At 51.6% G+C, this 112,695-nt stretch overlaps 3 protein-coding genes across 7 annotated transcripts; all 3 read left to right on the plus strand.

Annotated features, from left to right (window-relative positions):
• The first annotated feature begins 5,554 nt into the window (after nucleotides 1–5,554).
• Nucleotides 5,555–33,829, plus strand: PLPPR4 (phospholipid phosphatase related 4). Of its 3 annotated transcripts, XM_078867796.1 has the most exons (9): nucleotides 5,555–5,924; nucleotides 14,442–14,704; nucleotides 20,266–20,451; nucleotides 22,144–22,270; nucleotides 22,899–23,094; nucleotides 23,976–24,033; nucleotides 24,844–25,017; nucleotides 25,329–26,772; nucleotides 33,419–33,829. In XM_078867796.1, the coding sequence occupies exons 2-8, from the start codon at nucleotides 14,627–14,629 to the stop codon at nucleotides 26,733–26,735; spliced, it is 2,226 nt and encodes a 741-aa protein (XP_078723922.1). In that variant the 5' UTR covers nucleotides 5,555–5,924; nucleotides 14,442–14,626; the 3' UTR covers nucleotides 26,736–26,772; nucleotides 33,419–33,829. The 3 variants fall into 3 exon arrangements, with proteins under 3 accessions (XP_078723922.1, XP_078723921.1, XP_078723923.1); XM_078867795.1 differs by lacking the exon at nucleotides 33,419–33,829 and having other exon boundaries at nucleotides 25,329–29,713; XM_078867797.1 differs by lacking the exons at nucleotides 5,555–5,924; nucleotides 33,419–33,829 and adding an exon at nucleotides 9,072–9,237 and having other exon boundaries at nucleotides 25,329–29,713.
• Nucleotides 33,830–49,357: 15,528 nt separating this feature from the next.
• Nucleotides 49,358–72,087, plus strand: LOC144941202 (paralemmin-1-like). 2 transcript variants are annotated; one of them, XM_078867800.1, is made up of 9 exons: nucleotides 49,358–49,580; nucleotides 54,029–54,194; nucleotides 63,627–63,876; nucleotides 65,564–65,644; nucleotides 66,861–66,991; nucleotides 67,337–67,451; nucleotides 68,222–68,252; nucleotides 69,129–69,230; nucleotides 69,691–72,087. In XM_078867800.1, the coding sequence occupies exons 3-9, from the start codon at nucleotides 63,832–63,834 to the stop codon at nucleotides 70,482–70,484; spliced, it is 1,299 nt and encodes a 432-aa protein (XP_078723926.1). In that variant the 5' UTR covers nucleotides 49,358–49,580; nucleotides 54,029–54,194; nucleotides 63,627–63,831; the 3' UTR covers nucleotides 70,485–72,087. The 2 variants fall into 2 exon arrangements, with proteins under 2 accessions (XP_078723926.1, XP_078723924.1); XM_078867798.1 differs by lacking the exon at nucleotides 54,029–54,194.
• An 18,812-nt stretch (nucleotides 72,088–90,899) lies between these two features.
• On the plus strand, nucleotides 90,900–109,557 carry LOC144941203 (uncharacterized). 2 transcript variants are annotated; one of them, XM_078867801.1, is made up of 7 exons: nucleotides 90,900–91,055; nucleotides 99,134–100,075; nucleotides 101,969–102,146; nucleotides 104,687–104,833; nucleotides 105,087–105,461; nucleotides 105,845–105,933; nucleotides 106,258–109,557. In XM_078867801.1, the coding sequence occupies exons 1-7, from the start codon at nucleotides 90,972–90,974 to the stop codon at nucleotides 106,351–106,353; spliced, it is 1,911 nt and encodes a 636-aa protein (XP_078723927.1). In that variant the 5' UTR covers nucleotides 90,900–90,971; the 3' UTR covers nucleotides 106,354–109,557. The 2 variants fall into 2 exon arrangements, with proteins under 2 accessions (XP_078723927.1, XP_078723928.1); XM_078867802.1 differs by having other exon boundaries at nucleotides 105,090–105,461.
• The last annotated feature ends 3,138 nt before the right edge of the window (nucleotides 109,558–112,695 follow it).

Genomic DNA, 112,695 nt, shown 5'->3' on the forward strand with positions numbered 1-112,695 from the left:
TTGGCTCCTACGGTCCCTTTATGTGGCAGCAGCTGAGCCAATTACCCAGCGCACATCCTGGGTGACAACTGCCGCTGCCACCAATCAAGTGAACTTTGCTATTATTGAACCATCACCTAGCCCGAATGGAGGCACCTGCGTCCAGTCGATTCCAGAGGACAGGCGCCTCTCACGTCTCTAGCGCACGGACCCGTGATGCTGTGGCTCCACGCGCAGCACGGAGCGGGTGCCCACATGAGCCGTGGGTATAGGAGTCGTGAGGTCTAAAGTTGACAAATTCTTTAACTTGCTTTGTTGTCTGTGTATATTATTTTAAATCTGTGACGCTTAATAGCTTCCGATCTACGAAGCCTTACGAGCTGAAATTTTCGGCACAGACTCGTTTCGCGTGACAATTCAAGATTTCATTTAAAAGACGGTTAAGGTCCCGCCGATCCAGCGCATCTTCGTGTTTTTACATCGTCTTTATAATCGATATGCGAAAAAAGGCACTGGATGAGATTGATCGACTAAGATAATTTCTCAACTTTCGTGAAGGATAGTAATCCTTTCAAAATGCTTTGAAACTGTTTTGATACTATTGCTCGATCTGGATAAGAAAACCTCAAATTTACAGAAAAGTCATAAATATGTTTTCACAACTAATACATACTTTACACATTTAGCCTATTTCATGTATTTAATTAAAACATTTTGGGAGGTAGAAATCGTTAAAGTATTGAAAGCAAATATTAAGACTAAAAGTTTTTTTTTTATAAATTAAAAACTAGTTCTTAAATGCACACACTTTTATTTTCACTCAAAAAAATAAAATACATTATTTTGACCCCAGAATTAATCAAATTTGATGTGCTGAATAAAAGAGGGTGGTTTCCTATCGATATGTTTAATTTCCTTTATTTATTTTCAACTTTTGAGTGCAAACCAAGGTGTGCGCATTTAAAAGCTAGTTTGTATCCAAATGTTTGTGATTAGACTTCTACATAATAACAGTCTGCTGTCATATTACCTGCACACCCATATTTTTTTTTACTGCTCACTGCCCGGGTCACCTTGCAAGTGAGACTGTGAGTTAAACACAATAAATACACTTCACTTCATCGAGTACCCAGTGGTGTTTGTCTTGGGTGGTTGCATACTTCTGCTGTTGACTGCTATGGCAGCTGGTGATAGTGGTGGTGTATCTGCGATTGCTGATCATTTATCTACAACTGCTTCTGCAAGTGTTGTATTGACTGGCTGCTGCTGCTGCTGTTCTGCCTGCCAGCCTTTGGGCTGTGGAGGTGAAACATTGCATCAGATAATGAATCAATATTCATTGTTAAGCTCACAGTGAACATGTACGGCCCGTTTGCCAATCCACTGCTGAACGAGGACCTTCCACGCAGTGCGGCTCACGGGTGTTATTTGACCACATTTCACACAGCACGGCGGTAAATGCGGGAGTGAAATCGGGGACCATAGGCGTGAGATCATAGTACAATACAACAACACTTTCCTCTGCTGCCCACTGCGTAGCCTCTCGGCAGCCTTCAACACGTTATATTGACGCTTGGTGATCGTCCATCCAAGCTCAATCCAGCCTCAACCCTGCGTTACCTTCGAGATCTGATGAGACGGTGCACAGTGATTCTGTCATAGACTCATAATGCGTTCATCACATCTAATGTGTCAGAATCAATGCTTATTCATTGATATATTCCATATGTGATGGGATCACGTCACAACATGAATCCGTTCGTGAATCGCGACCGGGAGTCGATGTTATCTATTGAAGCCGAGTGGCGCGCGCCCGTGAGCGCTGTGGAGGCTACCCAGGGTTGGTGGATCACACGCATCTTGTGAACCTCCGGTGGCCACTGGGTTTTGTTTCATCAGTTGTCCAACTGCGCGAGAATTGACCATGAATTGGAGTGTTGTACTGTGGCCAGCAGCACTCCGTTGACATGAGCCCCGGGGTTCTGTGCGGGCACCACGCGGGGCTCGCGGTTGCCCGGGATCTGCGTGGACAGAGGGGCTCGGTGTATCCCGCGAGGGGCAGCCTCCCTGTCTCGTGCATTCAGATCATTCTAAATGGGGTGTAGATGGGGTCGCTGGGGAGATGGGCGGAGTTTGATGAATGCGCTCGCTGCCCAGGAAAATGATGGAGCATCGTTTAAGCAGAGCTTGCGTGCTCAGTACAGCGATTGTGAAAGACGCAGCTTGATAGAGGCTACCAGACCCGGTCACGCGACTCGGCCGCAGAGCGAGAGACTCGCGATCGCAAGGCTGCGAGCTCAAATATTGGTTGGCGAGTTGACTCAGCATGTCATCCCTCCTGGGTCGATCAAACGAGTACCACTTTGTAGATAACTCAGCAGTGGTTGTCATATGGATCTAATGGCCACGACCAGATTAATGTGGAATTTCAACCAGATTAAACAACGACCATCGCGAGACAGAAATAGGGACAAGTCAATTAAGTATGTTCATCGACGTGCAGCAGTGGAAAGAGAGAGACGTTGATGACAAAATCACACAGACAGATGCAGAAAGAGAGAGACGTTGATGACAAAATCACACAGACAGATGCAGAAAGAGAGAGACGTTGATGACAAAATCACACAGACAGATGCAGAAAGAGAGAGACGTTGATGACAAAATCACACAGACAGATGCAGAAAGAGAGAGACGTTGATGACAAAATCACACAGACAGATGCAGAAAGAGAGAGACGTTGATGACAAAATCACACAGACAGATGCAGAAAGAGAGAGACGTTGATGACAAAATCACACAGACAGATGCAGAAAGAGAGAGACGTTGATGACAAAATCACACAGACAGATGCAGAAAGAGAGAGACGTTGATGACAAAATCACACAGACAGATGCAGAAAGAGAGAGACGTTGATGACAAAATCACACAGACAGATGCAGAAAGAGAGAGACGTTGATGACAAAATCACACAGACAGATGCAGAAAGAGAGAGACGTTGATGACAAAATCACACAGACAGATGCAGAAAGAGAGAGACGTTGATGACAAAATCACACAGGCAGATGCAGAAAGAGAGAGACGTTGATGACAAAATCACACAGACAGATGCAGAAAGAGAGAGACGTTGATGACAAAATCACACAGACAGATGCAGAAAGAGAGAGACGTTGATGACAAAATCACACAGACAGATGCAGAAAGAGGGAGACATTGATGGCGCAACAAAGACAAACAGGGACAAGGTGCTGGTCCTCATCCAGATTGGATAGCTCGTGGCTGGTGATGGTGGTGGAGAGTGACCTGGGCCGACCAGATCCTGGCCCTGGTCCCCTTGCTCCGGGAGGCGTGAAGAGGCAGGCCTGGCCCGGGGCCACTACGCCTCACCTGGGTTTGTATTTAAAAATCATCAGTTCATGATAAACAACATTATTTCAGACTGAATGAGAAGACGTGAAATGTGTTTGTATTTGTATGCAATAATTGTAAACATACATGCAATTGATGTGTTCACACAGCCTGGTCACCAATGACTGTCGGGCTGATACCATTAACATTATCACGTAAGGTTTAGTTTTGCACATGAGTTTACTACATTCCAACTCTGATCATTTAAATATTGATTTGACTGGCATACGGCCAATATTACTCTCACTTGCCAGAGCTTGTGGGAGAGTGCAGCCTTCTATACAGTTGACTTAGTCACTTCAGTGGACACGAGGTAGCTCTAATTTATCCTTCCATGTTCGTTAACACGAAGGGTTCCACTCTTCTGCACGATTTCCCAATGGATATTTGGTTTCGTGACATGATACAACAGCACAATAGAGATAACATTGGGAGAAAACACCATGTTTTTTAAAGAGTATAAAATTAGTTGAGAGTGATTGTAAAGACGTGTTTGTGAAAGAGGCTTAATTTGTGGTGACCTATAACATCACGGCTATGCAAGAGGCTGGCCTTTGTCACCTGGAATGTTTCCGTTGTGTCTCCAGGGCGCTATGGCTCTGGCCCACAATAAACCTGGCCATGCATAAAGGGGGGCCTTTGTACGTTTTTAAACACCAGCCTGATCTTGAAGAATCGCAGTTGTCACGGTCACTGTGTGGATGGTGAGCATGTGTTTATTACCAACGTGATGAGTCTGGGACTAATCCGGACTGAGAATGAAGCCATGTCATAGCAACCGAGCCAGAGCTCAATCACGTCCAGTCTACTTGTGATGTTTACAATTGCAATTGCTGAAGTTACTATATGTATATAATTTTCCGTAAAATTTGAGTACCAAATATAACTATATCTGTTATTGATTGAGTTGATGTTGTTTGGCCAGCACTTGTCTTATTTGAACCAACAATAGTGACGTTCGTTTAAACGTTCCTATTTGAGCCGACAATAGCCAATCGTACGTACAGAATATGAACGCTGAGAGAGTGGAAGACACGCAGTTGCATCGCGAAAGCAGCTATCGGCTCTGCCTGGGCAATGGCAGCAGCGGTCGCGACATCGCCTCTCGCCCACCGCGCGCGCCTGCTGCCCGACTGGGTGGGTGCCCTCGGCTGTCTGTGGCGACGGAGCGAGGTGGTTGATGGTGGTGGTGGTGAGTGCGCAGAGGAGACTCGAGGTGGAGGAAGTGACGGGCCCAGCATGGCCGGCTCGCTGGGAGAGCCAGGCGGGGGCGCACGCACACCAGCAGTCAGCATCGCCTTTGTGGCTGCTGGTTGACGGGGGAGCGGTGGCGCAGTGATTGGCGCGCTGCGTCACGAAGCCGGCAATCCGAGTTCAATTCCTGCTCACGACCAATAACTGGCGAATGTTTGACCCGGTCTTGGGCTTCCTCGTCCCAGGCTTAGAATGAGTATCTGGTACGATGTGTAATTATCGCCACGAGAGAGACAAAGGCGGCCGGGCGTGGTGCTGGCCACCCACGCCCTCGTGTGCCGTGCCGGCCATCATAGGTGCTCGCTTACAGCACTTGCCCCAACGGTCTGTTAAGGCTGCACGGGGGATCTTTGGTGAGTGGTTATTGTTGCTACCTCTTCCAGTTTAACGCAATAACATCACCACATCTCGGTACAAATCAATTCCTGCCTTCTTGAATCAGATCTCAATTCCCGGACCGTCCGGGCAAACCCCGAACAGGTGGCAAGCTCAGGGGAGGCCCTGGTGTTCGTGGTGCTGGTTGCCAATGGTACATGGATGGTACATGGTCAGGGGCGCGTGCGGACCTCCGCACGCCTTGCAGACCGTGGGAATGTATGACCATACTTCACCACGCTGGTAAGTGCGGGTAGATTTTGACTGAGAGCAGCAAAGAAGTGCAGCGCAACAGTGGACTGTGCGGCAATGCCCCATCCTGCCCACAACCCATTGCAGTCAGCGCGGGCGATTGCCTGTGTTTGTAATTTGTGGTGTGTTTGTACACGTGGTATGCTGTGATATCCGTGGTGTGTACACGTGTGTTTGTCTTTGTTATTGGTGGTGGTGGTATTATTGGCCGTGGTGTTGTTGGTGCTATTGTTGCTGGTGGTGCTATTGTTGGTTCTGGTGGTGGTATTGTTGTGACTGGTTGTGGTTGTGTTGTTGCTGGTGGTGGTATTGTGATTGGCGTTGGGTGGGGGTGGTGGTGGCGGTGTAGTAGCTGGCCGTGAGCACCGCCCCCGTCGCGACAGCTCGTGAATAATAAACGAGGGGCGCGCAGCTCCGCGCGGCTGCGACTCGCGAGGAGGAGCAGCACTCCCCGCGCCGTCCGTCCGACCTCCCCCGCGACCCCCCCCCCCCGCTCTGTCGGCTCAACTCGCGTCCTCCACCCGAGCGGCGTGTCCCGTGTGGAGCGGCGAGGAGGAGACACCCCCTTGGCCGCGTGGCGAGTCTCGTTCCTCTGCGGCCATTGCGGCTTCTTCCGCCACTGCGCCCGGCAGCCTCCTCCATCCAGCGTCTCCGAGGAGGTGAGCGCCCCCCCCCCCTCCCGCGTGCGTGTTGCAGAGGCCGCGGAGTCGTCACGACAGCGACGTCGTCAGCCATTCCTTCGCCCAGACTCGCTCCGTCCCACACACCCCATTATTCATTCCTTCGTCAGCTTGCCTCTCCACACAGACACACATCCCGTCATTCAGTATTCCTTCATACAGGCACCCTCCTCTACCTCCCACACATCCTGTCATGCCTTCACACAGCCAAATATCCCTTCAAACAATAAATGTATTCCTTGATCTCGACACCATCTCCATCCTCCACAACCTATAATTTATTCATTCGTTTCGCCACCCTCTCCGTCCACCATCATTCATTCATTCTCCATACATTCCTTCACCCAGCCACCCTGTTCATCCAAACAAAACCCTCATTCATTCAGCCAGCCATTCCTTCACCTAGACACCCTCTCCATCTCACACACCCCGTCATCCCCATTCATTCAGCCATGCATCCCTTGCAGGGTCCACCAGTTTCCCTGGTATTGGACAGGAATCGCTGCTATTCTCTTCATTAATACATTACTTAATGAATTCATTAATTCGTGGCATCGCTCATCCATTCTGCACGCATTGCATTGTTGCGTGGCCTTAACATCCGCATGTCGCGATGATCGCGGCTATGCCTCTGGCTACAGTCCACGTGCGGCTACAGTCCACGTGCGGACTGCAGCCAGTGCTGCCATCGGCACCCTCCAGGCACGTGAAGAGGGCATGCGATGTGCCGATTCATCGTTTCCCGTTCATCCATAAGACTTGTGACACATGCATCTTATTCGTGTGTGCAATGGAAGTTTTCGTCTATTCATGGACATTTTATGCAAATGTGATGCTGATGCGACGTCGTTACGAGCAGACGAGTGGAGCGAGCGAAGGAAGCTCCAGAGCGAGGCGGAGAAACGAGACGAGCCTCGTGCAGCGGTGGCTGCGCGTGAGGGCATCGCTCCTCCTTCGTATGCCCGTAGCACCACCACCACCACCAACAATCACAACCACTGCATCCATCACAACCACCACCACCACCACCATATCACCACAACCACCACCACCAACAATCACAACCACTGCATCCATCACGAACACCACCACCACATCACCACAACCACCACCACCACATCCACGGCATCCACCGCAGCTCCCACCGTGGTGTATAGGCGTGCTCTCTCTGCATTAGGCTCGTTACACTAATTGGCGGGATGCAAATTGGAGGTTTGTTAATGTTTTTCTTTTTTCTGGGCAGCTGCCGTCGCGCGTGTAGTGGTGGTGGTTGCCTGTACGATGTGCCGTGCGTGTTTGATGTGCGTGATGTGTGTGTGATGTGTGTGTGTGTGACGTGCGTGATGTGTGTGTGTGATGTGTGTGTGATGTGTGTGTGTGATGTGTGTGTGCGTGATGTGCGTGATGTGTGTGTGTGATGTGTGCGTGATGTGTGTGCGTGATGTGTGTGTCTGATGCCCTGGCCGCCCGTTGCCATGGCGAGCTGAGTGGGTACACACGCATGGGTACCGAGGGGACTCGGACACTCCGACAGTGGATGTCCTCCACCACACATTAGTATCGCACCGGCCACTCTCTCGTTCGGCACAGGCGAGAGGGTGCTTCTCTCTCTCGCCTGTGCCGGACGGAGACACGTGCACCCCTGATTGTGACCTCGCTGCAAAGACGCTGCTGCAAACGGTCTACACGTTGTGTATCTACTGCACGGTCTTCACGTTGTGTGTATTATCTAAAAGAGAAGTGATAGACAGAGAAGAGATCATGTCTCGAGCCTGGACTTAAACAGCGGCAGGAAGTCAACGGCACGGAGCGCTGGGGGAAGGAAGTTTCAGACTATGAAGTCATCACACTCAGTGAATGTTGACTTGGAGCATCTATTGGAAGAAGTCAGATTGTTTGAGGGGTGAGCACGGGAAAGAGAGTGAGATGAGAGGGGAGAGGTAGGAGAGGCTTTTCCATGGAGGATCTTGAAGACAACAATGGAAGTCTTCTCGTTGACCTGGACTGAGATATGGAGCCGGCGGATGGATCGGAGTATTGTGGAGATGAGGTCTCATTGCTGTGTGTGGGTGAAGAGTCCCACAGTGGCGCTGTGGATCATCTTGAGACTGGCGGCGAGGGATTATGAGACCGTAGACAGTCGTGGTAGCTCGGTTGGCATGGTGATGGAGAAGTTAGGAGAAATCAGCATTTATTCCCCTGTGATTTGTTTTCCATGATTCATTAAAATGACCACGTCAGGTTCTGTCTAAATATCAACAAAATTCCCTTCACGGACAAAAGGGCTCGCGACAACAGCGGCTCGCGGCCTCGCTGTCCGTGCGTGTGTGCGCAGCGCGTGGAGCAGTCGACACTCCCTCGATGGAGTTCCCAGCTGGGTCGATCTCTGAAAGTGGCCGAGTTACATTTGTTGTTTACAAATGTGTCCAATGCAATTGTATCGTGTCGCCAGTGCCGCTGATAAAAGTGACGCCATTACTTTCTACTTTCGTATCACAACTTGTCGGTAAGTGCTGACATGTCTGGTTGAAGCCGAGTTCCCAGTGGCCGGCGTCACAACCCCGAATGGGGGGGCTGAGCGCACAGAGTTGGCGGGCACTGAGGAGTGCCGCCGACTCTTCCCCGCGCTTCGCTCACGGCGACCGCGCTATCAGCGGCCGCCGAGCGTTAAAACTCGACGCCATAAATATAAGGAGCTCTGCTGGAAATTTACGAGCCTCCCTGGTTTATGTGCTTAAAATATTTATTGAGTGGTGTTTTACATTACAGGGAAACATTTCGTACTTATTTGAATAGCTATCGCTTTTCCATAGCCCAAGGAGAGTGGCATTAGTGTAGCGAGTCTTCTCACGAGGGTTCTTGCGGCAAGGCCATGCCCCGACTCCTCGGAGTCTTGGCCGGGTTCGCATTATTCTTGTCTCTTGTCAGATGCCCGGTGCCTAAACCCTCGCGCGAGAGACGTTGAATTATAATACCCGTCTTAGGCATCATAAAACGCTGATTCATGATCGTCGTATTCATTATTTAACTCCCCTACATTCTTGGCAATAGTCACTGGGCGCTACCGCCGTAAAAAGAGACGTCGGAGACATTGATTCTCCTCCGCTGACGTGGCGCATCCCAACGAGGACCTCGCCTGGTACCCTGCTGAGCAGCGTGAGTCTCGCGCGGGGAGCTGTGACGTCTGCGTGCCCAGAGCGGCCGGGTGGCAACCCCTGACTTGTACTCTGGCTACCGAGATCTCCCTGACAAGAATCAACTGGAATCATGGATTCCTGCACGGTGAAATAAAGTACATTGATTTGCAACGGTGTTAATCAGTTATTGAACACAACTTCTTCTATTATGATTCACTGTCCGGTTTGCTTTCCTGGTGATATTGTGACAAGTGACCACTGTTTACGTTTGTGCCTTTGATGAGTTCGTTTTTATGTGCTATGAAGAAGTGCCATTTCCTGAAACGTGACCGATTATTTAGTTTTCAATTTCAGGCCAGAGTGTTATTAACGAATGTGCTGAGTTATTGTTTTGTTGCGCACCGCTGCCAACGATCAGCTTGTTTAAGCACGTGTTGCATCTTGTTGCAATACATCGTCTTTACGAGACGTTTAGTCCACGGAGCCGCGTGGCTCTCAAGGCATTGGGACCAGGCATGAGCCGTGCTGGACTCTTCATGCAGTGGCCAAGCACGGCCCGGGTCTGGCTTCCAGTGGTCGTGGAAACGCAGCAAAATGCATTGAGGGCCTGGGGCGCGGTGCAGTTGGTAGTACAGTCCAGTAATTGGGCTCCACGTGGGGGAGGGGGTGAGGAGGGAGCGAGGTGGTGGCAGTGATTGTTGCCGGAGCCCCAAGGGGCCCGAGCCCTCAAGTGACCGGCGTCTGCTCGTTAGTCACGTGACGATGCGTCGAGTCATCGATTCAAATTGATTCTTCTCGCGCACGCCACGAATTGTGCTCTTCGCAGACGAATTATTCACACTTCATGACGAATTATTCACACTTTACGCATATTATGTGCAAACGGTCAGACAATCACGTAAATACTAAATATTGACATTTACTTTTCTTAATCCATGCGGTGAAATTGCTTGATAGCGCATGATTTGATCAACTTCTCATGATCTCGTGATACTACTGATCCGACCAATCAGATATCTCCAGCCAATTTGAGTGTTACAGTACTCGGGTGCAGTCCCAGTAAGGCAGCGGCCCTGCCTGCACCCTGAGAGGGCTCCCAGCGGCCGCCGCGTTCCGCACTGCTCCTCGCAACCCCTCCCAGGGCTCGCGACGCGCACGGGCGAATGGGTTCGGACCGGGTTCACCGTGGGGGCTCAAGTCAGTGAGATAGCAAGGGGAGGGGAGATGTCTCATCTCGACTTTCGAGGCGTAACAAGATTCTTCTTGTTTTGTAACTTCGTGCTGAAGATAACTTTTCGCTCACGTTGCATGTTGCGCATGTCAGAAATGTTAAATTTTCAGTTTTATACGGCGCAGTATTAATAACATGACGTTAATGATACAATATTTACGTGAAGAGCCTGTGACCAAACCGCCCGGAATGTGCCTGATCCCGTCTGCTCTGGGAAGCTAAGCAGGACTGCGCCTGGATTGTGCTTGGATGGGTGACCACCGCACATACACACAGGTTGCCCATAGGGCTGCCGCAACATCCGTTGTTGCACTGCACTTCCATGCACCCACGCATCCAGATTGCCCACAATCCGCGACCAGTGTTGCCCAGCACGATGAAGTATGGCCAACGACCCACGGCAGTGAATTGACAATGTTCAGACATCGCCGTCGTTTCGACCCATCCCCCCGTCGCCCCCCCCCCGTCGCCCCCCCCCCCCCCCCAGGGCACGCGCGCCCTGCTGTACAGCCCGCAACGCCGCACCCACCACCCAGCAGCCACCCAGCAGCCAGGCAGCAGCCACTGCCGCTGCTGCTGCTGAGGTGGCGGTTATTTCATTTCGTGGTAAAATTAACTCGTTTAGATCGGCGCCGTGAAGCGTCGAGGATGGCTGGTTTAAAACAGGATTCGTCAGGATGTTTTCTTAATGTACAGCGACAGATCGCGCCGATATTGCAAACAAGACGCGTGACGAAGTCTCCGTCTCGATGTGTTTTTATTTCACACAAAATGCGCGTGTGTCAAGCAGTGACGATTAGCATGGTCGTGGTCATGATTTTAACAAAGACGTTCTGCAATGTTAGGTAAACGTGAATAAATATGTTGAAGGCAATCCTGCAGGGCAGTCGTGGGGGTCTGCCGGCTGCTTACGCCGGCAGCAGCAAGATGCTTGCCTCGGTGCAGGGTCAATGTCGGGTTCCCATGGTAACGGTGTTCTTGAGCAGGAGGAGGATGATGATGATGTCGACCACGGAGATATTCATAGCTCTGCTTCAAGCACAACGCAGCAGCAGCAGCAGCTAGAGTGGTCGTCTCGTTATTCACTGGAGCCGTGGCAATCCCAACCCCGATGATTCGGTAAATATTTAACATTCAGGGCCATGGCACCGTCTCTCAGTCTTCCATCTCGTCGCCATTTGGTTCCCCTCCCATCGGCCTCAATGCAGCGGCGCGTCATTTGCATTTAAGTTGAAAGAAAACATTAAAACGTTGATGCATGTGCCCTGAGATTTGCGGATTGATGTTAATCGAGGAGTCGATACATGTGCTCTTTCACTCTTTACAACCCTAAGTCGGTGATGGTAATTCCACATGACTATGCCGGAAGCAAGTCTATCCATAGTGGTACTATACTCAATTATATCGACCCTGAAGGGGTGATGAACTCGGAAGCACATGCCTGGTGAGGTCGTGGGATTCTATTGTCAGCAGATTTGTGTAGGATTCCCATTGTGATCATGTGCAAGGTTGAAACCTATAGATGTACTGTATGTTGAAATAATATCGCATCATACGGAGCCAACGGTGCTAATCCGAGGTGCGGGGGAAGGACAACGAACTCAACACAAAAAGCAGCTCGCAATAATTGAGTTGTAAATCTCGATCTAAAAGTGCAAATCATCGCCACTCCCTCCTCATGGTCGCGCGATGCAACAATCCGTCGTTCTCCCGCCCGAGAGTCGATCTCGTTGCTCCATCTCCACGGGGTCGTCCTGCAGGCTGCGCGCTCCTTCGGCTGCCACTCCGTCTCCCCGCTCGTCCCGTGGCCCCCACCATCCTTCCTCGCGACGTCTCCTGCCCACGACCACTTTGGGTTTAAAACTTTCATCAGGGCGTCTGTAACTCGAGTGCCCTCTCATCCACACGTGCCGCTTTCCGCTTAATTCCAAGCACGCGTCTCTGCATGCTTCTTTGCACATTGCTCGGCTTTTGTTCCACTTTTCTTTGTCGGTGTCCAAGTTTCCGACGATGCATGTGCCACAGCAGACGGTATGAATTGAGAACGTTGGTCGTGTAATGTGAGATGTGGCTGTTGTAATGATCGAGGGTTAGACGATGGCTCGTAATGTGATACCGCCAAATCCCATTTGCTCCCTAGAGTTGCTTGTAAACGACAGTGCAGTTGCTAATACTGTACCAAGTGTTCTTATCCTGTTTGGAAAAGTACCTGAATGCAACTATTTAGACGTCTGTAGTTATGCCACTGAGGTTGGAATTTAGGGGCTGTGTTTGAATTGTAAATCTTGTACAATACCAGAGTTTTAACAGCCAGGTCAGAGGTCCGGTGTCCATCGTGTTCACGAGGAGAGCTTTCAGGAAAGCGTGACCCGCCACGGCGACTGTGTGTGTGGCTGGATACTGGTGAGGGTGGTAAATAAACAGCTGCACTCCTCCTCGTCGTGATGGAGTTAGGGAATGGGTCCATCAGAGCCGTCACCGCCTCCCATCGCTGACGAGGGAGTGGATGTCGTGACGGCTCGTGCCTCTGCTTGTGTTGAACCAATGCGGCTGAAATGACGCGCTCCTGGATGTCTGTGCGGCTGATGGGATGCGCGATGATTATTGATCTTCTGCTGAGAGAGATTTGGGAAGGCAAAGTGTTTGCGTATTAATTTGGCCACTATCCATTATGGGCGCATTATGCAGTATCTTGCACTTTGGTCGTCGTGCCTGATGCCCATCATCCCTGTCTACAACTCCAAGTCGGCCTGGCAGCGTTCCAGAGAAGATCTCGTGAGGCCTGAAGCCCTGGGGGCATGCAAGGTGAAGAAGCAGAGCCACCCTCGCCTCGCTGTGGGGCCCGCAGGCTGCGTCCGCTTGCACCCACCGTGAGGGCCCCGACACATTTAACTTGAATCGCTTTCAATCGCGATGGTTTAGAAATACACGTGGGCATCGGAGCTTGCTCCCCGCGTCTCCTCTCCTTCAGCTGGGGAGGACAGGGACTGAGGCTGGGGAAGCTGCACGGCCCTTGAAGCGATGGGACGAGACGTGAGCCGTGCTGGGCTGCTCCTCTCAGTGGTCGTGAATTCACTTCTCAGCCAGGGTCGTGCCAGATGTTGCTGGAATGGCCCAGCTTGGCTCTGGTTTATAATCGCGACTCTATGTTTAGCGCTGTGACTCTGTGGAGATGAGACACGATACCCACCGATGCCTGAGAGACATATGTTTATCACGGGCGATATCTGTCCGTAAACATAACGCCTGAGGGCTTCAGGAGCTGCAGTTAACCCTTAGCTCTGTGATTATGCAGAGCACACATTTCAGTGGCCACCTTGTGTTCTGTGTGGAGATGCACGAGAAACACGAGGTGATGAAACCGCAACGCCGAGTGACGACGCCTGCCCACGGGCGATGACGGGGAGCGTCGCCCACTTTGACGTCTCTAGGATGGGGCTGCTTTGGAGGTGGCTGGTTGGCTGAGAGGTCAGAACGCTGAGTTGGCACCGCTGCCATCCAGGGTTTAAGATGGGCAACATTGTGTGACTTAGTCGATGGTCTCAGCCTGGTCACCAATCACTGCGATGGGTCCATTAAAACTACCACGTTAAATTTGGTTCTGCGCTTAATTGGCAAACCCTAACCCTAATTGGCTACATTACAGCTCTGAGAATGTCAAATATCTGTGTGCCTGGCGTGTGACGAAAATGCCTCTCAGGGGCGCAGCAGTTGGGAACAATACTGCCCCTTCGGTGTGTGGACCAGAGGTGACTTGAAGGGATCTCAGAGGTAGCTCTGGGATATCCGCTTCCGTGGTTCGTTTTCTAACGTGAAGGGTCGCAATGCTGTAGGAGACACGTGAATTCATTATTTGTTTCCTGGCGCGATGCTGATTGCATGATCGCGATAACAATGGAAGATATTTTTTACTGATTAAAATATATAGATGCGTGCCTTTCAGGTGTTACCATTCTTCACAGTTATTGTGAATCCATGCAGAGAAACTAGAATAAAAATACACTTTGAAACATGATTCCTTTCCACCTGAAGCACACCATTAAAATACTCCCGGTCGCGTGTGTTCTGGCGATGTGCACGGAACGTGCTTTGCATGCACATTACCATCGCTCCGTTCTTGCCTTGCAGGTGATCTGAACTTGTCAATGGCGTCCTGAATTCGACAAACGGCACGGGTGCACGCGGTCTGGCCGGGGTGTCGATCGCGTGAACATTTGCGAGAAAGAGCCTATGCGGAGGAGCGCACGCCGAGGGTAGGAGACTCCCGGAGATCCCGTCGGCTCCCGCACCAGCTGCCAAAGAGCGCGGCAGCGATGGCCGCAAAGGACAAGGGCAGGGGCCGCCCGGGCAGGGAGAACGACCTCTCGCTGCCCTGCTTCTACTTCGTGGAGGTGAGAGATTCGCCACCTCGCGTCACCTCGCGTCACGGGTTCAACTGCCACGGCAGGATATGGAATCGGTGGCCTATGCGTCGCGCGTCCAGTGTGCTGACCGTTGCATCTCCCAGGGGGGATAGACTCCGATGTTTAATCTTCTCTCTCGAGCGGCGGCGCTGCTTGCCCTGCTTCAAGACAGAACCCATGTCTGTCGCGGCATATATCACTGCTGTGAACTTGTTGTCCTCAATTAAACATGATATGTTCATGTGGCCTTGATATTTAGCATTTTGAAAGGAGTTACTTCTCATTTGAATAATATATGATGGATAATTTAGGTTAGAAGAGTTTACAATTTTGATGTTATAAGATTTAATCTAGCTACACAATGTCTGACAGAAATCGGTTAATATGTCAATTAAAAGTGGCTATTTGTTTATTAAAATCTTCACACTGTTCTCAGAGTACCAGTGTTGCCTTCTGCTCTGACAAAAGGCGAGTGTCTTTAACATCAGTCGATTCTAATTGCTCCCGTCACGTGGCGGTATTAATAATGAATGTGTTGCGTTTTTTTAAATTGATATAGCCATAAAGCCACAGGAAATTCAGCCAGATGGCTCAGCAGTAGAGTGAGCATCTCACAATCATAATTTTGCGAGTTTAAATCCTGGCTAAGTGTTGACTCAACCCATCATCCCTCTGGAGTATTAAAATAAGAATCACTTTGTGGTAAGTCAACAATGGTTGTACTATGGATAGACTCACCCCTGTCATAAGAATGAAGGATTTCCACCACTGGCTCAGGCATGCAACAGGAGATGAAAACTGCCTCAATGTTCATTTGAGTAAGAAACCACTGATTTGTTTAACCCACAGTAAGTAGCTCGAAGTCTGTTTTACTTTGACTCCCGTTAACCATCTCCTCGCCTCCACTTTATGCCAATCACTACTGCGATGCACAATACTAATCTTCCCCAATTACAACTTTAAACACTTTAGACTTGGGTTTCCATTGATTCTTGATCATCTTTACTCTGTCCATTACTGTGAACTTTCATAGTCTGTTCAGTGCCTCTCCCCTCATCAGTAATAATGGCACTGGCTGGGTGTAAATGCTTACAAGGTGAACTCCAAGCCAACGGCTCACCACCGCAGTGAGCTAAACCCACAGGCAATCCCTTGCAACTTCATAACATAAACAAGCAGACAGTACACCGCCTTCACAACTGTGCCTCCCATCAGCCACACGGAATTCTGTGTGTGCATTATTTGATCAGGAATACAATCAAACTGTGGACCAGTTTTGACATTTCAGTGTCTCATAAGCAGCTAGACTTGGTTCAACCAATTATGATGATAGCCAGAGGGAACCCTCAATCTGAATGTCAACTGAAGGCATCGTGGCTGTGAGTCTGGCGCAGCGCCACAGCCACCGCTGGGTTCGGTGACCTCCCTATCATTACCGTTGTTTTGCCCGCATTTGGAAAAACAGATTATCTGTGCTCATTAAATAAAGCCGGTGAAGCGGATAATTCACGCCACACATTACAATTTCAGGCGCGTGTGATCCTTCCCACAATGCAACATTGCAAATGTCAGTTTAACATGACTTGACTTTAGATTTGTAATCTAACACCGCTTGAAGAAGTCAAGCTCTATAATTGTTCGCTTGTATTCTTACTGCCACAATTATTCCCAGATGTGACAACTATTGCCATAATATGCAGGATGCCAGACTTGATGGAATATTTTCATTCAATGAGGCCTTTGCCCGTTTTGGTGCAGTTGATCTCGACATTGAGTTTAACTGTCTAACCATATCTACGATAATAATTACAATAATAAGATGGTAATCTTCATTTACAACCTGTGAGATCGTTTACTGATTATGTCATCCACAGGAAGGTCAGGCATTGCATCATGTCACGTGGTATTAGGACTCCTCTGGTGTACCTGAGCTCGCCCCACACCCTTCCTCTCAATGGGGCTGCATCGATGTGGCAAGGAAGCTTGAGAGCCTTGTAGACGCTGAGTGTGTCATTCCAGTTGTTGGCCATTTACATTTACACAACTCTGCAAGACGACAGACAGCACCAGAAGCGGTCGATAGTTTGAAGTTGACAATTTGTCTCCATTTACGTAGGCTGGGAATCGCCGTTGCCAGTTTCCAGGCAGTTGGAAATGAGCCGCTACTTAGCGATTGATTAAAGTTCACCAGGCAGCGGGAAGGAGACTATCGCTGCCCACGGCTTGCACAGCGACAGTTTACGGTGCTTCCAGAGCTGTTTGAATTTTGAAAAATATGTTTTTGGTGCATGCCCTGACATCTCTTGAGGCGGCCAGAAAGGAGGGGACCCCCACAGGCCTCGAGGATAGCAGCAGTCGCTTCTGTGACCTCCGACCCCCACCAGGGGGTGCACCCTCGAGGGCATATGCCCTGACGAGCGTCCGTCGCATGACACTCAAACCAAACACTGTTACCAACGATTGTGTCATGCTGTGTCCATTGCACTATTGCTGCAACAACTCTTACCTTAAAGAACAGATGTAACATTTAGTTACACGTTTAATGTTATTGTAGTTGTTTTCGTACATTCCTTGGTGACAATTCACTTTCCTTGCGTACGGCTTCCATGGAACAACCCACCCACCTATGCCACCCATCCACCCACCCACGGCCTTCACGTGTACGTTTCGATCAGTACGAGGTGACGTGATCTATGGTCTGGAGTTCATATCCGTGGTCGCACGCTGGAGAGAGGCAGCCTCTGATTTTCCGCCTTTGCATCAACTAATTGCCCTTGAGAACGAGGACTCGTCACGGGCGGCTGCCCAGATTTGACCCCACGACCCCAGCGACGGTGCGGCTCCGTGCCCTCGCGAGCTCTTCGCCGCCGTGGGCCCCCCCCCCCCCCCCCCCTCTGCAGTCACTTCTCGGGGCGGTGCCGCCGCGTGACGGAGCTGGCACGCATGGCGGCCACGTCAATGCCGTCCGTACTCCTTGGATGTCATCGCCTTTGAAAGCGCGCGGCAGGGTTTGTATCGGCTGTCAAGAGCAGTTGTGAACATTGATTGATGTCACCTCCTTATAAATTGGATTCAACTGCAGCGCCACCGCTCGCAGTGTTTGTGCAGCACTGCTGCGCTAGATTCCCACCGTCGTTAGCATTGCGCACACAGTTCAACTCACGTCGGGGTTTACTCTCACTGTGTTTCTAAAATACCAGCAAGGCAGCAGACCCATTTGTACAACAGCAATGCGATTGGCTATTGATGCATTTACAGGCAAAGCCAGCAGGAAACCAGAGAATTGCATCGGTTCATGGCTCACCTTCGATACTCAATGCCCACAATAGAAAACGTTGACCCGTGTCCGTAAGAACACGTTTTTGTTTATGTAATTTGAACGCTCATTTCTATGTTGAGGCCAATAGAGCAAACTAAATTGTACAAATGAGATGGAACTCAACGAGACAAAGACGTTGATTCTTGACTGGAATCGCGTCCCCAATTTATGACAGCTCATGGAGTCGGTGTTGGGGGCATGGGGTGAATCGGATTTAAAATAGTTTTGCTTAGTGCGTGCTGTTTTGAGACATGAACACATGAACGCAGAATATCCACATTGCCGAGCAGGGCGCTATAAAGGATGTGATGTAGAGCAGAGCTCTGCTCTGCTCTACTGCTCTACTCGGCCGATGACTTAATGAGTTTCTCAAAAATGGGACTTTAACATAATGTCTGTTGATGCAATGAAAATGGGGTTACAGAGAACAAAGCGTTAAAAAAATCCAGCGAACCGAATTTATGGCCCTGGACCTTCCCACAGCAATAAACACGTCCCACATCGTGCCTCTGCCAATGGCTTCCTGCCACACTGAGCATTCATGGCCTCTATGAAGTATGAGCTGGGTTTGATGTGCGCGCCTGTAACTCAGTGACTTGGACGTGGGGTTAGTGGATCACATTGAGATCGCCATCGTCGACGATGACTATCACCACCAGCGGAGCCATGAGGTGCCTGTAATATGTAGTGACTGTTGAGGTTGTCAGTGATTTCCTTGTGTGCATGGCTCTTTCTCGGGACATTGGATTCCCGCATAATTCAACACGGGGCCTGCAAAGCATCCCCAATGCATCCCCCTGAATTGCTGCATTGTCGCGACCATTAGAAATCAGAGCAGGGCCGTGCCAGGATCGCTCTTGGTACGGCCCGGCACGGCTGTTCTCTTCCCCACGCTTGAAGGGCCACGCGGACTTTTACTGTTCGCAACAATTGAACGATGCCGCCGCTACGGACCTGCGCACATTCTCCGATTCACTCGTCACTCTTCCCGTTTCCGGCATGCGTCTCTCTTTCGTGCTTCTTTCCAAACTTTTCAGGTCATGTTCCATGTATTTGTTTGTCAATGACTTTGTGTCTTAAGCATGCGCCAGAGAAGGTAGCGCCAATTGAGTTAACTATAATAATAATGTTATACTGCGCTCTAACTGGTGGGCTCCGTTCACGCTGTGCCATGCGGCCGAGTCGTGATGACCGTCGTTGTCTCGTTTCGGAGTGCGAAATTACAGCCACGGGCACGCACTGTACATCAGCCGAGCATTGTACACACACCAACAGAGGTTAACATCTACACCAATTCAATTTTAAACCACCAAGTAAAGCCACATCCTCACCCAGTTATTGATTTTGTAAAGACAGCCATTTCATTTTGAAACCCAGACGAGTAACCACGTGTTTAACAGCCTTGGTTCGCTTTGCCGAGCCCACGTGTGGTATCCTGCAGATGTTTTAATTAATTGTGACAATTTCATTCGGTTATTTTGCTTTTACAAACACAGTCTGTTTTCACTTCGTACAGCGTAGGGTTGCCCCTGTCCATCTTTATTTCGGACTGTCCAGGAATTGGCATCTGTGCTGGAGTGGCAGGAATTGATTTCTCCCGTGAGCTGGTGGTTTTATTGCTTTCGAATTTTACCGCAGAGGACTGCATGGTTTTAATCAACCTGGGCTGGCTGAGAAACGTGTCCGGGTTTGGTGGTGGGTATAGTAGAGCATTAACACATGAAGTCACCCTGAGATGCCTTACTCGCGGTCATAAAAACACAGTCGACGAACGGTGGTGAGGAATGACCACCTCGTAACATTCGGTTCGATGCATTCACTCTGTGCCAAACGATTATAAGGAGGTCCATCTCTCTGACCAAGTGTCACTCGCACACTGGGGCAGTGACGCGGTGGACCAGCGGGAGCGCGTTCGCCGCTCGTTGCAGAGGTTCGTGGTTCGAATCCGGCAGGCTGCCCTGGTTAATACTGCTGTGGGTGTATTCGCCTGCTTCACAACTAGTCGGTCATTATGTGTTCGCGTCTTTGTCCAAATTTGCCAAAGTCGACAAATGTCGCTGCAATTTACTCAACTGGGATTACACACACAGCAGCAGGAACCACCGCTCACAATCCTCGCTCACAATCCCCGCTTGCAGGCCACATGCTGAGTCACCTCGTGCCATGGGTGCCCTTTCCCATGGTTATTACTACCCCTGACAGCCTCAACGTTTACCGTTGTCTCCCAAAGGTGCCGATCATCGCCGCGGCCGTGGTGTCGCTCTACTTCCTGGAGCTGACCAACGTGTTCGTGCCTGCACACGTCGGGTTCCAGTGCCACGAGCGCGGCCTCAGCCTGCCCTACGTGGAGCCGGCGCGGGAGACGGTGCCGCTGCTCATGCTCTTCAGCCTCGCCTTCGCCGTGCCATCCGCCGCCGTGAGCGTGCCCCCCGCGCCTGTGCTACAATAGCAGCATTGCACACGTTTATTAGGGGCGCCACGGTAGCGAGATGTTTACTTCCTCGACTGGTATACAGGAGGTTGTGGGTTTGATCCCAACCCTGACTCTCGAGTATTTGGAGTTTGCGTGTCTCTCTCTCCCCGTGGTCACGTGGATGTTTCTCCGGGTTTTCCCTCCACATTTATAAGCATGCGTTTAGAGTATTTGTCTGATATAAATATCTACACGATAATCCACTATCATTTGTTGCCAGGTCGCTTCTAAACAAGAGCTATATGATCTAGAATTTAAGCTTTCATGGCTGCAGAAATTACTATACTCATTGGTTCTTTCGGTAAAGTCACGTATGTAGAAATAAAATAAAATTTTAATAAATCACAAATAAAATACAATTTTAATAGATCACGACGTTTCAAACGCAACACAAGCGCTCATCATCAGGTGTAAATGGGGTAAAACACACAGCGAGGGAACACACAGAGGGACATCACACACAGAGCACACAGAGAACAGCAAACTGCACGGAGGCAAATACAGCAAGACGATGGGAGACGCGAACTCAGCAAACCTTAGAAATATAATGCGATGCAAACCATTCGGCCAACAGCACAGTTAGACACTAACCTGGTTAACCACGTATTTCAAAAGACTGCTAAATGTTGTGTTCATCTTCTGGGCTATATAGCTCAGTGGTCCTTATTTCCTAGTGAATAAAAAATAGTAATTAGTAAAATAGTAATATTTCCTTAATCATCACCGTCACATCGTGAACAGATCGTGATGAATAGTAAATGCAGATTGGATGCTAATGAGGGTATTGAAGTTAATGGGGTGGATATAACTGTACAAATTATACAAAAATGGGAAACGGAATCGATGTGACCATGAAGTCGAGACTAAAGGATCTGAGCCTTGCAGCGCAACCCCCAGGTTGAGACAACTCATCAAATCGCTGGGCCGATGCAGGGGTGGACGAATGGTTCTTAGTACGTTTCAAGTATTGCAAAAAATATACAGCAACCATTCCTGGTTGGACGACGTCTAGCGCTTGGTTGCAATCTGTCTGCACTTGGCCTGCACGAGCTTGCAGTACAGATGTGCACTGTGCAGTTTTGGCGTGGGCTTATGAACATGGTAGGCATGCCAGCGCATGTGCCAATGCAAATGAGGTGCCTGGGCTAAAATGCAAATGCGCGTCGCTTGCACCCAGCTGCACCCACGTGGAACTGCCCATTGGAAAAACCGCGTCAGCAGAGTTTTCATTATTTTCTGCCGCGTCTGCTCGCAAGAGGCAGCGTTTCCTTCTCTCTGTGGGAAATCGTGAAGATTTGTTTGTGGTTGTAGCGAGACGCTGCCACCGCAGTGGCGGCATGACGGTCAGCACACCGGACTCGCAATCCAGAGGTCACTGGCTCCATCTCCTGGCGCGGCGGTTGAATCTATGGCCACATTTATTAAATCCGCCACCCTTGTCCACCGTGCAGTATAAATGGGTTCGATCCGCGGTCGGTCGATGGGCAGGTTCCGTGCGGCGGTACTTATCCTGATGAGAATAGGCAGAACTTGGACAGTGCACCCACGAAACGCGGCTCTGGTTCTCAGTAAATGGAGCCTGCCGACTCCAGAGCAGCTGTGGAAACGATCCTCTGCTTTCCCTGTGGTTTACAGATCATGATTGGAGAGGGGATTGTCTTCTGCTGCCTGTGCAGGCGGCAAGGTTCGTCGGTCGACGCCAGTGGAGCCGTCATCGGCTGCAACTTCAGCTCGTACCTGCGTCGTGCCGTCCGCTTCGTGGGTACGACAGTGGCACGAAGTACCCGTGCGGCGTTGTTTACGTGTGGACCTCACTATGAACCAGCAAAATGTTGCAGGGCGGCACCTTTGCCAATATAAAACAGAAGACCTAACGAGACCCTAATGCCAACACGAACAAAGAGCCACATCTCCCTCTACCTGTTATCTGTGGTGTATTCGAGTTATTCATAACGGTAAAGAAAACACCTGTTGGAAAAAAGTTAATTTGAAGCCTCTTGAATTGCTCACTACATTCAGATATTCTTGCCTGACAGCCATTACTGTTGCATTAGGCCTATTTCATTCATCAATACAGTAGCTCCATCTCACCCTGCTGATTGTATGACCTAAAGATGCTTTATGATGTTTAAAGTGAAACATCTTATCTATCGCAACATTTTTTTTTGATAATTATTCTTCAACTTAGCAGCGAGCTGAGACAGTAATAATATGCGCTTTGTTAAATGCTCACGTGCGTGACGATTGAATTTGTGTGGCTCTTGTCGGATGGTGGAGGGTTACCCGACAATAATTTGGCCGGATCGTTCCACGTGGCCTAACCCAAGAATGAGCGATGACTCCTCGCCCTGCTCCCGTGCGACGATGCTGTGTGTGGCCCCGGCGGGCAGGAGTGCACGTGTTCGGGCTGTGCGCGGCGCTGCTCGTGGCCGACATCCTGCAGCTGTCCACGGGGTTCCACGCGCCGTACTTCCTCACGGTGTGCAAGCCCAACTACACGCTGCTCAACACGAGCTGCGACGAGAGCCCCTACGTCATGCAGGACATCTGCACGGGCCAGGACGCCAACGCCATCAGCGCCGGCAGGTGACGTCCACGCCCCCGCGCGCCGCACCACGCCGCACCACGACGCCCCACAACGCACCACGACGCCCCACAACGCACCACGACGCACCACGCCGCACCACGCCGCACCACGCCGCACCACGCCGCACCACGACGCCCCACGACGCCCCACGACGCGCGAGCGAGTGACCCTCCCTTGCGTCTGCAGATCTTGCCGCGCGTCGTCCGGCATTTCACCAACGTGTGCTGGGAGCTTTTTCAGCGGAAGGTGTTGCGCTCCACGCGTTGGCAGCCAAAAGGGAGAAACGTCATCGAGATCGTGTTAAACGACCCGAACAAACATCGGGCAGCTGTGCAGTGTTTAACCTGTCCAGCTGTCCGTACGACCGCTTCACGACTTCTATGAAACTGATCCTCGCGTCATGGGGATCGTGCGGAACCCTGGGGAGATCAACCGTAAACGGAACGCCGCTTACGCTGCGGATAAGTAAAGTGCAGCGCTGAAATGGCTCGATTAATGCCACCACTAGCAGAAGGGCCACCTCGAGAGGGAGCTCTAGACAGGGTATCTTGTTTGACTCTTGCACACTGAGCAGACGCCTTGGAAGAAGTGGGAGTACCCACACTTTACCCCACCGCACACCACCTGTGGATGGACTGTCGGGTACCCATTTACACCGCTCAACCACCTCAGAGTAAAATTTCAGTTGTTGCTCTACATCAGCATCAGCCACACGAAGACACAGATTCTGGGTGTGAGTTTTCGTTGGTGAGTGATGGGGCGATATCCGCACGCTGGAGGGTGACGAATGTTCAATGCCAGGCGATCGTTCGTGATGTTTCCAGGAGGGATTGCCTAACCCCGCGTTGTTAACGGCCAACCCGGAATGTGTCGTTCACAGGAAGACGTTCCCATCGGAGCACGCGACCATCGCTGCCTTTGCCGCCATCTACATTTCTGTAAGTTCCTTTCCTCACCTCGCTCCTGGAAATTTTTTATACATTTTAAGATTACCCGCGGAAATTTTGATATATTTTTTTTGTTATGAAAATGGAGGTAGGAAAACACAGGAAACATCTTTAAATGGCCACAAAACGTAATCTGTTGTAATTATTATATCAAGAACAATATTCTTGCGATTTAATTTCCAGTTTAATATTCCACCTTCTTCTTCACCAATCCATATTGCTGAGTTATTTTCACGCTGATATTGTCTACAATGCAATTCCTTTCATGTGGCAATCTGTACGTTTGGTAGCCAGTGCATCAGCTAGCTGGGTTAGGGAATTAATCCCAGGAGCAGGGTTCGATTCCTGACGTGGGTGCCTTTCTGTTATGAGTTTGTATGTTCTCCCCTTATTCTGCACTGTGTGGCGTTTCTCGTGTAGCATAACGGTTTAGTGTGCCCAGCCACCTGAGGTTCAATTCCCGCTCATGACCAATAACAATGACAACTAATATGTAAACCAGGGCCTTCCCTAGGTTGACTACGCCTTGAACGAGTACCTGGTGCAGTGTGTACACATCAGAATTGGGGAGACGAAGGCGGCCGGGTGTGGTGCTGGCGACCCAACCCCCCCCCCCCCCCGTGTGCCATGCCGGCTTCACAGGTGCTCGCTGACTGCGCTTGCCCCAACAGTCTCTTAAGGCTACACGGGGGATCTTTGTCTCTCGGAGTTTGCGTGCTCCCCCGCCGTTGGGTATGCGTGACGCGAGCGTAAACGTTTGGTGCGAACGTGTCGCGGTGTCCGCTACGTGCTCCACGGCAGATCTACTTCAACTCGGTGGTGAGCAACTCCAGCAAGCTGCTCAAGCCGCTGCTCGTGTTCGCATTCGAGCTGAGCGCCGGCGTGTGCGGCCTCACGCGCGTCGTGCAGCACAAGAGCCACCCCGGGGACGTCTACGCCGGCTTCCTGCTGGGCACCGCCATCGCCTGGTACCTGGTGCGTCGCCCACGCTCCCTCCTCCTCCTCCCTCCTCCTCCCTCCTCCTCCTACCTCCTCCGTCCTCCACATTCCTAGAGCAGGAGAGCTTGTCCCTGGCACAACCAATGATGATGTCTCCCACGAAGTGGTGGATATTTTATCGACTCCAACAGGATTTGAACTCGAAACCTTCTGATTATGAGCCACTCACTCTACTACTGAGCCACCTGCCTGGACTTTATCACTCATTGTAATAATTGAATCACTTAAGAACAGCGTTATAACAAAGTTCGGTGTTATATTTGCTTGTATTGCGTTGCTTTTTCCAGGGATATCACGCGGTGGATAACTTTGAAATGAAGGAGAGGAAACTGCATTACCAGGCGCGGCTGAAGGAAGCACAAAACCGCAACGTCTCGTCAAAGCTAGGCCGCAAGATGAGCCTGCATCGCCAGGATTCGGGCATGAATGGCTTGGGCAGTGACTCGGAGGCGGCCCGTCGCCAGCCGGACGTCACGCTGAGCCGCAGCCACAGCGAGAACGCCTCCGTGCGGGCGCTCAACCACCGCGCGAGCGGCAGCAGCGAGGACATGGAGATCCTGCCCACGCGCCACCCCATGGGCAAGGAGAGCATGGTGACCTTCAGCAACACGCTGCCCAGGGCCAGCGCCCAGCCGCCCGCGGCGGCCGGCGTCGAGGACGTCGCGCGGCGTCACGTCGTGGTGCACGCCGCCACCGACCCCGGCCGGGCCAAGCAGAAGGTCGACCCCTGGAGGCCCAAGGCGGAGGGTTCCAAAGTGCCGACGAGGCAGCAGCAGCAGGAGGACTGCGCGGCGGAGGCGCAGAGGGCGTTCGACGTGCGGACTTCCTCCGAGCACCCGTGCCTGACGATGGGGGTCGCGGACGTGGCGCCCAAGACCGGCGTGTACCTCAACGTGCAGGCCAGCGGCGGGGGTCCCGCGGCGGCGGCCGCTTTGGCCCAGCAGCAGCAGCAGCAGCTGGTACACATCCCCGAAGAGACGCCGGTGAGCCCACACACCTCCCCCAAGGGCAGCTCGGCCCGGGCCAAGTGGCTGATGATGGCAGAGAAGGGCGGCGCAAAGCGCGGCACGCAAAGCGGCCAACCTCGTCTCATCCAAGTCATCAACATGTCCAAGCAGCAGGGCCTCCTGCAGGCCAAGGCCAAGCAGGCAGCGGACCCCGCTCCCGTGGGCTGCGCGGGGGGGCCCGTGCGCTACAAGAATCTGCCCGAGCAGCTTCCTATCGGAGCGGTGGCGGCGCCTTTGGCGTCCACGTCTGCCGTCGGTGATGGGGGGGACCGGGCCCGGTCGCTCGTTCACGTTTCTGCGAATGACGGCGTCACAAGCTCCTGGAAATGGAAGCCTTCCCCGCAGGACCCTGAATCGTACGAGCTGAATGATCTCGGTCGTCACATGGAGCCCGGCGACGAGGAACGAATGCCCATTCCGCATTCGCACAGCAACTCGGACCTGGACGAGGTGCCCTACAGCAGCCCCTCCGGTGTGAATGCGGTCCCGGCGCTGGGAACCAAGGTGGCCCTCGGCGAGCTGAGTGAACTGGCGCCGCCGGAGCCTCTGTCCCTTCCCTCCAGCCGTGACTCTACTCTGCGCAGGAAGCCTTCGACCATCCTCGTGCCAGAGCGATCCAACAACCTGGAGAACACGCGGAATGTATTCTACAAAGGAACGTCTTCTTCCAGGGGCTACAAAGACTGATCGACATTTGGAGCCCACAGTGGTTATCAGGAGCAGCGTAAGTCGAACAGAAGGCGTGTGCCAGTCATCACACCAACCCTAACATTGCTTGTGACGAAGCTCCATTCCATCACATCAACGTGTGGTTGAAAAATAGCATTTAACCGCCCTTAGACATAAATGCAGTGTTGATGGTCAGAGATGCAGTGTGGAGCCTGAGAAATGTAGAAGGCCGGGCCCGCTCGAGTAGTCTCTTGAGACGAGAGAGGAGGCATTCACCAGGAACTCGTGAGCACGTGGTGTGTTGGTAATCCTAGTACAGGCCTTCCATTAGTCACATTTGTGAAACCATTTTTAACTTCAACTCACTCTCCCTACTAACTATAAAATAGAATCATCCTCAGATGTGGTGATGGCTTTACAGCTGCACTGTGGATGGTCCCGTGAGATTTGTACAGCACAACTCTAATGAGAAGCACAGGTTCGGGCACTCATGAGGCTGAACGGGATATTTTTTAACCTTGCCATTTATATGTTTTATATATACAGTAAACGTGTTTCACTACAAAGCACACTCCGCGGGGGGTTGTTAAGGAATGGTCAACGCGAGTGTTCCGCTTCGCGTCGCTGCTACGAGGTGCGGAAGCGCTGGTGAAGTCAACAAGAACCATGAGCAGAAAGGTGCGGGGAAGCCTTCATCCAGCAGGGGGTGGACAGTCTGGACGTGATTTGTTATTTGTGAAGATAATTGTTGAATCTGAAGGTAATGTGAGAAGAGAATGCTGATGCGACTGTACGACTGGGTGAACTCGTCACCGACCCGCTTGCCTCTCGATGGCCTCGTCGTGTTGTGTGGTCGCCGACCGCTGTGAGCCGTTCTGTCCGTCGGTAAGCGTGCAGCCAAACTCACATCCCGCCGGGGAATGAGATCGACAAAAAGTGACGGGATAAGTTTCCTGGGACTGGCCACGAACTTGTTGGCTGTTGCGAGTTGGAGCCGCTGTCTCCCAGCCGGTCATCGCCCTCCACCGTCCCCGAAATCACACGTGGCGTTAGAACTGGGTCAGCACGTTGTGGTTAAACGGACTCAGTCACATCCGCTCATTGCGGTTAAAAGAGGCTCTCTTTTTAACCTACCATTGTTTTGTTAATGTAGTCCGCTTGTAAATGATGGTGCAGTGGCACGATCAAATTTAAACACTTTCTTCTGCACTCTACAACAAATGCGAAAAACACAGGGCCCTCTAAAGCACCGCGTCCTGTCTAATTGGCCATTGGGGGCCAGTTACTGTATCGTCACAGTGGAAATGCATAACACCTTTTGCAAACATCGACATAAAGTATCCACAAACTCCCCCTCTTAAAACAGTTAAAGTTAGTTTCCGTTTATAAAATTTGCTGTCGAGTCATTGGCACCAGTGTGCCAATGTCAATGTATGTAGTTGCACAAGAGCCAATAGCATTGTCCACTTGTACATGGCACCTACAGCCATATCAGCTGTGAATACGGAGCACCAGGGATCTGTATGCAGTACGCGACAGAACAAACGACGAGTTACTCTCTTAAAGAAACTCGGAGTAGCCCCATGGCTCTCCCTCTCTCTCTGCTGTCTCATGCTTTGCAGTTTTGTAGATTGCTGACTAAACTAACAACTCGATTACTCACGAGGCCATTCACACCCGGGGCCCCGCAGCGCTCCACATACACAGCTCAACCCTTAACAACCCTGAACAGGTGTAGCGGAATAGAACTGAAAAGGATAAAAGTGCAAAAAGATACTCCACCTACGCAGGGGATATGCAGGTGAAAACAAATCTGTTTTAAGATGGGGCCTAAAGAATCAAGCCACTGAGAGTCCCTAAATCGTCTGGGAACGAGCTCCACACAGATTAATTGCCACATCGAACTTGTTGAGGTCATTTTCGCGATGGTTTTGTCTGGCAGCCTCTCTGTCTTCCTGGAGTCTGTCTTCAAGAGGCTTCACTCCTCGTCAACACTGCTCACCAGTTATCATTTCATATATTCTCAGGCCCCCAGAGTATAACTCGTAATCTCCAACGATCGGACAGTCACACTCTCCCCGCCCTCTCCCACTGAAGAAGGGCCATTGTCTGAAACGTCAGGCTGCGATAGCACAGTGTTAACGATGATTGTTGCGAGTGTTTTTTGTGCTTGTGCGGCACAAGCAACGCGGTCTGTGGACCTGTTCGGTGGACGCGTGTTTGTCTCGAACACGGCGGCTACTTGTGGGATATTGCAAGTAGCAGCAGATTCTCAACAAAATATGTCACTCGAAGCCACTTAAATGTGTAACGCATGGCCCAGAAATTATTATTAAATCGACTTCACAGATTTAAAGTTACCATTTGGCACCGTGATATAAACACTGCCTCGCAGTATACGATATGCAGTATTGTTACTTTGGTTTTTAACCAAGTGGAATGTGTGATATTTGTAATATGGCGTGTATAAGACGTACTGTTTAGTTTAAACTCCACATAACCATTTCAAAAGGCAAGGTCTGTTGGCAATGTGAGATGAGGTGGACAGTTGTGGCAGCCAGCTCAGTCTTACAACGCCAGGCCCAATCGGCCGTCACCCTGCCCCGCTGCTCTTACATCCACAATGCATCACCACCAACCCAATATTTATCATTCTTCGAGATGCAATTTAGCCAAATTAAGTGTAGAAGCAACTTTAATGTGAGCCTTTTGTTTCTGCAGTGATTGGTGACTAGGGACATTAATGCATGACATTTGACGTCCCAGTTTAATCAGAGGCGGCTGCCCATATTTGAACTTAAAATCTCAGCTCCATCGCTTCTGCAAATCTTCTCTCACCCACAGCATGCCCAGCCGTGGACGGGCAGGCGCTCCACTCGCCGTTAGCTCTTAGACTGCACACACACACAGTGGTGACTGAGAGGATAAAACAACAATCATTGTAATAGCCAGCAGGTGAGTGGGTCCGGGCAGGGCGCATGGTGGGTGAGAGTGGTGGTGAAGGGAGGGTGGGTGAGAGTGGTGGTGAATGGAGGGTGGGTGGGAGTGGTGGTGAAGGGAGGGTGGGTGGGAGTGGTGGTGAAGGGAGGGTGGGTGAAAGTGGTGGTGAACGGAGGGTGGGTGGGAGTGGTGGTGAAGGGAGGGTGGGTGAGAGTGGTGGTGAAGGGAGGGTGGGTGGGAGTGGTGGTGAAGGGAGGGTGGGTGGGATTGGTGGTGAAGGGAGGGTGGGTGAGAGTGGTGGTGAAGGGAGGGTGGGTGGGAGTGGTGGTGAAGGGAGGGTGGGTGGGAGTGGTGGTGAAGGGAGGGTGGGTGAGAGTGGTGGTGAAGGGAGGGTGGGTGGGAGTGGTGGTGAAGGGAGGGTGGGTGGGAGTGGTGGTGAAGGGAGGGTGGGTGGGATTGGTGGTGAAGGGAGGGTGGGTGAGAGTGGTGGTGAAGGGATGGTGGGTGGGAGTGGTGGTGAAGGGAGGGTGGGTGGGAGTGGTGGTGAAGGGAGGGTGGGTGAGACTGATGATGAGCTGGCGTTGAGAGGCAGCGTGGTCGTGGGGAAGAGTCGGAGCAGAGGTGAGAACTCCCAGCGGCCCTGTGTCATACTCATCAGAAAGGAAGTTGTTATCGTCAGGCCATTTAACAGTGAGTGGTTGAGCTAAGTTTCAGTGAAGATGATCTGTATTGGGCTGTGTGCACTCACGCGTGACAGAGCAAGCCAGGCGGCGGTAATCGATGGGGGTATTTTATTACGTGATTACACACGCGGTACTTAATGCACAAGTGCGCTGCATCCTATCTATATATTTTTTATGATTTTATCTTCAAGATGTGAACCTATATATAACTTCTAAACGGCAACTACATTTTCAAGACGTTGGCAGTTATTAAGGAATACACGTTAACAGAAAGCGATGCCCCCTTGCAGATGAAAAGGCCTCGTGTTTAAACCATGCCTCCAATCCGGGAGGATGATGTTTCATGTCGTGAAGCTGTTGAGGGGGGTGCCTCGTGTCCCACACAAGCACAGCGCACTCGCGTTCGCTTTACACGAAACGAGTGATTTGTCATCATCACCCGCTGATGATTGTTTCTGAACAATTAACAGTTAAATGTGCAGGGCGAGTTGCAAGACCTCAACAGCACAAATGTAAAAGCCATAAGCAAGACTCTTCACAGAATCCACAACTCCTAATTCTCTCCCGTCGTCTGGGATGGACTCCTGTCGAGAATGACGTCTGTGCTGCTAGATTATAGACACGCGTCGAGATCCGCCTCAACCACGTGCATCACTCGGATCCACTTCTGATCTGTCTCAACCACGTGCATCACTCGGATCCACTTCTGATCTGTCTCAACCACGTGCATCACTGGGATCCACTTCTGATCTGTCTCAGCCACGTGCATCACTGGGATCCACTTCTGATCTGTCTCAACCTCGTGCATCACTTGGATCCACTTCTGATCTGTCTCAGCCACGTGCATCACTGGGATCCACTTCTGATCTGTCTCAACCACGTGCATCACTCGGATCCACTTCTGATCTGTTAGTTTTTGTTTACATTCTAATATCATGTTGATGCGAGAGCCGGGGGCTTACGGGACCCCGGGTCCCGCCATGAGGTTAAATTATCTTTAGTGTTCCTAGCAACGTGAACATTGCGCTCTTCCCCACATTACTTGACTTCTCGGGGCTGTGCTGTGCTCGCATGAAGAGGCAGGCGATTTGCCTGCCTCGCACATCTGTCCCTCCATGTCATCAATGTCGGCATGCTTCACACATCCCATCACGACCTTCTGCAGGTGCACAGCTTCCACGCAAGACAACTCTGGATTGGTTTCGACGCCCAGTGGCTCATCGGCAATGAGCCTTCACCAACTTTGGTGATCGTCGTCAGCAAGGGGCCCCGATGGAGCCTCGAGTTCGACGCAAATCTGCGTCCTGCAGAAATTCAATTGTGTTACATGCTCCACAGCGGCGCGCATGCTTATTTAGTGTACTGTACACGTGGCTTATCATGAATCTTTGCCTCTGCAGTTAACCGATTACAAAAACTCAAAGTAAATGTATATTTACTTCACATTTGTTTACTTGCAATTGCACATTTTTCCAGGAATGACGTTTGTGCAGTGTATGTGCAGTATCTATCATCTGTCTTCTTACTTACACTCTATGGCACTTATAATTTCACAGATTTCAAGATTATGCAGGCATTAATATATTATTTAAGATAACACCTCATTCGCGTATAAATAGGCATTTATCTGCTTTTAAACGTATTTTTTTACCACGCGCATAAACGTACTGTATATAAAGCCGTAATTCCTCCAGTTCAAAAGTACATCAGCCATATAGATATGAAATCTAATATTGTCAACATTCTACTAAAAGGGAGGTTGGTGAGACGTGATTGGTAGGCACTGGTTTAGCTCTGTGATTAATACCGCATGTACAAAGTCGACTGACATTTTACACTTCACCCACGGGGTCACGGTTTGTTGTGTTGACAGCTGACGTGTTGGCACTTTGCGGACAATTCTTATTTTATGCAATCGTAGGGATGAGTCGCGTTTCACATCTTGCGATGCCCTGGGCACGACAATGCAATCCGACGCCTATCGTGCAGGTTGCTTCAAAGACGCCCGGATCACGATGATATTTTGCAATTTCACCATGCGGAACATTCACCTGTGGCTTCAACATCCATGGTCATTCCTCGCATGCCAGTCCGCATCTCTGCCGCCTCTACCCTTCCTCTCGGTCTCTAAGCTCTCAGCTCTCGTCTCAGAGCCGTGGCTTCCTTCGCGGGGCTGTGCCGACATCCTCAAACGCGGCAAACTCCTCCGATCTGCCCTCACATTATCCGCTCTTCCTTGCGCCCACAAATCGAGTCGCTGATCTTGCCGCGAGACGCGTGAATGATTTTCCACACTTGCCCACAGATTAGAGGAAGTAGCCCAGCAGTGGTGGAGTGTGAAACGTGTGAATAACCGCAGATGGCATGGTGGCGCCATGCCAGTGTAGGGAGTAAGCAGAGTGTAACGCTGAGTGGAGTGTGGCCTGGCTTGCAGTCACAGCGCCCAGGGGAGTTCGCGTCCCCCTTCTGGGTTGACTCAGCCCAGTTCAGGGTTTTCACCTCTCTCACGAGGCCAAACCGGGACATTTCTCAGTCTACTGAAGTTCAATTGAACACAATGCCGGGAGAGATCTTAGTACAAATCAGTCCCTGCCACCCGAACACAGATGCCAATCAAACCCCGACAGGTGGCAGCAGCAGTGCGACACCACCCCGTGGGGAGCCGCCGTGACCTTTGACTCGCCCGACAGTCCTGCTGGAGAGTCCCCATTGGAGTGAGGGAGGGAGAGAGGCTCTCGCTTTGCCCTCCGCGATTCAAACCCACAGGCCGTGCTACGATCCTGGATCACGGGAATCACGCGACGCTGAACGGTCTCCCTCCACGTGCATTCGTCGCTACCTCAACTCATTACCGGACGCATTCATAACCTCGACATTTGCATTAGTTATGGCCTCATGAATCCTCACATTCAAGTTCAGACGTCGATAATGTTGCTTCTAAGCTTCTCGCTTGAACCCAACAGAGAGCCATACCACGCATGCCTTCACCATCCTTAAGCCGCTCGAATTCAACTTCAACCCCTCTCACAAACTGTCCTGAGCATGGTCACGATCCTGCGTGGTTTTTACCATTTGCAGGTCCCTGAAGTCATCATCTCCGCTGGATCCTCTCCGCTCACCATTCTCTCTGCTCGCCACGCTCTCCGCTCCACAGCCGCCTCTTCTGCAGCCTCTTTCCTCGCCGCTACAAATCCTTCCCTTTAGCCATCTCCTCCGATTACCTCCCCTTGTTCACGTCTCATCTAATCTGCACTGTCTGCGACTAACTACGTAATCTCCGAAAACACCACAATCGTCTCTTTAAAATATCTTAATTTAGATCTGCCTCTTGTACATGAGAATGATTGTACGTGACGAGACTTTGTCACGAAAAGTTCACAGCCATTCCACCCCTCGGATGCCACCATGCTGCACATTGTGGTTTCCCAACGGGGTTTTCAGTGGACGGCAGAAACGGTTCTGAAAGTAGCGGCCGTTTCTACCAGAGAACATCCATGGTGAGGGGGGCCCTGGTGAGGGGGGCCCTGGTGAGGGGGGCCCTGGTGAGGGGGGCCCTGGTGAGGGGGGCCCTGGTGAGGGGGGCCCTGGTGAGCGGGGGCCCTGGTGAGCGGGGGCCCTGGTGAGGGGGGCCCTGGTGAGCGGGGGCCCTGGTGAGGGGGGCCCTGGTGAGCGGGGGCCCTGGTGAGGGGGGGCCCTGGTGAGGGGGGCCCTGGTGAGGGGGGCCCTGGTGAGGGGTGGCCCTGGTGAGGGGGGGCCCTGGAGAGGGGGGCCTGGTGTCTGGACTCACTCTGTGTTGTTGTTATGGCAGTGACTTCGCCTTAACTAAGCCAGAGGCTGGTGTAGAGGGACCAGGCCGCTCAGTGTGGAGTTCACATGCAAGCTCTCGGTATCTTGTGTTGAATACTGCCCGTAACTTATTCTGTATGGATTAATGTTACATTTGTAAATGTTGATGCCAGAGTGGTTATTTTCGCAGTGATATTGAGTTTATATTGACTGGGTTATTTAGTAACATTCTCATTGGCTACTCATAAGAAGCTATACTACTTGCATTTCAAACTTGAGTGATTTATACAATTTAAACAAATTGCTGACATTTGTGTTCGGCAAGTTCTGGGTTACTTTAAAATGTGACTCCTGGAAGATAATAAGATCTTTAACATCACATTTTTGTCATGTAAAGAAGTCCTCTCGCTTTGGTAAAGTCATCAAGAAATACAAGACAATAGTGGGATTTTTGACAAAGCCTTGAAAACTCAAGTGGCACGTGTTCTAGCAACTCCAGGAGCGTTGCTCTTATCTGCAATAATGATGCGGGCCGAAATCACGGAACTTATCCCGTGGGGTTATCCACAAATTGACTCCACTTTGCCGTGGGACAATTTAGCGGACATTCACCGGCCCAATGTATCTAGCGGATAATAGGAGTCGCGGATAATAAGGGTAGAACACATGAGAGTTCTCCTGTAACACCATTGTGACGACTTTATTGTAAACAAGTTCTAAGTTATGGAAATCAGCTTCACGGGGAGGTGCATCGTAACGACAGGAGAGTTTGATGAACTAAGGACTGTGTGAAGTGCACAACGCGGTGGTGACGGTCGATAATCATTTTATACCGGAGCTATTTTTAATTTCATCTGCATTGGGTGTCCTCTTGACACGTGCGGTGATGATGGCTGTGCTCTGCTGGGTGGGGTTCCCGGCCACTCGGCTCCTAACGTCGCTTTTATTATCGATGGTCGGTTAGAATGGGACGGCAGCCGTTGGTTCCCTGAATGATAGCACAATGTTTTATTTTAAAGCAGTTCTATTTGTTTTATATAAATTATTGTTGGACTAGCCGTGTGTGTGTGTCCTTTCAGGTAATGGTACTGTTTGTATAATGTTGTAGGGATACGCTTTTGCATATCTTGGTCTGCATATTAGTAACTATTAACTGTGAATTAAATCTTTGTGAAATTTCTTGACGTATGAAAAATAACTTTTAGCCGTCACGTTGATCGCCATGGTTATCTTTGCCGCATGTTGCCGTTTTGCGTATACAGTGTATTGTGTAACTGTCCGTCTTGAGATATGCAGCCATTTTCAAACCTTAGTGGAATCTTCGTGTAAATTGCTGCGGTGTTGTTTTTACAATTGTATTTTGCTGTCACGATGACATTTGAATAAAACGATTATAAATGTTTTGTCGGTGATAACTAAAAGTTGCATCCAAAAATAAATTTGACAAATTAGGCCACAATTGTTTTTTCCGACCTTCTGCGCGTATTACCTATTTTATCGACCTCCAAATGGATGATGGAATCAACCCCTGTGATAGACCCAGTACTTTGACTCGGTCTCAACCATGCAAACCTCCAGGATGCAAGATTCCCACGACAAGCCCACAAGTCAACAGCACAACGATCCAAAACCACGGCGACAGCTCAACGCGACCGCAAATCAACACCAACGATCGCCATGACACAATATCCCGCAGCATCGCCCTGTTTTCCCAATAACTTCACAATCGATATCCACAACAAGGTAACAGGAAAACAAAGCTTCTCTGAGCCATGGAGAGATGGGCAGCGTGCACGTGCGGCGTACACGTGCCGTGCACGTACGAGTAACGCCTGTCCGGATTAGAACATTTTGGATTTCATGGACAATTACAGAGGTCCCATTGTTACATTTTCAGATAACATTATTCTCATGGTGTCGTCATGTCACTACGTGAAATAATAAAAGGTTTTACCCTAGCCGACAATAAAACGGGTGTTAAGATGTTCAAACACTAAATAGATACCTTTTGCTGGGCATGAAGTCTGCATTAACCACACGTGTTGCAAAACATGCAAAGAAACATTCTGTGATAATGTATGGATTGTCTTTGAAACGGATTGGCCTACACCAGAGACAGCCTTGTTTATGGCCTTGTCTCACCACCGGTGTTAGACCAGAGAACACCAAAAGACGAACAGTACAAAGACAATGTCAGTATCAGACCGCTTATAGCTTTGATCAAGCAGTTTCAAAGACAATGCAAATATTATCAGAGCATGTTTGTTTGCATATTTTGACATAATTATGTGTGGTTAAAGCAGACTTGATGCCTAAGCAAAATTTATCTATTTGCTGCTTGAACATCTTAACACCTGTTTTATTGCCAGAAGGGGTAAAACCTATTATTATATTTAATCAGTTTTATACCGGCAAAAAGATCCCATAGCTATGTCACGACGTGTCCTCGAGATAACACACGAGACATCACCCAGTGTCATGTGAACCCGCTTCTTGGCAATACTGTCTTGTTCCCTTCCTAGAGATCAAGCGGTGGGCCACAGCGCGATTGTTGGCTTGTGGTGGCGCGCACTTCAGGGCTCCCGTGGAGCCGCCCCACAGCTGCAGTACCGAGCAATCACCAATAGGGGGCTACACGGCACCAACTCTCCACCAATAGGGATCTAGACAGAACCAACTCTCCACCAATAGGGGTCTAGACAGAACCAACTCTCCACCAATAGGGGTCTAGACAGAACCAACTCTCCACCAATAGGGGTCTAGACAGGACCAACTCTCCACCAATAGGGGTCTAGACAGAACCAACTCTCCACCAATAGGGGTCTAGACAGAACCAACTCTCCACCAATAGGGGTCTAGACAGAACCAATTCTCCACCAATAGGGGTCTAGACAGAACCAACTCTCCACCAATAGGGGTCTAGACAGGACCAACTTTCCACCAAAAGGGGTCTACACGGCACCAACTCTCCACCAATAGGGGTCCACACGGCACCAACTCTCCACCAATAGGGGTCCACACGGCACCAACTCTCCACCAATAGGGGTCTACACGGCACCAACTCTCCACCAATAGGGGGCTACACGGGACCAACTCTCCACTAATAGGGGTCTAGACAGGACCAACTCTCCACCAATAGGAGTCTACATGGCACCAACTCTCCACCAATAGGGGTCCACACGGCACCAACTCTCCACCAATAGGGATCTAGACAGCACCAACTCTCCACCAAAAGGGGTCTACACGGGACCAACTCTCCACCAATAGGAGTCTACACGGCACCAACTCTCCACCAATAGGGGGCTAGACAGCACCAACTCTCCACCAATAGGGGTCTACACGGGACCAACTCTCCACCAATAGGAGTCTACACGGCACCAACTCTCCACCAATAGGGGGCTAGACAGCACCAACTCTCCACCAAAAGGGGTCTACACGGCACCAACTCTCCACCAATAGGGGTCTAGACAGCACCAACTCTCCACCAATAGAGGTCCACACGGCACCAACTCTCCACCAATAGGGGTCTACACGGGACCAACTCTCCACCAATAGGGGTCTAGACAGCACCAACTCTCCACCAATAGGGGTCTAGACAGCACCAACTCTCCACCAATAGGAGTCTACACGGGACCAACTCTCCACCAATAGGGGTCTAGACAGCACCAACTCTCCACCAATAGGGGGCTACACGGCACCAACTCTCCACCAATAGGGGTCCACACGGCACCAACTCTCCACCAATAGGGGTCTACACGGGACCAACTCTCCACCAATAGGAGTCTACACGGGACCAACTCTCCACCAATAGGGGTCTAGACAGGACCAACTCTCCACCAATAGGGGGCTACACGGCACCAACTTTCCACCAATAGGGGTCCACACGGCACCAACTCTCCACCAATAGGGGTCTAGACAGCACCAACTCTCCACCAATAGGGGGCTACACGGCACCAACTCTCCACCAATAGGGGTCCACACGGCACCAACTCTCCACCAATAGGGGTCCACACGGCACCAACTCTCCACCAATAGGGGTCTGGCTCGACCACTCCGCAGCCACGTGGCCGGAATCAGCAACAGCTCTTTACAGACCCCCCACGAGCCGGGCGGGGCTCAGTTGTCGTCTGCGGGTGACCCCGAGCTGCACGCACGCGCAGGTGGCATCGGTGCGTTCCTCCAGCCCCTCTGTGCCTCCAAAGCGCTGAGTCACAGACGTGTCTCTATGCAGGCCCTGCATTAATAACTATCAATGATACTCATGTGTTCTTGACAGAGCAGCCCTCCTTTACGCCAGGGCGTGTCAGATAAAGCTTTACACGCGATAAGCGACTTGCATCAACACATATGAAAGGGCACCGCTAGTGGCGGCTGTCCCTGTGCGTCACAAAGTGACTCAGCACGTGACCTGCGAGTGGGCATGAGTGTACCAGCAGGGGGCGATGATTGCTGCTGCTGCTGCTGCTGTGTGAGATCCCAAAAGAGAACGGTGTGCATACTTTTTATTTGGCAAATTTGGATCATGACGCCGGCATACTTTGTCCTACTCGTTTCCAGTGACGTTACGGGATCTTTAACGTCCACAGTGAGTGAAGCAGACGGCGCGGAGTGTTTAATGGGCTAATTCGCATTGCACCGTTAAGCTAGATTCGAACCAGGAGCCTCTGCACAAACAGCGAACGCGCAGTAATACGATACAATCGGACATGCCACCAAATCACCGATCAGCTTTCAAGCCAGACTTATATGCGGTGTATATGGTCAGTACATAACGATTGGGTTATTTAATGTGCCTCGAATTAGGATGTGAGGATCGTGTTGCCGAGATGTTTGTGCCACCCATTTATACCGCATCGAGTATGGGGTGTGAAGTCCACGCGTTAGTACATAACTCGTGCAGCGTCCCACCTAGTCGCATGGCACACACGAGCACGTAACCAGACCCTCAGCCCACTTGCATTCTTAGTTTTATTTTTCAAATTGCTGAACTGTATGCGACCCGTCATACCTATGCCACTGATACGTGTGAAATCGTAAGTGAGCCACTGCTTTGGTCAGCGTGACCGGGAGCAAGGGAGAAACTCCCAACAAACACGTGCCGCCAACTTTTTCCACCAGTGCCTTGAAACTCTTTCAAACAAAATGTGCCTCTACGCGAATATCCAACGAATTCACCGTTAACGCGGCCAGCATCGGCTGACGGCTTGAGTTGGAAGCTCTTGGTTTTTGTTTTCATGCAATTGCTGAGCACAGGCCCAACGCATGAAGCGTCCAGCAACAACAGTGAACGTGATTGAGCCAGGTTATGACTGTAAGAGCGTGTGGGGGGAGAGAAACGATGGGAAGGAATTACAAAGTGAAGTGAGAGAGAGAAGTGTTGTGACCTGCAGTGTGGTGAACACAGCGTGGTGGATTGGACGAAACAGAGAGCGTCTCTGGTTCTGTGTTTCATCTCTCTCTCAAATTTAGCATTCTCAGGAAGAACGTAATCAACCAGGTAGGGTGTTGACTGTTATGTTATCCGACTGTCTGTTGTAATACATTACATTGCTAAGTATACTAGATTTGTGTTTCTATTTAATTTAATTTATACCTGATGATGATTGCTTGTGTTGCAATCGAAACATCGTATGTTTTTTATCTTTATACGTGACTTTACCGAAAGAACCAAAGAATAATTCCTGCAGTCACGAAAGCTCCAAATTAAGTTAGAGAGCGTCTGGTGGTCTCAGTCCTCAACATGGGTGGAGGAATCAACGAGTGAAATTCGCGGGAGCAGTAACCACGGTAGCAGCGATAGAACAATGATAAGGAGGCGACTGTTGAGTCAAAAGGTTCAAATTCCCACTTAAGCTGGGCGGCATTTAAAAACTGATCTTGGGCTATCTCCTCCGAGTGGCACTCCCTGATAACCCAGATGGTTGGCATTTGCCACCCCTGGCATTCTGCAATTTAAAATTAGCCTCTGTTGGTGCATGTGCTGCTGACACAGCCCTCCTCTGGTAGCAGCAGCGTCGCTCAAAAAGGACACGTGTGGTAAACACAAATCATTCATTCTCAGGCAGATCCCTGCGATCTGCGATGAAACCCACAAAGCACTTTAAATTGTGGCTGTCTGATTCATTATTCCAGCAATCAAACTCGACAATATTTGGGGGGAAAGCGTCTCACCTCTCTTCCCACGTGTGGCACCGGGCGGGAGGTGATGGGCAGGGCCTGGTGTCGTCATTGGAATGTTTGGGCCCACGAAACTTACACCCACACCCCCCTTATAATACGACCACACAATAGGCGCATAGGGCTTCGAAGCTGAAATTGGAAAAATGTTCCAACTTAATCCCAATTGGTTTCGGGGTCAAAGTTGTGAGCTTTTTTAACCCGTGCCTACATAAGTTTGTGAATTAAGGTGTTGATGGGGGCTCAAGCTAAATAAGACATGGCATCTTCAATAACGCAACCTCTCAGGCACTCGGTACACGTGCGAGTCGGAGGCGAGGCTGCTGGCACGTGACTCTTGTCAAAGCTTACGAGCCGAAGAAGGCTGCCCAAGATGATGGTGAGGAGCACTTTCGCGCCGGATCAATGGAATGCATCTAAAAGTAGCAGCAACTGAGTTGTGGGTAATGGGAGGTGATGGCGGTGCTCTGATGCAAAGGGAAACAATGCGCTTGCATTTAACGCAGCGCAGTGCGGCGTGGGGACCAGCAGCTGGGCCACGGCAGAGTTCACAACACTCACACACACGCAGCGGCGCTGTTGCTTGGCAACACCGAGCGGTTGCCATTCACTGTTTGCTAAACGAAAGTAAAAACAAGCACATTTTTCTGAATGACATTACGAGTAATTTCCAACTAAAAAAAGTGTATAGGCCCTATGGATGGGTTTATATGGCCTGTGAATAATGAGCAGTTGAGAGTGGTGGGTTAACTTATGGAAAGTGTTCCTATTTTCTAAATCTGTTCGTTTAACACGTAGGCTTTCGCGATCAATATTATTAAAATTAAAGGTTTTTGGGTTAGAACGCGTAAGTATAAATGCGTCGTAACCCTCCACCACCCGACACAGCCAGTAAGGTTAGTCACGTACACAACGCGCCAACTAGCGACGACTTCAGCCCACCGGCGTGTTGGAGAGTAAATCCACAACATTGACAATGTGAGCGCCGTGACGTGTCGCCGGTGATTGCATCAACCAGCAGCATCGGGCGATTTGCCAGAATAGTGAAGCGATCCACCTGCTTCCGGTCTTAAATAGAGCAGCAGAGCGACGTCATCCCCGTGACCCCCCCCCCACGCCTCTGATCTCTGCACCTGATGGGTGCAGAGAATCGTTCAAGGTGATGTCCTGCCCAATTGGGCGTTGACGCAGTGATCATCTCCTATTTACCTCATCCCTGAGACAGTGGTGACAATCCCTCATTCCTATTCGAGGGGCGAGTATTTCCCATACGACGACCGCTATTTACTTCCCCAATCATTGGATACTGTTTAATCGACCCCGGGAGGGATGATGGGCGAAGTCAACCCCCAACCAGGATGTGAACTCGCAACCTTCTGATTGGAGCCGCTCGCTCTTCCGCCGAGCCGCCGGGCCGGGTCGTTACACGGCGGGGAGTGAGCGGCGAGCGAGCGAGCGGTGCAGGGGGGTCGTGCGGGAGGAGGAGGAGGCTGCAGGGGCCCCAGTGCGCACGGGCACGCGGGGAGCGAGAAGCAACAGCTGCTCTGGCAGCAGCGCCGTCACCTCGCGCCGCAGGAGCTCCGCGCCCGCAGGAGACGAGGGCTGCTGAGCCCTTACAACAGCACGCCGAGGGCTCCTCCGTGTCCCCAGCCTTGGGCTCGTAACACGCGGGGCGGCGCTCTGTGGCCAGGTGGTCCGGGCCGATCGCTGACACGAGTGCGGCACCCAGCTGGGGTGAAGACGTGGGGTCTGGTTCACGTTCACAGGCACGCGTTTTCGGCTGGGTTCTTTTTTACTTGGCGGGTCGCTGAATGTCGAAACCGGTCCAGAGTGTGCTTATATTAAACAAACACTGATGAAATTATGCACTCCCGGAATATCGTGCGGCTGATAGGTTGGGTAAACAAAATGTGTGGAGAGTCTGAAGCGTGCGGAGGCTGATTGTCTGATTGTTTGTTACTTATATTGTCCACACCCACCACCTTCTAGCCCTCGTGGGCTGCCCTGGAAGCCCTGGAGGCTTTGGGGGCCCGGGACCCAGTGGCTTCAATGACTCCCATGGACTCGGGCTTCTTGGCCCGTGCCTCGGCGTTATCGTCTCTCTCGCACTCTCCTCGTTTCATTTGTCTCTCGACCTCAGGCCCTCCTGTAAAGAGTCTTGAGAGGCTGCTGCATTTAGGCGCTATATGTTGTTGTTAACAGTGTTTCCCTTCATGTTCGTAATGCAGCAGTGGTGCCTCTGTAGCGAGCACGTGCGCAGTGTTTTTGCAGCTGCGAAGAGAACAATTTTAACCGACAATGGTGACATTCATAGCATAACAAACGCACCTTAATTCGTGGCCATTAAAGTTATTTCTTTAAATCGTAAAGATATCCAGAGGGTCGAAATACACTCATACATATACTGTACTGATTTGTTAATGGGGTTGCCTTCTGGAAAGTCTGGGCCCCTCGATGGGGAATGTGGAATTCCCACCGCTGGCCCAGTCCCACTGTTGTCGATGAGGGCTGCCCCACTCACGCCTGACGAGCCGGTCGCGGACGCGGGGGAGTGTGGGGCGAGCGCTGACGCACCACACTTTGAATTTGACAAACTTAAGAAAACTCTACCCAGAACGAGAATGCATTCTCAATCATCTTCCTTACACTTCCGACAGGAATCCCTCACACAAGAGCACAGAAGGGCACTCCCCGCATGCCACCCAACGTTCCTGCGAGAAGACCCCACCAGTCGCTTCACAGCGTGCGTGCTTGTTGCGAGCATGTGACAGAACCCGACCAGCGCCCCACACTGCTCCGCGCGACCTTCACTCCTCAATAAGAGGGCATTGTTGGACTCAATGCGCCTTTCTACAAAATTCGCATACGCCAGCGCGACTCAGCGCGAGTCGATGTGAAGTCGAGCGCTTGACCTAAGCACACAACCAACAGCGTTTAAAATACTTTGGCTTCAACTGTTGTTTTATACAAATTTTATACATTCCAGAAATGCCAGTTTCGCTCGAATTTTCAGTGGAAACTCTGAAATTACAGAAACAAATACCTCGAATGCCAATGTGAATACTCGGCAGCCGGGACACTGTGGACATTCGAAGCTTAAACCGCAGACTGAGGCTGAGATTCCCATCTCCCCGGCTGAGCCGTCAAGCCAGTTTTTGGCATGTAGTGGTGGATAAAGGCGGTTTCAGCCGCTTGCTTTCTGAGTTTAGTTTGTTGTGCTTCCCCGACACCTCCGATTGGCACGGTTGGTTGCGTACAGTGCGAAAGAAGTTCAACATACGTACAGTACATACACGATTGAGCATTTAGACCGGATTCAGACCGAGGGGTGGATGGTTGAACATTTCAGAAGGGCCCTCAAAATAAAATCTGACGGTATTTAATACAAATCTGACGGTATTAATAAAATCTGACGGTATTCATACAATGATTTACTCGGCCTCAAAGACCGACGGAGGGATCCATCCCCTGCGAGTGGCTGGCCATGAGTGCCATCTGCTGTGGAGACGCGGAGAGGAGGAGGGGTCCCGGGTGCGCTTGCGAGTCGAGAGAGTGGCGCGCGCGCGCGCGCTGCCGAGCCTGACCCGCGCGTGGCACGCGTCGTGACGTGGCCGCAAGACGTGTCAGAGGACACGCGCTCGCTCCAAGGTGTCAGAGGACACCCGCTCGCTCTAAGGTCAGCGCGGCGTGCTGCTGCGACTGTGCCGCGTGTACCGCTAGTCACGCGCGCGTCCTGCTCAAAAGTAGCCCATCCCCTGTTGGGTAATTACTCAAGGCTCTATTAGTACTGGAACATAACACAATACTGTCATGGGTAGTTTCATTGTACAGTACTGTAATGTGATTAATTTGTGTATATTCATTTAATTTTACCTTCAGAATAACAGCCCCGTACTCGCTATGACTCAAGACAGATATTCCTGTCCCCACATTAACTAATGACTTATAAAAAAAAAATCTGCATTTAATAATTTAAGTAATACATATGTAATACACTATTACAAACACTAATACACTATCTGCCTAAACACAAAGTAATATGAGATGTGGTAGTCAGATTCCAGTACCGTACCACCAATTGAAATTCGTTTCTCCCCAACACTGTTGACAGATACAGAAGCGTATCTTTAAAATGACTAGGCACGTAACAATTTGCCCCATTTGCGATTCAGTGAAATGTCACGATCCCTGTTCGCAGTGCGGGGCATTGTGGTGGTCATCTGGGTCGCGAGACCTCATTGCATGAAATAAAAAATAATTGTCACGCACAAATTCATCACGTGCGTTTATAATATATTGCTATTGATTTAAATCAAGATTGATTAATCAATTACATCAATGCACCCTTAATACTTAAATGTTGTGTCAAATCCGACCATGATGAAAGTGATGTTCTCTCCGATATAAATAAAAGTCAGGGAGTAAATGAAGAAAGTAAACGAGAAAAGAGTAAAGCTCACGAACGTATCTGGTTGAGTTACAGTGAGCGGCACACGGTCAACAGGAATGCTGCAGGGTGGATTACATCACCAAGCGGGGAGCCATCTTCAGCACTGAGAAAATGGCCACCAATGTGGAATATGCAAAGAATGAGCGGGTGATGAATGAAGTGGCAGACGAGGAATTGGGGGAGGAGGGGGAGGGGAGTCGAGGCGCTAGAGAGGTGGATACGAGAACAAACACGTGTGGCAGGAACACTGGCAAAGGTCAAGGGTTCATCATGTCACGTGCACAAACATGATGCGTGTAAGGGAGAGTGCGCGCTTGATGAGGCTGATTCACTTGCACTTCATACCACGCACACATTGATACGTGGTGTTGGTTCACTCGCCGGTGGAGAGAAGGGGAGTGCTAATTGGCGAGTTCATGCTGTTTAGAGGGCATGAAAATATCACTCAGGAGCAACTTCCTCAAAGCGATGCACCTCGTGAGTCCACATTTTTTGACAGTCGATGCGAATACTCTCAGACATTCACGCCTATAGTTTCACGCAAACGATCAAAGCGAAGGCAAGTCACTGTGCGTGATGTCCCCTGCACAACATGCGCGCCGTGAGGCACAGAGGCAACACAGTAAAGTCACTCCTCGTGCTGTCTTGGGAAAGACTGGGCCACCAGCCTGCGAGGTGGCCACGACGTGGCAGAATAGCAACGGATTTAAGTCATCTGTGCAGAAGTTTGTTGTGGTATGCCCTTCGGATGCATGGGTTATCTCAAGGTACCGTGGTTTACACTCACTCGATGCCAAAAAGTAATTCATGGAATTTACCAAACATCGCAATGCAGGTCCCTCTGCTAAATAATCGTGAGACTGAGTGGGGTTCCCTTGATAAGGAAACCGCGAGCAGGCTTGACCTGGAGTTGAGTTGCCTCACACTAGCAAAGTGAAGCCACCTGTTGCATGGCTGCAAGTGTGGCCACACAACCCCCATCCCTCCGTCCCCTAACGATTCAATTCAGGAATTATGATTTGTGTATGACTGGAGAGAATGTAGTAGCCACCAGTGGTTGCAGGGATCACGTGAAACCTTTACGTACACCATATACGAATCGAAACATATCGTCTCTTCCACACATCAATTGATGTATCGGGAGCAAAATAATCAATATTCGTTGATCCATCGTTGCAATCCTACTGAGTGGCTCTACTCGGATTGCCATCAGTACAGGTTTGGCCTGGACAGTCTGAGAATTGGTATCTGTGTTCGAATGGCAGTAATTGTGTTGTACTGACTGAGATCTGGTACTAGCATTGTGGTAAATTTTATTAGAGTATAACGCACATTTCTTGTAGACCTGGGCTCACTGAGACATCTTGCTGGGTTCGATCCACAGTGGAGAACGTTGGGATTCTAGACCACCCTAGTGCTGGTGCTTTAACATGATCAGCAGCTAAACTCCAGCAAATGAGAAGACATCACACAGAATGTGCTGTCGGAAATATGTCGAGCATAATTAGAAGAAAAAAACATCACTCGCTAAGATGTAGGCGTAGATGCCAGTAAAACCCCAGAAACACATCATGTGTAGTATGAAGAGAGACCAGTTGGAAGAAGCAGATGTTTTTGTCTGACTGGGTCAGAGACGGATCTAGAATCTTCCCAGGGGGATTGTGGGTTTTTAAAGTATGGTCCTACATAAAAAAAAACACACATTAAACATATTTTATCTGGAAAGTATGGTCTTACATAAAAAAAAACATTCAACATATTCTCTCTGGAAAGTATGAATAAAAACATTTTTGTGGGGTCTCCAGGGGGACATCACCCCCCCCCCCACGCCCTCCCGAATCCTCCACTGGACTCAGTTACAGGCGCGTGTGAGATCTCAACAGTGCATTCTCCACGAACCCAGAGGGAACTCCACTCGGAGCGGTTGCAACGCCGCGGCCCAAGGCCGTGCTTGTTGTGCTCCCGGGGGAAGATCTCCGCTGACGCTGCCTCCTCCACGCGCGTGGCCTCGCTGGGCAAGGCAGGCCCGCCGGTCGAGTCGGGCGGCGCGCGTGGGACTGAGTGCACGGCGCGTGGACTGAGTGCACGGCGCGTGGACTGAGTGCACGGCGCGTGGACTGAGTGCACGGCGCGTGGACTGAGTGCACGGCGCGTGGGACTGAGTGCACGGCGCGTGGACTGAGTGCACGGCGCGTGGACTGAGTGCACGGCGCGTGGGACTGAGTGCACGGCGCGTGGACTGAGTGCACGGCGCGTGGACTGAGTGCACGGCGCGTGGGACTGAGTGCACGGCGCGTGGACTGAGTGCACGGCGCGTGGGACTGAGTGCACGGCGCGTGGACTGAGTGCACGGCGCGTGGACAGAGTGCACGGCGCGTGGGACTGAGTGCACGGCGCGTGGACTGAGTGCACGGCGCGTGGACTGAATGCACGGCGCGTGGGACTGAGTGCACGGCGCGTGGACTGAGCGCACGGCGCGTGGACTGAGTGCACGGCGCGTGGGACTGAGTGCACGGCGCGTGGACTGAGTGCACGGCGCGTGGACTGAGTGCACGGCGCGTGGGACTGAGTGCACGGCGCGTGGACTGAGTGCACGGCGCGTGGGACTGAGTGCACGGCGCGTGGACTGAGTGCACGGCGCGTGGACTGAGTGCACGGCGCGTGGGACTGAGTGCACGGCGCGTGGGACTGAGTGCACGGCGCGTGGGACTGAGTGCACGGCGCGTGGGACTGAGTGCACGGCGCGTGGACTGAGTGCACGGCGCGTGGGACTGAGCGCACGGCGCGTGGGACTGAGTGCACGGCGCGTGGACTGAGTGCACGGCGCGTGGACTGAGTGCACGGCGCGTGGACTGAGTGCACGGCGCGTGGGACTGAGTGCACGGCGCGTGGGACTGAGTGCACGGCGCGTGGGACTGAGTGCACGGCGCGTGGGACTGAGTGCACGGCGCGTGGACTGAGTGCACGGCGCGTGGACTGAGTGCACGGCGCGTGGGACTGAGTGCACGGCGCGTGGACTGAGTGCACGGCGCGTGGACTGAGTGCACGGCGCGTGGACTGAGTGCACGGCGCGTGGGACTGAGTGCACGGCGCGTGGGACTGAGTGCACGGCGCGTGGACTGAGTGCACGGCGCGTGGACTGAGTGCACGGCGCGTGGACTGAGCGCACGGCGCGTGGGACTGAGCGCACGGCGCGTGGGACTGAGCGCACGGCGCGTGGGACTGAGCGCACGGCGCGTGGGACTGAGCGCACGGCGCGTGGGACTGAGCGCACGGCGCGTGGGACTGAGTGCACGGCGCGCGCGAGCTCAGGTGTCGAGTTGGTGCAGCCAGGTGGAGAACTCCAGAGGCAGCGATGGCGTCATCGCTCGTGACCGACCCCAGTCACCAAGATGACAAAATCCATCACGTACAGAGAAGCGCAGCGTTGAAGCGAATCAGGCCAGATACCACGTCCGCTTTGCAGATCACATCGAAAACAGAGCACACACACAACAGTATTCCATGAAATACATATTCTGTCACAAAAGTTGGCTCGAATAAACTACTTTAAAAATGTGTAATAAAATAACGTTACAGAATCATCAAATATATTAATGTATATATTGCACTACTACGACGGTCAAGACTAATAACGGAGTGGCAGCCAAGGGATAGAACTTGACCGAGGCCAGCCCACCCAGGAGATGGAGCGATCATACCAGGTCAGGGTGCTGGGTGGATTGTTGCATCGCGGGATCGTGGTGGTGGTGGTGGCGGCGACTCGGGGAAGACTTCACCCAGCAGTGTGTTGATCATGGCGGCTGCTGCTGCTGATGATGGTTAATGTGCACTGGTGCCTGCTTTATTGAGGCCGATATTGGCACGTCCAATGAAGATTGATTGCACTGGTGTGCAAACAGCCCAGGAGAGCCAAGGATCTATAATGTGGGCTGTGCGTGCATTGTAGTAATGGGAATCCGTAGATGAAATCTCGCACCGACGATGAGAACGGTTGGTTACGGACGGTGCGAAACAAGTTCAACCGACAAACGTATCGGTCGGATTGCTCTGAACACGCTTCTCATGCGGTGGCTGTGTATGTTGGTACGTTTAGGCTACGGTGCGATATGCACGACACTGCTGTTGAGGCATTTCATTCTCAAATCCACTTGCACATTTGCGTGCTGCGAGCGCCCGGGGCTGACGCGCGGCGCGGTGACGAGGCCTGCACATGGACGATGGATGATGGACGATGTCTCGCGAGCGGCTTCAGGGGGCGGCAGCCGCAGCGGGGCAAGCGTGAGGCGGCAAGGGCCGCCCTTACAGTGGGGCAGCCAGTGAGGTAATGGAACCCACATTGTTGTTGTAGCGGGAAGTGTTCTGGACTTGAGTAGAGCTAATCAAGCCATTGCGAAACACCCCTCCCCCCCATCCATCCCCCACAGCTCCCACCCACACCACTATCAGCCACTTGACTCTATTCCAACATCGCCCTCCTCCCACCCACCCACACCCACCCAGCGAACCAGCCCATCCCTTCCATCACTCCCCTCCCCCTGGAGGAAAAAAACACAAATCTCGACAACCCCACCCGCTCCACGGCATCACCCACCCACTCCACGGCAGCGCGCACCCGCTCGCTCGCTCACTCCCGCAGCAGCAGGCGAGGCACGGAGCCGCAGTCGCACCCCGCACACCCCTCGCACCCCGCGCTGCCCCGCGAGCGCCTCGCTCCACACCGCCTCCAGCAGCTCCACGCCGCTCGCTGCACCGGGAGGGCTGCCGCTGTGCGGAGTGAGAGGGAGCCAGGGACCCCGCGACAGCCGAGAGGATCCACGCAGCAAGGTACGCTCGGTGGGAAATCGCCACTCGCAGCTGCATGTTGGCACGGCTCGCTGTGCCCAGCACGCGTCTGTGAGCCGAGCTCGGCGGCAGTGAGTCTCGCCGTGCCCCCCTCCCCACCTCCCTCGCTCCCTCGTCCCGACCTCGTCCCGTGCGGGAGGCTGGCGCACGGGACAGGGGGCAGCCTAAACTCGACGCGTCGCGGTGCAGTGGCGAAGAAAACTGATTAATGTTCAACCGGTGTCCCCTGATGCAGGGCTGTTAGCGGTGTTTACAGAGGAGTGTGTACAGACGATGGGCATCTGTGTGCGATGGGCGTGTGTGTGCGGTGTGTGAGCGGTGTGTGTGCTGTGTGTGTGCTGTGTGTGAGCGGTGTGTGTGCGGTGTGAGCGGTGTGTGAGCGGTGTGTGTGCGGTGTGAGCGGTGTGTGCGTTGTTTGAGCGGTGTGTGCGTTGTTTGAGCGGTGTGTGCGGTGTGTGTGTGCGGTGTGTGTGCGGTGTGTGTGTGTGCAGTGTGTGTGTGTGCAGTGTGTGTGTGTGGTGTGTGCGGTGTGTGTGTGTGGTGTGTGCGGTGTGTGTGTGTGGTGTGAGCGGTGTGTGCGGTTTGTGTGTGCAGTGTGTGGTGTGAGCGGTGTGTGCGGTTTGTGTGTGTGGTGTGTGTGGTGTGAGCGGTGTGAGCGGTGTGTGCTGTGTGTGTGTGTGGTGTGAGCGGTGTGAGCGGTGTGAGCGGTGTGTGCTGTGTGTGTGTGTGGTGTGAGCGGTGTGTGTGTGTGCGGTGTGTGTGTGTGTGGTGTGTGCGGTGTGTGTGAGCGGTGTGTGCGGTGTGTGTGTGCAGTGTGTGTGTGTGCGGTGTGTGTGAGCGGTGTGTGCGGTGTGTGTGTGCGGTGTGAGCGAGGGAAGCTCTTGAGGGAGCCACGTCGTGTATGAAGCGCTTCGTGAGCGAGCGCATCTCCAGCAGTGGGAGGCTTCGCGAGTGTGTGAAGGTGACCACGCGTCCAGCTTTGCCTCCCCGCCACTGATCGCAGTGGACCGCTCGCGAGTCTGCTGTTGAGTCGTCTTCCACTTCTAGAGACGCGATCCTGACTCCATGTGAGACCGACTCACGGCTGAGCCGCAGCGGTAAAACAGCCTGCACGATGACGTGCGGAACCACGTTTCTCTGTTTATCAACAAATTATAACCACAGGCCACCATTCAGGATCTCCGTGAGGATTTCCTCCAGGCGAGACTCGTTCTCCAGCAGACGAAACCCCTTCAAGGCGACTCGCGGTCACTCCCCACGCCGAGGCAATTGGTAGCGGTCGGGCTGAAGGTGGAGTTTCTAGGTCGTGTACTTGTAACTAAACCGACCAACATTACACCGGATTCACCCTTGATTGTGATCCTCCGTAATATGCAGCTGTTCAACATCGCTGTCATGCAGCGGGTTTACGTAAGATAAATAACTGCTTATCCTAACACGTTTTCCCTGTTTTTATGCCAATGAACTGAGTAAATAACTCCTCTACGAAACGCGAATGTGTTTCGTGGCCACTGCTGCTGGTGCTGCCGTGTGCTGAGTGAATGTGTGCAGTCTGTGCTGTAGCATCCTGATTATAACTGCGATCGGATGGAGTCCGTCAACGTGTAGCTTGAACTTAAAACTCATCCACTGCGTCCTAAATTCATTCATTTCCACAACGTATAAAGGAAGTCCACATTTGTTTCCTGTTTGTGAGTGGGATACATTTTTTGGAAGGACATACACATTCTTTAAACATCCTGCCAATTTCCCAACAACTGTTACAGTGCAGGGTTCACTCGCGCTGGCCGTACCGGAATCATCGGCAAATTGAAGCCCAGCCAGTGACGACGGTCTAGGCCACAAATGTCGAATGTGCTCCGACACCCCGACCGACTGTCAGTCGCAAGGTTGTGAGCTTCAATCCCAGGCTTGGCTGGGTGTGAGTCTATCATCCCTCGGCGGGGTGGGGGGGGTTAATCAATGAGTACCGATGTTGTGGCACGTCAGCAGTCGCCACGGTGAGGGGGGTCGTGACGGCTCCCGGCCGCACGCCACTGAGACGGGGGGGGGGGGCACGCTGCCCCCGGGGCTCTCCGCGTCACGCGGCGAGGGGTGGTGGCGGCGGTCACTGGCTCACTCTGCATCCCTCACGGGGGTAGGAGCGTCTCTCTGTGGTCGCCGTGTGGGTCACGGCAATGCGGAGCGGCGACGACGACGACGCCACATTGAGGTGGTTGAGCCAGGGGATTGCGTCAGGAGTTGCGGCGCATCGCCGCGAGTGGTTCGATGGGCCACGGACTGTTCTGGCCGGAGACTTTAGAATTGTCCATTTGTGCACCATGAGGTTTCACCGCATCTGCTTCCATGGTTATTGAGATTGGACGGACTCAACTTTTGCAAGTAACGTGGTTCAAATGTCAAGTTGATTTTGTGTAACGAGGCGAGAACTCACGAGACCCGGATACGAGTCTCGTTTGCAAAGATGACTTGAGTCACGGTGTTGTGAGTTGAAGGAAGTGTAAATAATGTTTAAATGCACTTGACTGCAACCTTGTCCTCGCTGAAGTCTACCCGCGTGTCCCAGCCTGACGAGCACGGCTGACGCGCTCGAGGCACTTGATGTGGCGTCGGGTCAAGTTGGGGGGTTTGGGGCCGCTGGAGTGCATCGTTTCACATTCACATGCAAGGTAACGGGCCACGAATCGTTCTTTGATTCGATTAACAACCTTGAATTGTGGACCTTCTTTGAATCTTGAGGGGGATAAATAGTTTGAGGCCTAAAATGTGCTTTTTTAGGCAAGAAACGAAGATAATTAAATGGCACAGAGGCCACGTATCGGCAACCAGGTCAACGGCGCAGCTGGCCCATCGTGGTGCTCGCCCCAGGGCCCGAGTGCGTCATGTTTCATGTTTATATTAAGCGCTGTTCATGCAAATTGCTTCTCACAAATGCTGAGAAACCACAGACAAGCTGAAGCTGGTCAGCAGCCAGGTGGTGAGCTGGCGCCAACATGTGCCCAAGCTATGTAGTCCTCTACATCTATTTGTATTAAAACGTCAGCCAAATCATGAGCACCCGGAGAAAACTCACGCGTGCGAGGGGGTCGACAGTTGCCCCTCCAGAAGGGGCAGATGGTACGAGTCCACCCTTCGCTGGCTGGCCAGGGCACGGCACCTCCTGCGGTCATCCACCAACCCTCGCTGCCGCCACAGTGCCGGATTGCGGCAGACACCTGCGTAGCCACCGCCGCCGCTCGGTGATCGCGACGTGAGATCTCTAACCTCGTCACGACTCCGCGAGTTGAAGGTCTCTTGATGAAAATAGCGTTGGTCACTGATGCTGTCTGCGAGCGAAGCGCAGGGAGGCAATGCTCGTGCACGCTCGTGCCGTGCTCAGCTGCCGCTGGGCTGTTGCTGCGTCTCTGAGGAATGCGAGAAACAATGTGAATCACTTATAAAATGCCATGTTTTCTTCCAAATAAGTTGTTCAAAACAGATGAGTTTCTCCCTAAGGGCCGACGCTGGTGTCGTGTGCTGTGACTCACGTGCCCCTAGCACACGCATTGGCCTTACACGAGCGGCCAGGTTCGTAACGTGTTTGTTTCTTAAAGTTTAATGGCAGTTTTTTGTTGTATCCATAACCCACCACAACTTGACAGAGCCAATCAAATCAAATCGTGACGTCATGGCCACATGTGCCAACTAATTCGGTTTTTCAGCTAGAGGATGAGGAGGAGGATGAGGAGGAATGTTGAAAAACTCAAAGCACCATCACACTCAGCATCATCACATCGCCTGTGAGTGGACGGATTCTGTCACGTGCTCACCAGTTTATTGTGACGTCTCGTTCACATCCATTCAACGCAACTCCACGATAAGCCGTGCTCGAGTGGGAGAGGTTCGTTTGGAAGGACGGATACATTTTTATTTTTTATTTTATGTTTCTACCGACGTGACTTTACCGAAAGAACCAAAGGATACGAGACGCAAGTTATTCGTCTTCATTGTTATTATTTTACCTCTCCTGGCACACGTTCAACTCCATTAAACAGCATTATAATATTCGTTGTATTCTTTGGTTCTTTCGGTAAAGTCACGTAGATAGGAAACTTAATGATAATAAAGTGAATTAAAATATCACGACGTTTCGATCGCAACACGAGCGGGCGTCTACCTCTCTAAATAATAACTAAGTGAATAATTAATCATTAATCGGTTGGTGTTTGTATTTCTTAATATAATGAGTCTATATAGTCACATTTACGAACGTCTTGGAAAAGAATGAACCACATGTGGATATAGATGCTTGTTGTGTACGCCCACGTATTTGTTGTCACCCTGCGAGCGTTGACATCAGTTGCATTGCAAAAGCTTCTGTTTAGATTCGCGGTGCCGGTTTAATGTGTTGGGAACGCAGTTTGATCCCGCGCTCCCAACTCTCATGGCAGCACGGCACTCCTTGAGCCAGGTGTTGTGGCGTGAAGACTCCCTTGAGAAGGAAGGTGAGGGGTGGGGCGAGCACGGAAGGCAGCAGGCTGCGGTGAGGATGCGAGGTGTGCACCACAGCCTGACCTCCCATGCTGACCGCTTACTCGCCAATTGAGTCATTTGCGGGTAAGCTTTTGTTCATATGTTGGGCCAAACACCAGTCGCATTGCATGTATTGTTTGGATATGGGGGGAAACGGGAGTACCCGCATGGAACCCTTGCAGTATTGGGGGGGGGGGGGTAGAGAATACAAATTCCACACAGGAAAGCACCCGAGTGGGGAATCGAACCCAGCCTGGTTTTGCTTTGAGACGTGAATGTTGTCAGCTTGGTGATATGATGCGTGGTACAGAGTGGGTTACCATATTTTTCCAATGAATGTCCGCAGTTGTTCTCAACACCGTCGTGCCGAGAAGTACACTTCTAACGTATGCCTGTTGTGCCTTGCTATTATTCTTTCGTGGACTCTAATGAAAAGAAAATACCTTCCATGACAATGCGCGCCTCTTCCCGTGTGCTTTTAATCTCAGCCCTGCCCCGCCAGCACTTCCCCACCGCACATCAATTACCCTGCCACGGTCTCCCTCGCGCCAGCTGAGGGCGACTTTAATTAGAACCGCGTTGTCCTCGTTAGCTCCGACCGCTGCCTTCGTCGTCTGCTGTTACACAGCGATGGAGGCACCGAGTGCGTATTCAGAACACAGATTTGTATTCACTTTCCTCTCTCTGGTCTTGCTGCGAAATGCTTCGGCAGAGCATGTCCAAGTACAGTGTATAATGTAAACGCAACCCCCTTTGCGTAGGTTATGGGTTACAATGCAGTCAACATTTGTTTTAGGCCGGGTCTGACCTGATATGAATATTGAGGCCCTTATGTGTGTGCAGTCATTGTCGCAGCTGTTTACAAAGAACAGTCTCTGTGAAGAGGAAACGAAGATAAAACCACCTACTTTACTCTAATTCATATTTTTTCATAAAAAAAAATCACGAAAGTTATGGAAACTGAACGACATTTTTTGCCCACATTTTATAATTATATTTTCTTATTTCACTATTTTTAGAAGGAGGAAGGTGTTTGGAATAAAACGCGCGCGAATCCAACACGGGTGCAACTGGTGAGGGAGAATTTGCGGTGCAGATCGGGCTGGAAATAAGTGGTTAAATAAAAACCTGCTTGTGGAATGTCCACAATTATTTCAATGTTGTTGGGAAGTAAACAATTTTGTGGCAGAGCTCGCAGCGTTTCGCAATTTTGACTCTCAACCATTTCTCCGCTACTTGCCCAAGGTCACAACGGATATTTGTGCCGATGGTTCGTAAAACAAGAAAACAGTTCGCCTGCAAGTCACGCACGCAGCGGTCGAGTGCCATTTCAGAGCTGCACTTCTCTGTGAAACAAAATATATTATTACATTTCCCGTTCAGATAAACGCGACAAAAGCATGGATCTTGACATACTCTCTCGGGTTGATACATTGAGCATTACTTTGTGGGAAAGACATCAGTGGTTGCCCAAGGCATGGTCTCGCCCGCACCTGCATAGCATTGTGGACATTTCTACCATTAGCTCCGCAATGTCAATGGCAGATGAGCTCCGCCTTCAGTGCTCAATTGAGCAGGAAATCACTTTCCCGGATTTCATTTCAATAATAGAAAGTGATTTGGAACCCCAGTGATTAAGAAACAGAGGTTCTCTAAATGATTGAACTGGCTTTTTGCCAGTTTATGTGTATGGGGAATTACATTGATTAATTTGTGTATTCTGCATCTCTTACATTCGGGGATTGAAACTCTGCGTAAGCCAAAAGAACAGGGAGCATCCGACGGCCTCCTACCAGCGCCATTCGCCAATTTGCCTGCAGTCTGATGTTGAGGCTTTACGGGTGGTTTCTTACAGTACCCAGCTGCCAGCTTACATCTCACTCCTAGCTGCCGTAGTTAATGCAGGGGCTGATGAACACGATGACATATTGTTAAAGCAAACAATAAACATTGCAAATTAGCCATAACTCAAGAAACGTACTGTACATAAAGTGTTTTCAAAAACGATCCTTGGATAAATATTGATGGTTTTGAATTCTGTAAGTTGCGTTTCAAGGGCCTGCTGCTTCTTGATGAATCGGAGGCGATGCTCCATCCTGCTCAGAATTTTTGTTTTTTTGTTTTTATCGACACCAGATGTGGCCCAACACAAACGTCTGATTTGTAGTGCTGCGTTGCATTCATGTCTATCGTGTATCTCAGAAGTCCCAGAGGGTTCCTGTCCAGGACACCTTTCGCAATATCCATAGTAGAATTCACCAATTGTATGACCTGGAGCACTCAAGATTAAGATGTCATCAATCCAAAGCCATCCGTGCCATTGCCGCAGTTCGTAGCGTTCCACCCTCTACCATTACCCTCGGATGCCATGCAATACACACGCAGCCACCTCCAACATCTTTCCCTGACAATGTCCCACCGGTCGCTGGACCGTGGAGACCACTCCACGGGCCAACTCGGAATCGGCCTCGACCCACCCTGCACATGACCCACCCAATGCAATAGATTTTTTTTACAAATCCGTTGTCTGGAAAAGGAAGCCAAATCTTAGATGTTGCATATGGACGGTTGTTCCAATGCTGCATTCTAAACAGGAGCAGGTGATGTTTTGGTTTGTCGGTGCGAACGTAACGTGACAACTGTCACGGGGTGTCAAATGCAGATTTGTTTTTTTTATTTTTGTCTGCGTCGTCAGGAACAGCTGGAAAATATATTACGGAATGGTAGATTAGTGACTTGCACATATTGTTTTATACTCCTGTAACATCAACACATTGGTGCAGATTAATCCTTCCATTCCTATTTATCTTGTTAACATATAAAGACAAAAGTATATCTCTTCATCAACTTACGACCCTTCACCATACGATTGTTTTACTGGCTTTGGCTCTCAGAGTCTCATCATCAGGGTCACTCCTGTTGAAAAAAATCTGTTTGCCAAATAACATAAAGGGCTATCCGTTCAGCACAAAACATTCAACATTGGCTAAGCGTCCGCACTCAGGTTGATGGGATAAACAATTATGTTATTTTTACACGGACAAACGAACTTTGTGTCTGTGTATATATTACGCGTGAGCCTCCACAGCAGCGCACGAGGAGTTTATTTACGTGGTTGGTCCACGCTTCCTCAATAGTCATTGTGAGACACTTAGTTCGTCACGAAGAATATGACCCCTCGGGGCAGGTCCGGGGTGACGGGAAGAGCTCCGAGCAGCCGAACCCCACCGGGGAGTTGTTCAGCCACTGTGTGTGTGTGTGCGCGCACTCACTGTGTGTGTGTGTGTGCGCGCACTCACTGTGTGTGTGTGTGTGTGCGCGCACTCACTGTGTGTGTGTGTGTGCGCGCACTCACTGTGTGTGTGTGTGCGCGCACTCACTGTGTGTGTGTGTGTGCGCGCACTCACTGTGTGTGTGTGTGTGCGCGCACTCACTGTGTGTGTGTGTGTGCGCGCACTCACTGTGTGTGTGTGTGTGCGCGCACTCACTGTGTGTGTGTGTGTGTGCGCGCACTCACTGTGTGTGTGTGTGTGTGCGCGCACTCACTGTGTGTGTGTGTGTGTGCGCGCACTCACTGTGTGTGTGTGTGTGTGCGCGCACTCACTGTGTGTGTGTGTGTGTGCGCGCACTCACTGTGTGTGTGTGTGTGCGCGCGCACTCACTGTGTGTGTGTGTGTGCGCGCGCACTCACTGTGTGTGTGTGTGTGCGCGCGCACTCACTGTGTGTGTGTGTGTGCGCGCGCACTCACTGTGTGTGTGTGTGTGCGCGCGCACTCACTGTGTGTGTGTGTGTGCGCGCGCACTCACTGTGTGTGTGTGTGCGCGCACTCACTGTGTGTGTGTGCGCGCCGACGCAGCCCGCGCACGCGACGCAAAGTGCGCCGCGAGGTGACGGGGAAAACCCGCGGCGTTGACGTTCGTAGTGACGACAGCGTGACCCGGAGGAATCGTGCTTTAAGCGCTCGTCTTATTAGAATCCCCGATGCCGAACAAAAAATAAACTCGACAACGCCGTAAAGTCACGAATAGCTTCCTCGGCACCGCCGCCGCAGCTGAGCGAAAGGGAGCTACGGGAAGCGAGAGAGAGGCAGCGTGGCCCCATGTCTTGACAAACTCTGGCAGAGGCCACGGCACAAGTCAATGTCAAGCAAAGTGTAAACAAATGTTTAAACCGAGTGAGTAACGATGTGGTCTGCTCTTTCTCAATCTCTCACCCCCTCCCTGTGTGTGAGCGAAGGCTGTACCAACATGTTTTGGGCCTGACTATCAGAATGTGTGATCCATAATTAATTCATAATTGATTTTGGGGTTGGACCACGTAATGATTTGGCTAAATTAGTGTTTTAAAGACCCTCTACCCAACATTAAATTGCCGCATGTATGAGTGTTTAACGTCCCAATTATTTTTGTTTCGGATCACTCACCGGTGAGATGCAGAACAATTCTCAGAGCCTAATGATGCAATAGGTTAGGACGTTTGCTTGAAACTGTGCCAAGCATCTTCAGGTCAGAACGAGGAAGTCAGAATACAATGCAGAAGAGCAGCGTGTTAAGTGATAAGAATGTTTCAGAGGAGCTACACCGTCGTCAGCAGGAGGGGGTGTCTCAGCCCACTGCGTTCCCCTCTTACGGACGACCTCGCAGCTCGTTTGCGTTATTCAACGTGGAGTACCGAGGAAAAAGTTAAATTGCTGTCATTTTAAACATTGTTATTTATTTCTGTGGTATTTTAAAAAATAAAATATTGAGCAAAATAGTCCTGAGAACAATGTTGTTTACCTTGCACTGTCCTAAACAACAGCCCCTCAGCAGTAACGAATGCGGCTTTGATCTGAACGAAACGACAATGATGTTATTGTCTCTTGGCACAATCACTAAGCCCGAAAGATTCACGAATATATTGAACGCCGAAGCTGCAGTTGCAGTGGACAGGAAATCCGTCTTTAGAATGGCTGCATTGCATAGGAAGGCTGAGGGACAGCGCTGGGTGGGATTTCCTGTTCCATTGTTTGCGCAGCTGGATTCCCGTGCGTCCCTCTCGCTATTTTATATTCCCAGTGGTGGGGCCCCTCGGCCGTAATTTCCAAACGCGCCGCGTTGTGCAGCGGGCGCAGTGTTCACGCAGCGTCGTTCAGCGTGGGGTCGTCCGCTCCCGCACCTTGAGAGCCACGCGGCGCCGTGATGGCGGAGGAGCCACATTCTGGGCTTCGAGTTGAACGCCGACTGACTACCGAACTTAATGTCTCGTTTCCACGACGATGGAATCGGTGCCGGCTCCGGTGCTGGTACCGGGCGGCCACGTTCCCACGGCGACCCAGCCCAGCCAATACAGGCTCCTGGGACCGCACGCTTCGATCTGGGCTTACCCTGGAAGCCGCCGAGATGTCACGGGGTCAGCTTGGCCGTGCCAGCGCTACGCGTATGGAACATTACATCAACGGACTTGGCCCAGATAAAGGAGCTAGCCACAGTGGTGTAATGGTGAGCACGCTGGACTTACAATCCCTAGGTCAGCGGCTCGATTACAACTCCCGGCACGGCAGTTGTAATAACAGGTAAAGTTTCTTAAACCGCCCCCTCCTCTGTTCACCCAGCGGTGTACATGGTTTCGCTATTGTGAGTCAATCAGCAGGTCGCGTGCGGTGGGGTAATGGGTGCACCCACCTCTTCCAAAACCTGTGGTCAGTGTGGAAGAGTAGGCCATATATCCTTTTGTGTTCGCTCTCATGGTGGACGCCAGTTCCGCCAACGGTGGCGTGAGCAGGCGATTTCAGGGCTGTGCCTTCACATTCCGTGGTGGGGAACCCATCTGTGGCCCACAGGCCGAACTCGACCCACTACTTAATTTGGTACGACCTGAAGGCATGCGAGGCCTACCACTGCTCAATGTCTCGTGAACGATATAGTCACTGCAAGCCTCTTGACCCCCCCTAATCGAGTGCTGGAGAGGAATATGTTTTACCTTGTTTCTAATCTAAGTGTGCTCACTCGTCACTTCTGTCATCTGCAAGGTTAAATAATTTACGTGGTGATACCACGTTGACAATGGTGCACACACATAAATCACAAAAACTCCAAACAATCGTCAATAAATATTCCCTTTTAAGGCAGTGTTATTGACGAACGTGTTGAGTTGTTGTCGCTGCAAGGCCACCTTTCAGTGACAGAAGTGACTGAGTTGTGGGTGTTCACGTGTGGCCCAACAAAGATATTGGACAGTCCGGTGTGGCCCTCAGGAAGGAAAAGGTTACCTGTGCCCTGCCCAGATTAATAAAACCTAACATATCTACTGGCCATGTAAAAAATGTTAACAGAAGCTTTTTTACAACAGCTGTGTGACCTCCACGCCCTGGGGCCAGGGGTAGAGCCACGTGGGAGGCGTGGCAGAGGGTGCTGTTTGTGGACCCGGAGAGAGACGCGGAGACACAAACCACACACGAATTAACTGAAATTGATTCAAAACGTTGTGAATATTTGGCAATCTTGCTGCATTGCATCATGGCCCAAAAGGCCCGCAGGAGCCCCACGCAGGGGCGAGGGAAACGTATTTTATGTAAGTGCCTTTCTGGCCAACATCTGGGCCATGAGCGTTGAATGTGAACTGGGGTACGGCTCCGCTACCCGGCTCTCGTGAGAGATGTTGTGAAATACTCGAAAATCGGCCAGTGGGCAGATGGAGGGAGATTCCTCCCGTGGGAATGACGAGCCAACTCGGAGCGTGTCCACCAGGGCCGCACGGAGCCTCGCGCGGCCCTGACCGAGCCATGCGCTGGCCAGAACGCCCGGTGTCAAGAAGTTCATAACCTGCGCCAACCCACGGGCTCCATAGCAGATGAGCATTATGCGTACGTAGGATTGCATCAAGGCCTGGGAGAGTGCTAACGCGGTGCGGGTATATGATTAAGAATGGCGTTTGATGAACATGGCGGCTCAATGAGCAGTGGTGAACGGGGTCATTCGCCACTTTCTCTCCACTGCGGGCCACCCGACCTGCAGAGAATGAGACTGAGTGGATGGAGATTTACTTCCCTGACCTGGTGTCTACTTGGATGACTCTGTCACACCGGCATTTCTTAGAACACCACCGTGTGTGTGGGGTCATTGTTGCACGAGTATGTAAACAGACATGGATACGTCTCACATGTAAACCAGTTCATGGTCTCAGTATCGCTGGAGCGTTTGTCAAACAAAAGCGATACTGGTCTCGTTTTGTTTTCATATTTCAGCGATCCTCCACTCTTCAGTCTCCTCCCATAGCTAAAAACACATGCAATGCAACGGGTCTTGACCAAACATCCCAATGAATAAAAATGTACCTGCATATTTACTCATTCGTAATTACACATAGCAATGTTATCCACTACTGCGTAAACTTGGTACGATCCTCCTGAAAAAGAGTTTTGAGACTCCGTGAGGCTGCCCTAGACAAGCGAGCGTTCCGGTACAAACGCTATCGCGACGATTGAAGCCGCGTGCCGTGGCGAGGAGGGCGGTGGGATAGCTCCGAAAGCTCCCCGCGAGGAGCTCGCTTCCTCCGAGATCGCACGCGCCGCGTCTCCAGGATACGCGGAATGTTTGCGACCTCCTGCAGGAAGTTCGTACAAACGTCCAGGAAATTGTCTCGTGCGAAGAGGTGAGATATGGCATATTTCCCACGGAAAACGGACTGCGTTCGTTGTCGCCCACCACGTCGGAGTGTACTCTTAGCGATAGTCCGTGGTCCGGTACTGGCCCCGTGTGCGTAATGCACGCGCACGGACGCCGGGGGCCATTCGCAGGCCAACCAACTGCACATTGAGATTTGACTTTTTGGAATGAAAATCAAAAAAGCTACGTTCGTACGTTTCTTTGGGATGGGGTTTTGCACTGTTTGAGCATCGCAGACCACAAAACGTATGGTTTTACATCTACCGTCCGATAAATATTTACGCTCTTTCATATTATTATCCACTCCACCAAATTGGTTTGAATACAATTCTAATGTCTGCACATGAATGGAACATGTGACCTACGTGTTTCTACAGATAACAGGACGAGCCCGGGAGTGGTGCAAATGTTTGTTGCCTTTTTCTCGAGTTCTCTCCAGGACGCGATGTCGACGTCACATTACGAGGTGCAGCGCAGCTCTTGGTGCCATGTAGCGTCTGCCACAGAGTGATATTCGTTGGATGACAGTCAAGCCATGTTTCTTACTCTACATATTCGCAAATTCGTCATTGAAGGGTTTTGTGTGCTTGTGCACCACTGTCAATGCAGTTTCACCAAATAATATTTATATAGTCAGCTGGAATTTATCCAAATTAAGTGGAAATCTAACTTCATTACCATGAGATTACCATGCGGTCATTGGTGGCGGGGCGCACTTGAGGACCACGTTCAACCACAGGCAGCTGTCTGGATTCGAACTCAGGTTCTTGGCGGTGCCTGGCTCTGCGCTCGGAATGACCCGATAAGACATTGGGAATGTCACCCTCGCTGGTAATCCTGGGTGGCTTAGCGTAGAAAGGGCCTTTTACAACAGCAAGTTAATTTTTTACGGATACATTTCTGCGCCGTGGAAATGGCTTTAAAGAGAAACATGCAGAGCCCCTTGCGTGTATACAACATCAGTCGCCGCCGCCACCTGCTTCCATCGGCTCTGCACCACCAAATGCCTCGGAGTCAAGACCCAGGAGAGTGTTTTACAACAACATGAGATGGCATGTTCTCAAATGTTGAGCATCACTGCAACAGAATGTGGAACGACCACTCGCAGCATGAGTAATCTCAGCCCGTATCTACACATCCCGTGTGTTCTGTGTGACCACAGTGACTTGCGTAAATATGCAGAGCAGCGTGGTGTCCAGGTAGGCGAGTGCATTGTCTGATGCGTCACAGGTCCTGGGTATGGTTCAGGTCTCGTCGTCACAAATACTATCAGCCATTGTCTATCCCCTACTGGATGAAGACCTCCTCAAGCCCGCCGCCTTCCATCACCACCCGTCCAACTCCTGCTCTTGAACTGATTTCCTTGCTTCATCGTCTGTTGTGGTCATCCTCTCGGTCACTTCCCCTCCTTTGGCTCCCATTCTCACACGAGTCTGTCGTCAGCCATCATCCTCTCTACTGATGTGTCCTGCCCAAGCACATTCACATGTCCGAGTCAGCGATGTCTCATATCTGCGTTCATTCCCTGTTCCACATGCTTCTCTCGTTCTCTCTGTGGAATCAAATGCATGGACCTCTCCTGGTTATGCGATGGGAGGACAGAATATACCGTGAGGATGCAATGACCTTTAACTTCCCATATGATTGATGGAGATGTTCGCAGCTCTGCACAAAAATCGCCGCCGCCTCTCACAAGCAGGAGGTGGCGGTGTTGAGCGTCGCTGTGGGTTTTTTCCGCGTTCTCCGGGTTCCTTACAAATGAAGCCAACCTCTCCTTAATGGCATTGGGCCTGAGACCCAGCGATGCTCCCCTCCGTAAATTATTGGTGTTGTTTTGGAACTAAGACACATCGTGCTTTGTTGTTGCAGGAGTAAAGACTGCACATTGGCGGTCAACGTGGATTTCTCAACCATCGACATCATCCTGGACCTCTTCGTCTGAGGCCTTAGGGCTGCGGGACGGGCTGTTGATGAGCGTCTAGAGCACGGCGCGATATCGGCGAGGCCGAGCGTTTCTCCTGGAGAGAAGGACGCGACTTCTGCGAGCAGCAGCCCGAAGCCTTGATCTGGGAGAATGGCGGACGTGGATCTTCGCCAGCGGAGGCTGCAGATGTTGATGGTAATCACACTCAAAGTGATCTCCTGCTCAAATCAGCATCGAGGTGACACTCGTATCTCGGCAGCCTTGCTCGATGTGCGTATCGTTGAGCTTCACAATCGATATTGATTGATGAACAATTGCATCGTTACACCCCTAAAATTCCCGTCTCAAGTCTGGCTTGGGCCAAAAGATGTTTGTTGACGCTGCGGCTTGGGAAAATGCAGAAAAAGTCGTCGTTAACGCCTCTCGCCTACGATGTGGCTGGGGAAGCCCGATCTCATCGTGGATTAGAGGCACTTTATTGCTGCGGTTGTAAATGTATTTCAAAGTTACCGTAGCATCGTTATCAAAGCATCGCCAGATCGCGAGAGGTGGGAGCAGCAGCTCGTGGATTGACCCAGGCCCATGGATAGAGGAGCTGTAGACGATCGGAGCGCAGATAAGGGGAGTGCCAGCGTTGGACTATTCATTGGCCGCCTTCTCGTCGCAGCAGTCGGCCCGCTGCTACATTGACGTCTCGCTGCACTTCTGGTCAAGTTTGAATGAGGCAAGGACACGGTGCCAAACGCTGATTGTTAATTCAAACCATTTCACAGTGCCCCACTGATCAGTAGTGGAGTCGTTATTCTTGCCAGTGCAGTGTGTTTTAATGAGGCCAGCGGAACACATTAGCACGACCGGCAAAGGGTGTGTGACTGATTATCATTATTATTATTTTACGCAGCGTCCTAGAGGATGAGGCTGTGCTGTGTGTGGCGTGTGGCACCGCGCGTAGCGGCGATTTGCCTGCTCGGAGACTCCGTAAATCGTCACCACTTGGGGATTGCGCTCCATTCCAATAAACATTTCACTCTCTTGTTTGTACCGTCCGACTTGTTTGTGTTGTCGTCACATTAGCACGGTCTCTCTGGATCGTAAACCTGTCTCGTTTGTTATGTGTATCTCGGCTTTAGTTTCTCGTTTGTACTTTAATTTCATACAGGGGTGTAATGCTAAATGTTTTTGGTTGGTGAATCGAGGCATCATTACAATGCCTGGCAAGTGTTGGTCTCTTCCACGTGCCCTTGTCTCTCTCGTGGTGCCGCCACTCTCCTGCACGCCGCCCCTCGCTCCCTCCTGCCCAGGCCACCCAACCTCCCGGCCAGGCCCCGTAACCAACCTCTCAAACCTCTCAAACCTCTCGACGTCTCAAGCAACCTGCACGTTTCCGCTTGTGTTCCGGCTCTAATCAGGACATTGTATATTTTCTCGGAGGTATATAACGACTCGCTCCCTTTCAATGTGATGAGTTCTCATGATTCGGTGGTCACGATGTAATGTCGTTGTTAACATTGTGGTGGATATGGCACCTTCAGTGGCTGCAAAGATCACATTATTGCATGCGCATTCAATGACTGGATAGTGAGTTTAATAATGCATTATTTAATTAACTAACTCAATGCAGCATTGTTTGCCTTTGAATTGGCACATTTATCACGTGGCATTATTCATTGGCTTTGTCGGGTGGAGGTGGGTGTACAACACACATTTTACTCGCGCAGTCTGACTGAAAAATCAGCCAGCCTTTCCCAAAGTACTCTGCAGCGCTGCCCCGTAGCACTGTACTCCTCGCCATGGCTCCTACAGGGGAACATGCCCGTTGCTCGTCTCATTTCTGACCTGGTATGACATTCCTCCGTCGTGTGTCGGCGCGCGCTGGGTGTAGGAGCGAAGGAAAGCGCAGACCAACACGGAGAACAAGAAACAGGAGCTCGAGGACGAGAAGCTGAAGCTGCACCACCTGAAGGTAGCGCTCACGCAGAGCGCGCTACGCGGCGGGCCACGTGACGAGTTGTGTTTGTGTAAGGACAAGCGCCGGGCACTTTCACACGGACAATCGCTGCCTTTCATGACGAGCAGCAGTGGTGATGTCACCATGAAGTCGTTGCCAGGCTTGACGTGTCCGAGGCTGCGCGCCGTGACAAAGATTCTCACAAAAGAGCACCACATTTTGTTGGCTCGCACGTAGTAATAATAGTAAAAATGTCCCTTACTTTCCCCAGGAAAGCCTCTCTGAGTCTCAGACCCTTCTTCTGGAAGGTCTTGCGCTGGGATGTTTGGCCAACTTGGAATGTGGGAAAAAACCCAGAGGGCCCAGAGAAAGCTCGTCGTGGTCGGAGTTTGCGATGTGTACACGAAGCTTCCTCATTGTTTACTTTGCTGAAATATTCGCTGATGCTGCTGCTGCTGCACCGTGTTTATGGAGGGCGGCTCCCGTCGACTGCACAGGGGCATCAATAACAGCCTCCCCCGGAGACCGGTTCTGGTCACGTCACACTGATTTTCTCTTTTCATCTCCTGACCACAATACTGCCGGCTATGAACCGTAAAAATGCTCCGCCGCTGTTCGCCTCACAGTGGTCGTTTAAAGTTCCGGCGACATCATTCTCAAAGAATAGGCCATTGTGTGTCGGAGTCGTCATCCAAATCGAACAAATGTAGAAGTCTACCCACAATATACGCAATTGGGAAGCACACAGCACCATCGCCTCTACTGCTAAACGACTGCAAACTGTGCGAAACGCAGCGTGCTCCTGCGAAGCTTGCACTGTAAGAATGATGGCGCGAATACCAAATGTATTCAAGATTTGGCTTGATTTAGTTTCAATTCATTCATTTTTTGGACATCGTTAAAGTAGCTGCCACACATAGCTGCCAGGATTCATGACAACTCATTCACGACGAGATACACGAATTGTGCGCAGTGAATTTCTACACTCGTGATTAAATACACGGTGCTTCGTGAGTTTAATCACATTCATCGATTAATCCACACGTCGTTACACCCCTGCTAACTGAAATATTACGAGCCACAATTATTCACGCGATGTGTATTTGTGGTTTTCCCTCTCGTGCACCGCCCTGTTGCCATGGCCCGTCGTCGTGGTGCTCCGTGGTTGTCGCGGCACCCCATCGTCATGGTGCCCTGCGGTTGTCATGGCGCCCTGTCCGCGTGCGAGCAGACCAAGTCGATGCGGGAGCAGTGGCTGCTGGGAGGGCAGCTCAAGAGGACACCGTCCCAGACGGACATGGCGGAGGAGCGCGTGAAGGAGGATGAGGCCCTGACGGAGCAGCTCTACGAGAACGTGCGCAGGTGAGGGCGTGCGCAGGTGAGGGCGTGCGCGAGTGAGGGCGTGCGCAGGTGAGGGCGCGCGCGGGTGAGGGCGTGCGCGGGTGTCGGGTCATGTGACGTCGTTGTTCCAAGGACCCTGTCATTGTCTGTATGCTCAAAAGAGAACCGTCTTGTTCTCCATCATCGCAGTGGCACCTACAATGCGCTGCCCATTATTATTCACCATCATCTTATTATTGACAATAACACACACTTTATAGTGCTTGCATGTTGCTCGATCATGATGGCTGATCGCGATGCTGGGGTCGACACTTTGCCATCAACATCAAACGTCAGCTCCCGTGTTGTGGCGCGTGCGGTGCGCAGGCTGGAAGAGGAAGTGAGTCGCATGGAATGTGCGGAGCGGGAGCTGCTGCTGCGGGAAAAGGCCGTGCTGCAGCAACTGCACCCCGAGGAGCCCCCCGCAGATGGCGTCCAGCAGGTGCCCTGTACACACTGCAGGGTCGACGCCAACTGACTGTACATTCCGTCGACGTCACAACACGCATACGTTTTACTAAGATGCAAAATCGATTATTAATTCTGACAACTGCCTGATGCTGCTCGTTCTACCTATACGCAGACCGTCCGTACCCAAGAGTTTCATGTTGTGAGATCGCTCTTCCACACGCCGGCAGTGCTACTGAAGCTGAGCATTTGTTCATCACGTGACAACATTCTGCATTGTCGGTGGAGGAGGGTGTACAACACATTTGACTTGCGCGATCTGATCTTGAAAAAATCTACTTTGAATCAGAATATTGGTGGCAAATGCCTACGTGTTAAAAATACAGAAAGAAATGAGGCTCCCACCCACTGAGACTCTCATTCACCACCCCCAACCGAAATCTGCCAAGGAGTGGCGTTTGAGAGGCCCTCTGAGTGCCCCCCTACCCCCCTCCCTTTGGTACTGCTGATGCCCCTCATCGTCTCTTTCCGAGACACGAATGACTCGGGCAATACGATTGCAGATGAGGCGATTGGTGGTAGAGACCAATGGTCTGTGATCATTGTGCCCTGGCGTGTTGTAGTTCTAGCAGCTCCGTGCCAGTTTTTGCCTTTGTGACTCAAGACGTTGTGACGGACCTTTGAAGGCTTAGAGTTCACATCTGTGATTATAGGAATAATTTGTACTGCACAGACACACATTTGCTGTTTAACTTGGAATGCAGTGTGCGATGAAGCTCACGCTCTGTGTTGTGCCATTCTCAGGATGTAGAGACCATGCTCCCCGATGATGACGGTGAGACTCTTGTCATATTCTGATTTTAACACCATTTCAGCGTTCCATGCCATGCCACTGTTAATCTCATCCATATTTGTCCCTCCACATAAACAAAGTAATTTACACGCATTCCATCAGCTGCACACACTGCCATCTGGAGGTGCATCATTATTTGGCTCATCGCAAGTACATTTTGGACCGGCTCCAACATTCACTGTCTCATCGGCAGACTCGGGCAGAATCTGGCAGTTAACCAGCGTTAGCTCAAGAAAGGCGAGCAGATATGGGAAAGAGGAGTAGTGTCTGCTTATTAATCGCGTTGCATAAATATTGAACAGGCTTGCAGCAGCAGCAGCAGTTTATCGGAGGCTAGGTACATTATGCAGCTCTGCGTCATGCCAGCTGCAACAATGTTTTCATTTTGACTGCACTGAGCACGTGCGCTTGACAGTCACAGCATGTTATAGGTTGATGGGCAAAAATTGCATTTTCGATTTGTTACTCGCTAACATCGGCCCTATCATATCCTGTTCCATGCGTCCTCATCTCACCCATAAAGGACATCTGTAAACACTAGACACTGGGCACTGCAAACTGCAAGTACTTGTGTGAAATTGATTAAATCACAGATGCATGCACGATGCCCAAAGCTTTGAGAAATAACCTACGGCCAAGTCACCCAGAATGCGCCCGATCTAAGGAGAACTTTAAAGTTGAGCAGGGGTGAGCCTGGTTAGTGCTTGGATGGGCGACCACCTTGCGTTAGAACAGGCGTTGTAGGAGCTACATTGCCAGCAGATGGCAGCAAAGCGAAATCGATTGTTCAGCCTATGCTTCCCACATTCACCAGCGAGGTTGTAAAATGATGTTGCGTGGCTCCGCGTGGCTCTGCAGGAGGGGTGCAGTACATCATCACGGAGATCCCCGACTTCCCCGCCGGGTTCACCCTGCGTGGCGCCCACGGCGACGGCCCCGGCGAGCACGGCGAGAGGGCCGGTACGGCCCCCCTCCATCCCTCCCCCCTCCCTCTCCTCCCCCCTCATTTCACAGCGGCTGCTTGTGTATATTTCAGTGTATTACTCAGAAGTAAACATCGGAAAGCCTCCATAACAGGTTTTTTGGGTTATATTGCGTGAATATATAAATGTGTCGTTAAACTCGCCACCACCCGACACAGCCGACTAGTAAGGGTTGTCATGTAAACAGAATGTGGCCAATTCGTCACTAGTACAGCACTAACCGGTGTGTTGGAGAGCCAAACCACAACATTTACAATCCGAGAACGACGTTTCGCCAGTAATTACAACCAGCTTCATCAGACGACAGCCAGATTTGTGGCGAACATTTTATTAATCTGCAGTGTATCTGCAATTTGAAAGTAGTGTTTCCCACAGCGCGATGTCTCTCTTGTTAGACACGAACCGCATGCTCTTTGTGTTGTTTGTGTGCCCGGCAGCCGTGTACGCGATGGCCATCAGCGTGGAGAAGGACTCCAAGACGGGAGAGACGCGGGTGGTGTCCAGCACGCCGATGAGCCCCGAGGACGCGCAGTCGCGCGGCGTCAAGGTTTACGACGACGGCTCCAAGGTGGTTTACGCCATCGGCCACGACGGGCAGCCGCTGACCAACGGAGTGGAGGCCATGTCCTCGGAGGAGGTGGATGCGCTGGTGTCACGGGCCGGTTCCGCGGACGTGGCGGCGGCTTCTCCCAGCCCGGAGCCGAAAGCGACGAGCGACGACGCGGCGGACGACGACGACACCCCGGCGCCGAGCGCGGAGCCTCCGGGTCCGGCCGCGAGCTCGGCGAGCCCTCGGGCCAAGTCCCCTCCCCTCGCTAGAGAAGCCGTGATGGGCATCGAGACGAAAGACGGACTGGCCCGAGTTTACCCGCAGCCGAACGCCGTTCACGGCGCCGCCGCCGCCGACGGCCACGCCCCGAAGCCGGCGGGCGACGACGAGGGCGCGGGGGGGACGTCGATCGCGGGCGGGGACATCGACCCCGAGAGGCCCGTCACCATGGTGTTCATGGGCTACGAGCAGGTGGAGGACGAAGAGGACACCAGGAAGGCGCTGGGCTACGAAGGCGCCGGCACGGCCGAGCTGGTGGTGATCGGGGGCGACGACGACGACACCGCCGACGACGCGACCGCGGCGACGCCACTCACGGCGGACCCCACGACGGGCCCGGCGGAGCCACCGCCCAGGGCCACCAAGAAGCCGTGTGCCTGTCGATGCTGCACCGTCATGTGAATTGCTCTCATTATTCAGCTGTGTCTGTAGAGTTAAAGAACAGCAGCCAAACGCGGTGTTATACCCAAGAAATTGTTTGTCATATTAGATGCTGTATGCGTGCCTGAAAAGAAGAAAAATGTATCGGCTGGAAATGTCCATATTTTACTTTGACATATTAGCGGTATTGTATTGTTAAAGTCTAGCCAATTGCATTCATGGGATGATGCTCATAAGTGCCATAAGTTTTACTGTAAGTCATTCAGGTTGGCTGGTCCGCTCCGTTCGAGATCCCTCCCCGTGGGACGTGCGTGCGAGTTGTGAATTCTCACTTGAGCGTCGATGGCCGCTGTGAATCATCGCTTCGGCTCGACAGCCATTGCACCAATCACATTCGCATCATCTCGGACTTGGTGCCTCCGTGCCAAAGAAAATCTTTTATTTTTCAGCGTGTAATCTTTTTATATGAAAATGTGTATTATGTACAGGATCTTATAATACGAAACATTGTGATTAAAAAGGAGTTCATGGTTTTTAGATCTTGATTTTCTAAATTCATACGATAGACGTGAACTCGCAGGCCTCCGTCATCCGCACATTCTCTCGCAGGCAACGCTTGCACATGTCCTCGCCCGCGAGTTTGTATCATTGATGGCATTCAGTAATTGGGAGTTGCCGGCCCAGTTTCCTCTGCATATCCTCCTCCAAGTGTCGGGTTTTCCACTATGGAAGAGACGGATCTACCAACTTCCCAAGGGAGGTCCTTAAATGCAAAGCTTTTTAAATAGGGCTCTACATCGATAACATGAATATATATTCACGGTGTGTTCTCCATTAAATATCAATCGAGTACAGTCCTAATGTTGTGGGTCACAAGGAGGGGGGGGGGGGCACTGTCGATATCCCCAATGCGCAGTGGAATGCGCTGACTCGCGTGCCAAATAACAAGCACGGCATCTCAATACTCAATTTGACATTTTAAAAACGGCCGACCACAAGTGTATTTTGTTTTAACAATCTGAGACCTCGAGAGACCAGGGTCGTCTCGTTAGCAGTAGTGGCTTGGTGATACCGCACAGCGGGGGGCTACTCCACGTTCACAATCCCCACCTCCACGAGGCTGCCGTGCCACTTGGGGCGAACATCGCAGCTCTGTGGCCCCCACGCGCGCCGCGTGCCGCGTGCGTGGTCCGTCACGATCCTCCTCGACACAATCGCACGGTGGCTCGAGTCGACTGCAGTACACGTGGATACATATACTCTGCATACAAGAAAGAGGACGGGGTATTGTCCTGAATGAGCAGGCAAGAGACAATGAAGACAATGTGTCTCGTTTGCAAGAAATATACTCGCAAGTGCACAGGGTGAAAGTGATACGTTATACGAATTTTTAATCGAGCGTAAGCAATTTGTACAAATGACAATTTTGCTGAAAATTTTTCACAACCATAATAAAATTTGCGGATAAAATGTGCAGTTGCAACGCTTTAATTTTGCAATAATTCGCGGTTGAAATGTTCCACGTCGTGTTTGCATCTGGAGCAATGGCAGTTGCCTGAGATGTCTTCATCAACCAGAAGGGATCCCACTCAGACCACATCTCTTATACAACACTCGCCTCTTCCAACATGTCCAGTCAGTGTGGAAGTGTAGGCCAAATGCCTTCAAACATTCCCTCTAGAGTAGGCCCTTCAGCCAGCAGTGGCGTGAGCAAGCAATTGCAGGGCTGCACCTTGCAAGAGTTGTATGCACCCATTCATTATTTACCCTTGGGCGATGTTTTATTTACGTGCTTGTGTCACGAATGGAGTTGGATTGCTTGGAAGGCCGTGTCCCAAGTTCGATTGTGCAGCCACCCTGCTGAGATGCAACCACCTACTTACCGGAGGTCACGTTTTGCATGAAAAGAACATCAACTTACGTTTGGGGTTTCACTTAAATTGGAAAGCGTCCAACTGAGAATTTAAATATAATTGCAACAAATTTCAGCTTTGAGATTTTAAAATAATAAATTAACTGTCACGTCGTGAACGTATCTCCATAGCAAGGCATGTGGGAACATTCTACCCATCGTGGAGATAAGAGCTCACTTCAAGCGATCTCAGAAACAGTTCTATAACATCTCGTTCTGTTGGCTGTTGCAATAAAATTGGTAAAAGGCAAAGTATTAATGTAATTGTAGAGAGAGATACCAGTCTGTTCTAGCAACACGCCAGCAATGCCACGTGCTTTATGCAAAGTCCAACAAGAGGGCATCTGGCGGGGCTCGTGGCGCGCCTCAGTGGCTCCCTCGGGCGGCTTCCTCCGGGAACCTCTCGCCTGTTGCAGGAACCTCTCGCCTGCTGCTTGAGGATCGCGCCTGTTGCGGGAACCTCTCGCCTGCTGCTTGAGGATCGCACGGGGACGAGGCCCGGCAGCCCACGCAGGTGCAGGGCCTGGGGCAGATGCTGGGCATCGCAAATTGCGCCCACAGAATCCATAAAACATCTTCTCATATCTGTGCAAGTTACAAATACTGCTTTGCAAGCTCTGTGCAAAATAGAACAGAGCTCATCCTATACCCATTTACAACACTTTGCTAACCCCAATGTCTCTGTGAAAAATAGACACATTAAGATGTTTTGTGTGAATTTTGTCAAAGGTTAATGCCATTTAAGTACACACTTAATTTCAGCAGAAACTGTAACTTTAGATTGTAACCACATGTATTTTTAGGTGAACACCAGAGAGCAATGCTTTGTTTATGAACTGTTCGCATGAAAACTGCACAATGTGTGCTGCAGCCCGCCTCGCACTGTGTCCCGTGTGCATTGTTCGATGTGAGCGCAGCCCCTCGGCATTTCTTGGCAGTGATGTCATGCTGGCAGTGATGTAGTGCTGGCCAGTTGAAGTGGTCGGGTGCAGTGTGTGTGGCATGTGAAGTGCATGGGAACAGTCGCAACTATTCATGGTGGCTCTTAAAAGCAGCGTGAACCTGAATGTGTGTGTATGTTGAACTTCTTTCGCGCCGTACGTAGCCAACGGTGCTCATCTGTGGTGCGGGGGAAGGACAACAAACTAAACACAAAAATAAGAACTCAGAGTGAAAATAAAACACTTTCAATTGTTTGTCTTTCCCCAATGTTTGTTGTTGTGCTGTTGATATCCAATCGGAACTCTTGCTAAACAAGCGCATCGCCCCATTTCGGAAATGGCCCGTGGAAGCAGATAACACAGAACCTCGTCTGAAATCCCTTCAAGTGAAACTGTTTATTCACACACTATGGATAACTGCACCCGGATAGATGTTCGTTGCATCGTAAAATAATGGTTCATTTAATTCTTTGAACTTTAATTCTAGCCGAACAAAGTGAAAAATAATTAAATATAATCTTGTGCAGTCATTGGTGACTCGTGTGAGCCCACCAGGTGTCTATCCTTCAGGAGCCTGGTTCATAATCACGAGCTGCTAGCTGCTGAACCCCAGATTCAAACTCCGAATCTGATTTGCAATGTCAGCTTAGTGCTCTGACCGCTGAGCCATGCGCCCACCTCAATACAAATGTCACATTTTAAGCGGCTAGGGGCCGCCACGGAGAGCGAGATGGTGGGTGAGAGGGCGTGGGAGCGGAGTGAGAGGGCCAGAGTTGAGCATCTCCCGCACCCATTCCTCCTCCCCCTCCCTCATCAGCGGCCCTCTCACTTCCCTGAATCACTGCAGTGGTTGAGATCTTGGTTCGGGGTTGGCCTGGCCCGCAATCTCTCCAGGGTCTACAAAGTGAAAACAAAAGTTACATTCCTTCTTTGTGTGGATGTAAAAATGGTCGCCCAATGGAGACGGAACGGCCCTGGCCATGAGAATGTGGAATGACGATCCATGCCTCTCTCCGGTTTGAACACTGGAACCAGAGCCCACCCCTTACGCGCACTCTCCACACGATGGCAGTCCACTCATGCGTGGCATTGCTTCAAAGTGCTTCGCGCGTGGGTCTTGCAAATTTCATTTATCATGGATCGTCATCATCATTCTCAGTCATGGTCAGTCTACTTCTGGCTGAATGTTGACCCAACAAGCCACCGCCAGCTCACGTGCTCCTGTGAGGCAAGAACCCACCTCCAGCACCTGCGCGGGAGCTGATTTAATCGCAGTTGCATCTCTTCTTGCTCTCGACAAATCGCAGATATCATCACGATCAATGATGCTGGAGATGCCACTGCACCTCAAAATCACTTCATTTCGTTCTGCCAGATCCTGCAACCGCTGCAGAGTGGACACTCAACCTGCGGTGTCTGCGCTGACGGGAGTAGCCAGAATCTGCATACAGCTACAACCTAAAGTAGAGAAGTTCATGTTTTAGTTAAGTTAAATTCTAGCACTGACCCGTACACCAACACAGACATTGCCCCTGCCTCTTATACCCATTTATTATCCCTAAAGTTAATCTCTGTCCAATATTGCTCAATTGCTTTTGTCGGCCATTCAACACTCGCTGTGCCAGTCTTGCTGCGCCTCCTAAGCACAGGTACCTGTGTACCTGTGCACCTACACAGGTACACAGGTACACAGGTACCTGTGTACCTACACAGGTACACAGGTACCTGCATACGACGCTCTCGCTTCCTCGTGGCACCGGCATGGAAATTCGGACTGGAGCGAGTCCCCTAGGAATTAGAGAAATTGTCATCAGCATCACCGTGGCGAATTTTTAAACCAAGCCTCCCAAATAGGTCGGAGTTGCTACCTGTCCAGGAATTAGCATCTGGGATTCGGGTGCCAGGAGTTTACTTGTGCCGAGATCTGGGAATGTGTTAAACTTTATTTCGGTAAACTGCACAGTTCGGATCGCCCGAGAGCCATTGACTGACTGAGGCATATGTCCTGGTTCGGTCTGCAATGGAAATGTGGCGACCCTCCACGTCTCGTGATTCAGGGTCACAATGGGATTCAGGACTATCATGTTGTGGTACTTTGTGGGCAGTGTAGCGCCTCTCGCGGCTGCAGGGGTCACGTGAAGGAGTGGGGGGGGCGACGTCCGCCCCCTCCACTCCTTCCTCCACCGCGACGTTCGCCCCCCGCCGACCGGGTGACCGCCCCCCCCCCCCCCGCGTTAGCGCCCCCTCTGAGGGACACAGCCCAATGTCTGGCTCACCGCCTCGTTGCCCACTGTCTGGAAGGGCGCTGCGCTTTTCATATTCCGCCCTCTGTCCCCCCCCCCCCCCCCAATGTCGTGAGTAACTCATTGCGGTTGGCCCAGGGAACCTTTTCTTTCTGCGCCCATATCATTTCAAACCAATTTCAGGGCATCGCTATGTAACCTGCCCTGAAAGGGTCGGCCGATCTCCTGGCACCGGGGAACCGTGGGACCTTCCCTCTCGGGGCCCTTCGGATTCGACCCCGTTGTGCCAGGCCATCCCCGCCAGGACACCACGTGGGTGCAAGCGCGTGCTCGGGGTGGGGGTAGTGGACAATCGCGGTCGTGGCACCACAACTGCATACATGAATCCACAAGCATAGATTCTCACCCGCTATAAGATTTGTGTATCATGAGCTTAAATAATCAATCATATAATCGGTTAATTGTTAAATTTTACCCCCTAATGAACATGCAGGTGCTTTAGTAACCACTGTGATCATTGAAATGTCGCGTTGTCTTCAGTAGGCTGGAGACAAAGGAGTCAGATGTCACACAATATACAAAATCAATAAATTCACCGGCGCTCACATTCCAGAGGCAAGTACAGTATGTAGGCACACAACACAGGTGAGCGAGGGGCGCTGTGGTCGCCAAGTGTTTTGTCAACCGAGGCAGGCGGAGTGAGCGTGGGCATGGCGAGCCACTCACCCCGCCTGTATCCCAGGTCTGTGGAGGCCGGCCCAGTGCGGCTCAGCTCCACACACGCCACAATCACGCACTCACGGGCTCTGAAACCACTCAAGATCGACGCGGAGTTGATGCCCCGTGTTCCGCCTCGTTTCGTGAGAATGGCGGCCGTGTGTGTGAATTCTGCCTGGAGCTGGAATCGCACCTCTGGATTGCAGGCGCAGCGGGCGACCCGTGGCACTGCCGCAGCAGCAGCAGCAGCTCCCTCCCTCTCCCCGCGGAACGAGCGCGCGTCCTTGACACATGACCGATCGTCATCCCCAGCCGGACGAACTGTGTTGTTTGCGATATGGGAGTAACGGTAAACATGTTGTGGTTGTTGCTAGACATCTCTCGCAAAAGTGATTTTGACAAACCTCGTCTCGTCCAAAGCTCTATCTGTCCTACCTCGTGTCGCTCTTCAACCACTTGGGTCAGAGGTTTGGTTTTCTCAACGCACTCGCAGTGCAAGGCACTCAATACAAGATTAATACCATGCATTTTTAATTCATATTAAAACCTGTAATAGTGCGGACCGTGTAGCGTGGTGAATAATTCACAGTCGCCAGCATCGTCACGTTTACAATCGGCGTGTGTAATGTTTACCGTGTCAATGGCACTCCACTGTATTTCATACAAATCGTTGCCGGGCCAACGACCCCGGGCTCGGACACTTGGGCACTGATGGCTGGAACACGGCACGCTGCGCGGCCACTATTGAGTGACTACAGCTCGCGACTGCTCGAGTGTTTCAATGGAGGTGCACGCAGTAGGGCCGTGCCCATTACAATCACTCGTGGTGGTGGTGACTGAGTTGATGAGACAGGTCCCTGGAGATGCCTCGCCGTGAGTTCGTCACTCACCTGGAACAGCCGAGGAAGCGACCAACTCTGCACTCTCAGGGGCTCAGAGATGGCCAAACACGGTATGAGAATACAGCACAATCGTCACACAGACTCACCAGCATACTCGCCACGTCACGGACAAACTCACCATCAACTCACCAGCAAACTCACCAACGTATCATCAAGCTCAACAACTCGCCGGCAAACTCCCCAAATTATCAAACTCACCACAAACTCACCAGTGAATGAATCACCTCACCAACCAACTTGTCACAACAATCAGTACAGTGCTGCAACGCACGCAATGCCCGCTCACAAACGCTTGCACAAACTCTGCACTGCATGCAACGGTTTGATCCCTGTTGTTGACCTGCGTGGCTCCAGGGGAAATGAGAAACACATTACATCACTGTTGAATGTTGTGGATTGTCGTGTACAGTACTAATAATACAACTAGTGCCTTTTCCCAACATGTAGTGGCTAGCATCATACGCATATTGCATGCGCGTTTTCAAACTTCAATACATTTAATTCGTACATTAATTCACAAATAATCGCCCTGTTACGATGATTACCACCATTATGATTACCAATTTACCATAGCACACATGGTAAACGCGTAATTATAAAATGTGTCCAAGCGAAATTAATGGAGAGTCCTTGGTTGGCAAGAGCCGGGAAGTGTTCGTTCACGTATCGAGTGGCGGGCCCGCGCGGCCCATTGGCCACGCCGCAAAGTGCAGCACGATGAGTGGGCCACATGCCCACCGCGGTGGCCTCACGCAGCCAGGCGAGATGAGACCTCCTCCTCCTCCTCGTGGCCACCTTTGTGTTTGTGCATCGCCAAGCACAGAGGCCTGCATGGCAACTGCATTTTTTTGGCATTTATTAATCCAGTTCGCAAGTAAAGTTCCGTATGAGGTTATTGCGAATGCTGTTTCTAATCTGTATCTATGCCTTGTGTTTGGGAGTGGGGTGTTTCCTGTTGCTGAAGATGAGAGCCATGTTTGTGCACATCTATGGGGCCCATGTGCACAGTGGAATTTTTCACCAATTACTCCAGGATACGGAAAAGCTTTTAGGTTAGGGTTAAGCTGCTGGGATAGTCAAAATCGTGTCAAGTTCAAATGAGCATTTAGGTATTGGTGTTCATCTCCTGTTTTACAGCCCTGAATTGGTGGTGGAAATTCCACGTTCCTCTTGCGGCAGCGAGTCTATCAATTGGTACTCATCACTGTTGACCTCCTCGATGCATGGGCTTCTCCAGGTTCTCTTGGGTTTCTCACCCAATGCCAACCACTCATGCATTGTCCATATATCCCAGTGCTGCACCTTGCTGAAGGAGCGTCTTGAGACTCCGCGAGGCTCCACTGTGTAAACAATGAGTAGTAGTCGTATTGTTATCCTGGTTGTTGCATGCACACCTATTGCCTAAGCACCCCTCACGCACGAGGCACTCATAAATCCCCTCGCTCATCCTTGCGCCCAAAAGATGAAACCCCACATCCTCGCCAGCAGCGGTCCCTCTTCAGGCAGGACAGATGGAGCGAATGTCTAAGCTCAACTCGATGTTAATTGACGCAGAAACATATTCTTTGGGTCGTTCGGTAAAGTCATGTAGATAGGTTCAAAGATAAATAACAAGAAACTGCGACGTTTCGATCGCAACACAGAGTCTTCCTGATGACGAACGCTTGTGTTGCGATCGAAACGTCGCAGTTTTTTGTTATTTTCCTTTGAACCTATCTACGTGACTTTACCGAAAGACCCAAAGAATATGAATTCCTGGAATGACAAAGGTTTTAAGTCAAGATTTGACGCAGAAACGTGAGGAGAAACAAAGTGATGGATTCAAGAAGGGAAGGGGGGAGGGTAGAGGTCCCCCCCTCTCTTAAGACCTCGAACATTAGTATGTTTTTATATTTATGAGTCAAGAATGTCTGTGTGTCCCGCACGTGACGTCACTCCACATGCCGCACCCCCATCATTAATATGCACGAGCGGGTGGGTTTTTACTCTCACGCAGAAGAAGGTCGAGCGGAAATAAAATAATAAATCGCAAATTCGCTTTAAGTTTGACGTTTCTTTATTGAAAGTGAATCTAATAAATAATTATACGCGGCAACAAAGTGGATTTGGTGTCTTTATTTATTTCTTCAGCACTTGAGACAAAAGGTAAATCTAATTTATGCTTCTAAATTATGGTAAAATAGACATTTCTCGGTGATATTCCAGATATTGTATCGATTTCCAATTAATTCCCACCCCAGTGACCGAAAGCAGAAGAGAAGAAAGTATCAGAGCAGTGAATTTGAACACATTGAAGGTCAGTTATATACAGTGCTACAGTGAACTGCAGTGAAGTGTTTGATGACGTACTTTCGTGCAAGATCCACTGCCATTAAATTGACACAAGATACAATTATACTCTGCTCAATTTTTTCGTTAATATTACAGCTTCCGTCCTAGGACAAACAAAGAAGGTAGTATTTGGATATTTACTAGATAACTAGAGACAATATTGATTGTTTTGTTGTATTAAGGCAGGGCCCTATTTACATAGCTTCACATCTCGGACCCACGCCCTTACTAAATAAGTTTCTGGATCTGCTTCTGGAGAAAGGCCTCACTAAGTTGGACCACTGACCATACCTTGTCTGCTAGTGCAGTGGTCCATCAGTGTAACTCCTAGCGTTTAGTCAGTCAAGCTGCACCAGGCTGGCTGGTGACAGCCAGCAAGTCGGAACTTGCATGGCCATGGTTTCAAAGCCAAACACACAGGCGCTATTAGCCTCCATGTGTGTTTGGTGTTTATATGTTCAACATTTTATGATTCATAACCTTTGAGCCATGCATGTACAGTAGAGGTGGATAGCAACGCATCGATTCGTCGATTAATAATGATCTGTAAGCTAAACGATGCGTGCGTCGCATCTCGTGTCTTGAGATTGGGAATTCTCCTCCCATCACTCACACCGTGGGCACACGCGAGCGTCTACAGGACAGACAGGGCAGCAAGAGAGAGGAGGCTGTGGAGCAAGATGTCTCATGTGTGCAGGCGGTGCAATTGCATCGCGGCCAGAGGGGCTGCAGGAGCCACAGGGCTAAGAGGAGAGAAGACATCGGACAGGGGGGTCCATCTCATGCGTGCACCGGGAGCCATGGCAACCGCGCTGCGCCACGTGGTGGTGCCGCTTCCCATCACACGTGGTGCCGCTTCCCATCACACGTGGTGGTGGTGGCGGCGGTGGCGCTGACTTGGATGGCTCCACGTGCGCCGTGCGGCCATTCGAGGCTGCCCCAGTCACCACGGCGTTAAAACTAATTATTCAATCAAATCACAACCTTCAGATTCCACGTGAAATCGTTCAGCCGGATCTATTTAGGTTGTCATGTGTTCCGCTTTAGACTAATCCCATAGATATTCCTCGGTCAGCCTATACAAATTGTGCAGTATCCAGTCGTAAAATTCAGCACAATGCCGGTACCAGGTCTGGGCACAAATAAGTTCCTGTCACATGAATATCGATGCCATTGTCCGGACTCGCTGGGTCAAGCCCGGGTACATGGCGGCGCTGGGATGAATCGACATTCATCGTGAACCCTCATACTCGCGATTTTCCAGAATAGTCCTGGCCCGCGGGCTCCGCTCTTGGCAGGCTCGGATTTGTCTCCAAGGCCACAACATTAATTCGAGATCCACACTGTGCCGCGTGCGGGGGAACACACAGAGCCATTTGGCTAAGCACTGTTATTTACATTTTCTCCGAATAGTTATACCAGGCCGACAAGTGTAACTGACTCGTTGACACTCTTGGTCAAGTTTATTTTGTTTAATTTCAAATTGTTGTATTTGTTTTGGAGGGGGTGAGAACTCCGGAGGCCAGGATGAGCTTCATTTGCGAGAGTGACCTGTCGCGAGTAGCGCGAGGTGCTGGTGAGATGATGATGAGGAATGTTATTTCAGTGTTGTCACGTGACAGAAGGGTTGTGATACATTTTGCGGGAATGTTTTGCCGGGCCAGTGCAATGTTTGATGTGAGCTCCCGTTATTGGTACAAGCTAACGTGACTGTACAGTCCTTCGCGTCTATTTACCGCTGGGTTATTTGACCATACTTCACCTCACTGGTCAGTGCGGCTTGGTTCGGCGTGAACACGGAAGCTGGAGCGTAGCACACAACACAACTGTGGATTCTAGATTTGAAGCTTTCGTGACTGCAAGGCATCATATTCTTAGGTTTTTTCGGTAAAGTCACGTAGGTAAAACATCAAAATTAATGAAAATAAAATAAAAAAAAACAAAAATCACGACGTTTCGGAGGCAACACAGCCGAATTAGCTGCATGCAGCTAATTCGGCTGTGACGGTCCCACCTGATGACGGAGACTTGTGTTGCCTCCGAAACGTCGTGATTTTTGTTTGTTTTTTATTTTATTTTCATTAATTTTGATGTTTTACCTACGTGACTTTACCGAAAAAACCTAAGAATACAACTGTGGATTTTAATGCACTGCCTTCTGCTGGCAACGTAAAAGTAAATAGATTTACACGTGAGAGCAAAGGTTAAACACCACCATCGCTCCCTGTTCCGTTCTGTCCAAGATGCCGTGCCACCACCGCGTTGAGAGCTGACGTCTCTGCTTGCACAAAGAGAGGTCTGCACTGAACTTGGTTGATGAGACACGATGTACCGCTGTGTGGAGGCGAGGCAAGTGTCCCGGTCAAGCACCGCAAGCCAAACGATGGGTACTCTCCCACAGTGGAGGTGGAACGATTCACCTCTACCCAGGGAATCAATTATCGTGATTCAGGGCCTCCATTTGACGTGGTACAGGAGGATGTGGGGCTGAGTGGACTTGCTGATGACCGGTACCTGCGGTGTTGAGGTCGACCTCTGTTGAGGAGGTTCGCGAAGGACGCGACTGGGCAGTCGCCCTCCAATAACAACGGAGGGTGAAGGAGCAAAGCTCACAACGAGCAGAGCTGCAGGAGATTAAAATGCAGCGAGTCGGCACAGTGTGGAACACAGGCGGTGCCTATGCAAGTCATCTCAGTCAACCCATGGCACCTGGGTCTGTCCCGTGACCTCCTGTCAGCGCGCATTCGACACTTTACGTGGCCTCATGGTGCAACAACAGCAACCGCCATTCGCCACTACGTGGCGGGACGTCACCACGGCGCCTGTGCCAGGCTATGTGCACCTTTAGGCCACGTGAAGTGTCGAACGCCCGCTGGCAGGAGGTCACGGGGCAGACCCAGCAGGTGCCACGGGTCGATTGACTGAGATGACCGAGATGACTGGCTGATGCACCACCTGTGCCCCCTACTGTGCCAACTCGATGTGATTTATCGGCCCGGCGCTCCGCTCGTTGTTATGCTCTTGCCCTCCGTTGTTGCTGGAGGGCGACTGCCTCCCAACTGCCCAGCAACAGCGTCCTTCACGAGCCTCCTCCTCAAGCTGCACCCAGCGTGGCACAAGCACCGTGGTGACATCACCACCGCATCGTGGCCGGCGTCGTGGGCAGGCGCGCGCGCTGCGGTGTCGGCGCGCGCGCGCCTGCCCCCTCTGCTGAGTGGCGCTCTGCTCGCGCTGCCCCCGTGGGCACAGGTGACACGTGACACCTCGCGGGGCCCGCTCGGCCGCTGCCCACCCGTGGCGAGCACTCTGAGCTTCATCTCTGGAGCCGCGGTCACCGGCGCGGGTGTAACGCTGCACCACTCCCCCCCACCTCCACCCACCACCTGCACCCTCCACCAGCTCCACACCCACCCACCACCACCTCCACACCACTCTCCGGGCGGTTCTGTCGATTTGTATGATTCAGAGATCACGATTACATTCTTTAACATTACTGCTAAATATGACGGCCACTAGTGGTGGGATGAATCCATTATTTGCAATACACGAATCTAAAAACATTTATTCTTACACGCGATTTTAAGCACTAATCTTCGGCTTAAAATCTATATTTGACCAATAATCATTACACCCTAGTGACTGGCTTAATGGCCTTTAATACCCTGCAGTGTGTACTTAGACTGTGGCTGGACATGCCCCCAGCATCGGTGTCAACACATTCCTGTGCACTCGGGTGTGAATGTGTGCCTGGTGACACAACAACCCTGCTGTCCACGGGGACATCCAGGTGTGGATTACAGCGCCAGTGTCGTCTTTTGTGCCCTCCGTGTTCACAAACCGACCGCTGTCCCGCGCATTGTTCTCTTACAACGGAGAAACGTGGGATCTGAAACCCGACAACGATTGTTGAGCGTTGTCTAAAGCCGTTGGTTAAAACAAATTTTAATTTGTTGTTTAAGGATTTGTTTTAAAAAGGCAAGCTGGTGATTAAAGTATTAGAGTAGCCATTGTATCGTCTGCAGAGTAAACATCTTGTTCATGTTTTTGTAGACATGCAGCAGTGGTAGATCCAAGGGGTGGCGAGAAGGTAAACCCCCTACCACCCGGCCTTGAATCCCGAAAATTGCAATGTTGTTGATATTTCCATGCAGTGAGAGCAATTTGAATGTTATGTTTAGACTCATGTAGGGCCCTAATTACGAAGCTTCAGATTTCGGGACCGACCCCACCTCGTGAAGTTTCTAGATCTGCCTCCTCTGATGTACAAGGCAGTAATGTTCACAATCACAATATTTACGTATTTATCCTGGAGGAATCCGAGTTAGTTATTTGTCTGTAACAGTCGGCGATTAACACAACTGGCCAGTCGCACACAACCACTCAGGGTGGCTTTGACGGGGGCCAGCAACATGCCAAGTCCTGAGGTCACCTGACCTCCTCCAGGCTCTAATCAGCCAGAGGGAGATTAAAGCAATTGGTTTTTATATGTTTGGGATTAGCACTCTAATTTTGGTAAAAGACGAAGGGATTTGCCAGGTGATAATCTCATCTTGTTGTCTGGCCAGCTGTCGCAGGACACTGGGCGCTTTGCGAGGATGCCACGCCATTTGTGAGAGGAGCGGCGCTTTCCCCGCTCGTGTTGAGCTTTTCGCGGCACGGTCTCGCTTGGGCACGGTCTCCGGCATTCGGACATTTTCCACCCTTGATTGCGTTGAGTAAATAGACGTGAAGCCCGGCATGGACGGTGAGCATTTTGAGGTGAGTCCGTGTGGCCGGTGCGTGCACGAGTGCGTGTCCCTTGCTGAATTATTCATCAACGCGCCGTTAGTACAGGCAGTGGGACCTGTCGGCTGGCTCGCATTCATATTGAATTTCCAGCACACAGACCCTGCCACGGTTCTACCGGTAAACATCACGTGCCATGGTCATATTTGCGCGTGTACGGCCCTTGTGCCAATCCACTGCTGAACGGGGGCCTCCCCACACCGTGCGGGTCGCGGGGAGTTGTTTAACTTTGCTTCATCATGCTGGTTAGTGCGCCTTAGTGATTGTTGTAGCATAGTACTGTTCAATGCAAGCATAAATGTCCGTGCTCTGCTTTCTGCTTCTCATGCAGTAGTGGCCCACAGCAAGAAAAGGACACCTGTTATGCATGGTGGCCACCCATCCCAGCACTATCCAGGCTCCGGCACCTGATGAGATCAGACAGATCTCTGAATGATCCCGGTGATTTGGTCATAGGCGAGTAATGTACTGTGTGTCGTGGCATGGCGGCGCGTGTTGTGTGTGGTGTGTTGTAGTAATATGGATAGATGGAGCTACAGTGCTGTTGGCAGCATATGAGAATGTTTGTGAAAGACCTCAGTCTCAGCACGGTGCATTTCCCAGGGCTTCGTCGTCATCTGCACAGGCTCACCTTGTGCACACCGCTGCCTTTTCTCCGCCCATGTGTTGGTTTTCCTATTGTTTGTGTGAATGCACATTTACAAGAGAATTGAATGGCCGCGCTAGAGTTGTGTTTGACTTGCTCGACATGAGCCACAGCTGGGGCTTGTGAAAGCGCCCACGGTGGGTGTTTCTCAGAGGTTCTTACGGCACTGTGGTGTGGGAACGACAGGCGGAATTCTCCATCGGGCTTCTCAGGTTCGAGCGATAATTCCTCTTTTTGTAGTGGTGGCAGTTAGTGATTTAAGCTTGACCAATTCAGAATTAGAATATTTCTTTATACTGGAGGAATCCAATGAGCTATAAAGATATTTTTCACAGATGTCCAGTTTACGTGGGGCAAACTATCTTCCAAGGAAGTAAATCAGTAGTTGTTCCACGTATAGACACTTATAAATGGAGTTGACCAAACATCTCAATATATGATGACAGAGCTTGGATAAGCATTGGCGCCAGGTCTGGCTGCCTTCCTGCTTGCCTGGAGTTTCCAGCGCCTCCGTGAGAATACTCTACGAGCTACACATTCTTGAGATACATTTGCACGAAAGCGCCACATAAAATAAAAATAGTAATTATTGTCATAAAATACAGTAGAATCGTTGGATTATGTATTTTCGTCTAAGATGGCATTAAATTACTTTATATGAATACCTCGTAACCCCCTTTAAATACATTATGAATTCTCTAATAATGCACAATAACAGAACATGATTCTAATTTAAAGCTTTCGTGACTGCAGGGATTCATATTCTTGGTTCTTTCGATAAAATCACGGAGAAGAGAAATAATAAAATAATAAAAATACAACAAAAAATTCTCACGACGTTTTGATTATTGTATTATTTCCCTTCTACGTGACTTTACCGAAAGAACCAAGAATATGAATGTGATTCTAATTTGTATAAGTGTCCATGAGCGGTAGAACGCACCATGCAGTGATGTAAGGAGCAATTCGACTTAGGAAGTTTGAGAATTTGGTGTGAAATCTATAATAGTGTATACAAATCGTGGCAGTAATATAATCCTGCAATCTGCTATCACGTGCACTTGCGGTATTGCAGGTGGCAGGGTAAAGTTGACGGGGAATATAAAAAGCCACAGTGAAGTGAGAGATTGGTGATGTTAAAGAAGAATTTGAATGGAGGAATTAAATAACATGTGGCAGTTGTGGGTGTTGGTCTCCCCAACGATGAGAGAGGGGAGCGGTGGAATTCGTTTTGATAGAGGAAGCTGAAAGAGGAGGGTTGGGTTTTGCAATGAGTGGAGTGTTTGTTTTGTAAATGTTGGAAGATTGATAGACAGGTTCTCAGAGGTGGTCAGTTGGCATTGAGGGTGGCGATGGCAGCGGGGATTTAGCAACGGCTACAATATTAGGCACCCGCCCTCTCCAGAGGTACGTGCAAGTACCACGTGGCGAGCTCATTCATTTACCCAAACGTGGTGGTGATGCCCACGGAGGCCGATGTCCAGCGCAAAGACAAAGATCCCCCTCATAGCCTTAACAGACTGTTGGAGCAAGTGTTGTTAGCGAGCACCTATTAAGGCCAGAACGGCACCCGAGGTGACGAACTGTAAAATGGCATTCGATGTCCTCAATTGGGCTTAGACATCGCCCCTACCACGAAAACGTGGCAGGACCCTGCTGGCAAAACGAGTCTCGAGACGGAGGCTCTCCCTGCGTAACAGGCGTCATCGTCATCTCGGCCCACATCAATTCCTGCCACCAGGACGCTGCTGCCAATTAAAACCCGGACAGGTGGCAACTCTGGGCAGCATACAACCACATCGAGCCCGTTGGCGTGGTGCGATAATGACGCACATGAGTTCGTCAGCGGGAATGCAATCGATACCCCGCGGATTGCACCCCTGAATTCCATCCTGACAATGGCATTGAAATGTCACCAAGCGTCGAGAGGGCTGTGCACTGCGGATACGTGCGGTGGTGGCGGTGGTGGCGGTGGTGGCTGTCGTGCATGTACAGTTGTAACGCAGGATGGCTGGGAATGTTGGTGTCCATAGTAACGCCGCGGGGACCCACGCGCCACGGCTGGAGCACGCGCACGCGCGAGTCGTTTGCGGCGTTCCGTGTGACCGGGGTGGCGGTGGCGCGTTCACCGCTCCCTGTTGAGGCTGTAGTCCGAGCCCAGTAGGGCGCCCTGGTTAATACTGCGCAGCGGTATTCACCAATACATACTACCCGCCATCTGCTTCACATTTGCCGAGGCGTTTAATAAGCATCGTATAAATGCGAGTACTGTCATTAATACATCAGAATGTATGCGAGGAGGATTGCCAACCTGCACCGGAATCGGCAAGTGTGTTCACTTGGCAGGGATTGGCTTATACCGAGAACCGGCGATGAGCGTTCTCACAGCATACAGCACAGTGTCGGTAGACCTCGGCCTGCTTGAGACAAAATGATCGCGTTTGGTCAACAGTCGAAAATGTGGCAACCTTAGAAGAGGACAATGCGACACATCCCCACGCACGCGTCTCAGATGTGCAGCTTTACAAAGCGGCCAAGAGGGCACAGGCGTGCGGCGTGACGAAGCACGCGGTTACATGGGCACAGGGCGAGTGAGGGGCGTGTGTGCGAGACTTGAGAAGGGTCAGGGTGCTGTGGGAAATGTGTGCTCCCAGGCACGGCTAGCATCAGTGTTCAGCGATATCCTAACCAGTTTTGAATCCCTCCTCGGTCGATCCAGCCTAAAATGTGCACCTGGTGTCTGGTCTGGGGTGTGAACATCAGCACTGGGGAGACAAATGCCACCAGGTGTGGTGCTGGCCATACCCACACCGCCTTGTGCATCGCTGCTCTCTCAACAGAACTTGCCCACGTCGTCTGTCAATCGACCTAGAGGGGCGTGTCTGTGCGTATGTGTCTGTGCGTATGTGTGTGTGCGTGTGTGTGCGCGTGTGTGTTCGTGTGTGTGTGCGTGTGTGTGTGTGCGCGTGTGCGTATGTGTGTGTGTGCGCGTGTGTCTGTGCGTATGTGTGTGTGCGTGTGTGTGTGCTTGTGTGTGAGCGGTAATGTAGAGGTTAGCGTGCTGCACTCCGAACCCAGCGACCCGAGTTCGATTCTCGCTCATCACCAATAACAGTCGCGAATGTTCGAACACGCCCTGGGCCTGCCCTAGGTCGACTCAGCCTCAAATGAGTATATGGTGCAGTGTGTAAACATCGCCACTAGGGAGACAAAGGCGGCCGGGCGTGGTGCTGGACACCCACCCCCACGTGTGCCGTGCCGACCTTCATAGGTGATCGCTAACAGCACTTGCCCCAACAGTCTGTTATGCCTATACTGGGGATCTTTGTCTTTGTGTGTGTTCAAGAGCGGGTGAGTGCGTTTGTGGAAGTGGGACATTTCACGAGAGTTCGCCATGCGCACACACTCGCGGCCCAATTCATTTCTCGTTTGTTTTCACACTTTTTGGCGTTAGTTATTGGGCAAAGCGATGATGATGATAACGATTATGTGGAGGATTCTAATCAACCAATAGCGTCCCTACATCCCCACGGATAAAATGAGTTTCACTGCAGCAGTCATTTGAGTGGCGATGCGCTCCAATCCACGTGGGCCTGGGTTGTATTCACAACCTTACTCTGGCATTTCTGGAGCCAATAGCAGTGGCCAAGTTTAGTAAATGCCCTGGCTGTGCCAACACCAGTGTTAGGGGAGCAGAAAGCGGTGGGCATGGCACTGCCCACATCTCCCGCAGATGCCACGCGAAGCAAAGGAAGACGGTGCATCCCAAGTTCGGTGGATACAGCAACTCACACGCGGTTGTTTTGTAAATGCAAATATATTGTGTGACTGTTTTGTGACTGACACCGACTGCATTGATTCACGCATGGCTGTGAAGGAGTGTTGGGCTGTGTCTCTGATAGGGTTGTCACCTGTCCGGGTTTGGCCCGGACGGTCCGGACAGTCTGGGAATTGGCATCTGTGTTCGAGTGGCAGGAGTGAATGTGTGCTGAGATCTGGTGGTGTTGTGTTGAACTTTATCGCAGAGTACTGCGTAGTTTTGATAGACCCAGATCGACTCCAGTGCATGTGGATGTCGCGTGACTGACACTCGCTGTCACCAAGCCCAGAGGTCGATGAGCGGAGGACTGCGGGAGCTGCACTAGTGGATGTCAGCCTGGAGTCGCCCCGCCTCCACCACGGGGATTACCTGGCGCTGCTGTGGAGCCACACAGAGGCCCGAGCTCAGCCACAGGAGCCGCAATGCGTGCCGGGAAGCGTCGGGGACCTGGGGCGACGATGTCTCTCCCACGTTTAGCGACGTTTGACCAGCTGGATAAATTATCACATTTTAATCCCTCCACATAAAACATATATACATACTCTTTGGTTCTGTCGGTAATGTCACGTAGGTGCTTGCGTGCGGGGATGGAATTCCTTTCCAGCTTGGACCCCGCCTGCTTGCCCTTCACCACATCTATAACCTCTTGCTGCATCGGCTCTCTCGCTGTCTTCCTCCTGGTTCAGCAGCTCCACTGTTGGATTATTTTTTCCGCCTGAGTACGACCGCTTGTGTTGCGATTGAAACGTCGTGATACATTATTTTTTATTTTATTTTTCTACCTACGTAACTTTACCGAAAGAACCAAGAGTTTGGATTCCTGCAGTCAAGAAAGCTTCAAATCAAGAAAAAATAAACAAATACAGTATTTTTTACATATCCCATTAGCCACATCAGCAGCATTGGTTCAAAACAAGAAAACTTTTGACCAGTTTTAACAACCAATGTCTCATCATCAGCAGAGTGGTTTTCTTACATGGATTCACTGCTTGGACAATCTGAATCTCAATGCTGTTGAACATTTCATTCCAGCCCATATAGTCGATATTTTGTTTATATTTACCGACATGTGTTCATACTTTCTATTGGAAAACATTTTGACTGCTATTCCATCCATTGTAAGAGGCTATCTATGGTATCTGACATTTCGCAAGTGTTGTGTCACCTGCGCTAACATTTCCTTTTATATCTCAGGTTTCCCTTGACACAGAAGCACATGGCTTTATTGAGCTCTCAGCTGGGCACACACATGCATACACGCCCATCGATTTGCCCATTTTAAAATTTGTTTACAATTTTCCATGCGATTTTCCAGTATTTACATCTGAGAGTAAAACATCACATGAACTCCCTCTCGTCTGAAGTTTAGTCTCAATTCCAATGAATGTTCTCTCGTAGGTGCGACACGGGTTCTTTTCATTATAATTGTTGAGATGTTATTCATCATCTCACGACTTTGGATACAAGTTTGGTGTGGTTCACAAACTCGACCCGTAAACCTGAGCTGGAGTCCCAGGGACAGTTAACATCAGTGGCGACCACGATCTGAACCTGCAGCGACTCGCACCGACCTTGACTGACCGGCGTGGGGAGGCCCTCATCCGGCAGTGGGTTAACACAGGGCTGTACATGACTATGTTGACTATGTTGTGTTAATACAGCGAGTGTTCGGTCGTACTCGGTGTGTTACATTGGGGACCCAAAGCGCAGGCCGCCACTCGGCCTGGCGTCAGTGGCGAGGGGCCGTCCACGCGAGCCGAGAGAAGCTCCGAGGTGGCCAGCCCAGCTGGCAGCTGCCTCGGCGGGACAGCGAGCGGCTCGCGAGTGGAAGGTTGTGAGTTTAACTCCTGGCCGAGGGTTAACGCTGCGCATGCACCTTCCAGGGTCGATAAAACGAAGTACTGCTTTGCGGTGAAGCCAACGGCCAGTTGCCATCTGGATATACTCGTCCCCGCCACATGCATGTGGAATTTCCCATCACTGGCTCTGCAGGTGCAGTAAATGGGAGGTGAGCAGGAAATCGCTCCGAGTGTTGAATCGGAGTGGGCGGCGACAGCGCCGTCTCGCACGGGGAGTGGCGCTGCTGCTGCTGCTGCTGCTCGCCACGCTCCATTGGCCGCCACAGCGACGTGAGGGAGCAGCAGCAGCAGCAGGAGGAGGGGCGACTCCGCACGCGCCGCGCGGCTGAGTCACAGAGCCAGAGCCACGCTGATGCTGAGAGGCACGGGAGCCGGGCACTGCACCCGCCGCAGGCTTCACCCGAGGTACGGACGGACCCCGCCGTCCCAGCTGCAGGTGTCTCCCGCGTGTGCCGCGCGGGGCTTCTTCACCCACCCGAGTTGCGAGGTGTCACAGCCGCCGCGCTTTGTGGGGAGCTCTTGTGGTGGCTCGTCAGGTGGCGTTGCTGCTGTTGGTTAATCACTTGGTGTCGCCTTCAGCTGTGGTTTCTTGTGGCCAACAAGTGGAATTATTGCGAGCATTAAGTTTTAGTTTGAGTTTAGTTTTTAGTTTTAGTTAGTGTTTAACCAGATGAGAGATCATTCGGAGCTCACCTGGTTAAACAAAGTAGCTCACCTGCTTAATCGGAGTGCTGAGTTTTATTGATGAAAAACGGTTGCTGTTTTAGAGTGTATATCCCAATGCTGTACTGTAATACTTATTTATACTTCTACGATGACGATGCGGTGATGGTTGGCAAGAGTTGCTGTAACAATCCGTACTCACGCGGAGAACAATAAGCCCGCCCTGCGCGGTCGCGGGTACAGTCACGAGCAAGCGGGTTCGCCATCGTGCCCTGATTCATGTGAAGTGGCGATGGCTGCGCGCGTGTGAGAGAGTTCTGCCTTCCCTGCACCGCACGGGCTGGGGAAGCGGTGGTGGGCTCGCGTGGTACAGAAGGATGTGGAGCTCGATGGACTTGCCCATGACCGGTGCCAGCAGCGTCAACATCGGCCTGTGTGAGGAGGTTCGTGAAGCACGCTGCTTGTGAGTTGAAGGCAGTCGCCCTCCGGCACTAGCGGAGGGCGCAGGAGCGGCGCTCGCCGCTAACTGTGGGGAGCTCAGTTGGGGCGTCTGCCATTCATCTCGGTCAACCTGTGGCGCCTGGGTCTGTCCCCTGACCTGCCAGCGGGCATTCGACACGTAACGTGGCGTCAGTGCACCTGGCATGGACGAGCGGTTGTTTTTGTTGTTGTTATTCCCTATTCAATTAAACCGAATGTGGCATATTCATAGGTGTGGGGAGCGGTGGTGCTCTGGTTAGCGTAGTTTGAACTTCCGCTCACGATCAACATCATTGACCAATATCTGAACCGGTCCTGGGCCTCCCGTAGGTCGACTCAGACTTAACTTAGTACCCGGTGCTGTGTGTAAACGTGGTGACTCGGGGACAAATGCGGCCGTGCGCGGTGCTGGCCACCAAACCCCTCGAGTGCTGTGGCGGCCTTCAATAGGTGCTCGCTAACAGCACTTGCCCCAAAAGTGTGTCAAGGCGTTTGTATGTTCTCCTCTGTTGTACAGAGTGAGTTTGTATGTTCTCCCTCTGTTCTGCATGGATTTTCTCCAGGTGCTATAGTTTATTCCCAGAGCTAAAAATAAAGGTAATTGATTTTGGCCAAACATCCCAATGTAGCAGAACTGTAATGTATTCTTATAAGATCGGACAGGGTGACAAGGTAGAGAACGGAAGAGTTAGGGGTGCTAAGGTGGCGAGATGTTAACTACATCGCCTGATGTACAGGAGACCACCGTGCGTTTGATCCCGACCCTGACGCCTGTATATTTTGAGTTTTCATATCTCTCCCCGTGGTCGCGTGGATTTTTAGTTTGGCCTCAGGTTTTTCCATCACATTTGATTACAGTATTTGGCTGCTGTAAATGTACACATGATAAGCCACTTCGTTAAAGCTATCATTTGAAAAAAATACCTAAATAGCTCGTGGTCCTTACCTGGTCAAATTAAAAACATAGTTTAGTTTTTAACAGTTGGCAGTCGTCGCTGTAGCTACAGAGTTCATGTTCGCTGTGATTCTGTTGTACTTCTGAGTAACTCCGCCGAGCTCACAACACTACAGCGGCAGAGTAAGTTGCCAACAAAGACGAAGCTCCCCCGAAAATCCGTTTACAGACTGTTGGGACAAGTGCTGTTTAGGAGCACTTTTGAAGGTCAGCCCTGCACACGAGGGGGTGGGGGGGGGGAGCGCATGGCCACGCCGAGCCGCCTTTGTCTCTCCCCAGTGCTGATGATTACTCACCATATCAGCTGTTAATGTTTAAGGCTGAGTTGACTTTGGGGAGACCGAGGACAGGTTTCGATATTCTCCACTGTTTCCGGTCGTCGGTGGGTATTGAACCCGGGTCGCCGGGTTGGTAGCGCAGTGCGGTCACCACCGCTCTCAACTTGCCAACGCAGTTGCACGCACACACTCGGCGTGTTTCACAACCTGCGGGGCTGCGATCCGCATGCAGGGCCAGTGAGTGGGCGTGGAGTGGTGAGTGCGGTAACATGAGTGTGGCGTGAGTGGTGAGTATATGGAGTGAGTGGGGTGTGTGGAGTGAGTGGTGGGTGAGTGGGGTGAGTGGTGAGTGAGTGAGTGGGGTATGTGGAGTGAGTGGGGTGTGTAGAGTGAGTGCGGGGTGTGTGGAGTGAGTGGTGAGTGAGTAGGGGTTGTGGAGTGAGTGGGGTGTGTGGAGTGAGTGGTAAGTGTGGAGTGAGTGGGGGGTGCGGAGTGAGTGGTGAGTGAGTGGGGTGTGTGGAGTGAGTGGTGAGTGAGTGGGGTGTGTGGAGTGAGTGGTGAGTGAGTGGGGTGTGTGGAGTGAGTGGGGTGTGTGGGGTGTGTGGAGTGAGTGGGGTGTGTGGAGTGAGTGGTGAGTGAGTAGGGGTTGTGGAGTGAGTGGGGTGTGTGGAGTGAGTGGTAAGTGTGGAGTGAGTGGGGGGTGCGGAGTGAGTGGTGAGTGAGTGGGGTGAGTGGAGTGAGTGGTGAGTGAGTGGGGTGTGTGGAGTGAGTGGGGTGTGTGGGGTGTGTGGAGTGAGTGGGGTGTGTGGAGTGAGTGGGGTGTGTGGAGTGAGTGGGGTGTGTGGAGTGAGTGGTGAGTGAGTAGGGGTGTGTGGAGTTAGTGGTGAGTGAGTGGAGTGAGTGGTGAGTGAGTGGTGAGTGAGTGGGGTGTGGAGTGAGTGAGTGGTGAGTGAGTGGTGAGTGAGTGAGTGAGTGGTGAGTGAGTGGGGTGTGTGGAGTGAGTGAGTGGTGAGTGAGTGGAGTGAGTGGTGAGTGAGTGGTGAGTGAGTAGGGGTGTGTGGAGTGAGTGGTGAGTGAGTGAGTGAGTGGTGAGTGAGTGGGGTGTGTGGAGTGAGTGAGTGGGGTGTGTGGAGTGAGTGGGGTGTGTGGAGTGAGTGGGGTGTGTTGAGTGAGTGGGGTGTGTGGAGTGAGTGGGGTGTGTGGAGTGAGTGGTGAGTGAGTAGGGGTGTGTGGAGTGAGTGGTGAGTGTGGAGTGAGTGGTGAGTGAGTGGGGGGTGTGGAGTGAGTGGTGAGTGAGTGGGGTGTGTGGAGTGAGTGGTGAGTGAGTGGTGAGTGTGGAGTGAGTGGTGAGTGAGTGGGGTGTGTGGAGTGAGTGGTGGGTGTGTGGAGTGAGTGGTGAGTGAGTGGTGAGTGAGTGGGGTGTGTGGAGTGAGTGGTGAGTGAGTGGTGAGCGAGTGGGGTGTGTGGAGTGAGTGAGTGGAGTGAGTGGTGAGTGAGTGGGGTGTGTGGAGTGAGTGGTGAGTGAGTGGTGAGTGAGTGGGGTGTGTGGAGTGAGTGAGTGGTGAGTGAGTGAGTGGTGAGTGAGTGGGGTGTGTGGAGTGAGTGAGTGGTGAGTGAGTGGTGAGTGAGTGGGGTGTGTGGAGTGAGTGGTGAGTGAGTGGTGAGTGAGTGAGTGGTGAGTGAGTGAGTGAGTGGTGAGTGAGTGGTGAGTGAGTGGTGAGTGAGTGAGTTAGTGGTGAGTGAGTGGGGTGTGTGGAGTGAGTGGTGAGTGAGTGGGGTGTGTGGAGTGAGTGGTGAGTGAGTGGTGAGTGTGGAGTGAGTGGTGAGTGAGTGGGGTGTGTGGAGTGAGTGGTGAGTGAGTGGGGGGTGTGGAGTGAGTGGTGAGTGAGTGGGGTGTGTGGAGTGAGTGGTGAGTGAGTGGTGAGTGTGGAGTGAGTGGTGAGTGAGTGGGGTGTGTGGAGTGAGTGGTGGGTGTGTGGAGTGAGTGGTGAGTGAGTGGTGAGTGAGTGGGGTGTGTGGAGTGAGTGGTGAGTGAGTGGGGTGTGTGGAGTGAGTGAGTGGTGAGCGAGTGGGGTGTGTGGAGTGAGTGAGTGGAGTGAGTGGTGAGTGAGTGGGGTGTGTGGAGTGAGTGGTGAGTGAGTGGGGTGTGTGGAGTGAGTGGTGAGTGAGTGGTGAGTGAGTGGGGTGTGTGGAGTGAGTGAGTGGTGAGTGAGTGAGTGGTGAGTGAGTGGGGTGTGTGGAGTGAGTGAGTGGTGAGTGAGTGGTGAGTGAGTGGGGTGTGTGGAGTGAGTGGTGAGTGAGTGGTGAGTGAGTGGGGTGTGTGGCTCATAACCGCTCTCGCTGTCGGGGGCAGCCCTGCACTTATTTGGTTTCGCCGCGGGCGATCAGGTGAGGAGGGGGGGGGGGCATTGTGAGCCATGGGGACGCTGCTCGTGCGTGAAGCCGCGTGGCCCAGGGACCCGCGGCCTCCCACGCTGCCTCCACGACGTCATCCATTTCACCACTCGCGGCAGCAGCAGCAGCCACTGCTGGCGGATGAAGGCCACCGCCATCTCCCACGATGTTGCGACGCAGAAGTGTACCAGCCACCTGCACACGAGCTGATTTCATCGCTCCATCTCTTTGAGTGGACGTGCTCTTGGACACGTCCCATTCCTTGGCTGCCACTCGTGTTGTTATTTTTGACCTCCGGCCATCGTAGCCGTGATGTGTAGAAGCCGGTCTATCCAACCACTGTTGAATTACCACGAGCGTGGCCTCATTGTTCAATCCCGGACCAGTGATGTGCTGAGTTTGCACTCCACCCAGTCTGAGCTCGCAACTCTGCTCGCTGCATTGCTGATCATCTGATAACGCTACACTTTGCAGTTTGCACAGCAGAGTGTAATGTTTTATCGTGTCGTGGTGGAAAAACAATAATGTTCCAAGAGATAGCTTCAGCATTGTAAACTACTGAGAACACGACACATTTTACGGCATCCCCGTGTGACGTAGGAGGTGATCTCCGTGTCTTCTCGCTGTTGTGATTTGAGTGGCATAAAGAATAATCGTGGCAATCGTTAACCCGGGAGAGCTCACGGAGTCAAACGACTCTTTTCGGGAGGGTCCTGCATTTGGAAGTTTGGCCAATTCCTCTCACGAGAGTTTGGCGACCGTGTGGGAGGAGGAGGATACCGGAGAAAGCCCAGCGCGCGCGTCGCTCCACACGAGTGGGAGACACCCGGCACCACCGCCGCCAACGCCTGGCGCTCACCCTGGCGCTCACCCATCCAAGTACGAACCAGGCGAGCCGAAAAGTCCAGGATCGTCCGCTCCAGGATGTCGTGTGTGCCCCATGCACTGTGCGCCTTGCGTCGTGAGCGGCGACCGGCGTTGTAACTGGAGCGATGTAAAGTGATAATCTCCCTCCACCCGATGAACTGGTTTCTTCTGTAATCCTTCCCTGGTTCTCACTCCGGGAACCCCTGAGCCGTGGGCCGGTTGAGGTGTGAGTTACCTGCCCCGCACTCGCTTGCATGGCGGAGCTCGCCTCTCCCCGTGCGCTGCCGGTTTAAGTTTCGCGACTGGAAGCTACTCGCATTTACTTCTGCACATTTACCGCATGCGGAGCAGCAGCAGCAGCAGCCGCCACTAGATTAGTTGGATCTTTTCTCCATAAACACGCCCTGGCAACTGCAGGTGGCTGCGGCTCAAAGGCCAAAGCGGCGAGTTGCTGGGCTCAGCGCGGCCACACCAACATGAATAACAAGAAGATCGTTGATTTATTTTTGTTCACTTAGCTTGACTTATTCCAGAACCGGGAAATACAATTGTTGTTTTAATCTACTTTCCGTGCACTCTGCGCAGGGGTTTGGGAAGGTGCAGCCTCGTGTGGATACAGCATGTTGAGTCGGTGACTTCAGATGTCGTCCCGTCACCTCGTCTTCTTGAGCCGTTCTGACGAAGGGTGGTGCAGCTGCTGGCTGCGAGGGTTGCAAATGAAAATGTTTCATCCCTTCACAAGACAGCAAAAGCACAATTCTACTATCTGAACCAGTCCATACGTCCAATTTGAATATATAGTAACTTTGAAAAGGAGAACAAAAAATATTGTAACGAGTTAGTTTTTAATTGCTGTGCACTACATCTCATAAACAGCAGCTTTAAACACAGCCTTGGGCACATGCATAAAAATTGTGACATCTCGTGAACATTGTATATGTTGTCATACCAGAGGTGCAGAGTGCAAAAATGGAATGCTGCGATAAGGATATTATTCAGCTGCCAGATCGGTGGGGTGGCAGTGGGTGGTTTGAGCAGGCTTCTCCTCGCCACACAGGGCCAGGATTGTGCTGGCTCTGAACAGCGGCGAGCTCGGAATTAGGGGCACCACAAGCGTCGCATTGCCATTCCGCATAGATAATGATCGGTAGTCGTCAAATAGTGCCAATTATTTACCCAAGAAAACCTCATTGAGGCTCGCGACTGCTTAGGTAGGTCCTGCTTTGAGATGTTTGGCCAATCTCATAAGTGAGTGTTTGGCTTCATATGAGAGGAAACCAGAGCTCCCTGAACGAATCCACGCGTGCGAGGGACAACGCCCATCCCGGCCACCTCCGGGTCCCATCTCAGCCCCGTGCGTCAAACAGCCGACAAGCACTGGCGACCACTGATCATACCACCCGGCCAGGCTACAGCCTGCTTAGCTTCTGACATGCAACTACCCTCGCGGGGCATTCGCAGCGAGTTGCTGGTCGATGGTGGAGATGCTGCAGTGAGGAGGTCGCAGGCTTTACGGGCGCTCGCCCCTGGCCTGTGGCTGATCCAGCACTGATCCAGCACTGATCCAGCACCGATCCAGCACCGATCCAGCACCGATCCAGCACCGATCCAGCACCGATCCAGCACTGATCCAGCACTGCAGTGTCCCGACGTGGAGCCGACCGGAAGCTCTCGCTCGGTAGTTGGTGAAAAGAGAGCAACAGCTACTTGGTTATTATTTTGCCTTCGAACTAAAATTATGGAACAGCAACATGTCGTGTGTGAATGAGTGAAATGGGATTTCATTTATTGTCAGCGTGTGGTACGGTGGACAAGTAACGATTCGTCGATTATAGGAAACTATGACGCTCGCGTTGCATGCATCAGACCATGTGTACGAGAATCGATGATGTTCACGCGACACAAAGTATGCGCGTGCGCTGCTCGCGCTAACAGAGCGGGGCTGTACACACGAGGACAATTATATTAAACAGTCATTGTTTTAAACTAATCACGACCCCTAATCTCGATCATTGAGTTACTTGGGAGCGGATCCCTGCATACCCAATGTGAAGGATGTTCAGTGTTTGTATTTGAAGGCCACCTTTTAAAATGCACGAACAGCACGTGCAGCGCTGTCGCGCACAGCTCCCCAACCGTGCTCAACCCACCTCTCGCGTGGCCCGTGCACAAAATAATCGTCACGTCCCTTTGTACATCCGTGTTGATCTTGGGGATGTTTGATCATACTTCACCACACTGGTTAGTGTTGGTTGGTGAAGGGGATTCTCAGAACCGGTTCCGATGGCGCTCGCCACCGATGTTTTCCCTGGCTGGGAATCAATTCTGGTCGCCAGGTTCGTAGCTCGGTGCGCTGACCACTCCACCACTGCTCATCTCTTTGTTCAAGGGTAGACAATGACGCCCGCGTGTGAGGGATCACAGAGGCTCTGCAACGAGCAGGTCGGACGGCATACCGCCCAGCACTGCACAATGTGCACAGACGACACCACGTAACTCCATCCACAGGAACCTACTTCACACACTGCAGCAGAGCACGAGCAGAAATATGTCTGTTTAACATACCCCTCTCCTCACATGTAAAATAAAAGTATTTTAGGACAAATCCCATCGTCTGCATGGCCTTCTACTGAACCAATGCTGCAGATTTTATGCATTCCCAGAAAGCCGTGTGGCTGATGGCATGTGTAAACTATACTTTATTTCTTATGTGGAGGGACAGATATGGGAAGGAGATGTATTGTCTGCTCTATCTTCGTTAAAGAAAACATCCCAGTGGCCAAACATGCACGTGAGCCTGCCAGGGTGAGTGACGGAGTCTGTCTGTGCCATCACCATGCGCTTCGATGATGCTGTAACTTGAGTTTTTTTTTTTAGAAAATCAACCTTCATATCAAGATTCCCAAAGATGACGTGCTTCTGAAGCAGGAAAAGCAGAAGCGAGTGTTGAGCACGTTTGAAGAGCAGGAGATCGAACATTTACAAGCAACAAAGTTGCATGCGGTCGAGATAGAAGCCGCCGATTCCAGCAGCGAGCAGCCCGAGGCGGCGGCGGAGCAGCTCCTGATGCTGCGCTACGGGAGCGCGGCGAGCGCCGCCAGGCCACGGGACCCCGAGCCGACCGCCACGCCCAACGGGCTGCCGGGTGAGGGCCACGACGCGGGCGGAGAGAGCGCCGGCCTCGCCTTCGCCGCCACGCGGCGCCAGTGGCTGCTCGCGGAGCGCCAGGTGGGCCCGACGGAGCGCCGGGCGGCGGCTCTCCTCTCCCCCAGGTGCATGGCCGGAGATCGCGACGACGCCGGCGGCGGCGGTGGGCCGCCTCCCGGTTGGAACGCGCCGAGTGGCTCGCCTGGGCGCGACGGGAAGTCCTCGCTCTCTCGCAGCGACGACGGGGACGACGACGACGACGGAGACTCGGGTTACCGGTTCCCGGATTCGCCGGACGACGCGACGCTGGCGGACGGAGGCTCGCTAGACCTGGGGCCGGACGGTGGCGGCGCCAGCACGGGCGACAGCGCCGCGTCTCCCGGCTCCCCGCGGAGTCCCCGCGGGCCGCGGACGGACGGCACGCCCCCCGAGACACCCCCCGAGACGCCCATCGAGCGCGAGATCCGGCAGTCGCTGCGGCGGGAGGAGAGCCTGCGGCGCCGGCGCGGGATGGCGGGCGTCGCGTGCGGCCCCGGCAGCCGCGCCGAGCTGGTGGAGATCAAGACGCTGCCGGCGTTGTCCTCCCGCCTCGCGCTGCCGCGCTCGCCGCACCCGCTCGCCGCTCCCTACCCGAGCCATGGGAGGTTTCGTTTGGCGGAGCAGCAGATGTATGTATGTACGCCTCTTTTGTATACTTCTTCGCAGCATTAACGTAACGCGTAGGTTTTTCGTGGGGAATATTACGATTGGGAATTGATTTTTGGTTTCGGCCTCGTAATAATCTGGCCCAATATGTTTCATAAGGCCCTCCACCATCCAACACAGCCAAACCTTTGCAGTGGTCGGGCGTACAAGCGTCCAACGACAATTGTTATTCTGTCAGCCACTGGTAAGTTGCAGAACAATTTTCACAACCAAACTTACGAGTTAGATTATATCTAAATGTTCTTAAACTAGATACAATGTCCTAGAGCGACCTGTTTTTCAACTGTGACTGTGCAGGCGTGGCTAATAATATAATGCCCATCTCTGAAAAAACTACCTGCTGTTCCATAGAACACCAATTACACCAAAGCGGATTACCTCAATCCTGTAATCTGCGAGGCCAACCAATCCACAATGACGACTTGGGGTAGATCTGCGGGGATTTGACCAGACGATTGGAAGTGCCAACGCGGTATTGTGGACGCGACAACGCCGTTACGCCTGAGGCTGCGGAGCACTCAATGAGAACTCCCAACGATGAAATCGGACGGCGTCTCAATGCCTGCGTCTCGATGCCACGGTCTCGATGGTGGCGGCATCAATGCCACTGCATCTCGGCGTCTGGATGCCACAGCATCTTGAGACGCTGTGGCTTCACAGGAAGGGCGAAACGTGGGTTTCAGTAGGTCATGGGGGAACGAGGACATTTACTCTGCTAAGGTGAAGTGAGGAGGTTCTCTTTTATTTTTGCGCACGATGGCATAGCAACGTGTTCAGGAGCTGAGTGCCAAGTCGAGGTCTGCTGGCCACGAGAGGGCTTCGGGAGAGACGTTGTGTAGTTTTGCTGTTCCTCCGCCGTTGAAGGAGCACAGCCTGCAGTGGTTTGCTTTGCGATCTATAGTTTAGGTTGCATGGACAGGGAGAGAGGAGTGCTGGACAATACAGTGTCGGTGCTGCTCAACGCATTTGGAGTGATGGGCACGGTGATGGAGGAGGGGACGAGGAAGCTGTTGAGGCTGGACTGTTTGTGGATGATAATTCACTCATCCCGAGATCTGATGGGATCGGGTGCATTCCGGGTGAGTTGGTCAGAGGCAGGTGGCCCTGAAGACCACGTAAAATGTCTCAAGAAGTTCCCGAGTGGGACATGTCTAGGCTCTGTGTGTTGAGGATGTGGGCAGGAATTGTTGCGTGTGTGAGATGTGAAGGGATTAGGCGTAAACACGGCTCAAGGTTGTGCTGACACACGGTCACCCCTTGCGCCGACATTCGACCCCTCGACATTCGAGAGCACAACCACAATGGGAACCAACGCGTGAAGGGGGAATTATGCAAATGCACTCTGGTTGTAAAACGAGACTAAGAGACACCACAGCTTCAGTGAATGCAAACAAAATACAATAACTGATCAGAGAATTTGCCTCCTTTCCATATTTCCTTCCCAAATAAGATGTGAAGGTATTTTGTACACATTCCGTCAGCCACACAGCCTTCCACGAGTGCATAAACAAACTCAACATTCGCAATGTCTGGACCAGTTTTGATATTCATCATCTCTGCAGCAGAGCCAGGCTTGTTAGTTCAACCCCAAACTAAATACAGTGGTACACAAGCCGGGCAGTGTATGGCGGTGGAGGATCGTTGAAGCTCACAAGTCGGTCCATGCTATTCCGACGCCCAAATTCGCATCACGCAGAGTTGTTTGTACGCATGTTGAACGTCTTCCGCACCGCACATGTCCAACCTTGATTATCGGTGGTGCGCCAGTCTGAGGTGCAAATTTGTGCGATCGACCCGCCGTCGGGCGCACTGCTGGTGCACGCGTATCGTGACGCACCGGCGGTCTCGCTTGTGTCACAGAGAGACATCCGGCTGGAGACGCAGCGCGAGGAGGTGCTGGTGAGGGCCGGCCACGTGCGCGGCCAGTACGACCGTGGCGCCGCGCAGGAGCTCGGCCTGCTGAAGAAGATCTTCGAGCAGCCTGAGCCACCCCTCAGCCCCACCACCCCCAAAGCTCGCCAGCCCAGCCCCAGCCCAGGTCTCTCGCCACCGCACTCGTTCACAAACACGGCCGGTCGTGAATGGCCACCCCTGGTGCCGTCCGCTCCAGCGCGGTGTCGGTGCGCCCTGCATGAGAGCGCGTTTACTCGTCACGACCTGCCGTGACATTGGCAAACGGAATCGAGTAAAAGCTGGAAAGGGCATAAAAAAGCGTGAACAAAATGCATGCTTGTAATGACAGCGAGAGTAACTCGTGGATGGTAGGTAGGGAACCTGTGTAGGTCAGAGGCACCGTTCGGAGCGGAGGACCCGTCGCGGGAAGGGGGATGGTGGCCACTGGTCCACACCGATGGCAAATGAAGGAGGGAAGCCACCTGAACGGACGTTCTCCACGAACGCGGAGCGACGAGACCTGCTCTCGCGTGCGGAGCGGGATGACCCACTGCATCACATGACCACAAGAGATGGTTTAGGCTTCGTCCAACAGCAAAGAGATCAGAGCTGATGATGATGATGATCTGTACCAACGAATTATAACACTAATCCTAAGGCCTGTGTTAAAGCTTACGTTCTTAAAATATCTATAGATGCTCGCTCAGCCTTGCGTTAAATAGCCCTGGACCTTTAAATATGCTCCGAGTCTGGGAATGAACTCCATTCGTTTGACGAAGAGCAGGGAAAGATTTGCAGACCAACCCTTAGCGTTCTCGCCAGAGATGCAGCCAGTAAGACAGTGGACATCGGATTCGATGTGGGGAGTGTGAGCAGATCCTCTAATCTGTTGTTGTTTATCCACACAAGTTAATACTTTTAGCTGCCTAGTTAAAGCTTACAGGAGCAATAGGCTGAAGTTGCCGCGACTATGACATCTCTGCTGCTATTCACGCGAAGGCTCCAATATTGGGAAGGGCGGCTCTGTGGAGTCGCATCCCAGTGACGAATCCGTCCAGAGGTGCGGATAGTAACACGAGGGCACCGCTCTCATCCAAGCAAATGTTAAGATTGTAACGAATTGTCACGCGTATAACAGCTATTGTTGGATTTTTAGCGGAGGACTATTAACTGACAACCGGTAACGCGCATGGGACAAGTTTCGCCGTGCCGTGAATGTCGTAGATGCGCACCGAAGGGGTGAATCGCTATCCGGCCCGGTGCGAGTTGTGAACTGCGTTGACTCGGAGCGTAGCCGGTGCGTCCCTGGCGCCCTCTAGTGGTGACCCGGCCACACGGCGCCCTCTGGTGGTGACACAGCCACACGGCGCCCTCTAGTGGTGACACAGCCACACGGCGCCCTCTAGTGGTGACACAGCCACACGGCGCCCTCTAGTGGTGACACAGCCTCACGACGCCCTCTGGTGGTGACACAGCCACACGGCGCCCTCTAGTGGTGACACAGCCACACGACGCCCTCTAGTGGTGACACAGCCACACGACGCCCTCTCGTGGTGACACAGCCACACGACGCCCTCTAGTGGTGACCCGGCCACACGGCGCCCTCTAGTGGTGACACAGCCACACGACGCCCTCTAGTGGTGACACAGCCACACGACGCCTTCTAGTGGTGACCCGGCCACACGGCGCCCTCTAGTGGTGACACAGCCACACGGCGCCCTCTAGTGGTGACACAGCCACACGACGCCCTCTAGTGGTGACCCGGCCACACGGCGCCCTCTAGTGGTGACACAGCCACACGACGCCCTCTAGTGGTGACACAGCCACACGGCGCCCTCTGGTGGTGACACAGCCACACGGCGCCCTCTAGTGGTGACCCGGCCACACGGCGCCCTCTAGTGGTGACACAGCCACACAACGCCCTCTAGTGGTGACACAGCCACACGGCGCCCTCTGGTGATGACACAGCCTCACGACGCCCTCTGGTGGTGACACAGCCACACGGCGCCCTCTAGTGGTGACACAGCCACACGGCGCCCTCTAGTGGTGACACAGCCACACGGCGCCCTCTGGTGGTGACACAGCCACACGGCGCCCTCTGGTGGTGCGCGGGTGCGTTCTGCAGCCAGCCCGTGTCCGTCCGTGGAGCAGCACGGAGGGGAATTTGAAATCGGTTTTGTACAAATCGCAACTTTCATAACCACCCACCACTACGTCCGTTAGGGGAGAAAAAAAGTAATCTGACCTTCGATTAGCTCGATTGGCTACGTATGGTGCGAAAGAAGTTAAACATACGTACAGTGACTAACCATTGGAATGGTGTCGGTTGTCAACTCACCATTCCTTTGGAGCTTACAAAATATGGGTTTTTATCTCTCTGAGAACTAAACAAAAGTTGTCTTAAGGATCGAATCGTCCTTCCCAGCACAGGAAGATGAAATGTACACCAGTGGTTCAAACCGAGCAACAGAAATGACCGCCGCGTACGCCTGCTCCATGCGCCGCCGCCCAGGCACGCACCCTCATTACAAGCGGGGTGTAGTGATCGCCCCCCACTCTGTCGTTGTGCCGGCCACACCACCCACTCGTGCGCCATCGCGGCCTTCGTAGGCGCCGTTCGCTAACAGCGCTTTCCACAGCAGTCTGTGAAGGCTAAACAGGGGATATTTGTTTTTGTGGCTGCAGGTCCCGTGAGGCAGTCGAGCCGGGAGCGGCTTCTCCTGGAGCCGGCCTCAGAGAACGTGGTGATCGTGGAGCACAATGTCCTGCAGCCACACGGCCGCACGGGCGCCCCGCTCACCTCCACTCCGCACCGCGCCGCCCGCAGCCTCGGTGAGAAGCGTGCGTGTTTACACGCGACTTGTCTCTCGACCCCTTTCGCAAGGGCATTTTAGAAGAAACTTTTTTTTAAATGTGCCTGTGCCTTCACTCCGGTGAAATCCATTCTGTGTCGTGAGGAATCGCTTGATGTGCAGCTGCCGTACCTACAATATTTGTTTCACCGTGTTGGGTGGTGAAGGATAACACAATTATATGGCCTAACCCAACAATCGCCCATGAATCGACAATTTTACGGTTCCCTTAGCAGAGTGGGACACGGGGAACGTGATCATCTTGGAGTCTCGGATCGGAGCCTGGGATGAGGAGCCCGCGATGCCCACGCCCCCGGAGCCACCCACGTCCCCTCCGGGAGGGGGGCCCTCCCCGTTCGGCCCGTCCCTGCGCCGGGCAAACGACGCGCTGTCGCTCGTCGAAAGAGAGATCCGGGAGGCGCACCGTCGCGACGACGAGCTCCGGCGGCAGCGCCACGGCGTGTACGGCACGGCCGGCAAACCGGGAGGCTTGCCGCAGGGAGGCTCGCCCCTCAAACCGGCCGCCGGGGATCGCGCACCACGAGCCACCGAGGGGGCCACCCCCGCGGTCCCCGCATCTCCGGCCTCTCCCAACTCGCACACGGCCGGTGGGTGCCTCTCCACGTGGCGTCGGCCTCGCAGCCGCGCGACGTTCAACCTCGAAGCCCAGTTACGATCCACAGTGAACCTCCCCTCATCCAGCCTCCGCCCTCATCCTCCTCGTAATGGAAAATGCTGTTATCCACGCATCGTTTCATTCTGGCATCCACGCTTCTTCGCGGACAGGAGCAGTCCAGAAGTGGTAGCGAATCGCCCGTCCTCTGTGCTGATCGCTCATAAATGAGACACCTAGAGAGGGCTCCTGGAAGCGAGCGTCGATGCGCGGTAGAGTGAGATGAGGTTTGAAGGGGAAGCCGCAAGGCATTGGCTTGACCGTGTAGATGTCCGCTATGGGAAGGCGCCATTAACGATGCGTTTGTGTTGTTATCAGAGTCCAAGGTGATAACCAATGGCCAGGACAATCAACATCCGGCTCAACACAGAGATCCAAGCCCAGGCAGCAAATCCGACTCTGCACAGGTGAGTGCACCACACTGCGTTACACCGTCACTGCTGTCTGGTAATGAATCCTTCATTATCAATCGCTATGCCATGCTCAAACAGCTCTGTGCTGTCATAATGGTGGTTTTTGAAGACGCTTCTTGACAAAAGGCAATGGTTAAGCTTAGGAACAGGAGACTCAGAGGGGAATATCTCAGCAGTGCAGAGGCTGGGCACAGGGAGTTTCATGCAGCAAGGCCAGCTCCAGAGAAGAATCATCGACCTCTCATTGAGCGAAGGTGCCATTGAGCCGTGGTGGTGATGGTGGTGGTGGTGATGAGTGATGTCTCTTTGTACGTGCAGGTCTCTCCCGGTGGCAGGAGGAGTCCACGCAAGAGTGCGATGGCGCTGCGCTGGGAAGCCGGGATCTTTGCGAACCACCAGGGCAGCCTGGACTGAGACGACAAGGAGAGGAGAAGCCAAACCCAGGCCACTACCCAGGAGACACCGCACGACATCCACCATCGCTGCCCAAGCAGACGGAGCAGAATGTTCACTCACCATCACGACTAAACACAACATCCCCTCGTCATCACAACAAACCACAGACTACCCCACGCTCTCATCACTGTAAATAACTCGGTCACCTGTCTTCCAGTGGAGAAGCACAAGGAAAGATTTAGGCAAAATAAATGCACAGGGTGACGGCACCCACACTTTTCTGCGTTGTGGTAATATTTGAATTCTGAAAAAAACACGGCAGGATACGTGACATTACAGATGTTTTGTGATAAATGGGAAGGTACAAACTGCAACAGGGCGTGCTGTGTCCCCACCTGCTGCACTGATTTGGCCACGGAGGCCCCAGGGCCCCGTGCCGGTGAGGCCAAGATGCTGGCCGTGCGGGGCGCCGCCGGTGCTATAGGGGTCCAGCGATCCCACTCACTGTCACCACTCGATTCTCTTGGTAACATTACGCTGAATGTTGCGGCCTCTCGCGGCTGCAGGGGTCATGTAAACCCATCCCGTACACGTGCGTAAGAATGGACGCGTGTCGGTGAATCTGAACCGACACCCCCCGCAGCGTGAAAAGCGTCGCCCAGATCGCGCATCTGCTCGCGCGTCACCGTGCTTCTTGCCGTCGGGACGAGCTCGTGAATGCGTAGATACCGGCCCCCCAGTGCACGCTCGTCTCTGGAACCTGGAGGACTAAGTAACAAAATCATTTAAAGGGTTTCACGGGTGTAATGCCCCCATGGGCTTGTCGAGTTGGATTGTGGAAACAGTGCCAGAGGACTGTATTACTGGATGAATAATCCCTGCCCTCAGCGTGACGATGAAGTTACTATCGCATTAAAGTGAATATGCCTCAAAGATGCTTCTGCATTTTTAACCGGCCTTGCCACCGCTGGCTTTAAAAGCCGCTTCTCCGGCTTGGAGCAGCCGCGCTGTCACAGAGGAGCATTGTAACGCATTCAGTCTCGTGCAAGGGATTTTAAAACGCCACACAACTCTTGTCTTGTACGAACTGTGCTTTTAGAAACTGTGGTGACAAAATGCATTTCTATGAAAAGAAAGTTCTGATTTTTACAAATGTATACACAAGGTTATTCTCTTCGATGGGAATTGTCCTGGGGCACTGATGGGTGTGGTGGCTGGTGGGGATTACTCCACTGACTCATAAACGTGCGTCTATGTGCATCTACGGAAATTGGGCGTAATTCAAGGATTTGCAAACGTGCTTTGTTTCTGCAGCATTCAGTCTTTCATTTAGAGGTATGAAAAGCGCAGATAGAGATTCAAACCAGATGTCTTCTTGTGGTACATGGTCCAATGGGTGAAGGCTCCAGGTTCTCATCGCTTTACACAGACCTGCCCAGCAGCAGGGGAGGTTTTAAATCACAGCATTTGGGATAGGAAACCCGCACTCACGGAGAGATTCCAAATCCGGGGATGTGAATACTGGTATCGTGATCTCCACTGTAGAAATCAAGGCCCTCTGTTAAACCTTTGTCCAATGGGAGGCCGCTCTTTCTTTGCTGCTGCTCCTGCTGTCTGGAATTGCCTCCATCGTGGCCGTGCACACTGCTGACACCGTCCTCCAATTCTCGTTGAGTGCGACGACTTCCCTCCTCTGCCTGTGGCTGGCGCTCTCATCTGTGAAGCGACTTCCTTCACGCTGCTACCATAACATTCACTTCACTTCTCGCTCTCTCGCCTGTAGAAGTAGAGCTGCACTTCCCTGCTGTAAACCCCGCTATGCAACCTCTCTGTGGACACATCCCCTAGTTGTGTACGGCGCCTTGTGATGTGGTCGCATCATGCGCACGGCCTACATCAATTGGCAGTGTGTTGGATGGGACCAGGACGACCCAACGCAAGTGCAGGTCCTGCAGTCGCCTCCACCGGTGGCCATGAGGAGAGAAAGCCGTGTCTGTGCGGGCCAGCCATCCCGGCCCGATTCCAGGGTGGAGATCCACTCTCACCATGGTATTCCAATCAAGACGGAGTGGTGGAATTCAATCCTCGCTAAACCACTGTGAGACCTACTCGGCAGGATGATGGCCGCCCAGTAATTGGTGCAATCTGTAAGTCCTCTCGTCAAGCCGCTCGCCGTGGCATCTGCCCAGATTATGCTGCAGCGGTCTGCATGCAGGTGGCGGTGATGTTGCCACGATCTCCCGTGGGTATCCTCGACATTGCCACCACCCACTCCGATCACACGCCGCTGCGCACCGTTCAGTAGCGTTGCCACGCCGACGATGTCTGGCTGTGACCAAAGTTGAATGAATTCTTAAGGAGCTACATTTGACAACCGTAAATAAACACAAGCACGCGCCATGTTTGTCCTCGGCACTGCCTTGCAGCAGCAGCAGCAGATAAGTATAAATACGTTGAGTGTTCTGGCCAGTGCCCAAAATACACTTCCTGTTCTAAGGCAATTTTGTTAATCCGGGCGAGGATTTACATGTATCTCGCAATAAAAACGCAAGTGTTCAAAGGGCTTTGCAGTGCACACCAATAAACATTACACAATGATAAGAGGGAAAGGCAAATGATTAAATAATAATAATTGTGTTTGCAGTAGAGTTTGAGAAACCCGATGGCAGATGCGGTGAGGTGTCTGGTGCGTATTAAGGGAGGACAAGCAAAGGGACATGACCGTGGGTTGGACATAAATACAAGAGGCGACAGTCGGTCTGTCGGCCGACAATCTACAAGTGGTTCAGTCCTTTAGAAGCATATCAAACATTTTATTTTTCAGGAAAAAAAATGTGGGTGGTATTTTTTTTGGGTGACATAAAATGTTTTGTTGCTGATGTGTAATATATGTAATATTTAATATGTAGCGCCATTTGGCGACGTGCACATTTTTCATTGCATTGACTTACCCGTTGATAACAGAATGGATAAAGACTTCGTCATGCGCTGTTGTGGAACGAATTGTCACCTGGGTTGTCGGAGCCATCTCCATGGCGGGGCCCTGTTCAGCGCAATCATCAATGTTGTGTTCAACCGCAGCAATACGATATTTGTTTTTAAAGCCTGACTGCTCATGAGATACAAAAGGTAAAAAGCAGGCCGGGGTTAAATCAAATCTTGTTGGGAAATATCGGTCCAGAAAGTCTATACGGTGATGTAATAAACATTGTATTTCACGTGGCGGGGTGAACAGATGTCTCTGTCTTATCGTGCGAGCCTTGTCGCGGCATAGCAGGAGTCTCCTGTTATTAGAGTAGAATGTATAACGCGCACAGAAGTCGTTTACCCCCTGAGAGAGAGACGAGAACGAGTGGGAGGCACGGGGAACCACAGCCAAGCAAGAAGGCAGCCGGCAGCAGCAATCTGAGGTCACGTGCAGGGCTCTCCTCTAGACCCGTGACAGAACCGAGAAGCGTTTGCAATGCAGCTGTACAACAAAGTGAAATCAACAACGTTACTTTAGAACCAAACAACGGCGTCCTTGTCATCCACGTGTCGCGGCGTGCTCACGGGGCTGCCTGCTGGGTGTCTGCATGCATCTCGCACTGCTCTCACAATGTGGAGAATGGGATTTGTGTTTTGTCAAATGTGGCTGTTTCAAGATTCTATAGTTAATTAATCCGTTCATAATTAGGCGACACAGCCCTTTGCAAGGGTCACTAGATATGAGGTTCCCGTGGCCACGAACAAGCCGAGCCGAGGCCGTGCAGTGACACGGCTCCTCCCTGCTCGCCACCTGCTCGTCTCGCTCTTCCCACTTGGGCCACAGGCAAGTGGCCGCCTTTTTCTTAAGCAGGATGTCAAACATGAGTTCGTGTTTGCCCTCCCAAACAAACATATACAATTTTGTTCTTTTTTTACGAATTTTCTTTTTAAACAAAAGCTTGACCGTGAAGTTGACCGTGACCGTGCGCGTCTCTGCCACGTCCGACGTCCATGGGAATCTGGGCTGAGCCCACGGGCCTGGTTTGTGAACTGGACCAGCACGCTTTAAAGCTGTGGCGGGGACGTGGCATGATATCAGCCTGGTGTGCCGACTCGTTTTCTGCTCAATTATTGTTTTAAACAATTGGATGCACATTAACAGACACCCAAAGCCAGCACCATCATCAATATTCCACTGGTAGACGATGCTGTTGTGTGCTATTGACCTCCGATTAACACGGTAGGCTACGTATGGTGCGAAAGAAGTTCAACATACATACAGACTCGATGTTAAATGCTTGAAGGTTGCACCAAGGAATCGGGTGTATGAACTCGCTGTCACCCATTAAATTCCAACTGAGCTTGGATGAGCTGAAAAGCAATCCGCCCGAACCCGATGCCACAATATGATGTTGACCCCGTGTTGTGGCTTGCATCATCCTCGGGCGATGATGTGTGGGGTGTGGCCTCAACATAACGTGTCGAGGGATAACTGTGCCTGTTGTAACAAAACCCAACCAGTCGGCACCACTACAAGCCGCCTCAACCAAAGCCACCTTGACCGTGCTCACGTAATCCCCTTTGACACACAGAGCAACATGTTTAAATGAGAGCCTGCAGAACCCCGTGTAATGTTTATACTAATCGTTTAATACATTTGGCAAATATTTTGATAAAATGCCACGACTTATGACTGCCATCTGGCCTCTTGAGAATTCTTAATTTAGTGACTTTGAAATGAAATGCCTCTTCCGCACATTTCCAGCAACAGTCGAAACAATGGATTTATTTTACAACCATCGGAAGCGTGTGCGGGTTGTACCACGTGTCGCTCGGAATGATGTCTTCACTCCACGTGCTGAAAGCAATACGACAGTGTAACAACGGTTCCTGAAGAAACTGGCAGCATCTGGAACGAAACGTCGGACATCGTGCCAAACATCACGCGATGCAGCCCACAAGCACATCGGAGAGCTGGACAGCGCAACCACTGAATCCTACACCATCTCGGAGCTAAAGGACCATCGTACAAATTGTCCATGGAACGAACACATTTGTAATGTTCAATATATACAACATATCATTAACTTTAAACTACAAGGATAGTACAGCAGACGCTCAGGGTGCTATTGAAACATTGGAGTACGTTTCACAACTGTTTTTATGCGGACGATAAAATCCCGTGAGGTTTTAAGCAGAGCCGCTGTTGGGTTAATGGGTCGAACAGAAGCCGCGAAGAAGACCACGTGCGCGTCTCTGGCGCGCCTGGGTGTCAGTGTGAGAGCATTTAGAATCGACTCGAGACGTCACATTCATATCTGTTCCAGAAGTTATATTTATTCATTTCTTATTAAGTGCACACTCGAGTGATGTGCGTGTGACCCAGAATGTGCAATGGAGCGCGAGTTGAGGCTGGCGAGACGCGGGCGGTGTAAACATCCGTGACGTCTGAATCGAGGGGGGCAGGTTCGTGTCGCCTAGCACGGAAAGAACGAGTCTTACGGCTGAAACTGTTTTCATGTTGACATAGGCTTGTCGTACAATTGTATGGCATGTTGAGACAAGGGATACTTAAATGTTTATTCTTCCGCTGGAAAAACAAAGAAGTTGTGAGATTGCGCAATTGTTGAAATGTTATGTATGCTCTTGTGCAGTATTCACTATCATCACGCTTTCAACAAAATGTAAGGTATAATAAGAGGGCTTTCGTAGTGCACTGCTTTCAGTCTGTAGCTGTCAGATCGATTAAAGTTATTCCTATTTCTCTCAATTTCAATGGATTCTCTCATTTGGCTTGGCCAGTAACAACGTGACACATGTTTTACTGGTTGGCCGTGTCGGGTGGTGGAGGGTTGCGACACATTTATAAATAACGCGATATAACCCAAAAGCATTTATTATGAATACTATTGTTCGTGAAAGCCTACGTCTTAGAAAGCCTATTCTTTTTTCATCATTTTGATACCGGCAAAACGTGGTCCCATACATAGACTACGCACACTTCAGACACAATTTTGGAGGGACAGATTTGGATAGGAGGCATACTCTGTTTTGTTGGCGACAATGAGATGGGCACGAGATGATGATCGTGTTACCCACATTTATCCCTCATCGCGAGTGTCTCCTGGCAAGTTCCCGGCGATATCCCAGAGCGATCAGCAGAGATACGTCTCGTTCCCAGGTCATGGTTTTATTTGAAATGAAACGCCCTGAGACTGGAGTGCATATGAACTTACAGTCCACACTCCAGGGAGCTATTTTGTTCAACCAGGTTCTATTCTATTAGTGCGTTTGATGGCAATGTGTTCAGGAGCGAAATGCCAATGTCGACGTCTGCTCGACACCACGAGTGTGCCGTTTAGCAGAGAGCTCGTGTCGCTTTGCTGTTCCTCC

This window comes from Lampetra fluviatilis, chromosome 24 (assembly GCF_964198595.1).
Source record: "Lampetra fluviatilis chromosome 24, kcLamFluv1.1, whole genome shotgun sequence".
NCBI classification, from domain to species: Eukaryota; Metazoa; Chordata; class Hyperoartia; order Petromyzontiformes; family Petromyzontidae; genus Lampetra; species Lampetra fluviatilis.

Coding starts and splice junctions, on each gene's coding strand:
- PLPPR4 (XM_078867796.1), top strand. CDS start 14,627: ATGGCCGCAAAGGACAAGGGCAGGGGCCGCCCGGGCAGGGAGAACGAC. Junction 14,705..20,265: donor CCTGCTTCTACTTCGTGGAG/GTGAGAGATTCG, acceptor TGTCTCCCAAAG/GTGCCGATCATCGCCGCGGC. Junction 25,018..25,328: donor CCGCCATCGCCTGGTACCTG/GTGCGTCGCCCA, acceptor TGCTTTTTCCAG/GGATATCACGCGGTGGATAA.
- LOC144941202 (XM_078867800.1), top strand. CDS start 63,832: ATGGCGGACGTGGATCTTCGCCAGCGGAGGCTGCAGATGTTGATG. Junction 66,992..67,336: donor CTCTACGAGAACGTGCGCAG/GTGAGGGCGTGC, acceptor TGCGGTGCGCAG/GCTGGAAGAGGAAGTGAGTC. Junction 67,452..68,221: donor CCGCAGATGGCGTCCAGCAG/GTGCCCTGTACA, acceptor TGCCATTCTCAG/GATGTAGAGACCATGCTCCC.
- LOC144941203 (XM_078867801.1), top strand. CDS start 90,972: ATGCTGAGAGGCACGGGAGCCGGGCACTGCACCCGCCGCAGGCTTCAC. Junction 91,056..99,133: donor CCCCGCCGTCCCAGCTGCAG/GTGTCTCCCGCG, acceptor TTTTTTTTTTAG/AAAATCAACCTTCATATCAA. Junction 100,076..101,968: donor TGGCGGAGCAGCAGATGTAT/GTATGTACGCCT, acceptor CTTGTGTCACAG/AGAGACATCCGGCTGGAGAC.